Here is a 141827-nt window from a genome sequence, read left to right on the forward strand (position 1 = left end):
GGGTTCACGATGGGACAACGCACCTCTCTCTATCCTCCCGCCTTCCCCGCTGTCCAAACGTGATATCTGTCACGCTTTTTCTGAGCATCACGCCAAGACCGCAATAGGTCTTTGAAGAGAAAAATATCCACAAGCAGGCAAATTTTCCAAGAATAATTTAGTTACCTTCCACAGAAAAATCCTTGAACATCTGAATGGACAAACACTGAGCAGGCACAGGCACGGTTCTGATCATTTCAATTTGTCTTGCATGCCAAACAATAAACTTCATCACAAATTCAAGGACATTTTTTGGTTTCAAGGTATTTCTAAAATGACAAAAAAAAATTGGACCAAAGTCCATTGAAATATGAATGGTGAAAACAAAAGGCCTTAGTTTCGTTGCATGGCTTTCTGCTCATTTCCTGTACGCTCAACCTGACTGAAAGTTTTCAGCGATTTCCCAGTGACTTCTTCATGTTAACCTTCCTTAGCGTGATCGTGTCGCAAAGTGAAATCGACTGACACACAAACTCACCAGGCCATCCGTTTCAACGATTGCATTTATTAGGTGGAAGGGGGCGAAGCAAAGTGCAAAAGCACAACTCAGCTACATACCAATGCCACGTTTCGCTACTTTTCTGTGTTGCTGCTTTGTGAGTAGGTAGTAGCAGTATACAACAGCTTGCCGCCGACTGATGGAAGCTGATGGAAAGTTTACTTAGTGACATATGTAGATATATATATATATTTCTATTTATATTTAGGAAGGTGAAGACCTGTAACAAGTTTGGAAGCTGTCTATCTATAGCTGCCATTGGCACAAAAACCAAAAGAAACACACGAAAAAGGTAAAAAACAAACAAACAAAAAAACACAAAACAATAATTGGATAAGAAAAAAATACACAATACAAAAGAAATAAAATGAATATGGTGACCTCAAGGCAGAAAAAGACACGATGTGAGAATATCTCACTATAGTTACAATGGTCTGATACGCTCAACACAGACTATTTCTGACAAAATAATCTGTGGTGTGGAGCTCCTTATTTCAAGTTTATTTGTCAAATGAAAATTTCATGTTATAAAATAAAATAACGGGTAACACTTTATTTGAATTCATAAACATGACATAACATCTGTTATGACCATGAAGGGATCTTCATGAATGTTCATGATGTTGTCATGAAGTGTCGTTCGGTAAATAATGACACTTATGCAAGGCAGCATTAAAAGTCCAAATGTGTCAATTTTGCATTGAAAGTGTCATTATTTGCCGAACGACGCTTCATGACAACAGACTTAAACAATCCTGAAGATTCTTCATGTTCGTGTCAGTCTTATAGACACCATTCAAATAAAGCGTCACCAAATAGGATGTACTCCTTTTGTGTTAAAAACAAGGTAACAATTCTCCCAGGTTTAAGAAATAGAAAATTTCTTGTAAAAGACGAGCGCTCAACACCGGAAGATTCACAGTCGAGTATGAAACAGTCATGTGAAGAGTTTCCTTGGATAAATTTTTGTTCTTAGACAACTTTAAACCAATGGAGTGCGCTTTGCCTTTAACGGTTGGCACAAAAAAAATCCTTACTTAGAAGTAAAAAAGTTCGGCCTGCCAGCCATGTTTCTACAGATGCATGACCAGAGGAAACAAAGAAACAGTGAGACATCTTCAACTACACATATTTTACAGAAAGAATATGTTACACCACACTAGACAAAATGTACAACTAAACTACAGTCTGGCAGACAAAAAAAAAAAAAAAAAAGTCAGTAACTAAAGGATTAAAGCTCCAAAACAAAACGTCAACTGGGAAAAATACATGTTTTGTGATCAAATGATGTTGAAAATTGAATTTCATCACAAGCCACTTATGTTGTTTCTTGTTGCTTACGAAACTAAGAGCTAAGATAGCATGCACTTAAAAGCCAAATACACAGCCAAGCTAAGCTAGCATTATAAAGCAGGCTAAATACAAATTTAAGTCAGTATCTACTCAGATTGCTGAGGTAAATAAAAGTGAATGCGACAGTCATTCATCTTAGCTAACCCTGTGCTAAGCAATCACTCAATTTGCGTAACTAAAGACAAAGCTAAGATAGTAGCTTAGCTTAGCTTAGCTGTATACAAAGCTATGGTGAGCAACCACTCAAACTGCTTAAATACAGAATAAAGATGACAGTCAGCTTAGTTAAGTACAAAGCTACGCTAAGCTACCATTCAAATTGCTTTGCAATCACTCAAATTCAGGCACAAAGCTAAGACAGCAGTGAGCTAGCTTAGATACGTTTAAAAAAAATTATGTCAGGCTACCACACAAATTTAAGCTAGGACATCAATCAGTTAGCTTAGCTAAGAACATGCTACAAAACAAAGCCGAGATAACAGTCACTTAGCTTGGCTAAGTACAAAGCTACGCAAAGCTACCATTCAGATAGCTTAGCTAAACTAAGTACGAAGCTATGCTCAACAACTACCCAGATTGATGGTTGCTAAGTACAAATCTATGGTATAGTGGTTTTGCTTAGCCCCAGTAAGAAGCAAAGCAAGAATAGCAATAAAACAAAAAAAGTGCAAATCAAAGCTAGCAGCTGGTTGTAGCTAAGTACAAAACTAAGCTGAACTACCCAGTTTTCTCAGCTTATTTCAAAGACTAAAACAAAAAGAAACTAGAAGATTGACTTGGTTCTAAACAAGGACCCATGTGAGTCCCATAAATATGTTCTACATTTGGTTTATTTTAAACTGTTCAATTACAGGAGCAGAAGAAGCAACAACCTGGCTCAAAGTCTTTGTGCTAATCTAACGAAAACGGTAGTAGGCTTTAGCTTATTTATCTTACAGCATATTCTCAAAAATAATAAACTGTGCATTTAACAGATTTTGACTAAAAACATAAATAGAATTAGATTAATTACCGATACAAATAATAAAAACAAAGCCCCTTCCGGTCCGTCAGTGTGGGCTGCCAGTCATACTTATTTAAACCCTATTCATCCTTGTCGAGTTTATTTGCTGTTACAAGTGGTGACAACGTGCAAAAATGACACATTTTGACTCAGTCTTGTCACTTCTTATAGCAGGCAATAAGCCTCTGAAATGTAAAAAACACAAAACAAATTTCTGTTACTGTTTGGTGGGTCGGATGACCTGAAATTCTCCCTCTTTAAACGACCTTTCAACAATCATATCTACATATTGGTCTCACATAAATATATTTACGAGAAAGTCAGTCCAGCTAAATAAAACATCCCTTTACGCTCTACAGTTAAGAATATAAATACCCCCAGGAGAAAAATGTAAATATTATCTATAATCCAATTAAAAAAAGGGAAACACCTAGTGGGTTAAACCACTAGAAAAAAAATAAAATAAAATTGTCAACACATGGTAAAAAGGAAAACACAGTACAACAGTTGCTTGAATTGTTAAACAGTAGTAAAACCTCAGAGGTAGAAAAAGTATAAAACTGAAATGAGAACTTTTAAAAACGAAAGGATTCAGAACAGACGTGTGTAGCCTCGGACACCGCAAACATCACGAGTGATACGGAAACGAGTAAAAACAGGCAAGAGGTGATCCCACACCCACATCCGGGTGGAAATCTGTCCGACAGCAGAGGGCCGTCTGAATGTGGCCAGTGGCAGCTATAGCTTCCTGGCAAGGTGACCGCCGAGACAGACTGAACGTAAGACACGAGACGCGTACAACTTATTTGCTTTGGGTTCAAACAGACATTTTTTTTTGGGGGGGGGATTCCATTTCTTCGACGTTACCAGATGAAAGGTTACTGAAATATTTCCAAATTGATATTTAGTGGGGATAAAATGTTGACTTCAGATGTAGATTGGTAAGAAGTGCTGGTTCACTCCACTCACTTGTACACAGTCATTGGAACAAAAGCAGTAGATTTTAAAACCAACGTCTAAGGAAATCATCCCATTCAAGTCGGAAACGGTGTGTAAATGAGTTTCTCTAGATATTTGAAAGACAAACAGTAAGAATTTCAACTCTAAACAAGTTCATAAGACAATTATTTTTAACAAGCCCACTTGTTCAGAGCTCCTGTTTTCTCAAATTGTGTATTTTCAGGTTGTGTCCTTCTGATTCCCAGCCAGGCCAGCTGGTTTGCTTCAGCCACGACGTGTCCGCAAAGGTCAACATGTTGCCGACCTGCGTTGCATCTCCACGGCGGAACAAGGTGCGGCTCCAGTTCGATGCCACAGATTGGATTAGCAGGCGTGTCTGGTGCCCGTTACTAATTGCGTGAGGAGGTAGGCGAGCGGCGCCCTATTAGTTTCACTTTTCAGAAACACACGGGCTCACTGAGACCTAAGACCAAACTACACAGTGATTCTGACATCCTGCATGCAAAGACTTCATAGTTCCTTGCAAAAAGTATTCACACTCCTTGATTTATTTATTTATTTATTTATTTATTTTTTTTTGGTCATTTGGGAATGTTTTCCTTCAACAGCCGGGAAAGCTGGTACGAGTTGGAAGATGGGCGGAGCTAAACACATGGAAATCTTGGAGGAAAACCAGTTACAAGCTACAAAAAGTTCAAGACTGAGGAGGTTTTATGTAAAGCACGTCAACGGTAGTGGGTATGAATACTTTTGCAAGACACCGTCGGTCCAAATCTAAAAAGAAACGATAAGGAAAATCCTTAACTCTGCTCTCAACCTGAAGTTCATAAAAAGTGTAAAACTTTATCTACCCTGTACAAACATTTGGAGTCTTTCTTTGCATAAATAAGTTAATATATAGGAACATACACAGCAAATATCACAATTTCTCTGTGGATACAACCATTTTAGTTGGAAAAATTTCTCATTAACTAACCCATAAATTTAATGGCCTAGTCCAAGTGTAACTTCTTTTTCTCTTCATGTCATCAGTTCAAGCCCTATTAAAATCCAGGTCCAACTTTGTCCACATTTTCCCTCCTGTTCCTTTTCACGCAAAGTTTTTCACCATGTACCACGTGAACCCTGGGAATAATAATTATAATAATAATAACAATAATAATAATAAAAACCTTTAAAATTTACACAGAGATATATTTGTTTCATTTAAGTCAACACATAAACTGTTTGAACCCAAAGAAATGATGAACGGTAGTCAGATGTGACTGTGCTGCAGCTGTGAGGACGCCAGTAAACGAAGGAGGAGGAAGAAGGAAGCTCCTTTACGTCCCTTTAGGCGGTGTCCATTTTAAGGCCGTGGGGTCAATGGTCTTCCCATTGCCGCGTTTTGTCTCTTTTGCCTTCCAGTCGTCAATGAGGTCCTTTGGAAAAAGGAGAAAAAAAGACAGTTAATGACTAGATGGGAAAATAAACTGCAAACCAAAGAAAACGGTCCCGAGTTCTTTACCTGTCTCTTTAAAACCAGGTGTTTTCCTTTCCAGTATTTGAGCATTTGAAGGGACTGCAGTGTGCTGACAATGTCCACTGGATTCACTGCTGTCTCCTGACTGATCTCTGCAACAGAAAGGGAGAAATTAAAGGAGTTTAGGGGGGTGGGGTCAGCAGCGTCAGCCGAATCCATGGTCCTCAGGGGTTCTAATATATGGCTGGTACCAATGAGCCACATCGGTACCAATCTTGGTACCAGCCATATTGGTTTGTACCAATATAGCTAGTATTTAAATGACCCAATCAGAATGGTCAATTCTAATTTGACCGTATAATTGTTCAAGTTAGAATTACAAAAATAAATAAATTTGCTTCATGGAAATACAGCAATTTTGAGAAATAAAAAAACATCAAAATTAACATAATTTGCAAAACTGCAATGGGAACAGTTTTTTCTCATCGCACAAGTCGTGTGATCCACAGTTTGACGTTACTACTGCCAGAAATGACAAAGAAAACGACAGGAAGTGGTAGGAGGATGATGCGCAGCATGTTTTTTTTTTTTTAATAAACATCCATATCCAATTTTGATTTAATTTCTTTTAAGACAATTAGCATTTTGACATTAGCAGAATATTGAACAAAGTTTTGCGCAAATTTGAATGGAAATGCAGCTAATGAGAGATGCTACCGTAGAGATCTTGCTAAATATTTCAGTTCTAGAATGTGACTTCAGTGCTTTTTCCCTTGAAGGATATCGACTTTAAAGGCTTTCAAATGCAGCAATTATACTGTTAGCACTATTAATGACGGGTTAAATATTTTAAATCCATTACTCATTCATGACAAAGCAAAATGGAAATGAGAAACAACATATCTCAGCAAGCGGGCAGTTCAAAGTGTTTTTTAGAGTATAAAAAAAATAATATAGCGACTAACTTATGAAACAAGATTTTGTTAAATGAGAACAACAAAATCATCAAGCTCATATACTGTGACTATATTTATTAATGTTCCAGTTATTATGAATCAAACATAGATTTAAAGCAAAGGGCCTTTATTTAAAAGATTTTAATTTAAAAGAACTGTTTTGCAGTTTTCTGGAAGTTTGTTCCAGATTAGTGGTGCATAGAAACTGAAAGCTGCTTCTACATGGCAACTTTTCAGACAAAAATATATAAATAAAAATAAAAAATTGGCAATGCCCAAAATCTAATGATTAAATATTAGTGATTGAGCAGAAAACTTCAATTAGCGAACCCCTAGTTTTCACTCATACGTCTGAATCCATGTTGTGAAAAATTGGACGGAATTTTCCTTAAAAATCTGTCTTTCTCTATTAAGCACATTGAAGCACATCAGATCTACTAACTGTCATATGAGCTTTGCTGCCTCTTGGCTAGGGCTCTCTTGAAAAAGACGTTTTCAATCTGAATGGGACTTTCCTGGTTAAATAAAGGCAACATAATAATAAAAGAAAAACATTACAACCTTTGATGGAGATCTCCTTTCCCTGAAAACTGTTGAGGTACCGCAGCAGAACATCCTTCCAGTAACTTCTGTAGCTGATCAGACCCAGGTCGGACAGAGGGCGCTCAGGCGAGCCCACCTTTTCCTCCACCTTGGACAACAGGTAGCCTGTTTGTTGTTTTTGGACAGCAGAGAAAGTTGTTGTTTTTAACTGAATTCTCTGCACATGTCTCAGTGCAGACCAGAAAAGACGTACAACAGTTTTGAGGAATGTTTTCTGAGAGGCACCTTCCAAAATCAGGTGACATTTATCAGTGAATGAGAGCAGTGCTTGTACTCACTGAAGTCAATGAGCATCTTTCCGTAGCCTTGCCTCATGTACTGCGGCATGGTGAGGATGCAGGACACGTTGTAGTTCAAGAACGAGTTCTTCTCCTGTGGAAGGAGAGGAAACTGCTGTGACAGAACAGGAAGTGGCCCCTGGGCTGGAAACCATCTTAACTGGGTCTGAACTGACAATGACAAGTTTAACATGTCCGCTACGCAGTACCTCCATGTTACTTCTATTCATGAAAATTCCAAAATAAAAAGTACAATGTCTGCAAAATATGCATTCATTAAAAAAATTACAAAACATTTGTGGGTGTTCTGGTATCTGACAGTTTGAACTAGTGCGGGATGGAAAATATGGCTTTAAAAAAAAAAATCTTAGATTTTTTTTAATCCAAGATAAAATTTCTAATTTTAATCCATTTCCCCCTTTTAGTTCTTTAAAAAAAGAAGAAAAAGTACAAATGACTGGCTTTTATTTCAATCATTCTTTCTTTGAGTTGACCTGAATTCAAAGTCAAAAATAAATAGAAGCTGTACAACAGGCTTATCAAACAAGATGGTAGTTCTTAGACGGGCTAATGTCACTCTGGACTATGGAAATCCAAGCAGACCATTGGTGGAAAGAAACAAAAACTAGATTTTCCAAAAATCTAAGTTTGACAAAATCGATAAACTCAATTAGTATGGACACCTCCAACTTCTTGATGCTTTAAAAACGTAACCCTAGATAATTACCTTGGTGTTGCATTCACAGGCTAACATCATGCGACCCAGTTTCCACAAAGTGAGAAAGCAGTAGGCTTCTGAAGGCGTTACCTTGGAGAAATACCCGACGAGGTGACATCCCGTGTTGTCGGCTTCCGTCATGACGTAGAAGAGGAACGGCTCCACGTCGTAATACAGCGTCTTGTGGTCCAGGAAGAGTTTCGCTAGCAGACACAAGTTCTGACAGTAAATCTGGGAGTGGAGAGAACGCAACGGGTTGATGAAACCCATTTGTTTTGACTGACAGTGGTTAGCGAAAGGGACGAGAGATGTAAAGCTTTGCCTTGTTCTTCTTCCCGTCCACCTCAAAGACAGAGATGTTCGCCTTTCTGTAGATCTCGTCACCTGGTGGATGCTTCCACACGCACTTGGCCTTGAGCAGCAAAAACAACTTCAGGTTCAAAATGTTTTCAAAATCAAAATTTGAACTCAAATATTGAGCAGTAGGGGTGCCCTACCATGTGCCTGCGCAGAATGGTCTGGCTCTTCATATACTTGAGGCAGAACTCGCACATGAAGAGCCTCCCCAGGCGGGCGTACTCCTCGGGGTACGGCGAGTGGTACCAGGTGTCCAACTCGAAGCGGCCGAACACGATGGTTTTGATCATGTTGCTGCCCTCCGACACCTGGCCGGCCAGACGGAGCTTTTCCTGCGCAGACGGGCGGGGCAAACGGGACAGAAGGCGACGGAGAGGAGACGGGGAGGGAAGGAGGGAACAAAGATTCAATTATTGAAGGGAAGACAAAGGAACCGCCTTAGTGGAGGGAACCGGCCAAGAAAATTAAAGGTGTAGGAAGAAAAGTCGGATGAGGAAGTAATGCTTTTAAGCTTCGCTTGGATAGAGGAACGTCAGCTGGACTGAAAAAAGAAAATAAATAAATCTGAACGCTGCAAAAGCAATAAATCTTACCAAGTGTTTTGTCTAGTTTCTAGTGAACATTCTTGAATATCATTGTCACTAAATGCACCTTGTATTACCATGTATGTTCCAATGGTTTTAACTGTTATTATTACATATGCATACGTTGTTTGTTCCTGTGGTTTCTCGGTTTTCTTTTCTCTCTTTCTGCAGCTTTAGAGGCTTTAGAGACTACAAGAGTCTTGACTTGTGTTCCCTGTATGCTTCTTGCTTCCTGTTTTACATTCAAACTTCTTCTCCACCCCCCCCTTCTCCCTTTCTCTTTCTATCTGTGTCAATTAGATTTGGAATAAATCCAAAGAAATTTCTATTAAAGTTTCTTCTGCATGTAGAGAGGAGCATCATGGGGAAAGCAGTAATCCTGCGCTTGTGAAAGTAAAGCCATTGGGCCTCACCTTGACACACTGCCACACCGAACATGTTCAAAAAATATATATTCAAAATTACAAGCTCCATTCGGGCATGTCACAATAAGTGTTGCTGGACCACAAGTTGTCCTTGTTATTATTGCAATAATCGACATTATTGTTGTTTTGAGACCATTTTCAAGTTCTTTAATGATGACGGCATAATAATGCAAGTTTGCTCTCTCAAAAAAAGTCATTTTAAATTTCGCAAAGGACACTTTGAACTGAAAGATTTTTTTAAATATCCGAATTAAAACACGACAACCAAAAAGCAATAAATAAAACGGGAATAAAAACCTTGCACAACTGAAACTGCAAATAAAATGGATTATGATGTTTCTGTAAACAAAATTGCCTGTCAAGAAATATTAATCATCAGAGTGGAAATGATCAAGTTCGTCATTGTTATTAATTGGTTAATTACTTACTGTGACAGTCTACAAAATGTCTTTCCCGTGTTATAAATTAAAAAAAGAAAAATCTGTTAGTAGAACTAGACTTTTTAAAATCAATATTCAGGAATCACTGACTTTAAAATCATATATTTCCTTGTCAGTTAGTTTTGTCTTAGTTCAAGTGTATGAAGAAGGGAAAAAAATACTCGGGTAAGATTTTTGTGTTTTTGAAGTGAATCTACTGGGTTATTACTACATTTCATTATCAGCTAACATCTGGTAAATTCCTCTCATCTGAAGTATCAGAAATGAACATGGAATGATATGAAGTGATCATCCAAACTACCAAATCTATCTGAGACTCCTGCTGTGGCTGCAGAGGAAGGTTTTCAGACTGAAAAAGAGAAGAAGAGAAGTAAGGTAGGAAAAGGGGAGAAGCGGGGGGAGATTATCAACAAAAACAACAACAAAAAAAAAGCAGAAGGAAGGAAAAGTGGAAGGGTGGGAGGTGATGATGAGTTTTCTCTCTTACAAGGTCCTCCGAGGCACGTGCCTGCGCTTTCCTGAACAGCTCGAGGTCGTAGTCGCTGGTGATGTTCTCCAGCAGCGGCTCCCGGCTCGTCCCGTGGCTCTGTCGGTGTTCCTGGGAGCAAGTGGGGGAAAATAACCAGAAAAGTGGGACTTTTATAACGTGGAGACGATTCGGTCTGACGTCTCCTCTCTGCTTACTGTATATTTCTCCTTCTGCTCCTTATTGAGGACAGAGTTCCTCTTCCTCCTCAGCTCTGTCACCTTGTCTTTGTAGCGCTGCTGTCCCTCTGTGGGGGGCTGGAACAAACACAGTTTGCTGAGTTGGGCCCAACATAAAGCTGAGATGGACCTTCGCAGATCAAGATTATGGGTTGATAAGAGGTATCATGTAGCTGCCTTCGGAGTATGTTTTCATAAACTGATTACTTATAGCTTATTCAAAATCAGCTACTCAAAATTATACCAAAAACACAATCTGTATTCTGGTAATGTGACTTTATTCTCGTACGACTGCAACTTTATTCTAGTAATATTATGACTTTACTCTCCTACTACGACTTTATTTTCATATTATAGTGACTTTAATCTCATAATATTACTACTATTCTGGTTTTACTACCTAGTATCAGATATGTCATTTTTTGACCAACTGTGATGCAGCGATGTGGTACAATTTAGATTTTTGGCCAATTGATTGTTACGTCACTGACAATTACTGGTACCAAAGTATGATAAGGTTTTACTTGTGGTTTAAAACAGCAGAAATCCTTAAATTGTTTTTTTATGATTAAACATAGACAGATGCGACATCCATCATTCCAAGTTTTAACGCCACACTGCTGTTTTAAACAAATCAATTTAAAAAAAATACGACAAATTAAATGTTTTTAGTTTTAAATGTTTGTCTAAATGCAATGATAATTTTACACAAGGTTATATTAAAAGAATAGGAAAAGATTTTGAATTAAGTAAAAGTTAACTTTTTAAATTAACAAATAAATGAACTTGGAACTCGTTTCAGATTGTGTTTGTTTTCTCTGTTTACTCCAATCTCATAATCTCCTTTCAGACATTTAGAACGACCTGCCTTTTCAAATCAAGTGAACAGGTGCGTCAGACCTGGATTTTACTGTGAACCAAGTGACAGTAACCCGTCATCGCTTTGACCCTGACGACCAGCGGCGCGATCTCAGCTGTTTCTGCCTCAAAAGCAACACACGAGCCAGAAGGGACACAAACCTGTGTGTGTGTGTGCGTTTGCTTTCCAGCACATTACCTGGTGCCTTGTGGAGTGTCTGTTCTCATCCTGCCGATGCGACAGCATCCTTTCTTCGGACTGCTTGTCGCGTGTCGCTGCCTTGCCCTGTCAAACAAATCAACACTGTCTAGAGCCCCGTAGCAAAAACACAACAGCAGCCTCCTCCATGTTTCTACAGCATGCCAATTTCTATTTGCTTCTCTTGCTGTTTTCACATTCATCCACCGGACACTGGGTGTGATGGCAGACCAGAGGACCAGTTCAACCATCAACATGTTTCCTCAGTAACGAGGAGAATGTTTTTTATGTTTTATGTCAGATTTATGTTTATGGATCGCAAACATTAATCCACAAACAATGTAATGTAGAAATTTGTGAAAACTTTTGCAAGGCAACATATGCAGCCATGTAAATGTGTAAATGTATCGCTTTGGGTACTTTCCAGCCATTCCAGCTTTGTGTGACTATTTTTATATAGTTCCACACAATTTATCTGAAATCTTTGCAGATTTTGTATGTGTGTGTGTGTGTGCGTGCGTGTGTGCAGTCTACTTGTATATCTTTATGTATGGGCCCACATTCACCATTTTTACCCACAGACGAAGGTTTTCTGTAATAAATGAGGACTTTTTCCTATTTTTTGACTTCTACTTTGGTCTACTAGTTTGGTTTAGAGGTATTATGTGAATTAAGTTTTGGTTAAGGTTAGAAATAAACTACCACTAGTTATGAAACATGTTTAGGTTAGACATAAATATAGTTACTACAATGAATGGAAGACAATACAAAATCCTCAGATTTACTGAAGTGCAGAGATGTGTGTGTGTGTTCTTGTATTTGATACATTGTGAGGACCATTTTCCGAACACATCCCCACAACCCAAACCTAAGAGGTTTGGGCTCTTGGGGCCCAAACCTAAACCCCAGAAGAAGTGCTGTTTTTGGGTTAGAGGTTAGGTTTTGGACTGATGTGTGAATTGAGTTTATGGTTAGGTAGAGGGTTATGTGTGTACTGGTAATGGTTATGTTTCAGATAAGGGTCAGGGCTAGACTATAGAAATGAATAAAAAATAATAGAAGAAATTGCAAAGTCCTTGTGACAGAAAGAACTTTATGTGTACCTGCCTTGCTCTTTAGGACCATTCATGGCATTTTTACTAACCTTCTGAAGACTGATGGGCCTTAGAGGGACCAAAGCCCAATCCTGACACGATAGACTTCTTTGTTTATGTTTAGCAGTTAGCTTTAGAGTTAAGGTTTGAATTAGGTTTTGGTTAAGGTTAGAGCTAGAAAAAGACTAGTATTGTCAGGAAAAATGTCTGGGTTAGGCATAAATACAGTAACTAAAATGAATGCAAGTCAATACAAAGCCCTAATATGTATAGAAATACATATGTGTACCTTGCATTCATCAGCAGAGAGGTTGTGGTACAGTGGGCAGCCTGATATGGAGAAATGTCTCTCATGTCTTCCTGTTAGATGACCTGGGAGAATAACAGGAGGGGTGAGAACAAGAGGAAGATGAGAGGATGTTTGCAGATGAAAGGCAGTAAATTTAAAGCGGTATGACATTTGATCGGGGGGGGCAGCGGGGAATTGTGGCTGTGTGGCGTTTAGGTCCTCTCACCGAGTGAGTTGCATCCTGGAGTCGGACACTTCATGTTAAAATTGTAGCTTTCGTGGAATCGTCGTCGTTTGGGTCGATGGGAGAGGTTGTGGGCGGCAGCCTCTTTGAGCGACAGCTCTTTCGCCAGTCTCTCGTCCTCCTCTTGTGAAACGACAATATTGTTGTTAGAAGACACATGGTCATTGCTCGGACTGGAAACGTCAATATCTGACTCCGAGGACGGGGCGTTGCCTGTAGGGGTCCGCGGGGGCGTCTCGTCCCGCTCCGCTCCTTGTTTTGCATCTGCTGGGCGAGTTGAGAAAGATAAAAAGTCCCAAACTCCAACGTCACATTTATTTGAAATGATCCCTCTGATTTATTTTAAGGGGGGGAATCTCTGCAGGCTGCATATGTCCACACATACAGATGCAATTAACAGCCCTCAGCAGTGGCAGCACTCAGATAAATCCAATAGCGAAGAATGATGTTACTGTTGCTGAGGATCGGGCAGCTGTGAGACCCTGGCTGCCAAATGAAAGGACATATTTCAACCTGTTTTCTTTTCTGCTTTTTTTTTTAATCTTTTAGCCTTAAGTTAACACAGAAGGTGTGGTTGTGTGTGACCAGCATATTAGAGACGTAGCAGCAGCAACTCTGAATTCGGTTGTGAAGAAAAATAGCACAAAAACAATTTTTTTCTGTTCTCTTTTATCTTTCTACTGCGACCAAAATTCTTTTTCTCTGAGTTCACATATAGTTTTATTTTTGAGGGGATGATGCGTCAAAAAAATTGGGTTGTTAATAGAACTGGTCAATTTCCATCTCAACTAGCCAGTCAAAAACCACAGCTAGTTGTAACTGTTCTGTAATGTCAACTAGTATTGGCAAATTTACATGCTCTTTCTTACATGCGTAGAGAAAGAAATGCAATTCTAACGCACGCCGACAGCAGAAGCATCTGATGTAAAGGAAAAGTTTCAGCACTTACTGTTAAATGTGTTCCTGTCTTCCTTTTAGCGCATATTTTGGAAAAGCTAACAGCCGACTCAAAAAAACTTTTTTGAGGAAGTTATTTCCAATTTCGCCATTTCCATCAACCTTTTCTAATGTGATTCTTCAAAATGTGTATTCGAAAAATGTGAATGCACCATACTTAATCGCTACAACATTGCGCCAAACACAATCACATTTACCTCATCCAAAGAGTAGAAGTTGTTATTGAGGGGAAGATGACTCAAAGTTGGCAAATTTCAACTCCAGTAAGATGTTACTTGATACATGTTGAGATATCACTACTGCTCTGTTCAGGCTGTCATTTAAAAAGAGAACAACAGAACTAAAAGTATAGCAGCAAAGTGGCTCTGTTAAATCCTGTCAAGCTTTCAGGTTTCATCTGTGGAACATTCTGGGTTTGGAAATAAGTGTGTACCTCATTGGAGTTTCAGAGTCTTCAGGGAAAATAATACACAGAAATGTCTGTTCATTCTTAGCATAGCTAAGCCTGTTATTTTCAAATATAAGATGCTAAAGACAGCTAAAAATGTCAACTCTGGGGTGAGCTGTGGTGGAGCAGGGGTTAGGACGCCCCATGTTTGGAGGCTTCAGTCCTCGCCGCGGACGTCGTGGGTTCGACTCCTGGGCCCGGTGACCTTTGCCGCATGTCTTCCTCCCTCTCCTTGCCCTCTTTCCTGTCAGTCTACTGTCAAAAAATGCGAGCCACCAGCACCGCTAAAAAGTCTTTGGACAAAAAAATAAAAGTCAACTCTGCAATAATTCCTAAATCTCGTAGACTTAGGAATTCACTGATATGAAAATTTGGACCAATATTGCTAGCTGATTCTAATACTGTTGATACTGCCCCGAATCGATATCGTATTATTTTGAATTTTGTCATTTCCATCAAGCTTCGCAAATGCAATACTTTAATATGCGCATAAAAAAGAAATAAAACTATTGATGGAAATAGAGTTGGTATCTCTAACAATAAAATCAATTGCTTTAGCAGTAGGACAGAAAAAATATTCTGAACGCCATGAATTATTGTTCTTCTTGAACATTTGGAGTCGGCTTAAACCTTCATCATCAGGGGAAAGATTTCTTTCAAATAAACTCAGGGATGAGATTCAACTCCATCTGCAGGCTTAGTGTGCAATTGGTAAACAGATCCATCAGATTTTAAAAATAGATATTTTATTTATGCAAAACATTTCCACAGCGTAAAACCCCACCTGCTCTCCATCTACAAGAGACACCACTCAGTGACTGTAATTAAAGAGCGGACTCGGGGAATCTGACGTAATAGTTTCTAACAATAGATTTCACACTAAGTCAGAGCAGGAAGCTGGATGTCAACTCAATAAGTCAAACTAGATTTGCTGGCTGTAGCTGCAGGTTCATATGTAAAAGGCATGACAAATGGTGAATACATAACAGGAAAGGTTGCGAGTATCATGGCACAAAGAAAAAATATTATGATATTTTTTTTATCGTCAGTGTGGCCACTTTTAGAAAAGCGGGAGTTTTGACAGTGTTGATGTGAAAAGAAAGATCCAAAAACAAGATCCAACTGCTGCTGATCCATCTGCTATAGCGCTATTTCTGCATCCAAATATGTAGAGCTTTTAATTCTACAGTGAAAAAAGAAAACATCTCGGTAAAGTCCAAACCTCAACTTAACTGAAATACTTTGGAAAAAATATTAAAAGATGCAAATAAATGACCTAATGTATTACGGGTTTTTTTTCATTAGAGGTCATATTTGTCTAACATTTCAACTTGATATGAATCAAATCTTTTAATTTTGTCCCAATAAATAAGATGTCAAAAGTAAAAGGCTGATCTTTTAACACTTGTATGGATGTGCCTTCACCTCATTGTGAATAAAGTTTGAGAGCAGCTGCAGTTTTCAGGAAGCTTTGTCATTGGTTCCTTTGACAAGCTTCCAATTTTAGGCAACACTTATTAGGCCCCTTTCTAACCAGGAACAGACTGACTTCATATGACTTGTATCAACTCACCTGCATCATAAGAAAGAAAGGTGGAAAGAAAGAAAGAAAGAAGAAAAGAAATAAAGAAACAAAGAAGCAAAGAAAGAAAACACACAGATCCTCCATTTCTTGTTCTTCTTTCTTCTTCCTAAAATATTCCCTAATGCTACTGTTTTGCTTCACACCTTCTCTTCTTTTCATGCCTCTAATTCAGATCTTATCTTTATCTTTTTATAAGACAGAAAGGAAGAACTGCGGCTTACCATTGGCTTCTGTGTCTGAGCCAGACGACCTGCTCTGACGCAAATGGTATCTTTTAGCTTTGGGGTTTACCGCCTCCTGCTGGCTACGTGTGATCCTGCGTCCAGAGAGGACGGAGGCAGCTGTTGCTGCAGCCGCTGCTGCTGGTGCTGCTGCCGGGGCGGGGTCCGCCTCCGCTGCAGGATCGGGCCCCACATTGCGAGCGGCAGCAGCCGGGGAACTGCTGCGTAATGAGCTGGAGTTATCTAGAAGGAAGGAGGAAATGCCACTTTTCTGAGACAAACTTTAAATCACCGTCATGATGTTTTATCAATTCAAATCTAAGAGGTGGATGCAGCTAAGCACAGGATGACCCTGGAAGAAAAACTATTCGAGAATGGTTCAGTCAAAGCCTTATAACTTATGTTAGGGTCATTCTAGATGGGAAGAAAAGGAGTACATTTCAAAAACATTTGTTTCACAATTTAATAGTAACATTTTTAGATTAATCTTAGAAATGATCTAAAAAAAAATAATAATAATAATAATCTGAGTGAGTTTCAAAGTAAAAAAAGTGATAGAAAACAAATCATATTTTAAGACCAATCTCAAACATTTTCTAGAAAAACACCGGAAATGTCTGAATTTCAAATGTCAAAACTTTTCAACTTTGGAATATTTGCAGTTTCTTTGTTATATTAAATTGTTCCAATATTGTTTTATAAATTAAATTGCTGATATCATCCAGATTCAGTTTCAACAAAAAAGTCTGGATTCTAATACAAGTTTTATTACAATAATATATTATTATAATTTTTTTTAAAATTGTTCTTTAACTTGATATTAAATTGATTTACTATCTACGTTTTATCTAATAAAGTGTAAATAGTAAATACTGACATTTATTTTTTTTAAAAAAGAAGAAAGTAAAGAAACAGTCAAAAACTAATCACTGCATTTCTTTGAGAAGTGGAGGACCGTATTAATTCAACTATAAATTTAATAAAACTTTTTCACCTATATACTGATGTACAGATCCCATTAGCAGTTAGGCTAAGTACTGATGTATTGTTGTCCGTTTCTCAATGAATTATTGATATTATTTTATTGTCCAGCTTTACTAACAACTGAAAAGGGTAGAATTATAACAACAACAAAAAATTATAGACAGTCCTTTAGCAAAATTTTGAAGGTTTTTGGGTCCTTTATTCAACCTTTTTCTGTCCAGAAAAGGTGCCAGCAACTTTTCTGGACAGGAAAAGGTGCTGGCACTCAAACAAGAGACAACTGCCTCTGCAGCCAAGTTGAACTGGAGGCAATATATTTTTTTTAAATGGTCCATTTTTTTTCAAGGAAAAATCAGAGTCCTCCGTTCCATCCAAGCTGCTTCCTACCGTTCTCTGAGAAACCAGACTTTTAAGAAGACACTAACAAAGTAATAATCTGAAGTTTCATAACATAAGTTTTTTAAAGACCTATATAGCCTTTTTCTAAACTGAAGTGTTTTATCTACTTATATATAAGTAAATAAAAAATAGGCACTAAAATATTGCTAACAACCCTAAAAAAAAGTTAAAAACAAACAACAAAAAAACATTTCCTTTGAACCACAAATTTGTTTAAAAAAAAAAAACAAATTTTATTTATTTAACAGCGGTAGGAGCGGTTTACCTTGTGAGCTCTGGCTGAGGCGCAGGGATGCGCGAGTCAGGCGCGTGCTGCCGCGTCGACGCGCCCTTGCCGCAGCTCTGACGTGTTCGAGGTCGGTGGAAAAATCAGAGTCCTCTGTTCCATCTGAGCTGCTTCCTGCCGTTCTCTGAGAAACCAGAAACAGTCAGCAAATTTATGTCTTTGTTTAATTTTTTTAAAATAAAAAATAGCGCATATGTATCTGTATGTGTATATATATATATATATATATATATATATATATATATATATATATATATATATATATATATATATTTTTTTTTTTTTTTTTTTCCCCTCTTCCTGTTTCTTTTTACCAGCGATTTATTCAGCAGAGATCCCATGTTGGATGGAAAATATCACCCCTTCTATTTATCACCTTCAGCTCATCATCTCCTCTTGGACCTTTGTCAAGAAATTCTTGAAATGAGCCTTTGGACTGATTAAAATTGAGGTTTTATTCACGAGCCCCCTGAATTATTAAAAGCACCTTTTGCTTTCCAATTATTAATTAACTAACTAACAGTACAGTATGGAAGATGAAATTAGTTTTAAAACAATCATCAGATTGTTTTTATGACAAAAGATATTTTTATAATGAAAATATGTTGAACAGATACAATACCATTTCTTTGTAAAACAGAATAATTTGGAGTGAGCCCTCCTACATTTCACAAAGATTAATTACAATTACGAGTAATCATTTTTTTGGTTTGCTTTTTTTATGCATATTTCTCTTATTCAGATGTGAAAATTAATAAATAGCTACAATAAACGACAACTCCAACACTATGAAAAAAAAAATAATACAAAAATAGACCCTGTGTACATATGTCATTTACATCATAAGCAAATTTTTAGAACCACAAGCATAGAACTTATTTATAATTCTCTATGTATAGATATATAAATAAAAAGGTATTTTTGTCCCCCATGGTTACTTGTGAACCAAGATAAGCTTACAGTAGCTGCGATAGGCTGAGCTGGAATTGCCCCCCTCCATTAAAACTGCCTGGGGCCTCATGCAAGGTTGGGCCGCCCCTGCCTTCTTTAAACATTGATACATGTAGCGAATAATGTACCACGGAGAAATACAACAACAGCAGTAAAAAAGACACCTCACGGAACTGTGGGGGCTATTAAATATTTAACTGTCAACGATTATGTACCAAAAGTCAATAAATTATGCACCAGAACCGTAAACTGTAAGGATACAGTGACACCAGCGAACGTACAAGCAACAGTAAACATTCGCATTTGTAGGAGAGAAATAAAGCCGCTCTCGTGCGTTTGCTTTATTCTCCAAAAAAAATGTTCCAAGACGCGACATCCTGGTTGAACCGTCTGATCCAGACGTAAATATGAGAAACTGCTTTGGCAGCATGGCCGCATATTTGACAACTTCACAACAAGAGGGCCGTGCGTCCTATTTGCATTTCACCAATTAAGTTAGAGGGGAGGCGGGACTTGCGCAAGTCCGACCAATTAACGTAGGCGTGGTTCAAACTCCGTCCAATCGGAGCGTTGTTTTGGTGTACAGCGTTCTGTCCTGTGGAAACCAAAAAACAACCCGTGCTCATCCGTTTGCTAGTGACCGTTACAAGCCGTTAAACTTCGGTCTGTCCATAAATATGGCAAGTTGGAGGAAGAGCCAACTTAAACTAGTAATCAAGGAGTAATAAGTCGTTTAAGAAACAGCAATAATTTCTTGCAACTACGCTGTAAATATGAGCTAGCTTAGCTTAATAGATCGAGCACAAACGTATCTCTTATTGGAGTGAGTTATTAAAAGCATGCGCAGTTTGTTATTGACACCTCGAAGAAAAAAACACATTCAATCGCCTCAGCGGGTCTCGTTTACCAGCCTCAGTACCATTTCCACGGCTAACATTAGCCATGACGTTATTCTGCAACAGCGTTATACAGCCTCCAACGTCTTCTCTCACCTTTCTCCGTGGCATATCTTCAGCTGTGGAAGTATCTTCTCCTTTACGTTGGGGGAAAGTATTCAAGCTTCCATATAAGCTGCAGAAGAGAAACGCCACCAAAGCATAACATGGACCAACTCGGCTGGAAGAAGCGCACAAATTTCCCCGCACTTCCTGGAGTGCGGAGCAAGTTCGGTACGTTGACAAAATAGCTCCGCCAGATGATGCCACACCGATGAAGTCGTTTAGATATTTGAATATTTTACAACAAAATATAAATGAATTAGGAACATTTCTTAAATAATAATTATGTATGTCTTAAAGTGTTAACACTTTTATTTTGGATCTCGATCACAACACAGGTGTCACGTTGAGATGGGTCTCCCCGCAAGTTGCGCCTTTATACGATATTTTACGGCTTCGTTTTTTTATCGCGAGGGTGCACTTCATGAACTCCTGCACGAGAATACCAGTTTCCTAAAATATCTCAAGAAATTACCACCAAGGTCTTTTCAGCACTTTATAAATAACACCCTATGCCATTTAAATACATTTAACTGCTTTACATTGGTTTTATGAAATTGGCATTCTCTTTTTTTAAAGCAAACAAATAATTAAAATGAAAATTATTTTCATTACATGTGATTTTTTTTTCTGCCATGACCTTGTTGGGGTTTTTTTTAGTCAATTTCCTAAATTTTCTTTAATGCACCATGACTTGACCATAAAACTCCAAAAATAAGCGCAACGACGTGATTACTTCATGCTACCGAACACATTTTGGCGGCGGAACATGAACACCGGAAATAAGTAGGAGTGAACCCTCTCGCTGGGGACACAGGGTAATAGGTCGGTGGTCTTGTCTTATAGTCTCCAATTCTTGCTACATAGTCAAAGCCCAACCGGAAGACGGCGTGATTTCCCTTATATACAGAGTCCTAACTATTATGGCTGATAGCACCAACCCGACGGTGTACGACATTTTCCAAAGCATGGAGCAGGGACCAGCTGCAGCTACTAGCACTGCCACTGCTCAGGTGAGTCTTCCACTCTAATTCACAGCGGCTTAACTATGTTACACTAACGTAATGAATTCGCTGTAGTTGCGTCAAAAAGCCTAAATATGGCTGCATAGACACGTATACACAGCAGCGGTGCTCGACCCACATGAAGCTCATTAACTGTTAGCTGACTGTAATTCGCAAGGCAAACATGTGACTTCTGTCAGTGGACAGAAACATGAAGGAGTTACCAAATATCTATAACGTATGCAATGTTGATAATTGTGCATGCTTGGGGCCTTAAGAAATAGCCTTATGAAAACAGAAACAAACTATAGTAGCTCCTTCTTGTCAGGTTTAAAGAGAACATTTCTAACATGTAGTGTTAGGGTTCATCCTATTTCTATCATTTCTAATTGGAACATTTCTTCCAATTATGTGTCACATGCAGTGAGAAGCTGCTGTTGAATATTTCTGTTGTGTAAAAACATTTAGTTTGTAGAAGCATGAACACGTTTTGCAAACATTGTATTTGTATAAATCTACGTGGCCCATATGAGCTGAGTTGCATAAAAATCTTTGGGATTTTGATGAATTTAAACTGTACTCCAGTATTGACTTATTATGAAGCTATCGTAAATGTTTTGCACTCAACATGGAGCTGTTGGCCAGGGAACATATTAATTATTGTCATCATCGGTTCATTCTCAGTGATACACAGGACTAGCTATTACTTAATTAGTAAAAAAAAATAATTTTTTAATGGGCAGGGCACCAACTCTGGCTCCAGCCTCGGGCCCTGGGTTCTTGCAGATCAGGCCCTGGTTTTGTTCCATCCTGTCCTGCAGAACTGTTTTTAGCCGGAGAAAACCGAAGACTTGACCATAAAACTATAACATCTATGACTTTAAACATCCTAAACAGTAGCCTGTTACATTCAGAGGCTGCTTACTGAAACATGCTCCTCGCTTTTATTGCGCGGTTTGTGCATTCTGGGGTTGTAATTTAATTAATGTTGGAGTCTTTTTAGCTGCGTATTTTGTGGGAAGAACACAAAACTACTGAAAAAGAAGTACAGTTCAAGGTTGAGCTCTGCACTTTGAAGTCTGTCAATAATTGCCACGTTCCGTCCAGCCTGACCAGTCCCCGTCAAACAGAGGTGTCATCCTGGTCACCAATAAACTGAGAGCCTCAGTTTGAATCATTCTTACCCCCTTTCCCCCATCAGAGGTTTTAAATGCTGAAAGAATGTAATGTGAGGAAGATGCTAACTAGCCTTAGTGTCAATGAGGATTTACAGCACTATGATACCACCCAACCTTTCCGCTCTGATTGGTTGTTTCTGACTGAACGGTATATTTCTGCAGAGGCAGGCGAACTTCTTCAAAACAAAATTTCACAGATCATTTGGCTCATGTTATACATTAATGGCATAGTGACAGTTTCTAACAAATATGTGAAAATAGCATATTATTCATATTGTTTAAAGATTTGTGTTCCTGTTCTCCATCAGGCCTGGCTGGACCATCACTCTCGTTCTCTGGGTTTCTTCATGGATGGGAAGTTCATCCTACCAGCAGACAGACGGAGCCTCTCCCTGACTGATTCCAAAGGTGACGGCTGCGTCCGTGTCAGCTGACGACGTTTGATCAGAAATACAATTTCATGTTTCGTCCCGTTTCCCCAGGCGGTGTTGTGTGCAGCACGGCGTGCGCCGAGGACACTGACGTTTCCCAGTGTGCTTCTTCTGCCGCCGCCGGCTGGAAGTCCTGGAGCAGCATGAGCTGCTCCCAGAGAGCAAAGGCCCTGCTGAGGTTCGACTCACCCACGCTGAACCCAGACCGTTCTGCCGGGCTTTGTTTGAGCCGCTAACGTGGATGCGTCATGTCTGCCCCGAGCAGGTTGGTGGGCGTCCTCGGGCTGCACGGTCAGTGTGTGACGGAGCTGTGTACGCTGTGTGAGGCGTCCTTCTCGCCCGCCGCCCTGGTCAGGCTGCTGCAGTACTACAGCGGGTGGGCTCAGCTTAGAGACACTCTCATACCCGGCTGGACGCCTGTCGGTGAGAAATCAGTGATGCTGTGTTATTTTATCTTTTATTTTTTTCAAGGTTTTTGAATTAATTTTGTTGTTTTGTCTTCCAGGCGTGGTTGTTGTCGTCTCTTCTGATGATTGCTCTCTCTATTCTCTCATGCTTAAAGTCCTGCCTGCGTTGGCCATGGGTAAAACACTCACATCTGGGCCTCAGATACACCTTTTGTTTTGACATCTAAATCTTTAAAATAGTGTTTTTTGTGTGTGTTTTTTTTTATGAAAACAAATATCTCCACCACATCCTTTAAAAAGATATCATGCCAAACCCATAGGGGGCAGTATAGCACAAAGCTAAGACCTAGATCAGCCAGTCAGATTGCATCAAAACATTTGCATCTTCCTGTTAGCAACTAAACATGGCATCAAAAGTGTCATTTGTGTGGACAAATGTAAGTAAGGTTGTGCGCATTTTAAATAGCGTATTAGAATATAATGTTAAATTTTAAAAAAGCAGGAAAATGTCGATTTTTGAATCATCAACATGTGGATGTAGTGGTGCATTATTTGTCGCAGACTGTAATGGGAATGACACCAAATCTCAGTTTTTCCATGTACACATGCAGTTTTTCGAATCAGTTTTAGTGATATTAAACACTTTTCATGTGGATGAGAGAAAAACAATTGCATAAAATTGATTTGTTTTCCCAGATTTCCGGCTATATGTGGACGAGGCCTAAAATGTTTTCAGTGTGCCTCGAAAAGCTTTAATACCTTTGATCTTAAACACAAGCTTTAAAATACTCTTAAAGTCTTAAATTAATGTTCTATAACTGGAGTTGGAGGAGGCTACTAGTAGCTAGTTGTTCAAATATTATTGCTAGCTAGCTTTTTGCCATTTGTAATTTCAAAATTATTGCCTATTGTCTGGATGTAGGTCTTAATATCCATTCATAATATTTTAAAAAGTCTTAAATTCTTGTATCTTGAAGATTAAGGCCTTGAAATGTCTTAAATTCATTTTAAGAAATAAGTCAACCTTAAATATGGGATTCTGTTTCCAGTTTTCATTTTTAAACATAAAAAAATCCTCAATGTGTTACTTTGTGTTGGTCTTTCCTATACATTTCTAGTAAAACATTGAAATTTGCATTTAGCACATCTTTTCAAAATGTAAGAAAGTTAAAGGGGTGTGAACACTTTTAGCAAGTTGTTGTACCAGTGCTCCCTGTTTGTTCCAGGTAACTCGGTGATTGTCGTTCCTGGTCGGCCCGCCGCCCCTCCAGCGCTCCTCTTGGCGCAGCTCTTTACAGCAGCAGGGCTTCCTGCTGGCACTCTTAGCATCCTAACAGGAAGTGATGTCACGTTGGGCGCCAAAGTGTCCCAGAATCCTGACGTGAGATTGATCGCTTACTGTGGCAACAAGCAGGTGTGTTACATGTCTGACGGTAGAATCGGCATCTCCTTGTTGAATTATTTTGATATGTGACCTTTCACCCTGCTTTCTCAGGATGGGCTGGCTCTTTGTAAGGCCTCAGCGGGGATGGGTGTCCCCGTGTCCGTCTCCACATGCGTTGGCGCTACCTGCCCCTTTATCATCTTCGAGTCAGCTGACATCGACAGCGCCGTGGATGAAGTCATAGAGATTGCTTTCAAGAAGAAGAAAGAGGTGGGAGAAGGGAAGCAGCTGCAGCTTGTCTCTTGTTTTCTGTAAATCCACCAAAGTGTTGAGTTCTAAACTATTCTCTGTGCCTTCAGGTCCACTGGGTGCTGTGTGTTCAGGAGAGTGTGTCGGACAGCGTTGTGGCCCGGCTAAAGCTGCGCATGGCGAACATGAAGAGTGTACCTCTGAGCAGCGACGCTGATAGGGTCCTGGTGGATGCTGCAGTACAGGAGGCTCTTCAGCAGGGGGCGACGGTTAGTTACAAACGCACAGGAAGCTACGAATGCTTAAAAATGTAATGCTGCATTCCAGGTGTAGGTGAAACTATGGTAAAGAGAAGCTCTCCGAAGTCGCATCCCGCACTGGGAAAATGGGATCAACTCCAACTACCACCAGTTACAACTGATAAGACCGACTTCACGTTTCAAAATGGCCACTCCTCACATCAGTGGTAGTAAGATGTGGTAGAAGCAAGTTTATTTTACAAGACACACATGCTTCTTAAATTAATGTTACATTCAAGCAACTGCACATATAATTTGAACAAATTAAAGTTGATGTTTGCTCATGGAAAGTGGCGTCGCCACGTTGAAATTCTGACTTCTTAACCAGAGTGCCCAGGTGACTGGACCGCAGCAAAAGTATGAAAGCAAAACCAGTTCCACAAAAGTGGGCGGAGCCAGGAGACACTAAAGGGCGTGGCCAATTGTTAGGTTGACAAGAGAAATTCCTGTCGCCAAGTGTGTTCCTGTCGCCAAGTGTGTCTCTACATGTAGCTAAGAGAGATGATTTTCTGGGCATCTTTGATCTTAATTGTTTTGCTTTGGTTTTTACGTGTTTATAAACAAAGTTATTAGAAATAAGTGCCATTATTAAAATTTCACTGCAGTTGCAAAAGACAGTTTTTGGCAAAAATATTGCCGAATTGAACAAATTTACACTAAAGTGTTAACATTTGCACAGAAACAAAGATAGCACAATTAAGAGCCTACTTGCAAAAATAGTTGATTTGCGGATTAATTTCATTTTAAGAGCTCACAGAAAAATAGTTTCTAGACTTGTCACAGGTTGTTTTTTTAGTCAGTTTTGTTCTTTAGTTGCAGTGTAAGATTTTTGGAACTTTTGTCTTGAAATTTCAATACTACACAAAAATCTAACAGACACTTAAACTTTCTTAGCATGAGTTCTATATCAGGACGAGGTTAAAAGGTTTTCCCGTTTTGTGTTCTTGTCCTCAGCTGGTCCAGCCCTGCGGTGCCAGTTCTGGGGCCCGGTACCCGCCCACAGTGCTCTGTGGGGCGGCCCCCTCCTCTCCGTATGTGGTCTCCCCGCCTCCTGGACCGCTGCTGCCTCTGCTGACATTCAGGAGCAACACAGAAGCTGTGCTGCTGGGTAAACAAACAACACTTTAAAAAAATTGCCAAAACTCTCTTTTACAAAAGCGTTTTTGAAATTTGGGGAATGGCATCTGTTGCTGAAACATAATAGCTTTTGACATGGATTTTACTGAATCAATCACATATTTAAGTAGAAACTGACCCCGTGTTTTTGGCGCTGTCATTGTTGTCGCTCTGTTTCCAAACAGGGAACCACAGCCCTCATGGCCACGCAGCATCCATCTGGACTGAAGACCTCACCCTGGCTCTGGAGACCGCTAAGAGGTTCACATTGCTATACATGCTTTTGTTATTGCGTCACTCTTAAAGGGGCAGTATTATGTAAAAAGACTTTTTTGAGCTTTACATCCTGTTGTAATGTCATTCCTTCATAAATCATTTGCTATAATTCTTCCATGCGTGACTGAGAAATCCTTTAATCTCCATGGCAACCATTCAGCCGCGCAAAACACCTGGGCAGATCTAGCTCTACCTGAGAAGACGACATTCCTCCTCAGAGCTGCAGTTTCCAATCTTCTGCCTGGTAGGGCAGTTGTACTCGGCTCCTTCAGACTAGCCAGCAGCAATTAGTAAACACCTGGAGAAACTGCACATCAGATAAGCTCACTATATGAGATACTTCTTAGTGCAATGTTAATTAAATAAAAGGTTAAAGGTTTAATAGAGAAGCCACTTGCTGAAGGTGGAGTTTCAGAAAGAGCAGGAGTTTTTAAAGAGACAATGCCAATTTCAAGATGTTAATTTATAAAATAAAAATTATTTTACGTTATATTTGATGTATACCACATTTTTATAGGAGCTGAAGGTAGTGTAGTTATTGTATAATGCTTTAAAATGGCACTGCCCCTCTAATATCTTTAAATATTTTTAGAACTGTTAAGTTAGTTCCTCTAATTTTTAGCAATTTCTCAATCGTGGAAATTAACCCAAAATCATCAGACCCCAGAATTTTTTCACTAGTGCATAATTGTTACCTTATTGCAAATTTTCTGGAAAAATTGTAGAACTTTGGATCTAAGTGATCCCAACTCTCACCTGCAGGTGGCAGTACTTACTTCTACAAACCTGCTGCCTCAGCCTTACTTCATATCCATGATTGATATATTGAGTAACAGTAGTCACGTCTACTGTCGTATATAAATGCGAATGTTCTAAAATTCCTTGCTAATATTTGTAACGTAGAAGCCCAAAAATTGTGAAACTTCTGTTGATTTCTTTTTTGTTTTTTTACCCACTTCCTGTGACTGTTTCCCTCCAGTCTGTCTGTGGGCTCGGTGTGGGTGAACTCGAGCTCCGTCTCAGATCCCTGTTTTCCCGTTTCTGGTCACAAAGACAGCGGAACCGGAACCGACGGAGGACAGGAGGTGAGTTTGGATCTTTTTTCACCATGGCAACGGTTTGACCTTTGATACCTGTGAAACCATTCAGCTGACTGCAGTAAAACACAACAAGCAATATTTTCATTTCAAACCCCCTTTTTGGTCCTAACCGATGGAATAAATAGACATGAGTTCAAAAACAAATGTTCATAGTTTGAATCTGTTATAATGATTCTTATCTTTCCTCCAGGGTCTGTACCAGTTCCTGCGTCCTTCCTTTTCATCCCCTCTTCCTCGCCCGTCTCCTGTTTCTTTGGAATACTCAAAGTTTGGAACAGAAGCTGCCCAGGTTGTTATTCCTGATAGCCCAGACGGTGCCAGGCAAGTTTTAATCCTCCCCAGATTAAACAACACACTACAGAGTAGCTAGAACAGAGGTAAATGTTCATCTCTCTCTCTCTCTGTGATAGCATCCCTCAGTCGTACTCTCAGTTTGTCGGCGGTAAAGCATGTAAATCGGTGTCAGGCTGCAGTGTGGCTGTTCAGGCACCAGGGGGCGACAGCGTGCTGGCTTTTTGTCCCGATGGAGGACGCAAAGACGTCCGGAATGCCGTGGAGGCTGCGCTCAAAGTTCAACCTGGGTGAGAGCTGTGAGCACATATCCGCAAATAAAAACAAACAACACAATGAAAAGAAACATCTTCTTTGGTTATGTAGATATTAAAGATGGAAAGGAAAAATAATTCAAAAACTAGATTTTGTCCCTTTACAGTTGAGTGCAGCCTACAGGAAGAAAGTCAAAAATAAACTCTAAACATTTGCTATCATGTGTATGACCTGGGCTGACCAGATGTCTGTCGGAAACACGTCCAAACATACAGTTACTGGCGATTATTAAGTGAAACTTTTCAAGTTCAGACTCAGACGAAAACACATTTTATTATTTTCCCGTGCTTCTCTTGTTATCCCCGCATAGTTCAATGTGATCGAGATAAGGCTGTTCCTGCAGAGTCAGGCAGTGTCTGACCAAAGTCCAGAGATTAATCATTGACAGAGAGTGATGAAATAATTTGTAATAAACACATCGTCTCCAATCCTGAACAGCTGCTGGCAAAACTCTGTAAACCTTTAGAGTCACTGATCACACACTGACATATGACCGAGCAACACAACGTGGTATGAATGGTGGAGGAGAGCTGCATCTAACGATTAGTTTAGCAATCGTTAGAGTATTATATCAATTATTCCAATGATTAATTGATTGTTCCAATGATTAATCAATTATACCAACAATTTATTTGATCAAGAAAATTGGAACTGTCTACAGATTTATTAATCTACTCAAGTCTGTTTTGTACACGACTAAAAATACATGAAAAATGGAAATAACTGATTCAATTTCTTGTTCAAATAAGAAAATAAACATTTTATTTCCTTAAAAATGGCAACAAAGCATTCATTTAGTGAACAATTGATTATTTGCGGATTTATTTTTCATAATTTGAACCAGGTGAAGCTAAAACTGCTGGGTAGATCATGCTTATTTCCACAGACCCATTTGTTAATGTAAAAGTCTGGTAAGAATTATTCTAACACTCCTTCCCTCTGTCAGCTGGATGAAGAAGAGTCCGTCTGCACGCGCTCAGTCGCTCTACTCTCTGGCTAAAGGTTTGGAATCCAGGAGGAAGGAGGTTTGTGCGTCGGTCAGCGCCCAGCTGGGGGTTCCAGCCGAGGAGGCTGACAGAGAGGTGGAGCTCAGCGTCGGCCGGCTCAACGTCTGGGCGGCGTACTGTGACAAAGTACAAGGTGGCTCCCCGGTGAGGCCCTCGGCGTCTCTGCAGCGCCGCACATCACCGTGATCAGCGTTGACCGTCTCCTCCTCTTCCTCAGCCCATGACCCAGTCCGGCGCTGCGCTCTCCTTCCCTGAACCGCTGGGTGTCGTTGGGATCGTCTTACCTGACGACGCGCCCCTCCTCTCCCTGGTGACCGTTCTCGGCGCAGCCATTGCAACAGGGAACGCGGTCGTCATGGTGCCCAGTCAGAGGTTTCCACTCCCCTCATTGGCTTTTGTTCAGGTAAAAGAGCAGTCCAGCGCCGACGCAACAGATACAGAGATTCAAAAGAAGTATTTATGAAGTTCATATTAGGGATGCACAATATATCAGCATTAACATCAGTATTGGCCTCTACTAGTAATTTTTTAAACATATCAGTATGACTCCAATAAAAGAAACTGCGCCAGTTTAGTTAACATCTTAGAATCATCCCCCAAGTGCTTCTTGTCATCTTTTTCTTGGTTTTTGCCCTTGGAAAAATCCACTTGTTAACCAATGTGACTCGTTTGATGCGAAAAAAGTGTTTCCATTGCAGTTCCGCGAAATAAACCAATTTTGCTACGGCCGAATAACCGCCTCATCATAGCTGCAAAATGTTTTATGGAAAATCAAAATTGGTGTGATTCCATCAATTTTCAAAACTGCGAAGTTACATGATCAATGGGAACACAATTACTGTTTCCTCTTTCTCTGTCATAGGCTAACAACAGTCACCCCACTGTTGCCAACTTAGCAACTTTTCATATAAAAAAGAATGTTGGTGTTAGGATAAATCGGAATCTGTTCACCATAGTTGGTCATTTGTTGAAAGGGTTTAAATATATTGGTTATTAGTAGACAATAATGATTTTCATCATTAGCTAAAGTTTGTCCATCAGTGGTTTATAACCTTCAGAATTTTATTTTGATGCAGTTTCCTGATCTCATTTGGACTCAGATTTGTATCTTTCAAGCATGTTTTGGTCGTCATCAGGTTCTCCAGTCCTCTGACCTGCCTGCAGGTCTGGTGAACATAATCACTGGAAATCGAGACCAGCTCACGGTGGCGCTGGCTAATCACAGTGTCATCAAGGCCATCTGGTACTGGGGCAGCGCCCAGGTGAGGACGACACACTGCCATCATTAAATAGAATTAACTGTGTGTGTATATTTATATAATCTGATCATGTCTCTCTCCTGTGTGTTGTTCCAGGGCTGTCAGTACCTGCAGCACACCTGCACCAGCCCGCTGAAAACCCTCAAGCTGTCCTGGCAACAGGTCGGGGAGGGGCGCGGCGCGGCCCCGGACTGGGCTCAGCCTCACCCGTCCCTGCTGGAAGACCTGTGGAGAAACGCGGTCCAGTGGAAAAGCGTGTGGATTCCCACCGCGTGAGACGCTGACCCGGCAGAAGGATGTTTGGTTATTAGTTCTGGCAGGAGACAAAATCAGGTTAATTATTCACAACAATATGCAAGATGATTTACTCACTTTTTACATTCTGTCTGAATACAGTATATCAAAATATATGAGGACCATGGTTTTTTATTATTATTATTATTCACACTTTTTTTTTTTCCACTGTGATCAAAATGACCAGAGGCGGTAATTCTTCATACTGTCAAAGTAAAAAGTGCAATTCAAACCGAACAGTATGTTTGTATTTTATGTTGAAATCATTTCATTTTCTCTGGATGTATCAGAGTTGCACACATATTGGGTAATGCTATTAAAAATCTCTTGAGAGTGTCAGTGAACTGTCTCCGGTAAAGTCTGAGACATTGTGCTCGATTTGGTCAAACCGCAGCAGGGTTAGTGGGCGGGGCTCCTGTCACCATGGTGTCAGCTCATTTACTGTCATTGTGTGAGTTGAAACATCTGGACTTAAACACAATGTGGTTATTGTGACCAGCCTTTGTTGATATGTCACTGTTTTAATGAGTACTGTACCTTCCAGAAGTCTTCTGACCCTCTGAATATTGTAATTAACTTTTTAACCAATGTTTGCACCGATACATCTTTAATTTTGGATGATCGGCGGTCGGCCAACTTCTTACATGTGAAACCAACTTCTTACCTCTGCAAAGATTATTGTCTCTGTATGTGGAGACATTTCAAGTAGGAATGCCTGACATATCGGCAATAACGGTATCAGCCGATACTAGTAACATGTCAGTATTGGTCCAATTAATAAAAGTGGGCAGAGATAAACAACCAATTTTTACTTTTATCTTGTTCTGGTCTCTTCAGTAGAGAAATGTTATTAGAGAAATATTTGTCATGTAAAAAAATATTGGCCCTCCCTAATTTCAAACAAAAACAAATTGATATTGACTGGTGAAGCTTTCAAAAACTGGAGATTGGCCAGGAAACTGCAGATGGTGAACCACTAGGCAACCTCTGAAGGGATTTTATTACACTTGATTTTATTTAGGATTTTGTCAGAGTGAAGGACTTGAATCTTTGCCAGAGATTTAACTTTTGATGATATTGCATCCTTCTCTTTTCGCTTCAAAATGACGCACTGCTATCATGTAGTAGCAGTAAACTCCCAATGAAATAAAGTGAAGTTTGTGGTTTATAACGTGACCAAAAGTACGAACGATTCAGGAAGTATCAGTACCTTGACCAGGTCCTAGATGTGCAGTTTAGATCAGTCTCTAACTGCCTTACTGTTGCTCACCAGAAGTCTTTTCAGGTCCACCAGACTGCTGCGTCATCTTGGGGTTCAGAATGACTCGTACCATTAACTGCTTAAAGTGACTGAGCTCAGTTTTCCCAGAATGCTCTGTGATCTTCATGGAACTGTGCCTGCATCTGTGGGCAAGTATAAACAGGACTGTTTACACTTGGCCACTGTTTATATATATTTTTTTATGACTTGGCAAAAAAAAAAAAAGCTAACTCAGTTAAAAATGACTGTTCGTCTTTATTGCTGTACCATAAAACTGTAATAGAGGCCACTGGTTCGCTATGCAGTGTAAGCATTATCTTCAGGATGTGAAGATCTATGTTGAAATTGTGAAATGAAATATATTTTAAAGTTTTTATTACCACAGACTCACCAGGTACGTTTCTGTCCTAAGCCATAAATTAAAGAATTACACAAAGTATCCAGTTTGATGTGTGACTTGGTGCTTTTATGAATGATCTTAAATGCATTTCGGTATGCTTACCAGATTTCACTTGTAGATTTGTTGCTTTGAGTTTACAAATTTAGAATTAATTTTATTGCTAGTTTATATTTTACGCAGAAATCTTTGTATTGTTGCTAGTTCGCGAGCCTAACCATTTCTTTCCACTCATCTCTCTGCGATGCTCCGTCTGGGCTTCTGCCCACTGAAGTGAATTTCTCCGGTACAGTTTCCAATCGGCAAACAGAAGGAGAAGTTGTGAATATCGATTTTTCTGTGCTGTTTAAAAGGTTTTTGGCAGCGGCAGCAGAGGAAGTCATTCAATCCATGTTGGTCAACACTTCCAAATTTTGAATGAACAGCCGCCTCATTCGGATTAGTAGTTCTCTCTTCGTACTGGATTTTCAGTAAGCTTCATAGTGTCAAACTGGCGCAACACCTACATTAAAAACTTCAGCGGCGTCCATGCCTTCAGCAAGGAAGTATTTCTAAATAGCCAAGCATACAACAGTTGGATTTTAGCATCACGTAGCTGGACTTGGTGCTACGTTGTGATCAAAAGATGTTATAGAGAAGCTTATGTGTTTAACATCCACATTAAGTTTGTTACTAAATTGGTTGAATTGGCTTGAAAACATTTCTTGAATAAAGAGCTGTTTGGATGGGACCTTTAACCTCCCTGATTCTGAATTAAACTGGTGAAGTTCATTTAAACTGGTCTGTTTCCTCACAGATCTAACTTTGTAAGCACAGGCCATAAATATTTATAATGGTTGCTGTGTTGACTTCTGGGGGGTAATTTTAGCTTCAAGTTAGCTCAATGTTAGCCTGCTTTATCCATGAACTTGTTTTGATGTGTTTAGAATCATTGTCCTGTTGGATCACTTGTGATATCAAAGAATCTCTTGTTTCCACCTTGTTCTTTATGTGTTCTTTGTACATGGTCTCCTTGTGCTGTCATCTTAAACTTATTCAAGCAAAAAAAAAAAAAAAAAAACCCACTATGGTCTATTTATGCTGGCCTTTTTGTATTAAAAAACCACGCAGTGTGTGGCAGCACGCAGTAAAATTCAGTTCACAGTGGACGGAGACGCAGGCGGCTCATAATTAGACATGAACCAAAAAGGATTTGCTCCTAGCGTCTCATTTTCAGAAACCAGTTTTGCTTCCCTTTTAGTTTTTGTCCCAAACTGGTTCCAGCCAGCAGCCTGCTGACGTAAACGCCTCTGAGGTCACAAGACCTGTCTCCTGCCGCCACTGTCTAACCCGAAGAGGAACAAAGTACCAGGAAGCGCAACCGGGAGGCTGAGAACTGCCGAGTCACAACAGTGACACTGCACTTTTCTGGGCTGACTCACATCCTGCTTCTGAGAAAAAAAAAAAACGACCTACGGAGTCATATGAGAGAGAAAGAAATGGAAAATGCAGAGTCACTGTCTGAGTTCAGCTAAACGTTTTGCACACAACAAATTGTAGTTTTTAACCTGTGGATTTCTCTATTTCTCTGTTTATTTAAAGGGGAAAATTCCCATTAATACATATAAACTCTTTAAACTGTTTTGTCAGTCCCACATGCCAATTTCAATTTGCAGCCTCTGGTCGATGAACGGTATAAAACAAGTTTTGTAAAGACTGACAGAGGGTTACCTTCCAGAACATTCCCTGATGTAAACATCTTACATATTTAGCATTGTTCAGTGCCAAGAATGTAATTGCTTACTTCCTTTGACCTCGTGGGGATTTTTTTGTCCACTTTGTTTGTCTCACATATTTCCAGTTTCATAAGCGTTCCAATGATTCAGAGCAAAGAAACGCAAACCGAATTGAAAAAAAAACGTCACCATGCCTCAGCAAATTTAGTGTATCCAATTAAAAACGTTCTGTAAGCACTTGATGTCAAGAGAAGATCTGATTTCTAAGACGAGCTTGCAGGTTCTCATGACGCTTTATCTTATCAGCATGTTCTGCAGGAGTTGTAACCGAATATTTTCAGTCTTCTTTGCTTTCGCTGACTCACAGTTCTCCATGAAGGCCTGAAACTAAAGAGTTAAGGGTGAAAATGCAGATTGGAGACCAGATATCCAACCCATAATGCCACCTGAAACGTAAGGCTTGATCAAAGTTTGATGAGACAGCACAGCTGAGGTCATCATGCGTAAATAATTCAGCCGAAATGGCTACAGTATTTTTCTAAGAAGGATGAAGCATTTGTGTAATTTTCCCTTCAACTTTAGCTTGAGTTGCTTACTGTACGTTCATATTTTCATCGACAACTTTTCAATGTGTGATCACTTGAATGGCGATAATTAATAAAAGATAAATAAATGTTATTCCATTTGAATCTGATCTATTTATATGTATGTTACCTTGTACAGGGAATTAAGGAGTTTGTTACTGTTTGTTACTGTTTTTCTTACCGCGAACTTCATCTATTCCGTTAAGATTTTAAACGATAAACCAACACAAAGTGATGCATAAATTAAAAGATGGGAGGAAAATGGCACATTGTTTTTATTCCTTTCTTTTTATCAAAAGTCATTTTAAAAAATAAAATAAAGTCAAAATGTTGTCCTTTAACTGCTGCTAAAGATGCCAAACTACTAAACCAAACACTTTCAATGTTCACACAAATTATTAGGATTGTGACTGACAGGATAAGTTATTTGTTTACAATTATTTTACTGTATATTTTGATATTGCATGGATTCTTATGTTAAACTGTGTAATGTAACATTCAGGGTGACGAAAGGCACCTACAAAATAAAAAGTATTATTATTATTGTTACTCAATTATTTACAACCCAAATACCCAAGCAGACACTTCCACGACTGAAGTTCGAGTTACGTGATTACGGGTGAACCTGCTCTGCAACGTGAGGCTCTTATAGAAACAGGAAGTGTCTGATATGCATCGGCCATCGATGAATCACAGAGGAACTATATGTTCCCACCAACCTCTGCAAGTTTGCAGACGCTGATTTTGTGGGCATTCATTTCTTATCTATTTGCTTACTAGTAGAAGTAGCTGAAAAGCGCTGGAATGTCCACGAAGCTTGTGAAGCAGGGCTGTGGTTGTACTGTATGAAAAGGTCCTAAACAAAGCAGCTGACCATCAAGACATCAATTACTGGTCTGCTGTGATGTGTCAGGGTTACATGTACTAACATTCACTCACAACAAATTGGGAAAACACATAGAGAAACTCTTGCCACATGTTTCAGACATCCAAAGGTTTGGATGTCAGATTTCAAGTTAAAGTACGCCGAGGTCCTGACAAAATCCAACCCTGGGTGTTCCTCTGCAGTAACATTGTTAGTAGGAAAAAGACAGAGTCTTTGTTCATAAAAATGTCACCAGATTTTTCCTTGGCTTAATGTTTTCTGCAGTGACATAATGTCTGAGGCCTTTTCATGCTTTGTAACGTCTTGCGACATTGCTCTGCTATTGAGTAAAGCCCTGAAAGTCACTCTGGTTGTATCCCAATGCCACATCAGCGGTTTTAAAAGTCATGTGGTGTTTTAGGAAGTAAAAGTTCAGTTTATTGGTTTTGTGCAGTCATAAAATTAGCTACCGTGTTTTAGTGAAGGTCAAATTAAGAGGATCTCAATGGTGCCCTTTAAATTGCTAGTTTTTTTGGTCCGAAAGCATGAAACGATGACAAATGATTTCACAAACAAGTAAAAAACACGATAACGATGCTCATTCGCGGCTCTACTAACATTGATTAGTTTCAATCAATGACAGCTAAATATCACTGATCTGCACCAAAATTGAGGTTTATTGTGATGGACTCAGACCTGAACTTACAGAGACACATAAAGACAGTTACAAAGTCAACCTTCTATCACCTGGAAAAAAAATCTGGATTAAGAAATTAATGTTCCAACAGGTTCTTGAGAAACTCTTGCATTTAAATTTGGTCAAATTGATTATTGCAGCAAGACTGCCTAAAAAAGACAATCAGACAGCTGCTGCTGGGGTTCCCACGAGAACCAGGAAAGACAGACCACGTCCCCCCGGTTCTAACGTCGTTCCACTTTAAAATACTTTTGTTAGTGTATAAATGTAGACCACTCAGATCTTATGGTTCTAGTCTGCTCTCCTTCCCCAGAACCAAACAGGTTTAATTCTCCACTCATCTAGAAAAATGCCCAAATAAAACAGCTCAGATGTTTTAAATCAAGTATAAAAACCCATTTGTTCAGTTTGATTAATATTAACTGGAACATTATTTCTTTTAGTCAATATTTAAACTTTTTTCATACGCTTCTTGTCTTGTTGCTGGATTGTGCTATACTTAAAACCTGCCCTGGCTTCCCTTGATGCAGTGATTCAGTGCAACCAGCTTCAAAACAACCATCAATTTGTGGCTGTAAGGCCCCACCTTTGTGTGTTTCATAAGAGACAGCTCAAAGAGCACGGCAACATGTTTTAAAAATGATCGTTGATTTCCTTAGATTCGGGCCAAATGTGTTAATTGTCGTGTTTAAGCAAAATGTGCTACATAATCAGTAAACACATAGTTCACATTAACAATTTGGATCAATTGCTTGTTTAGCTGATTTCTTCACGTAATTCTGGGAAAACACGTGGTCATCGCAGGTGGCACCAGAAACATTCGCTATTCCGTGAATTAATAAAGGAGAGGATGAAATTTGATGGTTTCACATTGTTGTGTCTCAGAAAAGCAACAGCCCGATCCTTCTGATCTCACCCTCGATTGCTGATTGGCGGAAACCTGCAGAGTGACGTTGACGTCAGTCACGAGGTCTGCCCAAACTGTATAAATAGAGAGGAACATCGACTCCACTCACAGAACGGGGAACAAAGCCCAAAGAGTTCTTGCTTCAACAGTGTTTGAACGGAACTTCTTTTTTTTGCCTTCCCAAGCTCTGCTTGAACCTAACAGACTCCAGCGCTACTTAAATCCTGTTTCTACTTGAACACTACTGAAGAAGTCGACGTAAAGCTTTATTTTTCTACGTTTTCTTTTTGTTAAAAAAGCACAAAGAAACGCCAGCCAAGATGGAATCCCAGGTGCGTCAGAACTACCACCGCGACTGCGAGGCCGCCATTAACAGGATGGTCAACATGGAGCTGTTTGCCTCCTACACCTACACCTCTATGGTAAGACAAATGAGTATGCACTGTTTTAAGCCTATTCTGCCCTTAATTAGTCGGCCGCACCTCGTTGAATAAAATGCTGCGTCACGGTGAGGCTGCAGTTGTTTGTCAGACTCCGCCATTACTCACGCGGCTGTCTGTGGCCGAATAATGATAGGGCACGAGTAGTTTTAATAATTGTTTACCTCTTGTTTGTTCAACAGGCTTATTACTTCTCCCGCGACGACGTGGCTCTGCCGGGCTTCTCCCACTTCTTCAAGGAGAACAGTGAGGAGGAGAGGGAGCACGCCGAGAAGCTGCTGTCCTTCCAGAACAAAAGAGGAGGCCGCATCTTCCTCCAGGATGTCAAGGTAACAACAGCTAATGCTAACAAGAGACACGCAGCAGCCATTTTGATGTTTAAAATACAACTTAAATCAATTTACTGCAATACAATAAAACTATAAATGTTTTCCATTTTACAGAAACCAGAGAAGGATGAGTGGGGCAGTGGACTGGAAGCCATGCAGTGTGCTCTGCAGCTGGAGAAAAATGTCAACCAGGCTCTGCTGGATCTGCACAAAACTGGCCTCTGATCATGTTGATCCTCATGTAAGTTAAGTCATATTTTTGCTTCATTGACCCTTGATGTGTGTGAATCTAACACACTATTCTGTTTCAGCTGTGCGACTTCCTGGAGTCCCACTACCTGAACGAGCAGGTGGAGGCCATCAAGAAGCTCGGTGACCACATCACCAACCTGACCCGCATGGACGCCCACAACAACAAGATGGCGGAGTACCTGTTTGACAAGCACACCCTGGGAGGCAAAAGCTAAATGCCCAGAAGGGAACATGGAGTAGAAGTGTGTGTAACAAAGGCTTCAGGCTAAATTTGTCTACTCCAGAGTTTATCAAGCATTTCATTGAGTTAATCAGTTTGTCAAGTTGTAGAGTTGAGTGTCTTTATCCAGAAGTGTAATAAGTAGTTGGTCAAAGTGTAACTTCTGATTCTCTGAATAAACATTTTGAGCTGGAGTTCTGTGGTCTGACTGGTTTATAATTTGAGGCCCTTGTGGCTCCAAAACAGGTAAATTCAAAGGGATGTCCTGGTTAAAAGTGAAGCAGTAAAAAGTTTGAAATGGTTTTGGAAACAATGTTTCCAAAAGAATTAACAGAAGATCCCAAAGGGAAATGAAACTGCACTTAAACAGGTTCATAAATTTTAAATGTCACCTGGCATTTCTCCTGAAAGATGTGCTTCAATGAGAAAGAGATTTAAGAAACAAACATGAGCTGAAGTACTTTAAAGCAAAACCTTTGAAGAAACTTGAAGAAAGTCTTGGAATTTTAACAAAAACTACAGTAAAATAAAAATATGAAATGCATTAAGAAAAAAAATACCTGCTTTACCAACTGTGTAGAAACTTTTATTACTGACTACCTGCATGATTTTTATGAATTTCTGTAAGTTTTTCTGTTACATCGGCTGAGTTGCTTGGGAGTTTTGTTGTTGCCTAGCGCCATCTGGTGGAAAAGACTTCATTTCGCTACAGTTGTGTATCTCTAAAGGTAAATTCAATCAAATGTTAAAATGGAGTCAGCTCTTAAATATATCTTTAAACTGATGATCTCTACGTGTTTTTCTTCACTAAATGGCAATGACTTTTTTGTAAAAATTAAAATAATTTTCAATTAATCTTAATTATTTGCTAATCAAATCTTTTTAGATCCATCACTACAAAGTATTTTCTAAAATTGTCATGTAATCCTGCCAGAAATTGAGAAATTAGCTGTGCCGTTCATATCGTTATTGATCCTATTTTTAGCATGAAGTTGGATAATTCTGCCTCTACCTCTTATCTGAGGGGTGAAAACTTTAATTAAGATCTGCCCTGTTCTGCCCCAGGGGGCCGAGTTCATCTGACAGTTGTGTCGGGTTGGGGGCCTGTCCGGTATGGAGAGAGATAGAGGTTCATGCAAAAGGAGGTAATTGTTTCAAAAAGATGAATCCCTTTTTATGAAAACCACCAGGAAAATATATTCATCTGTAAATATGCCATAAAATGCAATAGTTCAGTAAGCTGGTTGTACTCTCTGGTCCAATTCTCTGTTGGTTTTAATCATACCAAAGGAACATAAACTTTTCATTGGAAATCACATGAGAGGTTCAAAAAGATTAAATCCAGAAACCCTTCCTATTTAATATCTACCATAACTATGAAGATGATACACAGCAAATCAATGTGGATGGATAACAGTCAGGCTGTAGGGTGTAATTTAGCCTAAGTTTATTAGTATGATTATTATTTTACCACAAACTTTAATGAATTTCATTGAGTTTTTAAATGATAAACCAAAACAAAGCAATGCAAAATTATGGAGTGGAAGGAAAATGGTTCATTGTTTTCTTGCACACATTTCTTTGTTTTTATCAAAAATCAATAATGTTGGTGTAGATTTTAAAGCTTCCTTCACTTTGATGACCATGACAGAAATCCAGTGCTGCTAATAGTTGAAAGCCACTTTTTAAAGAGAAAACTCAGAGAACACTGAAACATATTTTAAAGATAATGATTAATTCACTTAGAATTTGGCCAAATGTTTTGAATGTTTATGTTGAAGCAAAAAAGGTTATAAAGTCATTGCACACGTAGTTCACGTTAACAATTTGAATGAATTGCTGATTTAGCTGATTTCTTCATATAATTCTTAGAAAACACATTGACATCGAATGTAGCTTCATGTTAAAAAAGAAAACTCCACGGTTCACCATTTCCATGAACCAATAAAGGAGAGAACGAAATATGATCGTTCACCGATCGCGATTCTGCTCATCTCATCCTTGATTGCTGATTGGCGGAAACCTGCAGCGACTTTGACGTCCGTCACGAGATTCTGTATAAATACAGAGGAGCGTCGCTTCCGTCACAGGACGGGGACCAAAGCCTTAGACAGTTCTTGCTTCAACAGTGTTTGGACGGAACTTCTTTTTTTTGCCGACCCAAACGGACTCCAGAGCCATTTATACCCTGCTGCTAATTAAACACTACTAGAGTAGTCGACATAAAGCTTTATTTCTCTCAGGGTTTTGTTACAAACACAAGAAAACGCCAAACAAGATGGAATCCCAGGTGCGTCAGAACTACCACCGCGACTGCGAGGCCGCCATTAACAGGATGGTCAAACATGGAGCTGTTTGCCTCCTACACCTACACCTCTATGGTAAGACAACTATTTCCACTGCCTTTGCTTCATTAGTCTGCCTTCAACTATGTACCCGCTTCACCTATGAACCACCTCGTCAAATAAAATGCTGCATCTCTGAGGTGCAGGTTTCCTTTCACAATGAAAAGAATGGAGACCCACTAGGTGAAGTTAGCTGACCAGAATATAGCCTGTGTTTAATTTTAGTCAGTGTTACACTTAGTGTTGATGTGTATGGTGTGTTATTGGAACATTTTATAAATACTGAATGCAACATTTACCAGCCAAATACTGGATGATTCTGTGTTTTCTGGGAGGAAACTCAGCTGAGCTTCTTACCAGACTCATTACTCAACTTGGCTTGACCAAAGCTGCTGCTTCACCACATGATGGGAATCCAGGTGTTTCATGAACTACTTTCTCGTTCAACAGGCTTATTACTTCTGCCGCGACGACGTGGCCCTGCCGGGCTTCTCCCACTTCTTCAAGGAGAACAGTGAGGAGGAGAGGGAGCACGCCGAGAAGCTGCTGTCCTTCCAGAACAAAAGAGGAGGCCGCATCTTCCTCCAGGATGTCAAGGTAACAACAGCTAATGCTAACAAGAGACACGCACAGCCATTTTGATGTTTAAAATACAACTTAAATCAATGTACTGCAATACAATGAAAACTATAAATGTTTCCATTTTACAGAAACCAGAGAAGGATGAGTGGGGCAGTGGGCTGGAAGCCATGCAGTGTGCTCTGCAGCTGGAGAAAAATGTCAACAAGGCTCTGCTGGATCTGCACAAACTGGCCTCTGATCATGTTGATCCTCATGTAAGTTGTTATAATTTTGCTTCATTGACCCTTGATGTGTGTGAATCTAATAAAGGATTCTGTTTCAGCTGTGCGACTTCCTGGAGTCCCACTACCTGAACGAGCAGGTGGAGGCCATCAAGAAGCTCGGTGACCACATCACCAACCTGACCCACATGTACGCCCACAACAACAAGATGGCGGAGTACCTGTTTGACAAGCACACCCTGGGAGGCAAAAGCTAAATGCCCAGAAGGGAACATGGAGTAGAAGTGTGTGTAACAAAGGCTTCAGGCTAAATTTGTCTACTCCAGAGTTGATCAAGCATTTCATTGAGTTAATCAGTTTGTCAAGTTGTAGAGTTGAGTGTCTTTATCCAGAAGTGTAATAAGTAGTTGTTCTAAGTGTAACTTCTGATAAACTGAATAAACATTTTGAGCTGGAGTTCTGTGGTCTGACTGGTTATAATTTGAGGCCCTTGTGGCTCCAAAAAGGTAAATTCAAAGGGATGTCCTGGTTAAAAGTGAAGCAGTAAAAAGTTTGAAATGGTTTTGGAAACAATGTTTCCAAAAGAACTGTCAGAAGACCTAAAGGGAAATGAAATGGCACCTAAACAGGATTATGAATCTTAAAACCACCTGGCATTTTTCCTGAAAGATGTGCTTCAATGAGAAGCAAGAGATTTAATACACAAACATGAGCTGAAGTACTTTAAAGCAAAAATTTGTGAAGAACCTTGAGAAAAATCTTTTTAACCAAATTACATTACATAAAAAAAAAAATGAAAAGCATTCAGAAAAAAATATCTGCTTTAAACTGTGTACAAACTATTTATTACTAACTACCTGCATGGTTTTTATGAATTTCTGTAAGGTTTTTTTTTGTTACATCGGTTGAGTTGCTTGGAGTTTTGTTGTTGCATGGCGCCATCTGGTGGAGAAGATCTGCACGACATTTTGAAGTTTATTTAGTTGTGTAACTTAAGGTAAAATCAATTAGATGTTAAAATGGAGTCAATTCTTTAATCTCACTGCGTGTTTTTCTTCACTTGACGAAATGGCGATGATTTTTAAAAATGTCTACTTTTTGTAAAAATAAAATAATAATTTTCAATTAATCTTAATTATTTGCAAATCAAATCTTTGAAAATCCAACGCTATAAAGCATTTTCTAAAATTGTCATATAATCCTGCCTGAAATTGAGACATTTGTTGTGGAGTTCATATCATTGTTGATCCTATTTTTAGCATGAAGTTGGATAATTCTGCCTCTACCTCTTATCAGAGGGGTGAAAACTTTAATTAAGATCTGCCCTGTTCTGCCCCAGGGGGCCGAGTTCATCTGACAGATCTGCTGGGCCTGTCCGGTATGGAGAGAGATAGAGGTTCATGCAAAAGGAAGTAATTGTTTAAAAAGATGAATCCCTTTTTATGAAAAACCTATTCATCTGTAAATATACCTTAAAATGCAATAGTTCAATAAGCTGGTTGGACTCTCTGGTCCAATTCTCTGCTGGTTTTAATCATACTAAAGGAACAGGGTTTTTTCTACTTTCAATATGGAACTTTTCATTGGAAATCACATGAGAGGTACAAAAGATTAAATCCAGAAACCCTTCCTATTTAATATCTACCATAACTATGAAGATGATACACAGCAAATCAATGTGGATGGATAACAGTCAGGCAGTAGGGTGTAATTTAGCCTCAGTGTATTAATTTTAATATTATTTTACCACAAACCTTCATAAATTTCATCGAGTTTTTAAATGATAAACCAAAACAAAGCAATGCAAAATTATGGAGTGGAAGGAAAATGGTTCATTGTTTTCTTGCACATATTTCTTTTTTTTAAATCAAAAATCAATAATGGTGTAGATTTTCAAAAAGCTTCCTTCACTTTGATGACCATGACAGAAATCCAGTGCTGCTAATAGTTGAAAGCCACTTTTTAAAGAGAAAACTCAGAGAAACACTATTTTAAAGATAATGATTAATTCACTTCTAGTTAGGCCAAATGTTTTGAACGTTTATGTTGAAGCAAAAAAGGTTATAAAGTCACTGCACACATAGTTCACATTAACAATTTTTGAATTGCTGATTTAGCTGATTTCTTCATATAATTCTTAGAAAACACATTGACATCGAATGTAGCTTCATGTTAAATAGAAAAACTCCACGGTTCACCATTTCCATGAAGAACGAAATATGATCGTTCACCGCGATTCTTTCTCATCTCATCCTTGATTGCTGATTGGCGGAAACCTGCAGCGACTTTTGACGTCCGTCACACCTCTGTTAAATAATACAGAGGAGCGTCGCTTCCGTCACAGGACGGGGACCAAAGCCTAGGCAGTTCTTGCTTCAACAGTGTTTGGACAATCTTTTTTTGCCGACCCAAACGGACTCCAGAGCCATTTATACCCTGCTGCTAATTAAACACTACTAGAGTAGTCGACGTAAAGCTTTATTTCTCTCAGGGTTTTGTTACAAACACAAGAAAACGCCAAACAAGATGGAATCCCAGGTGCGTCAGAACTACCACCGCGACTGCGAGGCCGCCATTAACAGGATGGTCAACATGGAGCTGTTGCCTCCTACACCTACACCTCTATGGTAAGACAACTATTTCCACTGCCTTTGCTTCATTAGTCTGCCTTCAACTATGTACCCGCTTCACCTATGAACCACCTGGTCAAATAAAATGCTGCATCTCTGAGGTCAGGTTTCTCTTTCACAATGAAAAGAATGGAGACCCACTAGGTGAAGTTAGCTGACCAGAATATAGCCTGTGTTTAATTTTAGTCAGTGTTACACTTAGTGTTGATGTGTATGGTGTGTTATTGGAACATTTTATAAATACTGAATGCAACATTTACCAGCCAAATACTGGATGATTCTGTGTTTTCTGGGAGGAAACTCAGCTGAGCTTCTTACCAGACTCTCATTACTCAACTTGGCTTGACCAAAGCTGCTGCTTCACCACATGATGGGAATCCAGGTGTTTCATGAACTACTTTCTCGTTCAAACAGGCTTATTACTTCTGCCGCGACGACGTGGCCCTGCCGGGCTCTCCCACTTCTTCAAGGAGAACAGTGAGGAGGAGAGGGAGCACGCCGAGAAGCTGCTGTCCTTCCAGAACAAAAGAGGAGGCCGCATCTTCCCAGGATGTCAAGGTAACAACAGCTAATGCTAACAAGAGACACGCAACAGCCATTTTGATGTTTAAAATACAACTTAAATCAATGTACTGCAATACAATGAAACTATAAATGTTTTCCATTTTACAGAAACCAGAGAAGGATGAGTGGGGCAGTGGCTGGAAGCCATGCAGTGTGCTCTGCAGCTGGAGAAAAATGTCAACAAGGCTCTGCTGGATCTGCAAACTGGCCTCTGATCATGTTGATCCTCATGTAAGTTGTTATATTTTTGCTTCATTGACCCTTGATGTGTGTGAATCTAATAAAGGATTCTGTTTCAGCTGTGCGACTTCCTGGAGTCCCACTACCTGAACGAGCAGGTGGAGGCCATCAAGAAGCTCGGTGACCACATCACCAACCTGACCCACATGTACGCCCACAACAACAAGATGGCGGAGTACCTGTTTGACAAGCACACCCTGGGAGGCAAAAGCTAAATGCCCAGAAGGAACATGGAGTAGAAGTGTGTGTAACAAAGGCTTCAGGCTAAATTTGTCTACTCCAGAGTTGATCAAGCATTTCATTGAGTTAATCAGTTTGTCAAGTTGTAGAGTTGAGTGTCTTTATCCAGAAGTGTAATAAGTAGTTGTTTAAGTGTAACTTCTGATAAACTGAATAAACATTTTGAGCTGGAGTTCTGTGGTCTGACTGGTTTATAATTTGAGGCCCTTGTGGCTCCAAAACAGGTAAATTCAAAGGGATGTCCTGGTTAAAAGTGAAGCAGTAAAAAGTTTGAAATGGTTTTGGAAACAATGTTTCCAAAAGAACTGTCAGAAGACACTAAAGGGAAATGAAATGGCACCTAAACAGGATTATGAATCTTAAAAACCACCTGGCATTTTTCCTGAAAGATGTGCTTCAATGAGAAGCAAGAGATTTAATACACAAACATGAGCTGAAGTACTTTAAAGCAAAACATTTGTGAAGAACCTTGAGAAAAATCTTATTTTAACCAAAATTACATTACAATAAAAAAATATGAAAAGCATTCAGAAAAAAATATCTGCTTTATTAACTGTGTACAAACTATTTTATTACTAACTACCTGCATGGTTTTTATGAATTTCTGTAAGGTTTTTTTTTTTTTTTGTTACATCGGTTGAGTTGCTTGGGAGTTTTGTTGTTGCATGGCGCCATCTGGTGGAGAAGATCTGCACGACATTTTGAAGATTTATTTAGTTGTGTAACTTAAAGGTAAAATCAATTAGATGTTAAAATGGAGTCAACTCTCAAATATATCTTTAAACAGATGATCTCTAACTGCGTGTTTTTCTTCACTTGACGAAATGGCGATGATTTTTAAAAATGTCTACTTTTTGTAAAAAATAAAATAAACAATAATTTTCAATTAATCTTAATTATTTGCAAATCAAATCTTTGAAAATCCAACGCTATAAAGCATTTTCTAAAATTGTCATATAATCCTGCCTGAAATTGAGACATTTGTTGTGGAGTTCATATCATTGTTGATCCTATTTTTAGCATGAAGTTGGATAATTCTGCCTCTACCTCTTATCAGAGGGGTGAAAACTTTAATTAAGATCTGCCCTGTTCTGCCCCAGGGGGCCGAGTTCATCTGACAGATCTGCTGGGCCTGTCCGGTATGGAGAGAGATAGAGGTTCATGCAAAGGAAGTAATTGTTTAAAAAGATGAATCCCTTTTTATGAAAACCACCTATTCATCTGTAAATATACCATAAAATGCAATAGTTCAATAAGCTGGTTGGACTCTCTGGTCCAATTCTCTGCTGGTTTTAATCATACTAAAGGAACAGGGTTTTTTCTACTTTCAATATGGAACTTTTCATTGGAAATCACATGAGAGGTACAAAAAGATTAAATCCAGAAACCCTTCCTATTTAATATCTACCATAACTATGAAGATGATACACAGCAAATCAATGTGGATGGATAACAGTCAGGCAGTAGGGTGTAATTTAGCCTCAGTGTATTAATATTATTTTACCACAAACCTTCATGAATTTCATCGAGTTTTTAAATGATAAACCAAAACAAAGCAATGCAAAATTATGGAGTGGAAGGAAAATGGTTCATTGTTTTCTTGCACATATTTCTTTTTTTTAAATCAAAAGTCAATAATGTTGGTGTAGATTTTCAAAAAGCTTCCTTCACTTTGATGACCATGACAGAAATCCAGTGCTGCTAATAGTTGAAAGCCACTTTTTAAAGAGAAAACTCAGAGAATACTGAAAACATATTTTAAAGATAATGATTAATTCACTTCTAGTTAGGCCAAATGTTTTGAACGTTTATGTTGAAGCAAAAAAGGTTATAAAGTCACTGCACACATAGTTCACATTAACAATTTGAATAAATTGCTGATTTTGCTGATTTCTTCATATAATTCTTAGAAAACACATTGACATCGAATGTAGGTTCATGTTAAACAGAGAAACTCCACGGTTCACCATTTCCATGAACCAATAAAGGAGAGAACGAAATATGATCGTTCACCGCGATTCTTTCTCATCTCATCCTTGATTGCTGATTGGCGGAAACCTGCAGCGACTTTGACGTCCGTCACGAGACTCTGTATAAATACAGAGGAGCGTGGCTTCCGTCACAGGACGGGGACCAAAGCCTCAGGCAGTTCTTGCTTCAACAGTGTTTGGACAGAACCTCTTTTTTTGCCGACCCAAACGGACTCCAGAGCCATTTAACCCTGCTGCTAATTAAACACTACTAGAGTAGTCGACGTAAAGCTTTATTTCTGTCAGGGTTTTGTTACAAACACAAGAAAACGCCAAACAAGATGGAATCCCAGGTGCGTCAGAACTACCACCGCGACTGCGAGGCCGCCATTAACAGGATGGTCAACATGGAGCTGTTTGCCTCCTACACCTACACCTCTATGGTAAGACAACTATTTCACTGCCTTTGCTTCATTAGTCTGCCTTCAACTATGTAGCCGCTTCACCTATGAACCACCTGGTCAAATAAAATGCTGCATCTCTGAGGTTCAGGTTTCCTCTTTCACAATGAAAAGAATGGAGACCCACTAGGTGAAGTTAGCTGACCAGAATATAGCCTGTGTTTAATTTTAGTCAGTGTTACACTTAGTGTTGATGTGTATGGTGTGTTATTGGAACACTTTATAAATACTGAATGCAACATTTACCAGCCAAATACTGGATGATTCTGTGTTTTCTGGGAGGAAACTCAGCTGAGCTTCTTACCAGACTCTCATTACTCAACTTGGCTTGACCAAAGCTGCTGCTTCACCACATGATGGGAATCCAGGTGTTTCATGAACTACTTTCTCGTTCAACAGGCTTATTACTTCTGCCGCGACGACGTGGCCCTGCCGGGCTTCTCCCACTTCTTCAAGGAGAACAGTGAGGAGGAGAGGGAGCACGCCGAGAAGCTGCTGTCCTTCCAGAACAAAAGAGGAGGCCGCATCTTCCTCCAGGATGTCAAGGTAACAACAGCTAATGCTAACAAGAGACACGCAACAGCCATTTTGATGTTTAAAATACAACTTAAATCAATGTACTGCAATACAATGAAACTATAAATGTTTTCCATTTTACAGAAACCAGAGAAGGATGAGTGGGGCAGTGGGCTGGAAGCCATGCAGTGTGCTCTGCAGCTGGAGAAAAATGTCAACAAGGCTCTGCTGGATCTGCACAAACTGGCCTCTGATCATGTTGATCCTCATGTAAGTTAAGTCATATTTTTGCTTCATTGACCCTTGATGTGTGTGAATCTAATAAAGGATTCTGTTTCAGCTGTGCGACTTCCTGGAGTCCCACTACCTGAACGAGCAGGTGGAGGCCATCAAGAAGCTCGGTGACCACATCACCAACCTGACCCACATGTACGCCCACAACAACAAGATGGCGGAGTACCTGTTTGACAAGCACACCCTGGGAGGCAAAAGCTAAATGCCCAGAAGGGAACATGGAGTAGAAGTGTGTGTAACAAAGGCTTCAGGCTAAATTTGTCTACTCCAGAGTTGATCAAGCATTTCATTGAGTTAATCAGTTTGTCAAGTTGTAGAGTTGAGTGTCTTTATCCAGAAGTGTAATAAGTAGTTGTTCTAAGTGTAACTTCTGATAAACTGAATAAACATTTTGAGCTGGAGTTCTGTGGTCTGACTGGTTTATAATTTGAGGCCCTTGTGGCTCCAAAACAGGTAAATTCAAAGGGATGTCCTGGTTAAAAGTGAAGCAGTAAAAAGTTTGAAATGGTTTTGGAAACAATGTTTCCAAAAGAACTGTCAGAAGACACTAAAGGGAAATGAAATGGCACCTAAACAGAATTATGAATCTTAAAAACCACCTGGCATTTTTCCTGAAAGATGTGCTTCAATGAGAAGCAAGAGATTTAATACACAAACATGAGCTGAAGTACTTTAAAGCAAAACATTTGTGAAGAACCTTGAGAAAAATCTTATTTTAACCAAAATTACATTACAATAAAAAAATATGAAAAGCATTCAGAAAAAAATATCTGCTTTATTAACTGTGTACAAACTATTTTATTACTAACTACCTGCATGGTTTTTATGAATTTCTGTAAGGTTTTTTTTTTTGTTACATCGGTTGAGTTGCTTGGGAGTTTTGTTGTTGCATGGCGCCATCTGGTGGAGAACATCTGCACGACATTTTGAAGACAATTTATTTAGTTGTGTAACTTAAAGGTAAAATCAATTAGATGTTAAAATGGAGTCAACTCTCAAATATATCTTTAAACAGATGATCTCTAACTGCGTGTTTTTCTTCACTTGACGAAATGGCGATGATTTTTAAAAATGTTTACTTTTTGTAAAAATAAAATAAACAATAATTTTCAATTAATATTAATTATTTGCAAATCAAATCTTTGAAAATCCAACGCTATAAAGCATTTTCTAAAATTGTCATATAATCCTGCCTGAAATTGAGACATTTGTTGTGGAGTTCATATCATTGTTGATCCTATTTTTAGCATGAAGTTGGATAATTCTGCCTCTACCTCTTATCAGAGGGGTGAAAACTTTAATTAAGATCTGCCCTGTTCTGCCCCAGGGGGCCGAGTTCATCTGACAGATCTGCTGGGCCTGTCCGGTATGGAGAGAGATAGAGGTTCATGCAAAAGGAAGTAATTGTTTAAAAAGATGAATCCCTTTTTATGAAAACCACCTATTCATCTGTAAATATACCATAAAATGCAATAGTTCAATAAGCTGGTTGGACTCTCTGGTCCAATTCTCTGCTGGTTTTAATCATACTAAAGGAACAGGGTTTTTTTCTACTTTCAATATGGAACTTTTCATTGGAAATCACATGAGAGGTACAAAAAGATTAAATCCAGAAACCCTTCCTATTTAATATCTACCATAACTATGAAGATGATACACAGCAAATCAATGTGGATGGATAACAGTCAGGCAGTAGGGTGTAATTTAGCCTCAGTGTATTAATATTAATATTATTTTACCACAAACCTTCATGAATTTCATCGAGTTTTTAAATGATAAACCAAAACAAAGCAATGCAAAATTATGGAGTGGAAGGAAAATGGTTCATTGTTTTCTTGCACATATTTCTTTTTTTTAAATCAAAAGTCAATAATGTTGGTGTAGATTTTCAAAAAGCTTCCTTCACTTTGATGACCATGACAGAAATCCAGTGCTGCTAATAGTTGAAAGCCACTTTTTAAAGAGAAAACTCAGAGAATACTGAAACATATTTTAAAGATAATGATTAATTCACTTCTAGTTAGGCCAAATGTTTTGAACGTTTATGTTGAAGCAAAAAAGGTTATAAAGTCACTGCACACATAGTTCACATTAACAATTTGAATAAATTGCTGATTTTGCTGATTTCTTCATATAATTCTTAGAAAACACATTGACATCGAATGTAGCTTCATGTTAAATAGAAAAACTCCACGGTTCACCATTTCCATGAACCAATAAAGGAGAGAACGAAATATGATCGTTCACCGCGATTCTTTCTCATCTCATCCTTGATTGCTGATTGGCGGAAACCTGCAGCGACTTTGACGTCCGTCACGAGACTCTGTATAAATACAGAGGAGCGTGGCTTCCGTCACAGGACGGGGACCAAAGCCTCAGGCAGTTCTTGCTTCAACAGTGTTTGGACAGAACCTCTTTTTTTGCCGACCCAAACGGACTCCAGAGCCATTTATACCCTGCTGCTAATTAAACACTACTAGAGTAGTCGACGTAAAGCTTTATTTCTCTCAGGGTTTTGTTACAAACACAAGAAAACGCCAAACAAGATGGAATCCCAGGTGCGTCAGAACTACCACCGCGACTGCGAGGCCGCCATTAACAGGATGGTCAAAATGGAGCTGTTTGCCTCCTACACCTACACCTCTATGGTAAGACAACTATTTCCACTGCCTTTGCTTCATTAGTCTGCCTTCAACTATGTACCCGCTTCAACTATGAACCACCTCGTCAAATAAAATGCTACATCTCTCTGAGGTTCAGGTTTCCTCTTTCACAATGAAAAGAATGGAGACCCACTAGGTGAAGTTAGCTGACCAGAATATAGCCTGTGTTTAATTTTAGTCAGTGTTACACTTAGTGTTGATGTGTATGGTGTGTTATTGGAACACTTTTTATAAATACTGAATGCAACATTTACCAGCCAAATACTGGATGATTCTGTGTTTTCTGGGAGGAAACTCAGCTGAGGTTCTTACCAGACTCTCATTACTCAACTTAGCTTGATCAAAGCTGCTGCTTCACCACATGATGGGAATCCAGGTGTTTCATGAACTACTTTCTCGTTCAACAGGCTTATTACTTCTGCCGCGACGACGTGGCCCTGCCGGGCTTCTCCCACTTCTTCAAGGAGAACAGTGAGGAGGAGAGGGAGCACGCCGAGAAGCTGCTGTCCTTCCAGAACAAAAGAGGAGGCCGCATCTTCCTCCAGGATGTCAAGGTAACAACAGCTAATGCTAACAAGAGACACGCAGCAGCCATTTTGATGTTTAAAATACAACTTAAATCTAATGTACTGCAATACAATAAACTATAAATGTTTTCCATTTTACAGAAACCACAGAAGGATGTGTGGGGCAGTGGCTGGAAGCCATGCAGTGTGCTCTGCAGCTGGAGAAAAATGTCAACAAGGCTCTGCTGGATCTGCACAAACTGGCCTCTGATCATGTTGATCCTCATGTAAGTTAAGTCATATTTTTGCTTCATTGACCCTTGATGTGTGTGAATCTAACACACTATTCTGTTTCAGCTGTGCAACTTCCTGGAGTCCCACTACCTGAACGAGCAGGTGGAGGCCATCAAGAAGCTCGGTGACCACATCACCAACCTGACCCGCATAGACGCCCACAACAACAAGATGGCGGAGTACCTGTTTGACAAGCACACCCTGGGAGGCAAAAGCTAAATGCCCAGAAGGGAACATGGAGTAGAAGTGTGTGTAACAAAGGCTTCAGGCTAAATTTGTCTGCTCCAGAGTTGATCAAGCATTTCATTGAGTTATTCGGTTTGTGAAGTTGTAGAGTTGAGTGTCTTTATCCAGAAGTGTAATAAGTAGTTGGTCAAAGTGTAACTTCTGATTCACTGAATAAACATTTTGAGCTGGAGTTCTGTGGTCTGACTGGTTTATAATTTGAGGCCCTTGTGGCTCCAAAACGGGTAAATTCAAAGGGATGTCCCGGTTAAAAGTGAAGCAGTAAAATGTTGAAATGTTTTGGAACCAACAAGTTCCAAAAGAACTAACAGAACATCTAAAGGGAAATGAAATGGCACCTAAACAGGATTATGAATCTTAAAAACCACCTGGCATTTTTCCTGAAAGATGTGCTTCAATGAGAAGCAAGAGATTTAATACACAAACATGAGCTGAAGTACTTTAAAGCAAAACATTTGTGAAGAACCTTGAGAAAATCTTATTTTAACCAAAATTACATTACAATAAAAAATATGAAAAGCATTCAGAAAAAAATATCTGCTTTATTAACTGTGTACAAACTATTTTATTACTAACTACCTGCATGGTTTTTATGAATTTCTGTAAGGTTTTTTTTTTTTGTTACATCGGTTGAGTTGCTTGGGAGTTTTGTTGTTGCATGGCGCCATCTGGTGGAGAACATCTGCACGACATTTTGAAGACAATTTATTTAGTTGTGTAACTTAAAGGTAAAATCAATTAGATGTTAAAATGGAGTCAACTCTCAAATATATCTTTAAACAGATGATCTCTAACTGCGTGTTTCTTCACTTGACGAAATGGCGATGATTTTTAAAAATGTCTACTTTTTGTAAAAAATAAAATAAACAATAATTTTCAATTAATCTTAATTATTTGCAAATCAAATCTTTGAAAATCCAACGCTATAAAGCATTTTCTAAAATTGTCATATAATCCTGCCTGAAATTGAGACATTTGTTGTGGAGTTCATATCATTGTTGATCCTATTTTTAGCATGAAGTTGGATAATTCTGCCTCTACCTCTTATCAGAGGGGTGAAAACTTTAATTAAGATTGCCCTGTTCTGCCCCAGGGGCCGAGTTCATCTGACAGATCTGCTGGGCCTGTCCGGTATGGAGAGAGATAGAGGTTCATGCAAAAGGAAGTAATTGTTTAAAAAGATGAATCCCTTTTTATGAAAACCACCTATTCATCTGTAAATATACCATAAAATGCAATAGTTCAATAAGCTGGTTGGACTCTCTGGTCCAATTCTCTGCTGGTTTTAATCATACTAAAGGAACAGGGTTTTTTTCTACTTTCAATATGGAACTTTTCATTGGAAATCACATGAGAGGTACAAAAAGATTAAATCCAGAAACCCTTCCTATTTAATATCTACCATAACTATGAAGATGATACACAGCAAATCAATGTGGATGGATAACAGTCAGGCAGTAGGGTGTAATTTAGCCTCAGTGTATTAATATTAATATTATTTTACCACAAACCTTCATGAATTTCATCGAGTTTTTAAATGAAACCAAAACAAAGCAATGCAAAATTATGGAGTGGAAGGAAAATGGTTCATTGTTTTCTTGCACATATTTCTTTTTTTTAAATCAAAAGTCAATAATGTTGGTGTAGATTTTTCAAAAAGCTTCCTTCACTTTGATGACCATGACAGAAATCCAGTGCTGCTAATAGTTGAAAGCCACTTTTTAAAGAGAAACTCAGAGAATACTGAAACATATTTTAAAGATAATGATTAATTCACTTCTAGTTAGGCCAAATGTTTTGAACGTTTATGTTGAAGCAAAAAAGGTTATAAAGTCACTGCACACATAGTTCACATTAACAATTTGAATAAATTGCTGATTTGCTGATTTCTTCATATAATTCTTAGAAAACACATTGACATCGAATGTAGCTTCATGTTAAATAGAAAAAACTCCACGGTTCACCATTTCCATGAACCAATAAAGGAGAGAACGAAATATGATCGTTCACCGCGATTCTTTCTCATCTCATCCTTGATTGCTGATTGGCGGAAACCTGCAGCGACTTTGACGTCCGTCACGAGACTCTGTATAAATACAGAGGAGCGTGGCTTCCGTCACAGGACGGGGACCAAAGCCTTAGGCAGTTCTTGCTTCAACAGTGTTTGGACAGAACCTCTTTTTTGCCGACCCAAACGGACTCCAGAGCCATTTATACCCTGCTGCTAATTAAACACTACTAGAGTAGTCGACGTAAAGCTTTATTTCTCTCAGGGTTTTGTTACAAACACAAGAAAACGCCAAACAAGATGGAATCCAGGTGCGTCAGAACTACCACCGCGACTGCGAGGCCGCCATTAACAGGATGGTCAAAATGGAGCTGTTTGCCTCCTACACCTACACCTCTATGGTAAGACAACTATTTCCACTGCCTTTGCTTCATTAGTCTGCCTTCAACTATGTACCCGCTTCAACTATGAACCACCTCGTCAAATAAAATGCTGCATCTCTCTGAGGTTCAGGTTTCCTTTCACAATGAAAAGAATGGAGACCCACTAGGTGAAGTTAGCTGACCAGAATATAGCCTGTGTTTAATTTTAGTCAGTGTTACACTTAGTGTTGATGTGTATGGTGTGTTATTGGAACACTTTTTATAAATACTGAATGCAACATTTACCAGCCAAATACTGGATGATTCTGTGTTTTCTGGGAGGAAACTCAGCTGAGGTTCTTACCAGACTCTCATTACTCAACTTGGCTTGACCAAAGCTGCTGCTTCACCACATGATGGGAATCCAGGTGTTTCATGAACTACTTTCTCGTTCAACAGGCTTATTACTTCTGCCGTGACGACGTGGCCCTGCCGGGCTTCTCCCACTTCTTCAAGGAGAACAGTGAGGAGGAGAGGGAGCACGCCGAGAAGCTGCTGTCCTTCCAGAACAAAAGAGGAGGCCGCATCTTCCTCCAGGATGTCAAGGTAACAACAGCTAATGCTAACAAGAGACATGCAGCAGCCATTTTGATGTTTAAATGCAACTTAAATCAATGTACTGCAATACAATAAAACTATAAATGTTTTCCATTTTACAGAAACACAGAAGGATGTGTGGGGCAGTGGCTGGAAGCCATGCAGTGTGCTCTGCAGCTGGAGAAAAATGTCAACAAGGCTCTGCTGGATCTGCACAAACTGGCCTCTGATCATGTTGATCCTCATGTAAGTTAAGTCATATTTTTGCTTCATTGACCCTTGATGTGTGTGAATCTAACACACTATTCTGTTTCAGCTGTGCAACTTCCTGGAGTCCCACTACCTGAACGAGCAGGTGGAGGCCATCAAGAAGCTCGGTGACCACATCACCAACCTGACCCGCATAGACGCCCACAACAACAAGATGGCGGAGTACCTGTTGACAAGCACACCCTGGAGGCAAAAGCTAAATGCCCAGAAGGGAACATGGAGTAGAAGTGTGTGTAACAAAGGCTTCAGGCTAAATTTGTCTGCTCCAGAGTTGATCAAGCATTTCATTGAGTTATTCGGTTTGTGAAGTTGTAGAGTTGAGTGTCTTTATCCAGAAGTGTAATAAGTAGTTGGTCAAAGTGTAACTTCTGATTCACTGAATAAACATTTTGAGCTGGAGTTCTGTGGTCTGACTGGTTTATAATTTGAGGCCCTTGTGGCTCCAAAACGGGTAAATTCAAAGGGATGTCCCGGTTAAAAGTGAAGCAGTAAAATGTTGAACAATGTTTTGGAACCAACAAGTTTCCAAAAGAACTAACAGAACATCTAAAGGGAAATGAAATGGCACCTAAACAGGATTATGAATCTTAAAAACCACCTGGCATTTTTCCTGGAAGATGTGCTTCAATGAGAAGCAAGAGATTTAATACACAAACATGAGCTGAAGTCCTTTTTTTATTATGAGGTTTTGACATCAAATTCAAGATATGCAAAAATATATGAACAAGATATGTAGACTTTAAAAAAAAAACAACTGAACATAAGTTGTACAGTACACATAAATAAACCTTCTCGAATAAAATCCAGAGGAGAAAAAAAAGGGGAAGGAATTAAGAAAAGTGTACGTCAATGGATATTAATGAGAGCTGAAGTACTTTCAAGCAAAACCTTTAGATAGTTAAGAAACTTGAGGAAAATCTTGGAATTTTAACAAAAATTATTGGAAAATGTATGAAATGTATTAATAAAAGAAATATCTGCTTTACTAACAATGTACATAAAAATTATTTGATAACTAATTTCCTGCATGGTTTTCTGAATTTCTTTGACAGCTGATTTTTTTTGTTAAATCTTTTCTGAGTTGCTTGGAGTGGAAACAATCTGCACGACATTTTGAACACGGTTCATTTCATCAGTTGTGTAACTTAAAGGTAAAATCAATTAGATGTTAAAATAAAATGAACTCTCAAATACATCTTTAAGCTGATGACCTCTAAATTAATGTTTTTTTTCTTCACTTGACTAAATGGTGATGATTTAAAAAATGGGTACTTTTTTGTCATAAAATTATTTTGGATTAATCTTAATGATTTGCAATCAAACCTTTGAAGATCCAACGCTACAATGTATTTTCTAAAATTGTCATGTAATCCTGCCAGAAATTGAAACATTATCTGTGGAGTTCATATGGTTGTTGATCCTATTTTTAGCATAAAGTTGGGTAATTCTGCCTCTACCTCTTATCTGAGGGGTGAAAACTTGAATCAAGATCTGCCCTGTTCTGCCCCAGGGGGCCGAGTTCATCTGACAGTTGTGTCGGGTTGGGGGACTGTCCGGTATGGAGAGAGATAGAGGTTCATGCAAAAGGAGGTAATTGTTTCAAAAAGATGAATCCCTTTTTATGAAAACCATCTGGAAAACATATTCATCTGTAAATATGCCATAAAATGCAATACTTCAATAAGCTGGTTGTACTCTCTGGTCCAATTCTCTGTTGGTTTTAATCATACCAAAGGAACAGAAATTTTTACTTCTTTCAATATGAAACTTTTCTTTGGAAATCACATGAGAGGTACAAAAAGATTAAATCCAGAAACCCTTCCTATTTAATATCTACCATAACTATGAAGATGATACACAGCAAATCAATGTGGATGGATAACAGTCAGGCAGTAGGGTGTAATTTAGCCTCAGTTTATTAATATTAATATTATTTTACCACAAACTTGAATGAATTTCATCGAGTTTTTAAATGATAAACCAAAACAAAGCAATGCAAAATTATGGAGTGGAAGGAAAATGGTTCATTGTTTTCTTGCACATATTTCTTTTTTTTAAATCAAAAGTCAATAATGTTGGTGTAGATTTTCAAAAAGCTTCCTTCACTTTGATGACCATGACAGAAATCCAGTGCTGCTAATAGTTGAAAGCCACTTTTTAAAGAGAAAAACTCAGAGAACACTGAAACATATTTTAAAGATAATGATTAATTAATTCAAAATTTGGCCAAATGTTTTGAATGTTTATGTTGAAGCAAAAAAGGTTATAAAGTCATTGCACACATAGTTCACTTTAACAATTTGAATGAATTGCTGATTTAGCTGATTTCTTCATATAATTCTTAGAAAACACATTGACATCGAATGTAGCTTCATGTTAAATAGAGAAACTCCACGGTTCACCATTTCCATGAACCAATAAAGGAGAGAACGAAATATGATCGTTCACCGCGATTCTGCTCATCTCATCCTTGATTGCTGATTGGCGGAAACCTGCAGCGACTTTGACGTCCGTCACGAGATTCTGTATAAATACAGAGGAGCGTCGCTTCCGTCACAGGACGGGGACCAAAGCCTTAGACAGTTCTTGCCTCAACAGTGTTTGGACGGAACTTCCTTTTGTCCCACCCAAACGGACTCCAGAGCCATTTAAACCCTGCTGCTAATTAAACACTACTAGAGTAGTCGACATAAAGCTTTATTTCTCTCAGGGTTTTGTTACAAACACAAGAAAACGCCAAACAAGATGGAATCCCAGGTGCGTCAGAACTACCACCGCGACTGCGAGGCCGCCATTAACAGGATGGTCAAAATGGAGCTGTTGCCTCCTACACCTACACCTCTATGGTAAGACAACTATTTCCACTGCCTTTGCTTCATTAGTCTGCCTTCAACTATGTAGCCGCTTCACCTATGAACCACCTCGTCAAATAAAATGCTGCATCTCTGAGGTTCAGGTTTCCTCTTTCACAATGAAAAGAATGGAGACCACTAGGTGAAGTTAGCTGACCAGAATATAGCCTGTGTTTTAATTTTAGTCAGTGTTACACTTAGTGTTGATGTGTATGGTGTGTTATTGGAACATTTATATAAATACTGAATGCAACATTTACCAGCCAAATACTGATGATTCTGTGTTTCTGGGAGGAAACTCAGCTGAGCTTCTACCAGACTCTCATTACTCAACTTGGCTTGACCAACGCTCCTGCTTCACCACATGATGGGAATCCAGGTGTTTCATGAACTACTTTCTCGTTCAACAGGCTTATTACTTCTGCCGTGACGACGTGGCCCTGCCGGGCTTCTCCCACTTCTTCAAGGAGAACAGTGAGGAGGAGAGGGAGCACGCCGAGAAGCTGCTGTCCTTCCAGAACAAAAGAGGAGGCCGCATCTTCCTCCAGGATGTCAAGGTAACAACAGCTAATGCTAACAAGAGACACGCAGCAGCCATTTTGATGTTTAAAATACAACTTAAATCTAATGTACTACAATACAATGAAACTATAAATGTTTTCCATTTTACAGAAACCAGAGAAGGATGAGTGGGGCAGTGGGCTGGAAGCCATGCAGTGTGCTCTGCAGCTGGAGAAAAATGTCAACAAGGCTCTGCTGGATCTGCACAAACTGGCCTCTGATCATGTTGATCCTCATGTAAGTTAAGTCATATTTTGCTTCATTGACCCTTGATGTGTGTGAATCTAACACACTATTCTGTTTCAGCTGTGCGACTTCCTGGAGTCCCACTACCTGAACGAGCAGGTGGAGGCCATCAAGAAGCTCGGTGACCACATCACCAACCTGACCCGCATGACGCCCACAACAACAAGATGGCGGAGTACCTGTTTGACAAGCACACCCTGGGAGGCAAAAGCTAAATGCCCAGAAGGGAACATGGAGTAGAAGTGTGTGTAACAAAGGCTTCAGGCTAAATTTGTCTACTCCAGAGTTGATCAAGCATTTCATTGAGCTAATCAGTTTGTGAAGTTGTAGAGTTGAGTGTCTTTATCCAGAAGTGTAATAAGTAGTTGGTCAAAGTGTAACTTCTGATAAACTGAATAAACATTTTGAGCTGGAGTTCTGTTGTCTGACTGGTTTATAATTTGAGGCCCTCGTGGCTCCAAAACAGGTAAATTCAAAGGGATGTCCTGGTTAAAAGTGAAGCAGTAAAAAGTTTGAAATGGTTTTGGAAACAATGTTTCCAAAAGAACTGTCAGAAGACACTAAAGGGAAATGAAATGGCACCTAAAACAGGATATGAATCTTAAAAACCACCTGGCATTTTTCCTGAAAGATGTGCTTCAATGAGAATCAAGAGATTTAATACACAAACATGAGCTGAAGTACTTTAAAGCAAAACATTTGTGAAGAACCTTGAGAAAAATCTTATTTTAACCAAAATCACATTACAATAAAAAAAATATGAAAAGCATTCAGAAAAAAAAAAACAGCTTTATTAACTGTGTACAAACTATTTTATTACTAACTACCTGCATGGTTGTTATGAATTTCTGTAAGGTTTTTTTTTTTTTTTTGTTACATCGGTTGAGTTGCTTGGGAGTTTTGTTGTTGCATGGCGCCATCTGGTGGAGAACATCTGCACGACATTTTGAAGACAATTTATTTAGTGTGTAACTTAAAGGTAAAATCAATTAGATGTTAAAATGGAGTCAACTCTCAAAATATATCTTTAACAGATGATCTCTAACTGCGTGTTTTTCTTCACTGATGAAATGGCGATGATTTTTAAAAAATGTTTACTTTTTGTAAAAAAAAAAATAAACAATAATTTTCAATTAATATTAATTATTTGCAAATCAAATCTTTGAAAATCCAACGCTATAAAGCATTTTCTAAAATTGTCATATAATCTTGCCTGAAATTGAGACATTATCTGTGGAGTTCATATCATTGTTGATCCTATTTTTAGCATGAAGTTGGAAATTTGCCTCTACCTCTTATCAGAGGGGTGAAAACTTGAATTTAAGATCTGCCCTGTTCTGCCCCAGGGGGCGAGTTCATCTTGACAGATCTGCTGGGCCTGTCCGGTATGGAGAGAGATAGAGGTTCATGCAAAAGGAAGTAATTGTTTAAAAAGATGAATCCCTTTTTATGAAAACCAACAGGAAAATAAATTCATCTGTAAATATGCCATAAAATGCAATACTTCAATAAGCTGGTTGGATTCTCTGGTCCAATTCTCTGCTGGTTTTAATATACTAAAGTAACAGGGTTTTTTCTACTTTTCAATATGAAACTTTCATTGGAAATCACATGAGAGGTACAAAAAGATTAAATCCAGAAACCTTCCTATTTAATATCTACCATAACTATGAAGATGATACACAGCAAATCAATGTGGATGGATAACAGTCAGGCAGTAGGGTGTAATTTAGCCTCAGTGTATTAATATTAATATTATTTTACCACAAACCTTCATGAATTTCATCGAGTTTTTAAATGATAAACCAAAACAAAGCAATGCAAAATCATGGAGTGGAAGGAAAATGGTTCATTGTTTTCTTACAGATATTTCTTTTTTTTTTTTTTAATCAAAAATCAATAATGTTGGTGTGGATTTTCAACAGCTTCCTTCACTTTGATGACCATGACAGAAATCCAGTGCTGCTAATAGTTGAAAGCCACTTTTTAAAGAGAAAGCTGAGAGAACACTGAAACATATTTTAAAGATAATGATTAATTCACTTCTAATTAGGCCAAATGTTTTGAATGTTTATGTTGAAGCAAAAAAGGTTATAAAGTCACTGCACACATAGTTCACTTTAACAATATGAATAAATTGCTGATTTTGCTGATTTCTTCATATAATTCTTAGAAAACACATTGACATCGAATGTAGCTTCATGTTAAATAGAGAAACTCCACGGTTCACCATTTCCATGAACCAATAAAGGAGAGAACGAAATATGATCGTTCACCGCGATTCTTTCTCATCTCATCCTTGATTGCTGATTGGCGGAAACCTGCAACGACTTTGACGTCCGTCACGAGACTCTGTATAAATACAGAGGAGCGTCACCTCCGTCACAGGACGGGGACCAAAGCCTTAGACAGTTCTTGCTTCAACAGTGTTTGGACAGAACCTCTTTTTTTGCCGACCCAAACGGACTCCAGAGCCATTTAAACCCTGCTGCTAATTAAACACTACTAGAGTAGTCGACTTAAAGCTTTATTTCTGTCAGGGTTTTGTTACAAACACAAGAAAACGCCAAACAAGATGGAATCCCAGGTGCGTCAGAACTACCACCGCGACTGCGAGGCCGCCATTAACAGGATGGTCAACATGGAGCTGTTTGCCTCCTACACCTACACCTCTATGGTAAGACAACTATTTCCACTGCCTTTGCTTCATTAGTCTGCCTTCAACTATGTACCGCTTCACCTATGAACCACCTCGTCAAATAAAATGCTGCATCTCTGAGGTTCAGGTTTCCTCTTTCACAATGAAAAGAATGGAGACCCACTAGGTGAAGTTAGCTGACCAGAATATAGCCTGTGTTTAATTTTAGTCAGTGTTACACTTAGTGTTGATGTGTATGGTGTGTTATTGGAACATTTTATAAATACTGAATGCAACATTTACCAGCCAAATACTGGATGATTCTGTGTTTTCTGGGAGGAAACTCGGCTGAGCTTCTTACCAGACTCTCATTACTCAACTTGGCTTGACCAAAGCTGCTGCTTCACCACATGATGGGAATCCAGGTGTTTCATGAACTACTTTCTTGTTCAACAGGCTTATTACTTCTGCCGTGACGACGTGGCCCTGCCGGGCTTCTCCCACTTCTTCAAGGAGAACAGTGAGGAGGAGAGGGAGCACGCCGAGAAGCTGCTGTCCTTCCAGAACAAAAGAGGAGGCCGCATCTTCCTCCAGGATGTCAAGGTAACAACAGCTAATGCTAACAAGAGACACGCAGCAGGCATTTTGATGTTTAAAATGCAACTTAAATCTAATGTACTGCAATACAATAAAACTATAAATGTTTTCCATTTTACAGAAACCACAGAAGGATGAGTGGGGCAGTGGACTGGAAGCCATGCAGTGTGCTCTGCAGCTGGAGAAAAATGTCAACAAGGCTCTGCTGGATCTGCACAAACTGGCCTCTGATCATGTTGATCCTCATGTAAGTTAAGTCATATTTTTGCTTCATTGACCCTTGATGTGTGTGAATCTAACACACTATTCTGTTTCAGCTGTGCGACTTCCTGGAGTCCCACTACCTGAACGAGCAGGTGGAGGCCATCAAGAAGCTCGGTGACCACATCACCAACCTGACCCACATGGACGCCCACAACAACAAGATGGCGGAGTACCTGTTTGACAAGCACACCCTGGGAGGCAAAAGCTAAATGCCCAGAAGGGAACATGGAGTAGAAGTGTGTGTAACAAAGGCTTCAGGCTAAATTTGTCTGCTCCAGAGTTTATGAAGCATTTCATTGAGTTATTCGGTTTGTGAAGTTGTAGAGTTGAGTGTCTTTATCCAGAAGTGTAATAAGTAGTTGGTCAAAGTGTAACTTCAGATTCTCTGAATAAACATTTTGAGCTGGAGTTCTGTGGTCTGACTGGTTTATAATTTGAGGCCCTTGTGGCTCCAAAACAGGTAAATTCAAAGGGATGTCCTGGTTAAAAGTGAAGCAGTAAAATGTTGAACAATGTTTTGGAACCAACAAGTTTCCAAAAGAACTAACAGAACACCTAAAGGGAAATGAAACGGCACCTAAAAAGGTTAATGAATCTTAAAAACCACCTGCTTTTTTCCCTTAAGATCTGGTCCAATGAGAAGCAAGAGATTTAACACACAAACCTGAGCTGAAGTACTTTAAAGGAAAACATTTAGCTATTGTCAGATGTGAGAAACATCTTGGAATTTTAAGCAATTCCAATAAAACAAAAATTATGAAAAGCATTAAGCAAGTGAAATATATCTGCTTTACCAACTGTATACATAACATGAACACTATTTGATTATCACTTTCTGCATGGTTTTTATGAATTTCTTTAAAAAAAGTTTTTGGTTACATTGTTTCTGCGTTGCTTTGGAGTTTTGTTGTTGCAGATCGCCATCTAGTGGAATCAATCTGCATGACATTTTGAAGACTTCATTTCATCAGTTGTGCAACTTAAAGGTAAAATCAATTAGATGTTAAAATAAAATGAGTTCTCAAATACATTTTTAAGCAGATGACATCTAACCATGTATGTTTTTTCTTCACTTGACTAAATGATCATTTAAAAAACGGATACTTTTTTATCATAAAATTATTGTTGATTAATCTTAATTTAGAATAAAATCTTTGAAGATCAAACATTACAATATATTTTTTCTAAAATTGTCATGTAATCTTCCCAGAAATTGAGACATTATCTGTGGAGTTCATATCATTGTTGATCCTATTTTTAGCATGAAGTTGGATAATTCTGCCTCTACCTCTTATCAGAGGGGTGAAAACTTTAATTAAGATCTGCCCTGTTCTGCCCCAGGGGGCCGAGTTCATCTGACAGTTGTGTCGGGTTGGGGGCCTGTCCGGTATGGAGAGAGATAGAGGTTCATGAAAAAGAAGGTAATTGTTTAAAAAGATGAATTCCTTTTTATGAAAACCACCAGGAATACATATGTATCTGTAAATATGCCATAAAATGCAATAGTTCATAAGCTGGTTGGACTCTCTGGTCCAATTCTCTGTTGGTTTTAATCATACTAAAGTAACAGGGATTTTTTCTTCTTTCAATATGAAACTTTTTATTGGAAATCACATAAGAGGTACAAAAAGATTAAATCCAGAAACCCTTCCTATTTAATATCTACCATAACTATGAAGATGATACACAGCAAATCAATGTGGATGGATAACAGTCAGGCTGTAGGGTGTAATTTAGCCTCAGTTTATGAATATTAATATTATTTTACCACAAACTTTAATGAATTTCATTGAGTTTTTAAATGATAAACCAAAACAAAGCAATGCAAAATTATGGAGTGGAAGGAAAATGGTTCATTGTTTTCTTGCACACATTTCTTTGTTTTTATCAAAAATCAATAATGTTGGTGTAGATTTTTAACAGCTTCCTTCACTTTGATGACCATGACAGAAATCCAGTGCTGCTAATAGTTGAAAGCCACTTTTTAAAGAGAAAACTCAGAGAACACTGAAACATATTTTAAAGATAATGATTAATTAATTTAAAATTTGGCCAAATGTTTTGAATGTTTATGTTGAAGCAAAAAAGGTTATAAAGTCATTGCACACATAGTTCACTTTAACAATATGAATGAATTGCTGATTTAGCTGATTTCTTCATATAATTCTTAGAAAACACATTGACATCGAATGTAGCTTCATGTTAAATAGAAAAACTCCACGGTTCACCATTTCCATGAACCAATAAAGGAGAGAACGAAATATGATCGTTCACCGCGATTCTTTCTCATCTCATCCTTGATTGCTGATTGGCGGAAACCTGCAGCGACTTTGACGTCCGTCACGAGACTCTGTATAAATACAGAGGAGCGTGGCTTCCGTCACAGGACGGGGACCAAAGCCTCAGGCAGTTCTTGCTTCAACAGTGTTTGGACAGAACCTCTTTTTTTCCCGACCCAAACGGACTCCAGAGCCATTTAAACCCTGCTCCTAATTAAACACTACTAGAGTAGTCGACGTAAAGCTTTATTTCTCTCAGGGTTTTGTTACAAACACAAGAAAACGCCAAACAAGATGGAATCCCAGGTGCGTCAGAACTATCACAGCGACTGCGAGGCCGCCATTAACAGGATGGTCAACATGGAGCTGTTTGCCTCCTACACCTACACCTCTATGGTAAGACAACTATTTCCACTGCCTTTGCTTCATTAGTCTGCCTTCAACTATGTAGCCGCTTCACCTATGAACCACCTCGTCAAATAAAATGCTGCATCTCTGAGGTTCAGGTTTCCTCTTTCACAATGAAAAGAATGGAGACCCACTAGGTGAAGTTAGCTGACCAGAATATAGCCTGTGTTTAACTTTAGTGTTGTGTATGGTGTGTTATTGAAACATTTCATAAATTCTGAATGCAACATTACCAGCCAAATACTGGATGATTCTGTGTTTTCTGGGAGGAAACTCGGCTGAGCTTCTTACCAGACTCTCATTACTCAACTTGGCTTGACCAAAGCTGCTGCTTCACCACATGATGGGAATCCAGGTGTTTCATGAACTACTTTCTTGTTCAACAGGCTTATTACTTCTGCCGTGACGATGTGGCCCTGCCGGGCTTCTCCCACTTCTTCAAAGAGAACAGTGAGGAGGAGAGGGAGCACGCCGAGAAGCTGCTGTCCTTCCAGAACAAAAGAGGAGGCCGCATCTTCCTCCAGGATGTCAAGGTAACAACAGCTAATGCTAACAAGAGACACGCAGCAGGCATTTTGATGTTTAAAATGCAACTTAAATCTAATGTACTGCAATACAATAAAACTATAAATGTTTTCCATTTTACAGAAACCACAGAAGGATGTGTGGGGCAGTGGACTGGAAGCCATGCAGTGTGCTCTGCAGCTGGAGAAAAATGTCAACAAGGCTCTGCTGGATCTGCACAAACTGGCCTCTGATCATGTTGATCCTCATGTAAGTTAAGTCATATTTTTGCTTCATTGACCCTTGATGTGTGTGAATCTAACACACTATTCTGTTTCAGCTGTGCGACTTCCTGGAGTCCCACTACCTGAACGAGCAGGTGGAGGCCATCAAGAAGCTCGGTGACCACATCACCAACCTGACCCGCATGGACGCCCACAACAACAAGATGGCGGAGTACCTGTTTGACAAGCACACCCTGGGAGGCAAAAGCTAAATGCCCAGAAGGGAACATGGAGTAGAAGTGTGTGTAACAAAGGCTTCAGGCTAAATTTGTCTGCTCCAGAGTTTATGAAGCATTTCATTGAGTTATTCGGTTTGTGAAGTTGTAGAGTTGAATGTCTTTATCCAGAAGTGTAATAAGTAGTTGGTCAAAGTGTAACTTCTGATTCACTGAATAAACATTTTGAGCTGGAGTTCTGTGGTCTGACTGGTTTATAATTTGAGGCCCTTGTGGCTCCAAAACAGGTAAATTCAAAGGGATGTCCTGGTTAAAAGTGAAGCAGTAAAATGTTGAACAATGTTTTGGAACCAACAAGTTTCCAAAAGAACTAACAGAACATCTAAAGGGAAATGAAATGGCACCTAAACAGTTTAATGAATCTTAAAAACCACCTGCTTTTTTTCCTTAAGATCTGGTCCAATGAGAAGCAAGAGATTTAACACACAAACCTGAGCTGAAGTACTTTAAAGGAAAACATTTAGCTATTGTCAAATGTGAGAAACATCTTGGAATTTTAAGCAATTCCAATAAAAACAAAATTATGAAAAGCATTAAGCATGTACAATATATCTGCTTTACCAAGTGTTTACATAACATGAACACTATTTGATTATCACTTTCTGCATGGTTTTTATGAATTTCTTTTAAAAAAAAAGTTTTTGGTTACATTGTTTCTGCGTTGCTTTGGAGTTTTGTTGTTGCAGATCGCCATCTAGTGGAATCAATCTGCATGACATTTTGAAGACTTCATTTCATCAGTTGTGCAACTTAAAGGTAAAATCAATTAGATGTTAAAATAAAATGAGTTCTCAAATACATTTTTAAGCAGATGACATCTAACCATGTATTTTTTCTTCACTTGACTAAATGATCATTTAAAAAACGGATACTTTTTATCATAAAATTATTGTTGATTAATCTTAATTTAGAATAAAATCTTTGAAGATCAAACATTACAATATATTTTTTCTAAAATTGTCATGTAATCTTCCAGAAATTGAGACATTATCTGTGGAGTTCATATCATTGTTGATCCTATTTTTAGCATGAAGTTGGATAATTCTGCCTCTACCTCTTATCAGAGGGGTGAAAACTTTAATTAAGATCTGCCCTGTTCTGCCCCAGGGGGCCGAGTTCATCTGACAGTTGTGTCGGGTTGGGGGCCTGTTCGGTATGGAGAGAGATAGAGGTTCATGAAAAAGAAGGTAATTGTTTAAAAAGATGAATTCCTTTTTATGAAAACCACCAGGAATACATATGTATCTGTAAATATGCCATAAAATGCAATAGTTCAATAAGCTGGTTGGACTCTCTGGTCCAATTCTCTGTTGGTTTTAATCATACTAAAGTAACAGGGATTTTTTCTTCTTTCAATATGAAACTTTTTATTGGAAATCACATAAGAGGTACAAAAAGATTAAATCCAGAAACCCTTCCTATTTAATATCTACCATAACTATGAAGATGATACACAGCAAATCAATGTGGATGGATAACAGTCAGGCTGTAGGGTGTAATTTAGCCTCAGTTTATGAATATTAATATTATTTTACCACAAACTTTAATGAATTTCATTGAGTTTTTAAATGATAAACCAAAACAAAGCAATGCAAAATTATGGAGTGGAAGGAAAATGGCACATTGGTTTCTTGCACACATTTCTTTGTTTTTATCAAAAATCAATAATGTTGGTGTAGATTTTTAACAGCTTCCTTCACTTTGATGACCATGACAGAAATCCAGTGCTGCTAATAGTTGAAAGCCACTTTTTAAAGAGAAAACTCAGAGAACACTGAAACATATTTTAAAGATAATGATTAATTAATTTAAAATTTGGCCAAATGTTTTGAATGTTTATGTTGAAGCAAAAAAGGTTATAAAGTCATTGCACACAGTTCACTTTAACAATATGAATGAATTGCTGATTTAGCTGATTTCTTCATATAATTCTTAGAAAACACATTGACATCGAATGTAGCTTCATGTTAAATAGAGAAACTCCACGGTTCACCATTTCCATGAACCAATAAAGGAGAGAACGAAATATGATCGTTCACCGCGATTCTTTCTCATCTCATCCTTGATTGCTGATTGGCGGAAACCTGCAGCGACTTTGACGTCCGTCACGAGACTCTGTATAAATACAGAGGAGCGTGGCTTCCGTCACAGGACGGGGACCAAAGCCTTAGACAGTTCTTGCTTCAACAGTGTTTGGACAGAACCTCTTTTTTTGCCGACCCAAACGGACTCCAGAGCCATTTATACCCTGCTGCTAATTAAACACTACTAGAGTAGTCGACGTAAAGCTTTATTTCTCTCAGGGTTTTGTTACAAACACAAGAAAACGCCAAACAAGATGGAATCCCAGGTGCGTCAGAACTACCACAGCGACTGCGAGGCCGCCATTAACAGGATGGTCAACATGGAGCTGTTTGCCTCCTACACCTACACCTCTATGGTAAGACAACTATTTCCACTGCCTTTGCTTCATTAGTCTGCCTTCAACTATGTAGCCGCTTCACCTATGAACCACCTCGTCAAATAAAATGCTACATCTCTCTGAGGTTCAGGTTTCCTCTTTCACAATGAAAAGAATGGAGACCCACTAGGTGAAGTTAGCTGACCAGAATATAGCCTGTGTTTAATTTTAGTCAGTGTTACACTTAGTGTTGATGTGTATGGTGTGTTATTGGAACATTTATATAAATACTGAATGCAACATTTACCAGCCAAATACTGGATGATTCTGTGTTTTCTGGGAGGAAACTCAGCTGAGCTTCTTACCAGACTCTCATTACTCAACTTGGCTTGACCAAAGCTGCTGCTTCACCACATGATGGGAATCCAGGTGTTTCATGAACTACTTTCTCGTTCAACAGGCTTATTACTTCTGCCGCGACGACGTGGCCCTGCCGGGCTTCTCCCACTTCTTCAAGGAGAACAGTGAGGAGGAGAGGGAGCACGCCGAGAAGCTGCTGTCCTTCCAGAACAAAAGAGGAGGCCGCATCTTCCTCCAGGATGTCAAGGTAACAACAGCTAATGCTAACAAGAGACACGCAACAGCCATTTTGATGTTTAAAATACAACTTAAATCAATGTACTGCAATACAATGAAACTATAAATGTTTTCCATTTTACAGAAACCAGAGAAGGATGAGTGGGGCAGTGGGCTGGAAGCCATGCAGTGTGCTCTGCAGCTGGAGAAAAATGTCAACAAGGCTCTGCTGGATCTGCACAAACTGGCCTCTGATCATGTTGATCCTCATGTAAGTTAAGTATTTTTGCTTCATTGACCCTTGATGTGTGTGAATCTAATAAAGGATTCTGTTTCAGCTGTGCGACTTCCTGGAGTCCCACTACCTGAACGAGCAGGTGGAGGCCATCAAGAAGCTCGGTGACCACATCACCAACCTGACCCACATGTACGCCCACAACAACAAGATGGCGAGTACCTGTTTGACAAGCACACCCTGGGAGGCAAAAGCTAAATGCCCAGAAGGGAACATGGAGTAGAAGTGTGTGTAACAAAGGCTTCAGGCTAAATTTGTCTACTCCAGAGTTGATCAAGCATTTCATTGAGTTAATCAGTTTGTCAAGTTGTAGAGTTGAGTGTCTTTATCCAGAAGTGTAATAAGTAGTTGGTCAAAGTGTAACTTCCGATTCTCTGAATAAACATTTTGAGCTGGAGTTCTGTGGTCTGACTGGTTTATAATTTGAGGCCCTTGTTGCTCCAAAACAGGTAAATTCAAAGGGATGTCCTGGTTAAAAGTGAAGCAGTAAAATGTTGAACAATGTTTTGGAACCAATATGTTTCCTGATTCAACATGTCTCAGAAATGATTGCTTTTAACACAAGGTCTTGAAGGCCAACCTTTTCTTATTGGCACCTTACAGTGAATTTAGTTTAAAATGCTTCTTGTCATTACACCTGAAGTATCTGCTTTAGTCAGGACAAAAGCATGAGATTTAATACAAATGTATGAACAAAATTTCTAGAATTTAAAACAAAACCCTTCACTGTGAAGATGCTTAAAAATTCCTGGTCATTTTTATTTAACTCCATATTTTTAATTTGGAGTAGCAAGGCTTTTTTCCAAATAATCTTATCCTAAGTTTATTTAATTTGATGAAACCACATAATGGTGTAATTTTCAGGACACTAAACACATTTTCTTAATGTTTTCAGACATGTTTTGTAGATCAGATAATTATCAATAGTGAAATCCAACATTAAAATCTATTACTGGTGTTCAGGTTGGCTTGGAAAGATTTTCCCTCTTTAAAGCCGTGTCATTTTGAAAACTGCATTTTTCATATTTTTGTAATGTTCTTTTTTTTCAATGATGTATGCAAAAGCAAAAACAGAAGAAATCTGCAAAGATTTAAAGGTCTATACATACAGTATATTTCATTTAAAAAGCTAAAACAGTTTGTGCTGAACTCACAATGGTTTTGGGAGAGTAAGTGGACAGGAAGTAAGTGGTGTTGAGGGATATTGAGGATTAACACAGGAGGGGGAGAGAGGGAGCTGGACTTGGACAGTCAGTCTGTGTTGGTGGATTTGTGGGGAATGACGCTTGGATGACACAGAAGAAGAAAAAACAAAAAGAATATAAGGACTGAGGACATATTGGGTGAGTCAAGATGTTTTATGCGTTTGTTAAAGTTCCATCACTATCACTGAATGAAAACAGTTTGCACCTTTTTATTTTTGATTAATGATTTTCAAACTATTACCATTCTAGGTGAACTGTGTCCCTCCTGATTTTTTTCGTTGTTGCCAGAAGCTTTATGATATTTCTTTGATTTTTATTAAATCCGCCTAAATGGAGTGAGAGGCGAATGACTTCAGGGTTAATTAGATCTGATTCCTCAGTGCTAGTGTTTAGCTTCATCTTGAAATTCTTTGAATAGTACATCAAGAAAGTTCATGGACGATTGTAACATTTGATCTGACATGATGGACAGCGTTCTAAAAGTGGCAGAGATTAGTTTAAGTGGCTTATTGAAAGCTAAAGCTGCATTGGTTGGTGTCCATGTTCACGTGAAGTCACCTGCAGCAGGCTGGAGACGGCTTGGTACGGACAGATGTTTACATGACTGTCTGACTTTGCTTCTTCTGATGTGGTCGTATTGTTACGCTTCTTTCTTATGTCACTCATAAGATACAGTAAAAGCTGGCCTTGTAGAGTCCTGGACGCCCCTTTGATCTTTACATTTGGCTGGTGCCTGGGTTTCCATTAACCAAACAATTGATTTGAAGTTACAAAACTACATTTACTTAATGGATTAAAAATTTCCAGTTTTTTGATTAAAAAAAAAAACACTTGCACTAGGACGAGGTGGTTTTTTGGCCGTGTCAAAATAGGAGTATTTCGCCAAACTGGAATGAAAACACTTCCTTCGCGTCACACAGCTGGCTGTTAGTACTGTCGGAAATGACGAAGAAGACAACAGGAAGTAGTCGGAGGATGATGTTTTTTTGTTGTTGTTTTTTGGTTGCAACTCGCTTCACCAGAGTCCTCACAGCATCACAGTTTGTAAAAAGTTGCATGTTATGTGAACGTGTTGAATCCACATCTCTTCTGTGAAATTATGGAAAGCCATCCTGCTCAAATGTATGTGACTTTTAGCACATAGGAAACAGGTTGTCTGCGCGCTGCCTGCACGGCGTTGCTTATGTCTTAACGTTTCCACAAAGGTGTGAAAATTTACATTTTTATGCGTTTGTGAAAATGTTAACAGCTTATTATCGCACCAACAAAAAAGAAATATTCCAGATACTTTGATAGCTGGTAGATGACTCTGGCTGAATTATGAATATATTTCATGAAGCTTTTTACATATGTCGCGGCCAAGTTTATTCACATATGATGTTTTGCTATGTTTCTATCACAGACTGAAATATTTTAACACAATCTTTATGAAATTCATCAGAAATGTTCTGTGGTTTTCAAATGTATCTACAAATGAAACCCTGAAAATATGAAAAATGAAGTTTGTTTCCCCTTGGTCAGAACTAAAACCTTTGTTTCTAGCAACTTTGGACATCTAAATTTCTTTCCATTCTTCTTTGCAAAGTAGCTCAAACGCCACTAGATTGGTTGAAGAGCATCTCTGAACATCAGATTCTGACTTTTAACAGTAGATTCAGGCCTGTAACCAATCAATATCATTAATCAATACTGATCTAAGAGTTTTACTGGATGATCAATTGACCCAGAAATGATTGCAATAAAAGACAGTATTGTTATTTTGAGACCATTCTCATAGTTTCTGGAAAAGTTTACACATGACTTTCTTTAATTGTCTTAAACATATTTTTTCTTATATAAATAATATGAATTCTTTTTTGTTGACAACAAAAACCATTAATTATTTTCAATATCATATATTATTTTGCGTTGATCTGTCCTATACAATCCAATCAATATGCATTCAGCAATTGTAATGTGATAAAATATAAATTTGTCCTAAATCCCTTTAAAGAACTGTATTTCAGGTGATGGATTTCAGACTTTATACTTTTGATGTAACTGTATTGTGTGGTAAACTGACTGCTCCTATAAATCTCAACACATATTGCCTGAGAGTGACACATCAATCCCTTGTTGGTGAAACTGATTCATCAAGTCAGCTGTGGTAATGTGGTAATGTCAGCAGCAAAGTTTACACTTTGCTGCTGGTGCAGAAAGTGTAAACATGTGGTTCAGAGAGATCTGAGCCTAGAAGCAACAGACACAGTCCACGATAAAAATTATAAGTGAAATGTGATACTTGATGGGAAATCTTCATCTACTAAGGCTAGATAGATGGCACCTTTGTGTGTTTCATACATGTTCTTCTGTAACATTGGAAATCACATGTGGGGTTCCCCAAGGCTCCATCCTGGGATCCTTACTATTTAATACCTACCATAACTACACAGATGTAACACAGCTTTGGATTATGATGTTAGAACAAATCAATGTGGATGGATGGATGGATGGACGGATATAATTTATATATTAAAGGTTGTATTAAAACGTAAACTAATCCTGTTCTTTTTCGAGGCTTTCTGTCCCAGAATGCTCCACTCAGAAACAACCAAGGATCCATGCGGCAGAATAAAGGATGATAAAATAAAACCATATCAATGGAGGATTTGGATAAATTCATTTAGCGATAAACACCTTATGTACAGCAGTTATTCACCACACGGAGCTCGGCCTCTGTAATCCTCTGCAGATCCCATCTGGGCCACGTTACAAAGCTCACTACCTAAATCAGGTCTAGTTCTGGGAGTTTGGCCATTCTCTCTCTCTCTACCTCTGTGTGTGTGTGTGTGTGTGTGTGTGGCTTGTGTGTGTGTGTGTGTGTGTGTGAGCAGGATGTGGTAGGTATGAGGCCTGATGGGTCCCAAGCAAGAGAGGAAAGAGTGAAGAAAATAGTGACAGGATGGGCGGGTTCAGAGGAGGAAACTCAAAGCGGGAGCCGCAAACTGTCCTTAATTTGTTTAATCTGAGGATTTTTGGATTACCTCTGACAATTAATCTTGTTATGCAGCAGTGCAGCAACTCAGGGCTGTCTGCTGTGGGCCCCGCCTCCGTGTGTGTGTGTGTGTGTGTGTGTGTGTGTGTGTGTGTGTGTGTGTGTGTGTGTTGTGTGTGTGTGTGTGTGTGTGTCTAAATCTCCCTTTTTATATACAAGGATAAGGACTGACAGCTGGACCTCCTTGCAGGCACGACTACCAAAAACTGGCAGATTTTCTTTTACTTTCGTTCACAGACTCACAAAAACTAAATATCAGTTTTGCAACTTTTCAAACTACGACACAAACTCAAAGTACATTTAGAATCAGCTTGAAGTAAATAAGACTGGATGTTGGATACAAAACTAACTTTATTTTATTTTTTTTCTTTCCTCAGCCTCAAATTTGATTCATTTCACAAATACATTCTCTGCAAGTGACAAACACTCTGTTCTGCTACTGACTCTCGTTTGGTGTCTTTTCATTGAACCGGGTCGTTGCAGGTTAAAGAAAAAGGACACATTAGTAACCTTAACAAGTCGTGTCCATCCTTCGCCCTTTCAGAGCAGCGATGCCGTCGGTCAACGTGAGCGCCGTGCGGCTTCGGAGGGCGGCGGGGGAAGAGGAGAGGGAGCCGCGGCCGCCTCCGCCCCCGTCTCACCACTCCAACCATCAGTTCGCCAGCATGAAGAACAAGTTCTTCAACGAGCTCACACACCTGCCAAGTGAGCACAACACCATGCGCTCGCTTTAGTGCTCAGGGAGAACATGTTGCTAATCTTAACACCATCCTGTTGTCCTTTATCGTTATCTTTCCTGATTTTCGCCATTTTCACTTGTCATTTTTTTCATTCTCTTTCCTCATTTTCTCCTCGTGTGAACAATGTGTCCCGCTCGTCAAGACCATAAACTCAAGAGTAAGTCCATCTCGTGTCTCGCCATCACATGTGTCCGACGTTAGGTTGAAGAAAGACCCGGCTAGCTCCGGTTCTGACGGGTTATTTTCTTCACTCTTCTCAAGTTCCACAGGAAGTTTTGTAGTAGTCAGTCAAAGTCTACTCATGACTTTATTGTCAACTCATGGTCTGTACCGGACAGATGAGGAATCGAAATTTAGTTTCTTTCCCTTCGCCGGCGAAACTAATACCTTGAAAATATCACCTGGCAATAAATAAGAGCAAACCATTATAAAAAGAAGTTTTCCATAATCCATAGAAAACACAGCAATAGTGTCAGAAATAATCCCACAAATCAGGTACAATGTACAATTTTAAAAACACATCAGCTTACATGCAAAGCATTCAAGCTGGTGGAGGAAACAAACTGGAAATGATCTAAAGTGGAAGGAAGAGCAGATTTAATGTGTCACATGACCATGATGGGCGTCCAAAATGCTTCATAACGATACATGTCAATGTCACAGGGTGACAGTCATTAAAGAGGCAACATTCCAATAAAAAAATTACATTCAATCATGTATAACATTTGGGTATTTCAGAGATGATTTATTTCATGTTATTTCTGAAAACACTTATTAGTCTGGGTTAATAAAAAAAAAGCAACTGAACTATCGTAAAATATAAACTATAAGTCTGGCTCACAGCTGGAATTCAGACTTCATGTGATATTCTTGTATAACAGTTAGAAAATGTAAATTTCCAGTACCAATGGAATTAATTGTACGGCTGGCGGAAAAAAAACCAAAAACAAGTGTACATCTACACTAGTGGTGACTCTTAGTGCGTTTTGCTCCTGACCGTTTCTCTCCTCTGTCCAGTGCCCATGTGGGCCGTGGGGGCCATCGTGGTTGTGGTCCTCGCCCTCGTCGCCTGCCTCGGATTCTGCATCTACAAGAAGTGTTTCAACAAGGGCAAGAAGCAAAAGAAGGCTCGAGAGAGGAAGGGGGGAGGCGGGCGGGGCCGCAGAAAGAAGGATAAGGATGGAGAAGATGGAGACGAGAAAAAGGTGAGAAGAACGGATTTCTTCTACGGATTTGTGTTGCTGAACAATTCAGAAAAAAAAAAAAAACCATAAGCAGAAAAAAAAGGGACAAAATATATGAATGTATGCAATCAAATAAGTATTCTATTCTATTTATTTTACAAATAAAAAGCATTTGCTCTGTGACATTATGCACACACACACTCTGAAATTGTACCTTCTAGCCAAGACTTGTGCAGAAGGCCTGCAACACAGCACTTGATTGAAATAATTTTATATCCTGCAGTTGATCTGTTGAATCTTGTCCAAATTCATTGTAGTTGAATTTGGACTTTGATAAAAATTCAGATTTAAAAAATAATGGTTCTCTGGTGGCTTTTATACCCATGAGAAAATACATCTGCTGTCCGATGGCCCAAATATTTGACGTTTGTTTGCCAGATTGAATGATTCTGATTTCTGACCCACTCATTTTTGCAGAAACCTCATCAGTCAGTCACTTTGGAGGGTTTTCAAGCTCAGAACCCCCTTTTTTATTTTCATACCACGGCATCTCAGATCAGGAGATTTAATCGGCCTCTGCAAAGTCTTGATTTGGTTTTTCTTAAGCCATTGAAAGATTGGTGATAGTTATTCTCCCTCAGGATGTTTTGACAGGCAGCAGAATTCATGGTTTCATTCACGATGTTAAGTCTTCTGGGTCCCAGGGCTCTGAAAACAGCCGTAGCCTTTCACACCACCAGCACATTTTACTCTTGGCATGTTGTTCCTTTTCTAAAATGCCATTTTTTAAAATACCAGATAAGATATAATGAGACACAACCCATCTAAAAACAAGTCTCACCAGATTACAGAATAAATTCCCAGAAATCTTTCGCATAATCAAATTATTTTGTGGCAAAACCGAGATCAGTCTTTATGTTCCTTTCACTCAGCGTTGGTTTTCTTCTTGGAGTTCAGCCCGGCGGTACTTTGTGAAGCAAACCAGAACGGGAGTTCTCTGGATGCTGTGCTGCAGTTCTTATGACCTCTTGGACACGGATGGCATAGTTACTTTGAAAAAGTAACTTTAATCGGATCACTCCTTGAAAAAGTAACTGAGTTAGATCACTGATTATTTGATTTGGAAAGTAACTAATTTACATTAAAAGTAACTTTTTTAGTGACTTTCAGCAGCTGCTAACAACAACAACGCTCCGCCTCATGTGAAAACTACATTGATCTTTGCCAATACTTAATTGCAAGTTATTTTATAATAGTAACATCAACAATGTGTCTCTATTTATAAGGTTGAACAGATAGGGAGATCGTTTAATGGTTACAACAATACAAAATAAAAAAAACTTTAGTAATTTGTGTGTTTTGTCTGGAAAACTGGAAGAAACTCTTTGATCAGACTTGACCTACTTTAACACTTATTGATGGTGAAGAGAACAGGCAACAGCAACACTGACCAATGACATTGACCAATCACAGACATTAAAGACATTCAGATAAACTACTTGAACCAACAACAGGGGGCAGCAGCATCAAAACACATCTGCGATGTAGATGAATTGACAAGATGACAGTGAGTAGCAACCATTACGAGACATAAAACATGAAACAGCTATATATGCAGTGAACGCATGTGCAACATAGACATGTGGAACATAGACAGGTGTAACATAGACATGTGCAACATAGACATGTGCAATATCTAACATATGAATCACCTACATATGCAACATCTACATGCGACATCGACATATCCACAAAGCACTAAGACCATAGACGTCAAGCAAAGACACATAACAATGACATAGACTGACAGCATCTACACATATGACTTCTATTTATTTTTGACACAAGTGGAACCCCATACGTTGACAGTTTGCTGCCCTGTCATATTTTTCAGGATGGAGAGGAAGAGAAGGAAGAGGAGAAGGAGTTTTTCGGCAAGCTGGAGTACTCGCTGGATTATAACTTCACCGATAATCAGGTGCGCAGTCCTCACACGCAATATGATTTTACAGCCTTCATGTTTTAAAGCTTTGACATACATGAGTGAGGCTTGGTAGATGCCTGGACTGGGAACCGAAATTTACGTCTTACTGACTTATATTCAGACAGTAAGACGTATGAGACTGTTTTCTTCTCAAAGGAACCAATTGGTAAAGGTGCAAATTTACCCAGAGCACGACTGTCAGCTCTTAAAAAACAATGGTTCTCTCGTGGTTTTTATGTTTGGACAGGTTCACCTACTGACCAAACATAAGATTTTTGAGTTTCTAACTGACTGGTGATTTGTCAAGACCAAATCAGATGATTTAGGTCAGAGTGACTCAGGATACACAGGGGAGCACTCAATCTCAAGACAGAGCTACACTAGACCTAAGCTTCAAACAATGTGGGAGCTTTGGAGAAACTAAGAAATCTCCCAATATGCTTTTCCTATTTGTTTCCCGTTCTAAATACAGCTCTTGTCAAAATGAAAGTCCATGAATGCACTAACAACAATTGAGAACCTTTAAAGACTTCAGATTCTTTGAACTTGTACTTTCGTTTGGTACAAAATTTATTAAGTTCTGAACACAAACAGGCTTTGGTGCCTGATGCCTTCTTTGGGTTTTCTGGCAATAGATAAGTAAATAAATAAATAAATAAATTGATGAGCTAGGCATCATTTCACCTACACGTGAAGAAAGACCATTAATATTTTACCACCTCCTTATTTTCAATGACACATTGTTTAAGAGGGTAAGAAAAATGTACCTGTTACACATGCAGCATTAACCATAAAACTGTGTATTTTGAAATCACTTCATTTAATAGAAATATTCCAGTTGTGAAAAAGCTAGGAGGGAGTGGCTTTTTGGCCAAAAAGATGTGTTTCACAAAACTGCAAATGGAAACACTTCTTTCACATCGCACGAGTCACCTGATCAACAACAGGATGTTACTACTGGCTGAAACTACAAAGAAGATGACAGGAAGTGGTAGGAGGATGATGGTTTGTTATTGTTTTTTTGTTTTTTGGACACCAGAGCTCTCACAGCATCACAGTTCGTAAAAAGCTGTGTGTCATTCCAACGTGTTGAATCCATAACTCGTCTGTAAAATCACTGACTATAATTTTCCCAAAACACTGGATACGCAGCCAATCCCAATGTCTCAATAAGACCCTGATGTCTCCTCTGATTGGCTGACAAGCGCTAGCATCTCATGCAACTGTTGACATCTGTCACTGCCATAATTTTTACTGACTTGTGTGAACAAAATAATTCACGTGATTTTTATTTCATTTTTCATTTAATAGAATTAAAGCAATTGCGAAATTGTGTTTTTTTTTTTACATTAGCAGAAAATAGACTTTGCGTAGTTTCTGCTTACATTTGTAATGGAAACACAGCTGCGGTTTGTGACTTGAACTGATCTTCTGCTCTTGGATTCTTCTCCAGTTGATCGTGGGCATCCTTCAGGCTCAGGACCTCCCAGCGATGGACATGGGCGGAACCTCCGACCCTTACGTTAAAGTCTACATGCTGCCGGACAAGAAGAAGAAGTTCGAGACCAAAGTTCAACGCAAGAACCTCTGCCCCGTGTTTAACGAGACTTTCACTTTCAAGGTCTACACACCGATGTCGTTTTAGAATACTGTCCTTTTTCGACCAGAATTCAAAGCTAAATTTGATGCTCATACTCTTCCTCTCCAGATCCCTTACAGTGAGCTCGGTGGTCAAACTCTGGTGCTGCAAGTTTTTGATTTCGACCGTTTTGGAAAACACGACGTCATCGGCGAAATCAAGATCCCAATGAACAGCATTGACCTCGGGCAACCAATACATGAATGGAAAGATCTAGTTGGTGGAGAAAAGGAAGAGGTAAATGTTTGTTTCTTTCCTCCAAAACCAGACCTTTCTAATATCTGGATTTTAACAAAATGCCTGACTTATGCGTTGTGTTCCTGACAGCAAGAGAAACTCGGTGATATCTGCATTTCCCTTCGCTACGTCCCCACGGCCGGTAAGCTGACGGTCAACGTGATGGAAGCAAAGAACCTGAAGAAAATGGACGTCGGAGGACTGTCAGGTATTTGCTGTTCGCAAACCTAAAGGCTGATGATCGACTCTTATTGGAAGTCTGTGTTGACTCGTGTTCGTCCCTCTCAGATCCGTTTGTCAAGGTGGTTCTGCAACACAACGGCAAGCGACTCAAGAAAAAGAAGACATCTGTGAAGCAAAACACTCTAAATCCTTACTTCAACGAGAGCTTCAGCTTTGAGATTCCCTTCTCCCAAATTCAGGTTTGTACGTCTCGTAGTTGAACCGATATTTGGGTCTGTTGACTGTTGCATGAACATAGTACAACACAAAATAATATTTTTGGAAACATTTTCACACTATTTTCTGTAAATATTTCTAATAAGTAGGCTTGACTGCTTTGCAGAAACAAAATTTAACACAGTTTGCTTTTTGATCGAGTCATCGTCGACGTATCCAAAACGCATTCAGGTCACGATGCCTTAACATCAGATTCAGTGCAGCATCGAGACGAGACGTGGATGAGACGTTTGCAGGACGTAGCGTTGACGCCTCCTCTGTCTCCACGCACAGAAAATCCAGGTGCTGATCACCGTGTACGACTACGACAAACTGGGCAGCAACGATCCCATCGGGAAGTGCTGGATCGGCTACGGCGCCTCCGGCGTCGGGCTGCGCCACTGGTCAGACATGCTGGCCAATCCCAGGCGACCCGTGGCCCAGTGGCACACGCTGCTGCCGGAGGAGGAGGTGGATGCTGCCCTGAAGGCCCCCATCCGCTAACGTGGCCCCTGAGACCGGGGCTGCTGTCAGTGTAACTTTCCAGGAACTACTGACTTATTTGTGATATTTCACTTTAAGTTAAGTTATTGTGTGTGTGCGTGTGCATGACCTTCATTTTCACAAATCAACAGATGCATGTATATGCATGCTCGCTAGTCAAGGAATATGCAAGATGCTGAGTAAATTGTGCCATGTTGTCATGTGGTCTACAGTCTTCAAAAATGTTGTATTATGTATTATACTGTATGCTTTCAATGAGAAATGGAAGACAAGAGGGTTATGTATAGAAATAAAAAAAAAAAAGACTCCATTAGATGTTAGCACTAGGACACAGAATGCTATGCTCAGCAATAATAGCACAAGATAACTGTGCTAACCTTGTTTCAGCCTCCATGTTTCAGACAGGAAGATTAAGCACGATGGAGCCAAGACCCATTTACCAAGATACCACTAGAATCTAGAGTCTGCTAAAAGGAAAATGGACACCAAGACATTGTTGCTGACCACAGATGTTCATGTCCTGTTCTGTGTCCCTGAGCTGCTCCTCTTTGCTGTTTAGCGAATCAGATCCATACTTGATTGTTCCAGTTTAATGTGCTGTAGTCAGATTTGTTCTCAGAATGGAGCAGATGTCATGCATGTGTGTGTTGCTCTTCGTTTCTTTCAACAACAAAAAAAGAAAAAAAAGAAAGAGAGAAATTCTTTTGGCTTCACTTTTTATCCCTTATATTGAGCTTGTTAAAATAAAAAAGCAGGATAAATAAAAGACAGATGGTGGATTGATATATTCGCATCAAGCTGCAAAGCCACACACACACAGTCAGATATTTAGTTGTTTACAGTGAAAGGCTCTTTACTCCAACCCTTTACAACAGAGCTGTTTTTGATCAAGTCAGTACGGCTCTCCGCCCAGGGCTGCATAGCCTAAGCAGGCTGGGGGAGGTACAAGCTCTCAAACAGTAAATAAAATGAAGTTTTGCCAGCAGAAGAGAAATATCAATCCACTCCTCTTGGACATGATGGGAAAGCGAAACCTTCACCTCTTGCACCAAACAGGGATGTGCCAAGAGACACTGCTAATGTAGCCACTTTGTCACCCTGATTTAGTTTTTGTAAATAATCTTTGAAACAACCGTCTGCAATCCCAACTCTTGACTCGTCGCAGAAGCATTTTTGGAGTGAGATAACGTCACAGTGGATCCTCCTGGAGGAGACGGCAGCAAAGCTCAACCGAGTTAAACGATAGGAACATTTGACTTCCTGCCTTTAACCCCAAGAGGGCAGCACTAAGACTGTTAAAGGCAAAATGTTTCAGGGTTAAACAAGTTCACACTATATTAAAATGTGCACAATGACATAAACACAGCACTCTCACGGATTGATTTGTAAACGTAAAAAATCAGCAAAGAAAGACAGAAAAAAAGACAAAAAAGTTGATTGGGGTTTAGTTACTCTTTTAAGATTGAACCAATGTTTCATGGGTGGAGCTCAGCATGTTCCCACTGGTGTCACCAGTTCAGTTTCATTGAGTCAGGATTTACAGCTTAAAGCCATTAAAACTTATTTGAGCTCAGTAACCACCTCAAACCCACAATAGCTCGGCTGCTTTTATAGGCCCGTCTGTGTTTTTCCCCCGACTGACTGTGAACCGGCGACGGAGCGGATTATCTGTGTGCCCTTATTAGTCCTTGACTTCTGCAGAGGCAAACATGTGAGGCAGGAATTAAACTGGGGGAGGGCAGAAAACCTGTTCACAGTAAGAAGAGAGAAGGATAAGCTAAATAAATAAATAAATAGAACAAGTAATTATCGATCTTTATTTTTATTTGTACTATCACAATGAGGCATCCTCCCCCCCTTCATTGAAATATATATTTTTTCTTAAATACAAGAATTTTATGTGACTCACATGAGGAAGAGGAGACTCACTTTCAGGGCCTGGTTTTGTTTTATGAACATGTGAAATAACACAAATCCTGTCACCTCTTTTTCCTGTTATTATTTATTATTCGTTTTTCCTGTTAATAATGAGACTTTGTTGATCAGCTCTTGAGTTGTTGTTCTTTACTTTACGCCACCTAATCCTTCTGCTTTAAATCAAACTGCTTTAAGTCAACGGATGTTGACTCGATTGCCAGCCAAGGAATAAATGACTGAAACAAAATTCTGCGGGGGAAAAATAATAAATAAAAAATCTGAAAACTTTTTTCAAAAACAAATGCCTAAAAATAAATAAATAAAGCATATTCATATATATTTTAAACATAAATATCATATTTGAGTTGTAGTTTTATATGTTTATTACTCTCCTAAAAATGATGGCAATATTTATTTATTTATTTCCCAAAAGTGTTTGAAGCAACAACAAAATAAATAATAATAATAATAATAAAAAAAAAACAACATTTTTGGCAAAAATTACTATTATGTTAGGGAGGTGACTATATATACATATGTAAATAAATAGAATTATATTCTTTATTACTGACATTTAGTTTTGCTCTCTGTTTAATCTCTGAATCCTGCTGGTTTTCATACGTTCACATCCACACGCAGTGCCACGTGTTGCCACCCGAGGCCGACCTCTGCCATCGTTTTTGGCCCGTCGTTGACGAGACAATCGCACATCTTTCTCCGGCTGTTGTCTCAACTCCGTATCGCCGCCATCACATAAACATTTAGATTGACTCTTGAGATTTTCACCACGTCCGTCGTGTTTCAACATTCCTTTCGTTGAATGCATGAGTGAACAGCTCGATTCATTAACCACATCAGATAGCAGCTCTGCTAAAAAGCAAGGCCATGAAACAGATGAGCGTTTAGTTCATCTCACCAGCAGTGTTGGAGGTCTGAATCCAGTTTATTGTCGGACTGGCCCGAGTTAGATTTTTTTCAAGTCTGTTTAATTGTGGCAGCAGATTTGTTTAATCTATGTCATCCAGGACGAATGGTGTCAGGTGGAACTGAATTGGAAATTGTTGTGGCTAACTCTTTGGTGTGGAAAACCTGGCAAAGTATTCTGGGAAACAGCTGCTGGAAAAAGCACAAACAGTGGAAGCCTGCTAGGTAGATCTTTCTCCACATGGTGATAATGTGTGGGAATCACATTGTGATTTCTCTCACAATGTGGGAGATACTCTAAAACAAACTTGTTTTCAGTGTTGTATAAAGTACTGAAATCTCGGAGTCAAGTAAAAGTATAGGTACCGCTCCAAAATATGACTTTGGTAAAAGTAAAAGTCACTGATTGAAATGTTACTTGAGTTAAAGTATCAAAGTATCTGAAATGTCTTGTACTTAAGTATGGAAATTACTGTAACAATGGATGTACTCAAGTAATGTAATGAAAAGTAAAAAGTAAAACAAATGCAGTTTGAATGACATTTTTTATATTTTCATAAACTTGTTAAATACACTTAAAATAATGTACACAACCAAGTGCAGGCAAAATAAAACCTGCTAATAGATAAACCTACAGCATCATTTAGTTAAGAAAAGTAGGTGCTTTACCTACACCAAAAGGTTAACTTAACCTGCTTTAGGTTAACTTGACCTGCTTTCGGTTAACTTGACCTGCTTTAGGTTAACTTGACCTGCTTTAGGTTAACTTAACCTGCTTTACAACTGAACCAGCTTCTTAGTAAACCCTCCAGGACAGAAAATACAAAGTTTCTAAAAGCCTCAAGTTTTCCCTTTCAGTAAGGTCAGTGCTGAAAATGAGAAAAATAAATAGTCAGTACAGAAAATGCGGCCAACATGAAGAAAAAAACGCGTTACGATTACTCTACTTCACACACTATAGGTGCACCAACTGGTCATTATGCAAAAGAAAAAAAGAATTGGGAGGAAAATGCAGCTTATTGACATCTGAAGAGGGAGAGCTTTTAGTTAACTTGGTGTTTAATGGGAGAAGTGAAACAGACCTCTGTGAAGCTGACACCCCACCTACTCAAATAATCCAGCAAATACTCTGATTGGTTAGTGCTCCGTTTGTGCTCCATTTGTGCCGTTAAAATGTTGGTTTGTGCAGCTTTGGTTTCCGAGATATTAAAAATGATTTTTAGGCCATCCAAAATATATACTTTTTAAGATTACAATTACTGAAAATATTGAGTATGACTACTTCATACTCAATATTTTGTGTCCTGAATTTTGTGTCAGTTGGTCACAAGGCAAGAAATCTATTTCCATTAGTTTCTCAGGAGAGTTTGGATGTGAAATTTGTTGACTCTCCCTGAGTGAAACTCCGACACCTTGAGGAAGGGGAGACCTAGAGAACGGCTGGCCGAAATTAGCGTTCATTGAATCGGATCAACCTTGAGTTAGGCGCCGCTCACACCGGATATTGGTAAAGCCAAAATCCAAATTGAAAACAACTTTGCTGCGTTTGTTTTAATGGCACAAACCTGCAAAATGAACCAGCCCACTTTGGTTTGTTTTGGAGCAAAATGCGGGGATGGTGAACTCTGGATGACCTAAAAAATCATTTTAATATCTCGGAAACCAAAGCTGCAAAAACGAACATTTTAACGGCACAAACCTACACAAACGGAGAACTAACCAATCAGACTGTTTGCTGGACTTTCTGACGTAGATGGGGAGGTGAAACCTGTGTATCCTATTGGTGGTGATGAACAAGCCCAGGCAAGCAGGCTTTGTTGCAGTCAATCAGTAGGTTTGTAAAAACATTTGCGTTTCTCTCTCACTTTTTTGTAACGAGTAACTAAACCACACATTGAAAATGTGTGGTTTTACTTTTTTTGACAGTGAAAGTATGAAATTAAGTTCGGAAATGTAGTGAAGTAAAAGTGAAAGTTATCAAAAAATTTCATACTCTAGGAAAGTATGAAGTACTCCAAAATATACTTAAGTAAAGTAGTGAAGTACTTTTACTTCGTTACTATACAAGACTGCTTGTTTTTCTGCTGCAGTAACAAGAGCTTATGTCGCCCTCTAGAAACATGTAATTTAGAAAAGCCCAACCTACAATTTTCAGAACCAGAAGGATTTGCTTTTATTCATACGCTGCCTTTTCATTTAAACCAGTCTGTATGTGTGGTGCGGCTCTCGCTTCCACACACACAAATCATGAGCTGATTTCTGATGAAAGCTTTTCTTAGGATTTACTGTAAGGGTTTCACTAGTAAATTCTAACAAATTGTAACCCAGCTCATTCAGAGGTCAGAGATCTGTCTTTACCTAACTAACAATCAACAGGGTACATCACGGCTGTCATTTAGTCGTAACTTGTGGAATGCGTCAGTTCAGTGATGCTTACCGGGAATCGTCCTCGCTGTAAACAAAAACCCAAACTAAGTAGGACCATGACATCGTTGCCAGCAGCAAAACGACTTAAAGGAGCAGTAGAATGAAAATCAACTTCTCTTAGCTTTACATCACGTTGTTATGTTATTTCCTCAACGAAAAAAATACCTGGAGTTTTTATGTTGCCTTAATTTTGTCATCCATGTTTGAGAAATCCATTCATCTCCCATGACAACATGGAAAAACCCTGGGCGGACTCAGCTTCTTCAAACTAGCCAGCAGCAATTAGCAAACACCTGGTGGAGTTGTGCATCTGCTGAGCTTGTTATACTATTAGTGTTAATAGAGGAGCCAAGTTGTGATGACTTGCTGAAGGCAGTGTTGGATTTCTTAGAGACACAGAGCCAGTGTCTGACTGGAGATTCCTCTTGAGAAATCCAGTTCAATGAGAGAAAACCTAGATGTAGCACTGAGGGCAGATGAGAATCACGTGATATTGCGTAAGACGACGTTGTTCAAAACCTGATACGAGTTTTTGAAAAACGATCCGCTGCTGTTTGTGTCACTGTTTACGAATCCAGTCTTCCTCTTTTTCTAATGGCTCCTGTTATGGACTTGCATCCTGAATATTGGCTGCTTTTGCCAAGAGTTTTCGTTACTGCTGCACCGCAGAGGCCTGACTGTCATCCACTGTTACTTCCACAGTAAACAAAGCAATATATCTTCAACACAGGGGACCACAATGTCTTTGAAATGAGTTGCAGCCTGCGGTTCGGGTTGTTTAATTGTAATTTATTCATTAAAAAAACAATAACAGCATGAAAAACAAATCAGACCAACAGAGTACTTGTTAACTGCATTTTAAAGAGACAATTTAGTTCTAACTTCACTTTTCTTAAACCTTTTCTCATTTTCTCAGCCTTTAGTCACAAGCGTCAGTGTATTTTATTGCTGTTTCAACAGTGATGTGAAAGTTGGCTTTCTTGAAGAGAGCTGGCTTTTTCAGCTGCCAAATGGCTCTGATTGTATCCAATGGCCACCAAACTTTACACTTGGCACAAAGCAGGCAGACAAATATGGCCAAACCCGGACCGTCCATCGGATTTTCAGATGGAGGAGCGTGATTCGTCACTCCAGAGAAGGCGCCTCCACTGGCCCAGATCCAGTGACTGTGTGATTCACTCCACTGGGTTTGGCTGCAGCTGCTTCACATACATGGTCTGTAAGAGCCAAGAGATCTAAATGAACATTACTGATGTGCAGGAGCTCACAGCTGTGACACTTTGGGTGGTGGGTGTGTCGTAGATGGGCGTGAGTGTCACTTAAGTATATTTGAGAGCCATACGAACTCTGTTTTGTTATGTAGGAGAAACGGGTGCGCCGGTGGAGGGTCATAATTTCTGTTGACCGTGATGAATGCCGTTTGTTGTTGATATTGTAGATTTGGCCTGGTCAGCATGTGTGGGTTAAGATCTGAAGCAGTGCAGTTTGATCTGTGGAATAAATTGATGATGTCAACAAAGAAAGTGGCTTGGAAGTTATTAAAGCAGGCGTCTGACAGCCTCAACTTCACCGAGTTAACCCTGCGCGACTCTCTACGTCATCGTAAGTTACCGCACGAATATGGTCTGTTACAAAGGCAGCGATTCTCACGTTTGTGTAATGATTCAATCAAACTTTGATTTTCTTGTTTTGTTTCCAATGGACAGTATTACTATGTATTTTCCAGGCATACAGTCATATTTTATAGCACAGTCAAGTAACTTGTCACCTCCAGTTGTTAGAAAATGCTGTACACATATCAAACGTGACTTCAAGAAATTTGACTTTATAATTTAACGCTTTGAAATTTGACCTCTGTCTCTTTAAAAACTCCTGCTGTTTCTGACGCCCCGCCTTCAGGAATTCATCGCAACATGGTTCCTTTATTAACCCTTCAGCAACATTTTATTTTATTTTTTACTAGAGTTTCACTGTAATGAGTTCAGCAGGCATGCCGTCCCACCAGGTGATTGCTAATTGCTGCTGGCTAGTCTGAAGGAGCTGAAGTGAAGCTCTGTAAAGCTTGGAAATGAGGTAACAGGCCAAAGCAAAAAAAAAATAAAAATAAAATAAATATAGATATATATATGAGTAACTACAGAATTCCTGCAATTCAGTTTATTTTCAAATTCTTTTATTTGTCCCAAAGACGCTGAAGAAAATCCCACGTCCTCCTAAATGTAGCGCATGTACTTTTATTTCAGCCAAATAACATCAAGTGACAACTCAAAGAAACCCAGGAGCGCTATGAAGAGTCCAATTGAAAAAAAAAAAAGAATGTGTTCTTTTGCTGATGCGTCTTTAAATCTTGTTGCTCCCATCTTTGTTTTTGCGTTTGCGGCTTTACTTCCAGCGACCGCCCACCTTCCCCTTGCCGTGGCCCTTTTTGCTGTGGGAGAAAAGACGGACAGGAAGAGAGGAATGAGGAGCCGGGAGGAGACAGTCAGATGTGTCGGATTTTGCACCTACTTACAATTTCTGAGCATGTTGGATTCTGTTCAGTAACACAGTAATCTGTGGGAGCCAAAGAAAAGAGTTCTTGGCATGAGCAGATTATTTATTAGAGTTTAATTAAAGTTTAAGACGTATTCATCACCCTTAAGCTTTTTCGCCTTTTTCTTTTTTTGCCAAGCTAAAACCACAAACGTAATAAAATGCTTTTGTCATTAGATTGTTTCGCTTATAACAATAACATTTTTCAAATAATCCGCCATAACCTGTACTGATGCAGTCTAGTGCTTTTTCATCAACATAATGGAATTATTGAATTAAAACAAGCTCCTATATCTCTCATGAAAAGTTACTTGCGAGTTATCTTTGTCATATTTCATGTGCACGAAGACAGTTGCACTAAAAGCGAAACCAAAAACACTTGGCAAGATGTTGTGTTGGTCTTCATGTTGCTGTTTAATTCACTAAAGCCCTGTGATGAACCGCTGAGTCCTTCTCACAGCAGCTGGATTGATGCAGGAATGAAATAACAAACAGGCGCCTCACAGCTGCTCAAAGAAAATATCCCAAAAATATAGAAGAAATTCAGAAACTGTAGAGCTCCTGCTGAATACATTCATAAATACACAGCAAAAAAAAAAAATGTTTTGAATTGATATACATGGTCCACAGTAATGCATATCAAGCAGCAGCTATGCATGACTGAGTGGAGCCCTTTACCTTAAACCCATCTGGGTAGGTAAATATCGTGCTTCTAAAGTACGTTTACAGTTTAATTCTAATTTGTGTGATTAAAACGGATCGGTGGGCTCAATCAGCTGAGCCCTCCTTCCTCCCGCTTCGCCACAGAGAGGCGGCGAAGCGGGTGGTAAAGCCCACCTCATATCTCTGGTGCTTCATTTGCTCCATGAAGTCGAACTTCTCGGACTCCAGCTGATGGATCCGGTTCCACATCTCCTGGGCCCGGTTTCTGAGAAGCACAGAGAATTCAGAGCCGGTCTGTGTGCTATAAAGTTTTACTAGTGCCTGACTCTTTAACGAGTTTGGCCGGGTCAGAGTGAAGTCCTTTGAGTGACAAGAAGAATGCTATGAAACTCTTAAGCCAAAGGACAAACAATGGAGCGCAGAAATAATGAGAGCCTTGACTACAGGGTTAGTTTTCATTTCATATCTGATCTACGTTTATGAAAAGTGAATGCATTAATAACACTGGGTTACAAGAAGTTGTCTATGTTTTTTTTAAAACTGAACTAAGACTATCTTTTTTAATCCAAAAATGCCATCCATGTTTCTCAATCAGGTCAGGTTTTCATTCTGACTTGATTTAGAGAAATACAATGTTCTGACTAAACTGATGACATTTTTGTGAAAACATACATGTGTGCAAATTACTGCAAACGTTTCTAAATTTGTATAGCCAAGATTTGATTTTTATTTTATTTTTTACCAATTTTTAAAGCCCTGAAGGGACGGATTCATGTCAGAGTTTCCCTCAGTGTATTATAAGCCTGGCGGGCCACCAAGCTTTACTTGTGTCCTCACCAGGCTGAGCGTTGCTTATATGTTTAAGTCATTTTTAAAATGTTGGCAATTTTTAATGCTATTGTTGGTGTTACCTTTCAATAACACATGGTTATCAAGTGATGTTTTCAAATTTCCTGTCAACTTTGAACATTTTTTAACTCAAAAACTCAACGGGCTGCTGGTTGAATGACTGCACTTCCTTAAGTTGCCTGGGACAGAACCTTGCATGTGAAAAGATTGGTATTGTAAGAATTTATTAATATTTCAAAAGTTTGTTCACGGGTTTTATCAGAACACTACCGGCCCTTTAAGAGTGTCCATGGTTTGGCCCAAAAGTAAACTGCTCTAATGCGCTTCAGACAGTGGTACAGCTGTGTGAAGTGCTGTATCACTAACATAAAAACACACAGTTGCACAGGATTACTAGCTGACCGCGATACATCTGGAAGGGACTCACCTCAGGCCGTCCTCCCTCATGTTGTCGATGCCTAGAGGCTGCCGTCTGTCGGCCAGCGTCTTCCTCTTGATCTCCCTGCCCGTCAGGCGCTTGCTCTTCCTCGACTCGGCCTGGATCGGGGTCAGACAGCACATGGTCATCCTCCGCTTTTCCTACTTTTCACCATCGGCCCTCGATGAAAACACCAGGCAACTGACTTTGGCCAGGAAACCTCCAAAGTTGGCTCCCATGCCAGACAGCACTTTCTTCTTCTTCAGGTCGTCGTCTGCCTTCTTTTTGGCCTCCTCTTCCTCTTTTCTGTGACGTTCTTCCTGCGAAGTGGAATGGATGAGGGATCAAGACAAAATATCATGTTTGCTTTTCAATGCGTTGTTGCAGCATAGCAGATGTAAATGCCTTGCATAGGTTGATGAAGTACCTCCAACAGATGTACAGGGTTTCCCATGGGGTAGTATAAGCCTGGCGGGCCGTCAGGCTTATACTACCACCAGGCATAGCATTGTTCATATTTTAATTTGTTCTTAATAATTACCTTTGTAAAAGACTTTATATTTGACTGTTAATCTTCCGGTCTCCTAATAACGCATAGCTATTTTCAAATTTTCTGTCAACTTTAAAAAATGTTTCAGTCAAAAACATGGCTGCCAGCTGGAGGACCGCCCTGGCGCCCTGAGCATCAGGCTTGGTAAGTTTTCTGAGGGAAACCCAGGATGTGAAAGTATGCATACTCCTCTGACCTTGTCACATTTTGTCACTTGAATGTTTTATATGACAGAATCAAATCGGAACTGTAAAGTAAAAGATTTCTACATGATTCTGAGCATTTCTTGTGAGATATGTTTACGGTTATGATGCTGCAAATGCGAAAAAGTGGTATGGATACTTCTACAAGAACTCTACATATGAGGTATAAACTGTAAGTGGCGAGTAAACTTATGATTTCATATAATGAACAGGTGTGGAATACGGTTTTATGAAGGAAGGCGGGTCTTTACTGCAATCCTGTTCTGTCGGTCCTTCTCCTTCTCGGTTCTGACCCTCTGGATCTCGGCCCTCTCGGCTCGACGGTGCTCCTGGAGGGAAAACATTTGCCCATTCATTTCATCCCACTCGCGCTCCAAACCAGCTTTGAGACTTGACTGGCCGCACGAGTCTTAAGGTGATCTCACAATCCGGTCCTTGAGCCCAATGAGTTCCTCCTCGTCCTTCTTCCTCTGCTCGAAGTGAGCATCGATCAGGGTGTGCAGCTCCAGTAAGTCCTTCTCCATTCGCTTTCTGTGGATGTCCTGATAAATTGATGGAGGAAACAGTTGAGAGACGCCTGGCGGTCAATCGTTCGACGTCTAGAGACGACCGACGAGAAAGACCAGAACCAACTGTGAGTGGACTGAGTAGCTGATCCAAGATCAACCTGGGTGATTATTACTGAGCTAGAACCAAACCAACAGCTTACCTTAATGTTGCTAAAGCATTTTGTCCAATGATGGGACTGGACTGGAGTTGAATGGATTTTAATATTTAGTAACATGAACTGATAGTATTGTTACAAAAAACGTAACAAGACGATGGGCTCCGCTCCGTTTCCCTGTGTCACTCATCGCCTCCACATTCACCACAACCCCCACATTTACACCACCATAGAAACTGATGAAAGCAGGATTTAACTCTCCGTCTGGTCCCAATCAGTGCATTCTTCTAAGCTGCAACGTTAGTCTTGAACATGCCACCTCTGTTGCAATCATCTTCTTAACTTACGTCAAAATCCACTCGTTCTCCCTCAGGAATCTTTGGAGGAGCAAGTTGGGGCACAAGAGGCCTTTGAAACGGGAAAAGACGAAAAAACCAGGGCTTAGAGAAAGAAAGTGGAGGAAACCATAAAAAGACAGATGAAGCTTTGTGAGTTTAGTGCTACACAACCTACTTTGGCTTGGGGCGCTCTTCTTCTGCAGAGAAAAATGCAGAAAATAAACAAATTTAGAGTTTATCCCTGAGGCGAAAGAAAGGATTGTGAAACGGTGAAAAGGATGGCTCATATTTTGAAAAGGGCAGCAGATGAGGTGTTCAGAAAAGAATGTTGTCTTTAGAAATTACAGCAAAACAAGAATCAAAAGACTTACTTATTAAACACACTCGACAAAGAACTGCCAATCAGGAAAAAGATTTGGATCGTGACTGCTCATTTTATTAGAAACACACAATGGCCGAGCAGGAAGTGTTGAGAGTATTGCATCAAGGTCCAAGATGCAGAACCTAATAATAATAGTAATAATTTAGAATGATGTTCATTATAGGTGGATGCGTGTAAATCTAATAGAAAACGCCACAAGGTTCTTTCTAAACACTAAGCAATTTTCATTCATCTTGGTGGTGACATTTCGGTCAATATGAGTGAAGCTTGCACACAGTTGGGTGATCCATCTGGACAATGACCCCAAACATACATCAGAACTAGTTTTCGGAGATCCTTGAAAGGGAATGAGGTCAACCCAGTGGAAAATGTGCAGGGTGTGAATAAAAGCCGAGTCTGTGCCCGGAGATCGACGAATGGAGTTGGCCGTTTTTGCCAGGATGCAACATGCAACATAAAGGCACTGTTAGAAGATCTGTGTTAAATTGAGACGTCAGTGAAGTTCATCCTGAAGAAAGGACAGTCCAAACAAAATCACTGAAGGCCTCAAAAGAGAGCAACAGCTATTCTAATGACCTGACCAGAACTTCACCTTTACCTTTAATCAAGGTCAACTCCAACAGTCCGATGTGAAGAAGTGAATCATATTGGACTTATAAAAGCCAATGTTTTGTTTTTTTATGTTTAAAAAAATAGTTATTTCCACATTTGTTTTGCTCTCACCTTCCTCCTGGACATCTTGGTCTGATGGAGCCGCATGTGTGAGACGCACAGATGGCAGCAAAGCAACAAATGAATCGTTGATATGGGTCAAAGGTGAACATGAGATCAATGACAAAAAGAGACTATTTCAGAGATGGTGACAGAAAATGGATAAACGTAAGAAATGAATGTGAAACAATGTGATGACAGAGTCATAAATATCAATAAAAACAAAACAAAGAGGATAAAAACAGACATATATATATATATATATATATATATATATTATATATATATATATATATATATATATATATGTATAGTTCATCCTGAAGAAAGGACAGTCCAAACAAATTCTAATTCTTATAAAAGCCAATGTTTTGTTTTTTTATGTTTAAAAAATAGTTATTTCCACATTTGTTTTGCTCTCACCTTCCTCCTGGACATCTTGGTCTGATGGAGCCGCATGTGTGAGACGCACAGATGGCAGCAAAGCAACAAATGAATCGTTGATATGGGTCAAAGGTGAACATGAGATCAATGACAAAAAGAGACTATTTCAGAGATGGTGACAGAAAATGGATAAACGTAAGAAATGAATGTGAAACAATGTGATGACAGAGTCATCACATTCATCACATTATATGTATATATATAATGTGACATTCATCACATATATATATATATATATATATATATATATATATTATATATATATATATATATATATATATATATATATTATATATATATATATATATATATATTATATATATATATATATATATATATATATACACAGTCATATGAAAAAGTTTGGGCACCCCCATTAATCTTAATTATTTTTATTTCTAAATATTTGGGTGTTTGCAACAGCTATTTCAGTTTGATATATCTAATAACTGATGTACACAGTTATATTTCAGTACTGAAATGAGGTTTATTGTACTAATAGAAAATGGATAAAAACAAAATTTGACAGGTGCAATAATTTGGGTACCCTTATCATTTAATTGATTTGAATACTAGAACTACTTTTCACTGACTTACTGAAACACAAAATTGTTTTGGCAACCTCATTAAGCTTTGAACTTCATAGCCAGGTGTATCCAATCATGAGAAAAGGTATTTAAGGTGGCCGATTGCAAGTTGTTCTCCAGTCTGGATCTCCTATGAAGAGTGGCATCATGGGCACATCAAAACAACTCTCAAATGATCTGAAAACAAAGATTGTAACACAGTTGTTTAGGGGAAGGATACAAAATGTTACCTCAGAGATTTAAACTGTCAGTTTCCACTGTGAGGAACGTAGTAAGGAAATGGAAGACCACAGGGACAGTACATGTTAAAGCCATTCTGTGGCAGGCCAAGATAAATATCAGAGAGGCAGAGAAGAAGAATGGTGAGAACTGTGAAGGACAACCCACAGACCACCTCCAAAGACCTGCAGCATCATCTTGCTGCAGATGGTGTCACTGTGCATCGTTCAACAATTCAGCGCACCTTGCACAAAGAGAAGCTGTATAGGAGAGTGATGCGACGGAAGCCTTTTCTGCAAGCACGCCACAAACAGAGTCGCTTGAGGTCTGCAAAAGCACATTTGGACAAGCCAGCTTCATTTTGGAATAAGATCCTGTGGACTGATGAAACAAAGATTGAGTTGTTTGGTCATAAAAAAAGGCGTTATGCATGGCAGCAAAAAAATAGCGTTCCAAGAAAAACACTTGCTACCCACTGTGAAATTTGGTGGAGGTTCCATCATGCTTTGGGGCTGTGTGGCCAATGCCGGTACTGGGAATATTGTTAAAGTTGAGGGTCGCATGGATTCGACTCAATATCAACAGATTCTTGAGACTAATGTTCAAGAATCAGTTATGAAGTTGAAGCTACGCCGGGGATGGATATTTCAGCAAGACAATGATCCAAAACACGGCTCCAAATCTACTCAGGCATTCATGCAGAGGAACAATTACAATGTTCTGGAACGGCCATCCCAATCCCCAGACCTGAATAACATTGAACATCTGTGGGATGATTTGAAGCGGGCTGTCCATGCTCGGCGACCATCAAACTTAACTGAACTGGAATTGTTTTGCAAAGAAGAATGGTCAAAAATCCCTTCATCCAGGATCCAGGATCTCATTAGAAGCTACCAAAAGCGACTAGAGGCTGTTATTGTTGCAAAAGGAGGATCTACTAAATATTAATGTCGCTTTTCTGTTGAGGTGCCCATATTTTTGCATCTGTCAAATTTATGTTTATGTGTACTGCACATTTTCTTTTAGTCCAATAAACCTCATTTCAATATTGAAATGTTACTGTGTCCATAAGTTATTGGTTATATCAAACTGAAATAGTTATTGCAAACATCCAAATATTTAGAGATAAAAATAATTTAGATTAATAGGGGTGCCCAAATTTTTTCATATGACTGTATATATATATATATTATATATATATATATATATATATATATATATATATATATATATATATATATATATATATAATTTCAACACACATACATTCTAACACACATAAAAGTTTATCACATATGATTCACAGTACATACAATGCAGTGCAGCGCAAATGTGTGAAAATGTAACTGTATAATTTTTAAAGGTACAAATTTTTCCCAAATGGAAAACATCTCCTGTTATGAACTTTGCAGTAAAATCTCTTCACCAGCAATTGTAAAGTTGAAGGAAAATGAGGGTTTCATTAGGGATCTCATGACCCTGATTAGAGCCCTTTTTACCACCACAAACTTCAGCAACTTTGTGGTGGTAAAAAAAGGTCAAGGTGCTTGACAGTGTTTACTAAAATCTGGGATAAAACCTCAGTCTCAAAGTGTCTAGTTAAAGTATTTCAGTTGCATCTGGTTCTATATATTTTGACGACGTTTGTGTTGTCAGAGGAGATTTGTCGTACCTTGGTACTCGTGCTGTTCTAATGGCCCGGACCAACACAGTGACACCCAATCAGAAAGCAGGAAAGATGTGAACGCATTAATAAACAAAAAACTAACAGCATAACATCTCATCAATGTGCAGCTACAAACCGCACAATTCTTTCTTAATTTTAACCATACCTCCTCCATCCTCCTCAGCCTGTTCAGCTTCCTCCTCCTCTTCCTCAGGCTCCGCCTCCTGGTCCTCCTCAACTTCTAGTGAGACGCAAAACAACAGAGTTCAGAGAGTTAACCATCTGGAGGGAAAGCAGCGAGAAACGTGTCGGTCCTGGGACTTACCCACCGCCTGATCCCTGCAGAGACATCAAATGACAAAAGAGTTTGGAAACACGTTGAATGTCAACATTGAAATAAATCAGGATTAATTAGAGAAACTCCACTCACTCGTATTCCTCTTCAGCGTCCGACATGGCTGGAAATAAAAACAGACATCTGAGAATGGCTTCCTTTCTCGAATCTGAACGAAACAAACTGCCTTTTATTTCAGACCCCCCCCCCCCACACACACGCACACACACCTGTGAAACATTCACCAAAACTCCAGTAACTGCCCAATGAGTTCTACCTCTCCCCTCATTATGTAGGAATGAATGTGGTTATGTTTCTATACACAGAGGTCAATGTTGATCAAATCATCTAAAAACAGTGGCCTGTTCTCAATGTTCACTGTGACGGTGCATTAGGGTCATTCTAGGTAGAAATAAGGAAGGGGAAAGTAAATTTCCACCAAAGAAAAACCCCCTGAGAAGTGTTAAGATTAATTTCAGAGATTTTCCAGGACAAAACGTTTGCGAGCAAATAAACTCAGAAAGTTTGAGATGAGCCTCAAAAAAGCCTTGAAATTCTCAAAGTTGAAAATTTGTGAAAGAAAAATCTCAGAGATTTTGAGAACAGTACATGTTTCCTACAAAAACCTGGGGAAATTTCTCTGAGCTTTTCAAGTTGAAAATGTTCAACTTTTGGGAATTTTCTGACTTTTGGAGATCTGAAATTTTTGTTTAAAAAAAAACAACAAAAAGAAGCAAACAAAAAAAACCTGACAATAATCTCAAAATTTCTACTCACAAATTTTTAACTCTTTGAACTCAGAAATTTCACAGATATTCTAGAAAATTTGGGAAATTCAAAACCTTTGGTGGTTTCTCAGATTTTAGAATCATAGAACATTTTTATCATCTGTTCAAATTTTTATACCTGGCATCAATACATCCGCTTTACGGTTTTCTATATGGTTTTTAATTTGCAAATTCAACCTTTTCACTCAGAACCCCGGTGGTGTTCCCCCGGTCCCAGTGTTTGGCACGGTGCTTTTATTAGGATTTCCTGTCACAGACAAACAGATTCTGTCTCCTGCAATGATGGCAGGTTTCTGTTGAATATATCAGTTCAAGATGGAAATTTGTGGTTCTAAAGTAACAGAAATGTGACAATGTCTAAATGAAACACAACCTAGAAAGGCCACATCCATTAAAAAAAGACAAAAACACAGAAACAGTAAGTGCACTTCATTATATCAATGCCGCTGCTATGTGCAAAATAAAGCTGTGGTAACATAATACTGCCTACTGTCTGTCAGCTCAGAAGCAGGAGTGAGTCATCCTCGCTATTTTTTACATTATCCTGTGGCTAACCACTTTGGAGGAAACACACAAACACACACACTGACAGATTTGGCTTTAAATTGTCCATCCGAGCTGCCACTGTCCCGACATAGACCCTGACGCAGACGGACGGTTTCCCAGGACGCGGCCTGCTGACACCTTCCTGGCAGGGCAGCGTGGGAGATTGATGAGGTGTCAACAGGTGAGAATGTAACAGAGGGGTCAAACACATAGAGACCATAAACGATTGTGTTTCTGTCACTTCCCTGCCCCACACATCTACACACACACACACACACACACACACACACACACACACACACACACACACACACACACACACACACACACAGGTTAATCTAGCCCAGCTTTGGCTCTCCACATCACTGGCTTTCTGTCAGTCTGGTTCTAAGTGGGTTGATGTGTTTTAAATCGGTTACCAAGAAACGAGTTCTGCTCAAACAATCTGGACTTTCTCTTGCCAGATTTGAAAAAATGGGGGTAAATTTTCAATTTCATTAAATTAAAACTGATTCTTCTGTGTTCACCCTTTTGCTGACAAACGGAGAATCTATAACCTCTGACTTTTAGTAGAAGTCAGAGGTTCATCTTACACCACAATAAACCTAGAGGAGGACGACTCATCATGTCAAATAATATGCTTATTTCTCTAATAATTCGATTTTAGACTTTATTTAACTTCTGTTGCACTCCTCAGGGGTTTGTGTTCAGGCAGAACTCAGGGGCAGCCATGTGATGGCAGCGTAAATCAAAGATCAGACTGAAGCTTCGCTGACAGCTCTGCTCCGTCTCTGTTGCGACAGCCATCATGCCTGATCAAACAGCCTGGAGTCGCTCTGCTGTCAGTGAGTCTGAGCTGCTCATGTGCTGCTACTGATCTGCTGTCAGTCTGACCACTGAGGAATGGAGCCCCGTAAAGAAAGCTCTTCCAGGAACAATGAGCTTCACTTGTTGAAAGTCGCTGCTTGTGCTGATGTTGAGCTAACCCATGCTATTTCTATGAGCTTGTTATTTCTCCCCTTGTACCTCGAGTTTCATTTCATTTCTTTTTCGTGGAAATAAAACAGCCCCGAAGGGCAAAACTGTGTTTGTTTGTTCCGACGTTGGAAGAACACAAAAGATTTGCGAACTGTGTCTGAGCAATAATCCTGCGTAGTGAAAAAAGTTCAAGCATAAAGAAGGTTTGCCATGTCAACAAACATTTGGAGGAAGGTTGTTTTGTCGGCTGAGACCAATGTGTCCAATTGCGGCCTTCGTGAAAAAGACACCGTGGCGACAGCGTTGGGCTTCGGCAAGACATTGAATGGATTCTCTCCCCAACATGAATCCATTCATAGTGGCAGGGTGTGAGAAACGTCTGGAAAGGTGAATGAGAGGTGCGCATTTTGACGCCTCTGTAGAAACAACTGGAAGCCACCCGGGGTGTGTCTGGAGGGGAATAGGGGTGAAAAAACAAAACGGGGGATCTGGGGGTAGCGTCATGTTCCGAAGCCTCAGTGGTCAAGGACAAACGTTTGTGTGGGTATAAATGTCCGGCAGCACGCATCTAAAATCTATGTACAGAACGAAGACACAGGATCATACAAACATTAATGCAATATTTAACTCTCCAGAAGCCAGCCGGGTTCCGGGTAATGCAAAGGCTGCTGGGAAATGTGACTGATAAACAGAGTATCTTTTCAAAGATTAAAAAGTGACTTCAGTGGACCGAAGCTGCCTGGCAGTGAGGACGTCAGCTGACGTTCAGCTGTTGCTATGGGGGGCGGGGCCAAGCGCCAGCTGGAGGGAGGAAACTCGACACTGTTGGAGGGGAAGCTGATCCAAACAAGTATCTGATCAGGTCGGACATTTCAGCCGGATGGGTGTTGGGGTTCGTAGCGGGGTGTCCGAAGTGCAGCCAAAGCCGAGCAAATAAACTACTCCATTTCACCAATTGACTTGAATTCCTCCAGTCACTAGGTGACTAGTGGTTGGCATGGTAGCATCGAACTGGTTCATCACGTTGGTCACATCAGTTTTAGGTGATGGAGTTCGACTAACATCTAAACTGTGGGCTTGTCTTGTTCTAATACAACCTGGCAAGACTCAGTGTTTGTTTTTTTAACTTCTTTTCCACTCCTGCCTGCTTCAGGGATTAAACACCAAATTTAGAGTTGTAGAAAAACATCTACTGCCATGCCACTAAAACCTCCTTTTTCTCTTTACAATTAATTACTGCCAAACATCCCTCCCTCCCTCTTTCCCAGAGACAGAAAATAATGATCTGTTTTCATCAATAGAAAAAAGAAGGTTCAGCATTTCTGTCTTTATGCTGAATTTTCTTCAGTCCGAAGACAAAATTTGTTACCATGACCTTTTTTTTTTGTTTGTAGTTGGCTTTTGTTGCGTTAAGACTTTTTGAATTTGTCTTTGTCTTGTGGTAAAAGTTTGATTTGAAAACGACAGCTTTGAATTGAATGATGGAAAAGAAAAACACTGGCAGTTCAACTTCTAATTGGTACATTGAACATCCAAGAGTCAGTGAGTTAAAATGGAGATTTTTATATTATATATATATTTTTTTCTGATCCTAATAAAATTACAGTCTAGAGAAACAGTGTATTAGTGACTAATAGACACAAAACAATACAGTGTTTGATGCTTTAGTAAGATGAGTGGAAACCATTTTCATTGGAGCTGCATTAGATCACAGAAGCTGTTAGATGGACTTAGAGATGGACATACCTGGAAGACAAGGCGGTAGCAGCACACACAGGAGACACACAGATGTACGGGGACGCACAGTACGTCCAAAGCACAAAGACGGACAGATTTTATACCAAGAGGTGGAGCGATATATATGTGTGTGTATATGCAACAGACTGAATAACAATGCGTGCATGCAGGCTGTGGAATTACTGTGGGACTGAGCATACAATACAGGAATAACTGAGTCTGCACACACACACACACACACACACACACACACACACACACACACACACACACACACACACGCACGCCTGCGTGTGTGTGTGGTCAGGGCTGGGGGCCATGGGCGGATTAAGCAGAGGCAGAAAGACGAGCACCTCGGAGGATTAGGGAGAACACAGGGATGACCTCACTGGACAAATGGAGGGGTGCCACAGGGCAGGTGGAGAGGGGGATGAAAGGAACAGAGTGGGGTTGAGGGGGGTGATGGATGGAGAGAGGGAAAGAGGGAGGGAGGGATGTTTGGCAATAATTAAAGAGAAAAAGGAGGTTTTAGTGGCATGGCAGTAAATGTTTTTCTACAACTCTAAATTTGGTGTTTAATCCCTGAAGCAGGCAGGAGTGGAAAAGAAGTTGAAAATAAAAATAAAAAAAATAATTTGATGTCATCACTCATGTTTTTAGACCCTTAGAAAAACAAATCCACATATATATATAGTGGCATTTTAGAAAATAGCTTCTTTTAATCCAGTAGTCTCAAACTGCAGTCCTCTGCATCCTTTAAATCACACATGTCAAACTGGAGGCGCGTGGGCCAAATCAGGGCCGCCATAGCTTTTTATGTGGTCCTCTAGAGTCTAGACTTCAAGGGAACTCACATTTCATATCAATCAAATTCATGCAGTCATTTTAGCAGTTTGTGAACAGGGTTCATCGATACGTTCTGGCACAACCGGCCCTTTAAGAGCACTTATCACCTTGTTTTGGCCCATAACAAAAATGAGTCTGACACCCCTGCTTTAAATGATGATCCTGCAGGGCTGAACAAAATGGATAAATTGCATCACTAACTTTGCAGTCAACAGCTGCGTCTCCAATGATCATATAATAGCATAATTTCACATTTTGAAAATACATTTGTATAATAGAAAGAAGCCAATTCATAACAAACTTGTTTTAAAAAAAACATTTTGGCACTATGAACATAGTTTTGCGCACATTTGTAATTGTACAGAGCTCTGCTAACGAAGCAGAGAAACATCTGAAGGTTGCAGGAGTTCGACTTCACGGCTTTAATCGGTTGTATAATCTGTGGGAAATTTTGGTCATCTACATTACGTTAAAGTTTATTTTATTCATTTCTACCAATCCAGCCAAGCAATCTCATCACACACGTGAGAAAAGTTGTGGCTGGGTTAGGGTCAACCCAGCCACAGACAGAAATAGAAGTGTGACTCGTTTGTCTATTTACTTCCTCCATAATATTACACCACTTATAGCCCAGTAAATATTTAACGGGCTACAAAAGCCCATGAAAATAGGTTTCAGTCAGTTTTTTCCCCCTTTATTTTTTTCTTTTGTGTTGGCTGCTTCTGAATGTAGAGAATTCACAGCCAGGTTTGTAAAGCGACTCTTCTTTGTTCTCTACAGCCGTAATATTTTGGGGGTATTTATGAAATATAAGTGCTTCTCTGTTATCTCGAGGCGTCAGACAAAGTTCCACAGTTGGTGTAACTTACTGTATGGGCAAAGCCATAGAGAGCCTCTAATGTTTATAGACAGATAAGTGGAAGTGTGAAAAGTAACTACATAAAAACTGAAACAATGCTGTCAAGTAATCATGATTAATAGGCCTGGATATTTGACAGAATTGGGCATTAATCATGTATGATTGTCGGTTCCATAACCTCAGCAAAATGAGCAAAAATAACCTTTTGCTACTAAATTGTTGCATAAATGACATGTGAGCTCAACAACAAAGATTTATTCTTCTTAATCTGTCAGTTGGCCAAGCGAAGCGGCTCTGTCAACCATTTCCGCCTGCAGATGTCACCTGTCCGCTATGATTAACAGCATACCACAAACACACAAGCATAAAGGTTCCGCTCTGCATTTTGTCTGTGTTGAAACACAAAACAAACAAACAAAAAAAAAATTGAAATTAATTGCGCTAACGTTTTTAAGGCGTTAATTAGTACGGGTCCTAATAAAATTAGAAACAGATTTCACTTTTAACAAGAAAAACCTTTAATTTTCATAGCACTTTTTATTTTTTTATAGAAAAACATAAATAAGATTCTTCAGCATGGGGATCATGAGCCCACTGGCATGGTGACGGTGAGAATCTGTAAGAAACAACAGAAACAGTAAATGTTTCACACTGCAAAGCATAAAGGATAAAGCTGCATATCTTGTGAATGTAAGGAGCCAAGTTTACGGATGCAGTTTTGGAAACCAAAGAAGAGACGGCTCTCCTTTCCCACCTGGTTAGTTCTGTGTACCTGTGTGGTCTTGTTATATTGCGCCACACTGTTCTGCTGGTCAACCAAGAACGGGTGGAAGATGTCGAGGTGGTAGAGCGACGGTCGCGCCGTCAACACTAGCCGGTCTTCTCCGACGTCCAGAACCAGAGAGCGAGATGATGACTGCAGAGAACAAACCCAGTCCTCTACAGCATCAAGGTATTTTGGCATGAGACACATTTTCCTTTTTAATATCTGACAAAATAAAGCATTTTTTAAAATCCTGCAGTATGTAACCAAGAGACGGGTCTTAAGTGTTCTCAATCACCCTGTGGCTATCTGCCACATTGCACCTAGAAGTCCCTGTTGTGAATGCCAAGGATAGCATGGACACCTAATGACAGAATATTTTCATTGGAACTTCATGCGGTGACCCACACAAAGTAACACAGATTGCTTGTTCTCAAGAAAACCCAAAAAGGCGCCATAGCCAACGCCTGCTCTGCGTCAGTTGACGCCGACTCTGTTCCTCATTGACCTCGAGTCCATAACAGCCTCATTTAATTTTCCAACTCGACTGCAGATGCTGCGGTGAAACCAGCAGCACCAGCTGCTGGGCGTTAGATCAAGATGAAGCAAATCATCTTGATGAAGATGATAATTTCATACATTCCAACACACACCACGACATGTGTTCTGTCGTACCAGGTGCTGCTGCTCTGGCTGCCAAAGTCATGTGTCAAAGAAATATTCCAATTAAATCTCTTTAAATAAGCAGGTTGTTATCAATGACTTATCGCAATGACTTAAACATGTCAGTACAGACGATAGATAATTACGTAAACTGAAATGACTTTCAACTGTGTTACTTTTGCAAGGTTGTCGGATGTCGTGACTGAACACACTGAACCGTTCGGCAGGTACGGCGGTGAGCGCCTCATTCTGAGTGTCAGCAGCAGGTTATACTCCATGTAGAGCGGCAAATAATAAAAGCAAGTCAAGCATGTCGTGTCATGTAATGTTGGTTTGCTCTTTAGTAATGAAAGTCTAGCAACAATAACACTTAAACCATCGGATTCAGGCTACAGTTTGTTTTAGTTTGACATTTTAGGTGTTGAGAAAGTCATGACATTTCACAGAAATGGCAGCCAATTTTTTTCTGCATCACAAAACACATAAAAGTATCAAAACACCAAAGTATCAAACCGAAAAAAAAACACACATAAAAACACTGAAAGCATTACATCAATTACTTAGGGTACATTATTTAATGACTCAACTGGTTTTAAAACCCACTGGCTTTAAAATATTGCTTAAGTTTATGTATGTAACCATCCCTTACAAATGCGGTGAGGCTGTTATGGACTCGAGGTTTACTTAGAGGCAGAATTATGAATTTTCTAGGCACATAGTGTCATTTTAGAGCACTATCAAGTAACTGTGTTTCCGTCAGTCATCATAAAATGCTCTATGTATAAAATATAAACTGAAAAAAATTTGACTTTGTGATTAAACTTCTTGTAATTGAACCTCTGTCTCTTTAAAAACTCCTGCTCTTTCTGAAACCTGAGGAAGTCATCACAACACGGCTCCTCTATTAACCCTTCAACAACAATTTCACCTGCGATGTACTGAGAAGTGGCTCCTATACGGAGCTCAGGAGATCCACAGTTCCACCAGGTGTTTGCTAATTGCTGCTGGCTAGTCTGAAGGAGCTGAGTGGAGGACTCCGGGCTACTTGTCAGACTGAAGCTTGGAAACTGCAGCCCTGAGGAGGAGCTGCACCTTGAAGGCGGAGCTAGATCCACTCAGGCGTTTTGCCACAGGACATTAAGTTATGCATGAAAGAATCAAGGCAACACTCCAGGTCTGTTTTTGGTGAGGGAAAAACATTACAGCATGATGTAAAGCTCACAAAAAGTACATTTTCCATGAAACTGTTCCTTTAAATTAGCAATCTGCTGTGTATTTGCTGACTTTTTTATTTAAATTTTTTGTGAAAACTACCTCAAGATGATGTGTTGCAAATTGTGAAACTGGAACAGGTTAATCTGGTAGAAAATAAACACATGAAGAAAATAAAAAAAAGACGATTTGCTGTGTTTGTTTCACTCCAAGCAAGCATTTATCCCCCAATCCCTTCCCCAATGGTCCTGTCATGAAGTTTAAACACTAAACAAGCTGCCAGAAATCTCCCACCCAGTGTTTTGGAACTTCCCGGACTGATTAGTCAAAATAATTGCTTGGGTGAGATCTCATCATTTTCACTTTCTATAATTTGTTAATTTGGTCCGTAAGGGCCAAATACACTGCTTACCACTCCAGGGAGCTTTATCTCTGCAATGAGGTACTCTGGGGGTCCACTAGGGGGCTCCACCAACAGCAAGCATTCTGGTCTGAGCACAGAGAAGATCCACACATCCATGTCACCAACGCTATTTTAATGTAGCATAAAAGGCAGAGAGTAAGAGCTGTCTCACCTTTTAACACACGCTGGGGCATTTTCCCTGAGGGCAGACAGAGATTCATCCTTCAGTCATGATTTACACTATTTCAACGTAAAATTAAAGATTTCATTGTTTAAATATGTAGTTCCATTACTTCTAAGGTTGCCTCATGCCAAGAACAAGCATAAACTGCAGCTAAAGGACAAATAAGAGACTTGCACAGTACATTAGAATGCTGCCACATTCAAACTTCAATGTGTTTCACAAAGATTTCAAGTGACGAAAAGAGAGAGGCTAAGTCTGCTGCAATAAACCTATTAATCACATGACAAATAAAAACAAGCTCAACAGTTTCCATTTGCATGATGGCTTATTTTGCTCATGTCTCTCTGTTTCTACCAAAAACTGGATGACAGGGCACTGCAAGCGTTCAGAGTTGAAACAAAGCAACATACTGAGGCTGCAGCTCCTGGATCACCGGCCTGCTCTTTGTCCGGATGTTCTGCTCACTGACAGAGCCAAGGAATTTTCTGTTCTTCAGCACTTTCCAGTCTGCACAAACACATACCAAATTGTGTCTCAACTTGGTCTAATGTTATTACAGAGACAAACACACGAGCACAGACTCACCTCTGTTTAGCTCTAGACTGTATTTGTTCTCCAGGCCCTCCACAGACACCAAGATAACAAACTGCTGGAACAGAGGATCCTTCTGCAAGACACCGTCACACACATCACTTTCTTTACCATGCTGTAAAGCACCAAACATGTTAAATGTGCCATCTGACAAGTCACCTGACTCTTCTGGAAGAAGTCCTGGTTGATGACGACGTCATAGGCTGTGCAACCTTGAGAGTCTGTAAGACAGCAGCAGATATGTGGCTATATAATGGAATGCAGCTGCTCAGAATCTGAGCAGCTGCATTCCATTCATCCACAGTTCATCCACATGTAACTGAGTCTTCTTTATTTTTATCATCTGTAAGACATATTTCTTCTTAGTATTAGATGTCCCAACAAATCTGGTCTTCAACCATATAATCTTACCTTTTATCTGAAAACAGCGTCTGTCTGTATTATTGCTCGAAAAGTCTTGCTATACAGACTTATTTCTCTGTATTTACTTTAGATTCTTAGTTTATTCTTGCATTTTGTCCTTCATTCATTTCCATTTACTTTTTTTGTCATTAGTGTTATCCTCTCCTGGTTTTGTTTTGTTTCTTTCCTGTTGCTGGATTCATGTTATTGTTTGTATTGTAATCTTCACTCATCACCTGCTGCGTCGCCTCTTCATCATGTGTTTCATATCATATTCATTTTTCAAAAAGATGCACAGTGAGGGTATTGTGATTTTAGTGATTGCATGTGAGCGATATTCCGCTGTCCTTATATGGAAGCGTGCAGCATCCAGTAAAATCCAACATGTTTACTATAAGTTGCTGCTTTGACATGATTACAGCACTGTCAAAACGTGTACAAAAATTCTCAATAAAACATAAAATATTTGGAAATCAGACACCGCCCACATTTATAAAGCAATAAAGAGAAAGGTTAGCTCAGAATGTCACTATTTTGACAAACCAAACCTTTTAACTGATTTACAGATCACATCCAAACCTCCATATTTCTGTCATCTAAAGAAATCTGTAGACTTTGGCTTTTGCTACATACTGTTATCAGTTTCTGCATGCGGCTCGCCAAGGCTCATCGGAACTCTGTAGCCGCTGGGATCCTCCGACTGGAGCAGCTGCACAAGCTCCTCTCTGGAGAGCTCCGGCGGGGGTGGGACAGAGGTCGACTGGCAGATATTTATGAAAACCTTCTGCTTATCGGGCTCCGAGAACGTCTTCACACACAGTCCTGGGTGGAGGAAAGAGAGGAAATGGGGGGAAAAAACATACTAAAGAGGAGAAAGCGGAAGGAAACTACAAAGTTAACAAGCTTCGGATAAATAAAAAAAAATATGTCTCCCAGTTGTTTCGTATGTGAGGGGGAAAGTCCAGACTAATTGGGTGAAAATGCTAGCATTACAAAATATTATATTGCTCTCTTCCAGTTTACACCCAGTAAGTCTCAATATGATTCAAGATACAAAGTTATGAAAACCTAAACCCTCCCAATGACGTCAGAACTGTAGACCCGCAGCTGTTCAGAATAATCATGTACAAGCAATGTTCTACCGTATATCGACTTCCAACAACAACTTTGTTGAGAGAGTTTGGAACACTGGGCGCTTTTCCACCTAACACAAAATTGTCACATTTTTTCCATTTTCAGCTGGTATGGTTCACTTCCACACTGCACTGTGTCAAACCAGACACAGTGCAATTCACCTATGGGGGCGCTTCACCACAAACCCCTGAAGGACACAACAGGGAAACCTTTGGATCAATTGAGAGCAACTTTCTTCTTCACAAAATGTAAACAAAAATGGAGTGGCGTCAGACTTTAGCGATTGTAGAATTTCCCTTCTGACTTTGGCAAAAGATCACGAGTCGTTCCTTCTGTTAGGGAGTTTGTTTTGGCTGTATCTATACAGTTGAAGATGATGTAGTCCACTTTCTGCTTTTGGAGAGGTCTACTGTCACGCATTCGAACTGCATCAGAGTTCACTTCAACAGAACAGAAACCCAGGTTTATAGGAAAACCGATGTTCGCTTTTTTTGGTCCACATCAGAGTTCGTCTACGAAATTGTCACGCCTGGCTCAACAGGGATGACAAAAATGGGAGACAGATTAATTTCATACAAAAATATGGCTCTGGTGCATAAGGCTCAGAATACGGTTCAATTGGGGGCCAACCCATCTGCCTGCTTCCTGAAAAGAAGAAAAAAAAAAGCTTAGTGCAGAGGAGGGGAACGTCACGGCATTAACGCCTCCGCAAACAAACCAGACTTTCTAAACAAATTAAGGAGACTTTGAGTATGAAACTCTCCTTGAGTCTGAGAATGAACAGAGCTGTGTGAATGCCACCTAAATTACACTCCATTGTTTGCTCTCTTTTGTCCTTTAGTCTTCCACTGCAGTGTTTCATCAGTTTAAGGTGTGGACTTTAGCTGGAGAAGTCAGGTACACGTTTCTTTCTGTTTCAGACATTTCAATGTTGATTGTTCTTGTCCTTTTGGATGACCCAAGATTTAAATGATGGACAGAATTTCTTAAATGAATCATCACAATTGTAGAATTTCCACCTTTCCACCTCCATTCTTGACAGTAGTGATCAGGGATTTCGGTATTGCTTGCTCTGCTTTGTTCCACACTTGGCATGTTCCCATAATGATTTATGTTTATTATAGGACCTTTATGTTTCAAAATGCTTACCTGGTTGAGGCCGGATTAGTGTGGACTCTGGAGTTTCTGTCTGCAGCTTCCCCATCGTCTACACAAACAACAGTTATTTTATGTTTGGACAAGTAATTTAATCTTTTCTTTTGCTCCCTTCTCCAATTGCATGTGCCTCAACACATGTTGCTTACGCAGAACATTAAACTATTTTTTTTAACTGCTTTCTATATTTTGTTCTCGTTGTGAATTAAGCTATATAACCTTGTAAATAAAACGGCAAAGAATTTCTTCTTAATGCCCGTGTGCAAAACACTTATGGTATGTAAATATGCTTGTAAGCTTGTATTTATTTTGCTTGACATCCTATAAGGATGTGGTATAAAAATGGGTTGCTTTTCATACCAGAAGTTGTCCTTCCACTCAACCTTCAAGTTTAAACAACCAGTCTCTTTAGCGATGACCTTCAGTCACCTTGTGGAGGTTGTTTATAACCGTCCTTTGGTTTTAGTTATCTTGTAGCCACAAATAAAGGCTCAATCTATTTCACTCTCTACTGATCAATCATCAAAATAAGAACTTCAGATTCTGAAATGAAACTTTTCCACAATATTCTAATTTTCTGAGAGCTACCTGTACAATATATTTCTACTTTGTCTAAGTCTCTTATAAAATCCAAATGAAATACCTTGAGATCTACCACTGAAACATCAAAACATATGACAGTTTCACAATTCTTGTACAGTGAGTACTAACGGCAAACCAGACGTGATGAAATGAGGGAAATGATGATGACCTGGAGCAGCAGCTGCTGGTACAGTTCCTCTTGTTGCTGTGACTCCAGCTCAGAGTTGAGGAGCGACGAGTCAGTCATCCTCGGTTTGAGCTCAACGCTGTCAAAGTGAAAATACAAACACGATGAATTCCTCACATAAATATTACACCCATCCAGCTGTGGTAGTTAAGACTGTCATAAATGTGGAAGCTTGATAAATGCTTTACATTAAGTGTGATAGAGATACAGATTCATGTGAATGGGGCAGGCACAGTTTTACAGACTGTATGTAAAACTACAAAAGAGCTACAAAAGAAATTCACATTTCATGGGATGTTTTTGCAAGCAGGGATAAAGGTTCAGTGTAATGTAATGAACTCTTAATCTCGATCTTTAGTTACAGAGTATGAAACTAAAAGAAGCAAACAAAGGAGGTTCTACTTCACAATAATGCCCATATTTGTGTTGTTTTCTTCCTGTTAATTTAGCTCATGTTTGTCACCTGTGTTTCCTGATCAGTTACTGTCTCGCGTGGTGTTCGAGTTCGAGTCATGCCTCTGTCTGGTATGGGATTCTTGTGTGTCTTAAGCCTGCAGTTTGGTGAATGTCTCATGTCATGTCTTTGTGAAATAAATCTTCATTATGCCCCGCCGCTGTTTGCATTTTGGTTCTCCCACGTCTCCACCTTCACCAGTCCTGACACTTCCTCGCCGTTTGTTCTTAAGTGAACATCTGCGCTCTAGCCATCTTGGGCGGTCTGATCAAAAGAGTCCAGTTCTAAACATACACAGAAACCCAAAATGTACGGAGCACAATCAAATCCAATCTAGCAAACCTCATTAAAGGAAGGTGTCAGACAATCGTGGATCCACTCGTGGGAAACTGAGCGAAAGCCGAGGCATCTCAGGTCGCTAAGACTAAAAGTCATAAACAGTTTCCCTAAAGCAAACAGCTAACAGGATGTTTTGAAATCTCTAAACGAGTCGATAAACTAAGAGCTTGCTGCAACCCGCTCATCCAGCTTTCTGTGGTTACAGACTTTTTTCTCCACTTTAAAACACATTTTTAAATCTATGCCTTCCACACGAATAACCTAAAAAAGCAGATGATGGTATGAATAGAAGACACACGTAATTTCATCAAACACTCAAACACACATTTGATCTGAAATGGATGTAAAAGTTTTATGTCTGCAGGAAGTTATGGGTAGAATAAAAACAGAATCACAAGCGGTGGTGTAAAATCTGTTTAAAAAGCCCTCTCTGCCTGAAGCACAAACAGGACTAAAAAGATGTGTGGAAGAAAACAGACCACCTTCAAGGATGAAGCTTTTCAGTGCGACAACATGCGCTCAATACATACAAAGTCATTCACAAACAGCAGAGAGGTTTTTTTTCTTTAATCTCCTCTGGCAGTTCAAAAAGCCATTGTCTCCAGACTAAAGGTAAATATGACAGTGCCAGACATTGTTCTTTGCCTCAAACCAGAAGCCTCTTGAATTTTTGTCACATCATCTCACCTCTCTCACGTGAACACAAACTGTACTGTTGTGTTGCAGAAAGAAATTTTAGTCTGCTAGCAAAACTCAAGACACTTGCTGCAAACCTCTGCTCTCCTTGGTGTGCCGGGGAAAACATGCAAAGTGCTAATTAATACATTTGTACGAGGGGTGATTTGCTTCCAAACAGCCAGGCTCAGATTTGTAGCGAAGACCAGCTTCTGACAACCTGACACCCAATGTTCTGAGCTACGGCACAGCAGACGGAGGTGAGGATATGGGGAGAGACATAAAGATGAAGGATGGAGGTATGGAACAGAAAAAGAAAGTCATGTAAGGAGGAGGTGTGGGTGAAAGGCAGGATTCTTGCTCAATGTATTACTGTTCTTATAGATCACAGAGGCAGAGTCACAGTCTTATTGCAGCTTGACCTTGTGTGTAGTCATTCTCACCCAAGAGTGAGATACACACCAAAAAATCTAAAATTCAACACTTTCCCTCAGTCTGTCTCCGTCCCTCCGTGCTGTCTTTCCAGACCACATGTACAGGAATGTCTCCCAGTCTGTTCTCGTTTTCTCTGATTCTTCTGGTTCTGAATATTTGGTTGCCATGAATGTTATCCCAATGAATTCCTCATGTAAATCCATCCAGCAGCTGTTAAGAATGTCATACGTGGAAGCTTAATAAATATTTCACAATAAGAGGTATGTGACGTAAGCATTTTAGGGAATTAAAAAGCTTTTTTTTTTTTTTGAAAGAAATAATAGGGGAATAGAGACACCAAACACAGACATTAGCTTATTAGTGACCATTATACTATTATATTAAAAAGTAATATTTAATGTAACCACAAATATGCATTACAGACTCTTTACGAACGATAAATGTTTATTAATTTTATTATTAACAATCACGTAACACGCAAATTAGCCTAGCTTGAGCTCATTAGCCCACGAACCGAATAACTTCCGGTTGTCTTTGGCGGCTGTTCAACTCTCTGAAGGGTGTCCTTTGTGTTTTTAAATCTTTTAGTACGTCTCGACATGCTTAAAAAAAGCTGTGCTTACTGTTTTGAATCGTCCGGTGCAGCAGCAGAAGGCACGCTGTGGTTTCTTCCTTGTAGCAACAACCTTTTCCGCTGCGAGCATTTCAGAATAAAAGCATCCGAAATATGTCCAGAGGCGCAACGGAACCGCAGCTTCGCGGTGAAACACGTCTCACTCAGGGGGACCAGGCGGAGCCCCAACACTTATTGACAGAAATTGGTATCTTCTAACACTTAAAAGATACCAATTTTAGTCCATTACGTGCGACATCAAATAACAGCTGTCTTTGAATGCCCTTGTCTGTTTTAGTTATAAGGTTAAGTTTGAGTAAAAAAAAAAAAAAAAGTCGGCTAATAAAAGAAAAACGCATATTTAACACCTAAAATGATCTATTTAGGGTTTAAATGTTATCGAATAGCTCATATAAACAAAAACACACAAAAAAGTATCCATCTGCATCAGCAGGACAGATGGCAGTCATTACTTCTGACTAATTACTTCCAGAAGTCACTCCACCCTATGATTTCAAAGCAAGTCTGATCAAATTAAAATCCTTTAATTGAAAGTCTCTGTAAATTATCCATTCAGTTTATGGCTCTGTTGAAAGAATGCAACTATCAGGAAAATACACTGTCTTCCACAGCAAAAAGAGAAAGTAAAAGAAAATGTATTTTTTACACTATTGTTGAATCATGAGCAAATGTCCAAACACTTTATTGATCCCAAAATAAGAGTTATGAGCTATTTAAATTAAAGCACCAGGGTTTATTTAGAAAAATATTCAGATTTTACTTTGTGGTTTTAAAAGGTCTACATTGAAGACAATGAGAAATAAAGGCGGTTTTCTGGGGTTTTTTCTGTCAAAGACAGACTTGTCTGATGGTTTTTCTCTCTCCTCTCGTTCTACAAAAACTGGATGACAAAAGTCTTCAGTCTGGTGCTTTGATTTCATCTAGTCCCCTTTTTTGAAGGACAATTTTGTTTAATTCACTTTATATTTGTTGTTTTGTTTATTTATTTTTGGAAATTTAAAATGTTGTCCAGGTGCATTTAAAGTTTGTTGATCTTTGAGAATATGTTCTTGCATTATTTTTGCCATTACGACTTGAAAATGGTCCCAAAAATGATCATTTATTGCAATTACTTCTGGGACAATTTATCTGCCAGCTAAATTTGTCATTGTGGCAGGCCTCATTTTTGTTTGTGTCAAAGCAACTCATATCTATTTGTCTTTTAATATGGTTCTGAATTACAAATAGTCCTAAAATAATGATGAAACACACAATACTTGTAGAAAAGAACAACTTGGTTTTTGAAGTCCATGTGTTTGGCATCGTTGGGAAAGCTAAGAGTTCATACTTTCAGAGACTGTAAACAGCTCAAAACCAGAATTGACTTGTTTATTGGTTTTGTCATGGCCAGCCACATTTACAAAACACCATCGTTCTTCTTAGTAAAGACACAACCATTTTCATTTGTGCTTTTGCAGGGGCAATTTTAAACCTGGTGGTTTCTCAGTGTTGGTGAAAATCATGAACTTGTTTCTTCAAAATTGTAGTTAGTAATGCCAAGGAAAGATGAAAAATGCCACAAAACTAATAATGTGTTTTCTCAACTCCATGAAAATCAGAGTGTCTCTGAGGAGACTGAATAGTTTATTGTCCAAAGAAACCCACTTAGAGAAAAATGGAGAGGAATTTGTCCCAAAAGTTTCCCCCAAAACACTAAATCTGTTGAATGTGTCTTTATGAAATGGAAGCATGTCATAGGTTTGAGAGACCCTCTTTGGGTTCACTTTACGTTTGTGAAAGGACCTTGTCATATACAAAGTTTTTCACTCTGCTTCCTGCCGTTGATTCTATTCCAAATAAAGCTTCATTTGTAGCCCATGTTTCACAACTATTTCATGTGAAGTCATATAAAAAGGAATTTTTGCACTTTCTTCAGCAATTGATCTCTTCGTCCAAAGCTCTGTTGTTGGCTGGATCTTGTCAAAGTTGTCAGCGCATACGAGGGGCATTGTTAAAACATTGCCCTGGTCAGAGTTCGCCTTCTTTTTTCAGAGTAATAGACCCATCAGTCAGCCGCAGTAAAATACCATGACACATGTCTGCAGCAGTTTGACTTTGTTTTTCTCAAAGTTCACATGAAGACAAGGGTATCTTGATGAATTATTCTCTTTATTTCTCAACACTGGAACAGAACTTGAGTCAGCATTAAGCGTGCTCAGGACTTTGATTGCTTGAAGCCTTTCAAACGTCTTTCAACTCCTAATGTCACAGTTCGTTATTTGAATTGACCAGGGAAGTTTTCCGTCAAGAAACACGACTGAATGGATTTTGTGTCTCAGGGATGAATTGGTCCTTACAGTATGAAATTAAGCTTATTATATATTAAAAGACTGAAATTGTCATGTTCTGTTTTTCTGTGTTTATTTTGAGTTTTCTGTGTCCCTGTGTCTCTTCTTTCTCCTGTCTTTCTCTTAATTACTCCAGAGAGGGTAATCTTCGTGATTACCCTCTGTGTATTTAATCCCTCCTGTGTCCTTTGTTCGTCGTTGGGTCCTTATCGTTGGTCATCTGTTTACGCACCTCTTTTGTCCATTCGTGTACCTTGAGCTACCTGTATTGAGCCTGGATTCTGCTCAGAAGTGCTGCCTTGGTTTTCGGACTGTTCTGGTTTTGTCACCATTCAATCATCATTTCATTTATTCTACCTGGGTCTCCCGCATCTGCCTCACCACTCCACATCACACTTCATGACAGTAATACATCAGATGCTAAATATTCAAAAATAAGTGACAATATTCATGGGTGAGCTGCGATAGCAACATTAGAAAGATATCATGTCGTGACTGTGTTGTAACACAGTTGGATCTGTGGATCCATTTTCTTTCATTGGATGAAAAAAAATCTTGCCTAAGATCAGTAGCTGTCAGCGATCAGTAGCACTACTGACGTACGTTTCATGTAACATGGAGCAGAAAACAGTTTCTCCACACATCCATTGGGTGGAAAAGGAACCAGTTTTAGGAAAGCAAGCTGTTTCTCTGGAACCAGTTTCAGCAAGGTGGCCAGTTTTCCTAAACTCCCAGATGGATTAGAATACTCAGACTGGTACCCACTACCTGAGTGTTCCTGTCTGGAACGTCTTCAGGAAAACTGTACCTATGTTTTGGAGAGCTGGAACTGGTCCCTGGCTCTCCTGGTTCCTGATCTCTTGCTCTCTTCTCTCCTGTTCAAACAATCTTTGCCTTAACTGAGCATTTTCAGACCTTGAGGTCATGTTTGGGTGGTCAAGGTACTCCATTTGTTCAAGGTCTCTATCAAGCTGGTCCAGGAGACACTCTATTTCCTCTGAAAGACTCTCCTCCTCCTCAGACCACCTCTTTATTAACTGCTGTGTCATTGTCAAGGTCATCTGAAGCTTCTGGAGTCTTTGGTTTAGAGTATGTTGGGCCTGTTCCAAGGAACACACTTCAGCTCTCACGTCCTTGTGTTTAAGCTCAGTGTTTCTTTGCTCTGCACGAAGAGACTTGATCTGAGCATAAAGTGCATCATTCTAATTTGCAAGCATGTCACATTTTGCTTGCAAGCCCCTTCGACAGAAACTCCAGCCAGATTTGGAGCACTCGATTGTCCTTCTGAGATTTTCCAACGTCTGCTGTAGTTCTGTTTTTTTATTCTCCAAGTCCTCTCTGGTTGCGTCTGGAGAACTTTTGTCCGTCAGCAGGCTATCCAGATCATTAGGCATACAACAATTATTGCCAGCCATTGTTTGAAATCAAATCAACCGTGGTTGTACTTCTCTTCTTCTTTCCACCCAAAATGTAGAACAAATGAATTGCTCTGTGGAATAAAAGGAGATGGATTACAGTCATCACCGGTTCACAAAGCCACTAGAAAGAAGCCTGTTGTGTGTGTGTGTGGGTGTGTGTTCTGCAGTGAGGTTCACAACTGGTCAGACATAATCATATTTCCAAATATAGACCCCGTGCATGTTATTGTTTACATGAGGAAATTCCCCACAAGCAGACAAGATCATCTTGCAGACAAGATCAAGCAGACAAGATCATCTTGTCTGCTTCTCACAAAGCATTTTAACTTTGTGAGAAGATGACAGTCAGTCGAACTCCATTATCCGCTCTCAACTGTGATGAGATCATCTTATCTGCTTGTGGGGTTTAAGAGAAAATGTTAAAAGACATTTTCTCTTGAGGCAGCCAGGAAGGAAGGATATGTTAAAGACAATTCTTTAACATGTCATCCATGGCCACGCTGCAGCTGTAGAATAATTTTATTCACTTAATCAAACTTGGACAGGTAGATATTGTTGATGTCATGCTGTGCTCCTCAGCAAAGAAAAAACCCATTAAAGTACAACTCAAAACCACTTCTTTTTATTATTATTATTATTATTATTATTATTATTATTACTGGTAATAAAGGTGTTTACAAAACGACAAAATTAACAACACAAATATATGTACATATATTTCTTTGGTCATCATTAATTGATTTAGTTTCAGTAAGACATGTAAAGAAATTTTCAGTTTCAAACTTATTGTATTGTGATTCATCCAACTCACTGTAAAAAGTAGAGCAATATTTACTATTGTTTGGGGATCAGTGATGAAATTGTTAATGTTATGTTTTTGAATTGAATTGACTGCAGGTTTTTTCTAACTGAAAGATGCAATAAACTTTCTCCAGCCATTTCCTTGTTGATTCTGTATATTTCTTTTAATCTGTTTTGTTGAATGGTTCAATCATTTTCAGGTAAGATTAGAGTAATTTCAGTTATTCTGGATATTACATTTGTTTCTTCATCTCTCCTGGATTTAGATAAAGGCGCCAAATTCTATTAAATACTGTGTAACTTCAAATTGAAGGAGTTCCCAATTTCTAGGGAAATTTTTACCAATTAAGGCTTTTTTCCACAAATGGTTTATTAATAATTTGACTTTATCAATTACTAACTCATTTTTTAAGATGGAGTTAAGTTTCCAATAATAACTTTTGAATGTGGGAGTGATGTTAGGATTGAATGAGCTGATCAACGATATTGCTTTGTGATCGGTTAAAGGTGTTGTTAATATTTTAAGAGTGATGTTAATCTTATCTAAGTAATCAGAAACTAACCAGTAATCTATGCGAGACATTAACGTGCGATTCTTATTAGACCAGGTATAATCTCTAGAAACTGGATTTTTGTATAAAGGAGGACAAGTTAATAGAAGTATTATTAACTCCCGGAGGCCATCGATTTGGGAGATATTCAAAGCTATGCTGAAATCTCCACCCATTAAAAGCATTTGGCTTTTTTGATAACCAGTGGAGGAAGCTGGATTCTAATCCATCAAGTAAGAAATCATTTTCAGGTTTTGAATTACATCCATAAACATTGGCAAGAAGGACAATATTATTGTTGACATTCAGGATTAATATTGTATGGTGGTCAATAGGATCACTTTCTGAGTGTAAAACAGAACCATTAAAGTTGTTTTTTTAAAATAGTGACCCCTGCTGACCTTTCTGAACCATGAGAAAACCAAAAATCATTTCTCCATTTAGTTTTCCAACAGGACACATCATTTGCTATGTGACTCTTGAAAAAAGCAAAAATCAGACTTTTGTTGTTTTGCAAATACAAATAAAAGTTTTCTTTTAACATTTTCTCTTAAACCCCTTGCATTTAATGAGAAGATCGAAAGGGACAAAGTAGGATAAGTGGACACAGAAAACAACCTTCAGATCCCGAATGCTGTGATTGGAACCATGACAAGAATGGAGCTGAAGTGATTCACCATGTTAGACACCAACACTTAGGAGAAGTTTGCAGTTTGGTACAGTATGGCTGCATTAATAACTATAAAGAACAAAAAACTCAAATTGATATAAAAAGTGCTTAAATGCACAAGAAAGCAAAGACTGTACTTAACAATATAGTAGCTTCTCTGCTTTGAAGTCTGAACGTTTCTGAAGCTCACTGAAGCTGCAGTCCGGAGGCAATCTATCAAGCTATAACCGTGTACACTGAAAAAAGTGATTTTTGCGAGTGTTAAATATGATCCATAAAAATGAGGTAAATTTTAATGTATTTTTTCAGGTAGCCAATGATTGAAGAAATGTTGGGTAATTTCTACATGTGCTACCCATTCGTTAACATTAAAAACTATTAGATAGGAAATTACAGTAAAATCTACCCCGATTCTTAAGTCCGGTGCTCCAAAGTTGCGCATGCGTCAGACCGCGTTTTTGAAAGAGAAGCGGGACAAGGAACTCTGGATCCTCTCTGCCATCGAACCGGGAGCTGAAGGTAAGATGTTAATATAGTTTTCTGTGAATGATAGCACGAATGCAAATTCTAACATTACAAATGATTAGATACTTCACTTATATTCGATGTGCATCTCTGTAACATGCCAATACTGTATATCAAAATTTGAATTTTTCCATGGCGCCGACATGGCTAACTGTCTGGACAACAACAGGTAGTTTTAATTTGTTCGCAGTGCTTTTGAGATTAGCCAGCATGCATGACTGTTTGTTACCGCTGGTTTTAAGGTTAGAAACTAGTCTAACGCTAACGCTGAACTTTTGCCGGTGTGGTTAAGTTGTAACGGTCGTTAAGTATCTGCAGGTCTCTGCTCCCACGTCACGCTGCACCGAGAGACAGGCAGCAAATAATTTGCTGATGAACAATCCATTAGTGTATTTTCGCCGCACATGAGAAGTTCCGTCTTAAAATACTAATAGTAATATGTCGCCAACATATGAAATGCCTGCCGTGTTTTATATTGTTGACCTGTTAGCTCCGGTAGCTAACATGGCTGCTGGAGTCGCTCTCGCCGCGGTCTGTTTAAAAACAACATGATTTTCTCTCCAGTTCACCTGCATGTCTGCGTACGTGTGTCTATGTTGTGAAAGTTTAGCGTTACTGCTCATAGTTTTAATTTTTCTTCCCATCAAGAAACATTCATGTGAAGACTATGAGATCTGGTTTTTCATTTAAAATTTGATTTTTGTCCTTTTATGTCCTAGATCAAGGAAGAGTTCAGACTTATCGACAGTTTCCTTGGAGGAGACATTCATGCTAAAGCTTGATGAGAACACACCAGGTCTTCTGCAGCTTAGTGCTAAAGGAGGGGCTGCTGGTTCAAAGATGCACCTTCTGCTGGACACTTTAAATGACGTATGTTAATTTTTTTTTTCAGAAATATGTCATTATTGATATACTTAAATTAAAAATGGAAATAATTTGTAAAGAATTGCTTTGTTGTGCACAAAGTTAAGCTCCTTACCAACTTAGTGTGTGTAAATCTCTCCCCACTCTCCACTAACAGTCTTTTCACTAAATTGTATCTCCCTACAGCCACAGAGCATTGAGGAAAAAAAGGGATACAGTTGTCTGCTGCCTCATTAACTACTTTGGTGAAAGACAAGAAGATCTTTTCCATGACTGCCAGGTATGTCCTTGAAAACAGATGATCGATTAACTCAAGGGATCCTCTTCACTCCTTTTCCTTCTTTCATCTTGTCTTTCTATCTTCTGATCACTACCCTCTGCTCTCCTTTAGATATGTTGAAATGTATGGAAAAAGCATCTTCAATAAAATTTTAAATGTGTATATTTTTTGATTATTTTCAACATATAGGAATGTGAGGACCACACAGACAAAACAATGACGGTGATCGTGATGCACAACATCATGGCTGAGGAGGATCCATCAGATTGTGATTGAGGGAAACCAAGTGATGGAAGGATGTGGAAGCCGAACAAAGGCATGTGTACTGCTGATGGGACTCATATTTGCCCTCAACCTGGACTATCCAAAGCAGCTCAAGAACACATTTGAAGCTTTTCAAAAACTTTTTTTGGAAAGTGATGGGGCAAAACTACTGAAGAAGGTCCACAGTCTGAAGAACAAGCTCAAGGCATACATTTTCCGTCCTGTTCCAAGAGGATCTTTTGTCTGGACAGAGTTTTAAGGTAGTATAGCTTTTTTTTATTAGTGTTCTGTTCTGTCCTCTGCTCCACACACAGACACAGACATATATGTGGATACATAAGTACGTTGCAGCCTCTCTCAGCCCACTCCATTGTTCTCTGATTTCTGAAAATGGAAAAACAATGTAAACTGGACAGTCTGGTCATTAACACTGACTGAATTCTGACAAATTTAAAAATCACCTCTTTCCCAATTTCGTTGTTTCTGTTATTGTCATTCTACCTGAATGAGTGCAACTATATTAACTGAAGACTGTTGTTTTTCTGATCTGTTTTCATCCACATGTACACACGCAGAAAAAAAAAGTATTACAGTTTGTGTGTGGGTTTTGAAGCTTTTGGAATAGAATAAGGGGACTCTTAAAGTTTGGTTGCATTAAATACTTATCCAGAGACAACATATGTAGCCGTTAGCTCAGTGTGTTATAAAATGTGTTTTTGAAATGTCTAAATGTTGTAGCTGTTGTACTGCACTTTATTCATTTATTGTTAATGTTGTGTTATAGTTCTGTTATTTGTTGTGTTTAAATACACCTGCACATCTGAAGATTTGCTCAGTCACTGTTGTGTGAGGCCGAGGAAACACAATTAAGACTATCCCTTGCACCTCACTTCTCCTTTAATTTTCTCTCTTCTCCTAAATTGTCCTTTTCTCTGATGTACTCCTAAGATTGGATGTCTGACATGTTTTATAGTCCTACATTACTGAAAAAATATTTGAAGATGTTATACTGCGGTTTAAGTATTTGTAATTTTGCTTGACACTGCTGTGTTGCACTTATTTCTGTTGTACTTTTTGGATGAATTCTTAGAATAAAATAATTGTAAAAGTGTATCATCTCGATCTATTATTTGTGGCTGCATTTTAACTTACCTGAATAAGTAAAGGTAACTCAGTGATTTCAGTTAACTTTAACTCTTAATTTTCAGCTAAGATTTACTAGCAAACAAGACAAATTTTTACCTATTTTAACTGACTAAATACCTGTTGAATTTAACCATAAATATGAGGTACATTTTACCCAACTTTTTAAAGTATTTCTTACATGTCTAAGATAATTACTTAATACTCAATATATTTAACTGAATATACCTTAACGGGGACAGTGCAAATTGTTACCTCACTTTTTTAGGGTAAATTCTATAGTTTGCTTTTTACAGTGTAAATCACAAGTGCGTGTGAACTGAACATAACCACATCACCTATCATTAACACCGCTGACACTTTTCTCTGTCTGTCAAAGGATAATTAAATCTAAACTTGTTATTTTCCAAACTTGTCGAGGCTGTATAGGATTTGAGGATTGCAGGTGGCCACATGAGCAGTGCATTTTGTTTGTTTCATTCAGAAATTCAACATTAACAGCTTACAATCTCTTATTTAATCAAGCATAAATTTTCTAATGGAATCAATATTACATTTGATCAATTTTCAAAATAAAATAAAGTAGCCCTTTGCAGTTTTTTGCATGCTGGGTTAATCAAATGCAAAGAGATTAAAATGTAACTGTTAGCAAATGACTGAAAGATATATGCTGCTCAATATTCAAAGATGATTGTTGAATGTTAATGTTTCAAATTAGTCCTAATAGCAAACAGTACAGGACTGAATCCATAAAGTATAGTCAGTGCATTGATAGAAATGGAATATAAGGCTTGCATTTGATAAGAACGTGCTTATTTCTGTCAGTAGAGGTGGAGACAATAAAACTTTATTTTGAAGTGTTTGTGTTTTTGTGTGATTGTTCAAGATTCAATTTCTCAATTTCTTACAGACCATGCCAGGTTAAGAAAATACCAAACCAGACACTTGATCCAGACTGTTCTCCCTGGACATAGAATCAATTGTCACCACTACCGTCCCAACCTTCTTTTGTTTCAGGGTATTCAACCTGGGAGTTCAGGGGCCAGGTCCTGAAAGATCAGAAATATGAGTCCAGTCCAGGTAATGGACAAACTGACCGGCTTCATGTTCCAGCTTCTGTCATATGTAGGCTCATGCTACTAAACTGTCTTGCCATCCTGGGGTCAATTGTACCATCTTTATAATTTGACTTGACATTTGATGACCAATATTAGTACACTAATGTTAAAGACCATGCCCTAGTTTTGCACATGTAAGAAAGTGACCATCCAGTGGTCGACTCCAACGCCTTTCAGTACTTGAAAATCTATGGCCACACATTGCCTTTGATTTGATTTACCCCTCCAGCTAAAGACTTCACCACCATTCTCGGTTTTTCTGAAGCCGGCCACCTCATCTCGTTATGCAGCCTTCCCTCTTCTCTTGAAACAGCCCGATTTCTGACCAAACACGTAATTTGTCTACATTGGCATACCTGCTGAAATCCTGCCTAACTCAGATCCTGAGTCAGTCTACAGGGCCTGGAAGGAGTTTGATAAAGCATTAGAAGCCAAGGCACTTATGCTCAGTTAGCCCTCAGTTCAGGTTTTCATCCTCACAAATAGTCAAATAGAGAGCATGAACCAGGAGCTTGAGGCTACCCTCCAGTATCTTTGTTCATCACTCGAGATTATGAGGCTTCTCAAACAATATTTTGAGGTAGCCTCTAATTCCGTCCTTCATGTTAAGATCTCTAATTGAAAGTGTCTGTAACCTCCTGTGTTCAAGTCCTGCTGTCTCCTGTGGTCCAGGTTGAGGTCATGTCTCCAGATTCTCCTGTGAAAACACATCCTTGATTGTGTTTTCACAGGAGATAAACACAATGTCTCACACTGGAGAGGACATTGGAGACTGCAGCTCAAATGTCCTCCCAATCTCCCGCCACAAACTCTCTACCACCAAGGTCAGACCCTCTCCAGATTGTCAGGCTCCCTGTTTACCGACACAGTCACCTCTGGACTCCAAGCAAACAACTTTGCTCCACACCAGAAACTGAGCCGCTCCTCCCACACACTTCTCAGTCTCAAGTAGCAGTTCACTACCTCTCAATCAGGGTCAGGAAAACTTACGCCCATCGTGACACTTTGGGCACAACTTAGATGTGGAAACAAATGACGAGTGAGGATTCTGACCGGATGTGTTCTGCTTGCAAAATTTTCATTTGAACAACACACCTACTGTCATCTCACCTTTTGAATTTGAACCCACAATGAAGGAGTAACCAAAATCTTAATTACGAGACGTCTGAAATGGTTGCCTCCTTTTTGACTTCAACTTAGAAGAGCAAAACCCTGGTGAATTGACTTCTAACAGGAGTTGATGACATCTGGCTGTAAGGAAACGTTCCTGCTGGTCACACCTCCAATCAGAAGATGAAGAGACACGTGCTCACACACCACCCAGCACACACTCCTGTGGATATAACCATAAAAGATTCAGCCTCCCTTTATGCAACACACTAAATGATGCGTAGTGATTATTTAGGAAGCATTCTGCCCTTTTCATCTTTACCACCCAGTGTGAGACCCCAGTGTGATTTCCACCAATGACTTCCCACTAATCGGTATGACCATCTCCGTATAGAACAAGATAATCTAATCAAGACAATCGTTGTTAAGCTTGACTGGAGCAGCTTAACATGTCTGACTTAAACAGCTGAAAGTTTTCAGGAAGCAAGCATGGCTACATTTTTGTTGACAACATCAGGCAGGAAGAGTCTAACGCTCGCCTCAGGGAGGTGGGAGTCCCACTGGGTTGTCGAAGCTGTATTTATATCAGGGAACGTGCAATTCACAACATGGCAATTATAGCTATTTTCAGATGTAAAAATTGGACTCCATCTGTAACAGTCAGAATAGAGTGCTATTCAAACTCATTTCAGCCGCCACCTCGGTACCCATTTCACCGATCCCAAACTGCATGGCTTTGTGTAAACACAGTGGAGCATGGCCTTAACTTTCTGAAGGACTGCTGTGGACATGTCTTCTCCAACTTTGGCCTGACAGGGACAGTCCCCACCATTAACAGCCAGTGGACGACTGCTCTTTATGAGTCCTTTGTAAAACATAAAAGGCAAGTCCGCTCAGTGATCTATGTTAGTGGACCGGACATCACGTGACTTTCTGTGTCACACCACATGTGCTACTGCTTTGCATTTAGCCGAGAGTGTAGGTGGTCAGGAAAACGACACAGTCATGCAAAGAATCTGAATCTGTGTCATGCGACTCATGCAAAAGCCGTAACACTCCACTTCAGAAGTGTTACAAATCTGTTGGGCTACTCCTCGCCATTCAGACAGCAAATCTAAACGCAAAACTGCTGGACAGAACACTATAAAAAGAAATCACCCAAAATGTCTGGAAATAATTAAATCTAAAAAAAAAAAAAATCATTTGAGGACAATGTTTGGTTGAAAGACACAATTCGTCACAGCACAGAAAAAGACCCTCTGGCCAAACGAACGGCAACTGCAACATTTCCAAATTCCTCTTGAGTCGCCTGCAGCTTTATTGCCCAACTGAAGTGAAAGGCTCTCAGATCATAAGTTGAATATAAAACGTCCCCAGTGACATCGACACGTCATACCATAGTCAGAAAAAAGAAATAAATCTTCCAAATTTTGTTTCATCTTTGGTAATCTCCTTCAAAGTCCATAAGGTCAAGTTTGTCATGTGGGAGATTTTTTTTTCTTTAAGCCCTTCAATCACATATATATATATATATATATATATATATATATATATATATATATATATATATATATATATATATAAATTCCCTTCTCACCCACCGCGGGTGGTTCTTATCCTCTGAGCTCAGGTCCTCTACCAGAGGCCTGGGAGCTTGAGGGTTCTGCGCAGTATCTTGGCTGTGCCAAGGACTGCACATTTCTGGACTGAGATGTCTGATGTTGTTCCTGGGATCTGTTGTAGCCACTGCTCCAGTTTGGGGGTTACTGCCCCGAGGCCCCGATGACCACAGGCACCACTGTGGTCTTCACCTTCCAGGCCCTCTCCAGTTCTTCCCTGAGGCCCTGGTATTTCTCCAGTTTCTCATGCTCCTTTTTCTGATGTTGCAATCACTTGGTATTGCTACATCTACCAAACGGCTTTCCTCTGTTGTTTGTCCACTACGACAATGTCTGGTTGGTTCGCCATTACCATTCTGTATGTCTGGATCTGGAAGTCCCACAGGATCTTAGCTCTGGCGTTCTCCAACACCTTTGGGGGTGTTTCCCACTTTGATCTCGGGGTTTCCAGTCCATATTCTGCACAGATGTTTCTGTACACTATGCCTGCCACTTAGTTATGTCGTTCCATGTACGCTTTCCCTGCCAGTATCTTGCACCCTGCTGTTATGTGCTGGACTGTCTCAGGGGCCTCCTTGCACAACCTACACCTTGGGTCTTGTCTGGTGTGGTAGATCTGGGCCTCTATTGCTCTGGTGTTTAGGGCCTGTTCCTGGGCGGCCAGGATGAGGGCCTCTGTGCTGTCCTTGAGTCCAGCTTTTTCCAGCCATTGGTAGGATTTACTGATTTCAGCCACTTCGGTTATTTGCTGGTGGTACATCCATGTAGGGGCTTGTCCTCCCATGATGGTATCTCTGGCACCTCAACCTCCGTTCCCTGTTGTCTGAGACATTCACTGAGCACATTGTCTGTTGAGGCTTTGTCCCTGATGTATTTATGGATCTTAGTTGTTTCGTCCTGGACAGTGGTTCTCACACTCACTAGTCCTCTGCCTCCTTCCTTGCGGCTCGTGTACAGTCTCAGGGTGCTGGATTTGGGGTGGAACCCTCCATGCATTGTTAGTAGTTTTCTGGTCTTAATATCTGTGGGTTTTATCTCCTCCTTTGGCCAGCTAATTATTCCAGCAGGGTATCTGATTACTGGCAGGGCATAGCTGTTTATCGCACGGATTTTGTTCTTGCCATTGAGCTGGCTTCTCAGGACTTGCCTTATTCGTTGGAGGTATTTAGTTGTGGCTCCTTTCCTTGTGGCCTCATCGAGGTTGCTATTTGCTTGTGGTATACCTAGATACCGTAATTTTCGGACTATAAGCCGCTACTTTTTTCATAGGTTTTGAACCATGCGGCTAATAAAAAGGAGCGGCTATTCTGTGGATTTTTTTCCACCGCTAGGGGCGCTCTAACCGGAACTAGAATCAAAACTAAGATAAAATAAATGGAAAGAAGAATACGCTACTTCCTCTTTAGCAGATATAACTGGTAGAAGCAGATAGAAGGACGACAAATTTCCAATCGTATTATCTTCATCTTCTTCACCCCTTCATCATGGAACCCACACGAAAAAATTCGTATGATGCCAGTTTTAAGTTGAAGGCCATCAATGTCGCTATACAGAAAGGAAACCGTGCTGCTGCTCGGAAGCTAAGCGTCAATGAGTCTATGGTGAGACGCTGGAGGAAGCAGCGGGAAGAGCTTATGCAATGCCCGAAGTCGAGGAAAGCTTTCACACAAAGGTTAGGAAAGGATCTATTTAGGTACATACATGTTCATTTACAATTCAAAATCGTTTTGTACCTGTAGTAAATATCTAATCTAAAAACACAAATATCTGTGGCTCGCAAAACTTTTTTTAATGAAGTGGATGCGGCTTGTATGTCTTTGTTTAATTTTTTTTTTTAAATAGAGCGGATGCGGCTTATATGCAGGTGCGGCTTGTATGTCTTTTTTAAATCTTTTTTTAAAAAAATAGAGCGGATGCGGCTTATATGCAGGTGCGCTTTATAGTACAGAAAATACGGTACTTGTAACTGTCCTCTATGTCTGCTATTGTTCCTTGTGGGAGTAAGAACCCCACAAGGAGATATAGATCTCTATCTATCTATCTATCTATCTATCTATCTATCTATCTATCTATCTATCTATCTATCTATCTATCTATCTATCTATCTATCTATCTATCTATCTATCTATCTATATATATATATATATATATATATATATATATATATATATTTGCTCCAGGGATGTCTATAGATATATACATATCTATCTTCACCACCATTCTCACCATACTTCTAAAACCTGAATTTATTACGTATTTATTTTTAAAAATCATTTGGTTCTTTCACATTTTTATTCACAATTATTATTATTATTATTGAACTTTGGAAGGACCACAGGCTGGTTCTCCACAACCACAGGCTGTGGAGAAACCATAGGCTGGTTCTCCACAAGACATCAGGAATGAAAGATTGACAGAAAAATGATGTGCCAGCTTTGAGATGTTGCAATAGTTTCAGACACCATTGATCAGATTGGCTTCTTCTTCTCCACAACCACTGGCTGGTTCTCCACAACCACAGGCTGTGGAGGAGCCACAGCCTGAGGATCCCTCATTTCTTTCTCTTCCTCAAGTTGCAATACATTATTTTGCACATCTTCTAACACAGCCTGTGATACTGTCACAGCCTGTGATGAAACCTCAGGATGTAATTCCCTAATTTCTAGGTCTTTCTCTAGTGGCTTGATTTCACTCTTCGCTACGGTCTTTCTTTGTCCAGCTTTTCCAATTCTTTTCTTTTCAAAAGAAATTGAGAGTAATTTGATATTTCAAAAAACAGTTACCATTTGTGAATCAATGACGTCATCCATTTTGTTGAAGCAATCCGTTTGTTTCAAAAGTAGTCTGAAATTGGGAGATGCTAGGGGCGCGTTATGGAGTAGACGTTCGAACCACGTTTTTGTTAAAATAGTTTAAAAATCGAAGCAGCCCAATTCTTGGATATTTTGAGTTGCAACTGGAAAGTCGACGTTACTTCGTGTAGTCCTATCTTACCATCTAAACCATCCGCTAAAAGAGCGCAAGCTAGCAACCCGGAGGCTGTTAGCAAAGCGGCTATAGACCAGGCCATGCTGCTCACATTCCGCGATATTGTTAAAGAAGTCATTCAAGAAGAAAACAAAAATCTACGAGGGGAAATTAAAGAGGAAATCGCCAAAGCCGTTTCACCCATTCAAGCTGCAGTTGACGAATTCACAAAGAAAATGGGTGATTATGAGGAAGGCCTGGAAAATTTGGACAAGCGCTTGGAAGTTATGGAAACCAGTTATGCGGACCTAAACAGCCAATTTAAAAAGTTACTGGCAAAAACAGACGACTTGGAAAATAGGGGAAGACGTTGTAACCTACGCATACTGGGAATACCTGAAGGAATGGAACAGGGGAACCCCAGATTCATTGCTGACCTGTTATTGGACTTACTGGTGGCTCCGGCGGCCTGGAAAAGCTCCACTCCTGGACAGAGCTACCGAGCGGGAGCGCCGATGCCCTCCGAGGGTCAACGCCCGCGGGCATTTATTGTGCGGATTCATCACTACCAGGAGAAGGAAAGGATACAACTACTGGCTAGACGGAAAGGCAAGTTGGAGTTCCGAGGGGAACAGATTTTCATCGCCGGGCCGCCTTCAACGGGATAAAGAAGTTCCTACGGAAAAAAGACGGAGTTCGCTAAGGTCTTATTTATCCTGCTCGGTTTCGGATCTCCATTAATGGCGATACAAAAGTGTTTGATTCCCCTGAGTCAGCGGAAACCTTTATTGAATCCAAGCTTGGTCCCCTCTCTGAGTGAGCACTACAGGATAGACTGAGGATGCAGGATGAGAGGTGATGAGGGACACTCCTGCTCCTACAAACTGATGCATACAGATGGTACGTTTGTTTATACTTCTGGGCAGCTGAGTAGATAGTGGCGTTGGTAGATCGGGTACTAAACGAACTACACTGGACGAGGTAGCGCAGGTTCGACGTTAAATAAATGCACCTCTTGTTACATTACTTTGGTTGTTACAGGAGTTCGTTCTTGTCTTAAAAGGAAACTTACATACATTGATGTGACTTTCTGCAATGCGCTTTGGGGTAAATGGGTGATTTTTAGTTTAGATTATTTTTTTTTCTTCTGTTTGGGATCGTGGTTGAGTTTGTGGTGAATGGTTCCTATAGAAAGCATGTAGCTTTGGGGTTGTTGTGTTTGTCAGTTGGGGACAATACTAAATGTGAAGGGATGGGTGGGTACTTGTTTTTGTTTTTGGTTCTCTTTCTTGTTTTATGTGTATGCTTTTTGTTTTCTTCATGTCGTTTAATTTCTACAAAGATGCTGACTAACTACAAACTTACAGTGTATACCTTTCACAAGAACAATCAATGTGATTTAGACCATTTTCTCTCATTATATATGTAGATGTCCTCTACTGACTATATCTCTGTAAGTAATGATTGCCATGTTAATTTTATTAGCTGGAATGTAAAAGGATTGAATCATCCAGTGAAACGAAATAAGGTGCTTTCTCATCTCTGCCGCCTTAAGGTACATATTGCATTTATGCAAGAAATGCACCTTAAAGATATAGATCATTCAAGACTTAGAAGAAGTTGGGTTGGGCAAATTTTTCATTCTAATTTTAATGGTAAAGCACAGGGTGCAGCAATTCTGGTCAATAAAAATACTCCATTCATAATGTCAGATATAAGGACTGACTCAAGTGGCCGCTACGTAATCATGACTGGGTCACTTTTTAACACCCCTATTATCTTAGCAAACATATACGCCCCTAACTTTGATGACCCTAAATTCTTCAACAACTTGATTCACCCCCTTCCTCTAATTGATACTCACCAACTGATACTTGGAGGAGACATGAATACTGTCATGGACTCAGTGTGAGACCGTTCTTCGGCCAAAAACTTTTCACTCCCGAAGTCTTCAAAAGTTTTACAGTCATTTTTACAGAATTACGGTGCTGTGGATGTTTGGAGATATTTATACCCATGTACCCGACAATATTCATTTTTTTCTGCAGTTCATCAATCATATTCACGTATAGATAATTTTTTTATAGATAAAAAATTACTTCCTAATATTAAAACTTGTAGATATGACAGTATAGTTATATCTGATCATAGCCCACTTATTTTGGAACTTAGTTTCCCAGACAAAGGTTCTGTGTACTCTTGGCGACTCAATCCCCTTCTTTTGTCAGATAAAGAATTTGTGCAATTTATTTCTGATCAAATTGATTTTTTCTTAAAAACGAACAAGCCTTTTTGCACGGTCACATTATTTCCTATTGCTCACATACTAAGAAACAGAAGGCAAAACGTTTATCTGAATTGACGGATCTGATTTCACAACTAGATAAAGAGCACTCTATAACTCAGTCTCCAGATTTGTTCAAACAAAGATTGACCTTGCAATCTGAATTTAATTTAATTTCTTCTGAACAGTCTGAAAATATGATTCGTAGATCTAGGAGGATGTGGTATGAGCATGGGGAAAAAACGTTTAGAATTTTGGCACATCAGCTCCGTAGATCCGAAACTGCACATTTAATACCTGAGATTAAAACCCATTCTGGACAGATTACAACAGATCCACAAAAAATAAATGAGAGTTTTAAAATATTTTACTCTAACCTTTATGAATCAGAATCTTTAAAAACGCCTGAATTGTTTGATAAATTTTTTGAAAAGATGGCAATCCCAACTTTAGACTCTACATTTAGGGATCAACTGGAGGAACAGATTGCTGTAGAAGAAATTAAATTGGCAATTTGCTCAATGCAAAATCTCCAGAACCAGATGACTACCCAGTCGAATTTTTCAAGACCTTTAAAGATAGTTTGTCCCCATTGTTACGAGATATGTTTGTGGAATCATTTAACGAGCAATGTCTTCCCCCAACGCTTCGTCAAGCTACTATTTCTTTATTACTAAAGCCACTTGAGTGTTCATCATATCGTCCAATTTCGCTGTTAAATGTGGATTTAAAAATATTGTCTAAAATCCTAGCTCACAGACTAGAACGATGTCTGCCTCATATTATTTCCTCTGATCAAACAGAATTTGTAAAGGGAAGACATGGCTTTTTTAACTTGCGCAGATTTGTGAACATATTATATACGGAATCAACTGCAACCCCTGAGGTCGCCCTATCACTTGACGCTGAGAAGGCTTTCGATCGGGTGGAGTGGGACTATCTGTTTTACATATTAAAGAAATTTGGATTTGGCCCTAAATTTATTTCTTGGGTTCAGGTACTCTACTCCTCGCCTATGGCGTGTGTTCGGACAAATTCATTATATTCCTGTTATTTCCCACTTAATCGTGGGACAAGACAGGGGTGCCCCTTGTCCCCTCTTTTATTTGCTTTTGCAATTGAACCGTTGGCAATTAAGTTGCAAGCAGAAGATAAGGTTAAGGGAATCTACAGAGCTGATCAGGAGCATAAATTATCTTTATATGCTGATGACTTCCTGATGTATATCTCAGACCCCTTGGGTTCTATTCCCCATGCTCTTACTATTCGGCACTATTTCAGGTTACAAATTAAATTTGCATAAAAGTGAATTATTTTGTATAAATCCTAAAGCCAGGAAGATTTCATTTGTAAAGTTTCCTTTTAAAGTTAAATCAGATTATGTTACTTATCTGGGGGTCAAAGTTGCTCGCAAATATAAAGATCTCTTTAAAAAGAATTTTGTACCACTTCTTGAAAATACTAAATTAGAATTTCAAAGGTGGAACAATCTGCTACTATCGTTAATAGGCCGTGTCAATTCTATAAAAATGAACATATTGCCTAAGTTCCTTTATTTATTTCAGTCTATTCCATGTTATATCCCAATGGAATTCTTTGTGACACTAGATAAACATGTCTCTGCTTTTATTTGGAATAATAAGTGTCGCAGAATATGTCAAGATTTCTTGCAGAGGCCTAGACCTATGGGTGGATTGGCTTTACCAAATTTCCAGTCTTATTACTGGGCTGCAAATATACAAAACATGCTATATTGGTTTAGTGACTTTTCTACAGAAACCCCGTCTTGGCTTCAGATTGAGTCGTCTAATTGTGGCCAGACTAGCTTACCTGCTTTGTTGACATCTGCTCTCCCCTTAGAGATATGTACCTATAAGTGCAACCCTATAATATATAACTCCCTTAGAGTCTGGGTGCAGTGTAGGAAAAAATTGGGGTTGCACTTGATGTCAATTAATACTCCTATCTGTTCAAATCATATGTTCCCACCCTCTATATCTGATCTGCCTTTAAAGTTTGGGAAAGGAATGGACTAAGTAAAGTCAAACACCTTTTCATTGATGGGATTTTTGCTTCGTTTGCACAACTCGTGGAACAGTTTAAAATTCCACATGCACATTTTTTCCGTTATTTACAACTGCGGCATTTTGTGAAAATTAAATATCCCTCATTTCCTGAATTGCCTGAGGAAACAGCTCAAAGGGGGGTGATTAAAAAGATCTATACCATACTGCTAGATCTACAATCTCCTTCTCTTTCCATTATTAAGTCACATTGGGAGAAAGATCTTGCAATTACGTTAACAGATGAGCTCTGGCGATCTATTCTTCACAGGGTTCACTCCTCTTCTATATGCGCTAGACATGGGCTCCTCCAGTTCAAGTTGCTGCACCGGTTGCATATCTCTAATGAAAGACTAGCTAGGTTTTATCCAGTGAATGATCCCTTATGTAACTGATGCAAGTCAGAAGTCGGTTCTCTTATTCATACTTTCTGGGCTTGTCCAAAGCTTCATACCTATTGGTCATCAATATTCAATACATTCTCAGAAATATACAAAGTTAAATTTGGTCCTTCTGCTCTAACTGCAATTTTTGGAGTCACACCCCCGAATGTTTTACTGTCCAAGAATGATTCAAATACAGTAGATTTTGCTACGTTGATTGCAAGACGTTTAATACTTTTGAGGTGGAAACTGAAGGTTGAACAGTGGCTTGCAGAGCTCATGAAACTTTCACATTTAGAAAAGATAAGATGTACACTGACAGGCTCAACTGCTAAATTTATCAAGACATGGCAGCCATTTTTACAATACATGGAAACACTCAAGATGAATAACTCATCGTAACCAAACTTTTGTTATATTTTTCTAGTCAGCTGTGAACAGATTTTTGTATTTTCGTTTGTCTATTTTTTGGGTGCATTTTTTTTGTTTTTGTCACGTGTTGGGGTTTTACTTGTTAACAGTGTTGTATAAAACATATCCCTCATGTTTTATACAACACTGTAAAGAACATGTGAAAATTGATAAAGTCTTAAAAAAAAAAGTAGTCTGAAATTGTCGAGCTCTTCACTGACTAAATGTGTTTTTCTAGAACCAAAATTCCAAGATTTCAGTGTTGTGATGTAATAGCGTGATGTCACAATCTGATGTCACAGCCTCAGTAGAACAAATGGCAAACTCATCAAGTTTGAAAGAAAACAATCTGCGTGTTTTTTTTTTATTTTTTACTTTATTTCAAACAAATAACATGAGCATACATACAAAGGTTAACTCAAAGTCAAATATTAAAATATAATAAAAACAAATAAAGAATAATTGCAGATATTGAGGGTGTTGATGTGAAAGTCTAGAAAGACAAAATTAAAATAAATATATTGTACATACATTGGTATAATATAATAATATGTACTTATTCAGTTAGGTTTTCATAACATGTCAAAAATGTATTCAAATACATATGAAGATTGTATATTATAACAAAAAGAACAATAATGTCAACAAAAGAAAAAGATAACAGGGATCTGCTTATGAGAAGTCAATTCTTGATTGAGTTGAAAAACTTTTGTTACTCCAGGTGATTTGGAGTCAGTAGGATGACGATGTCTCCAAATACCTACTAAATTTGCTAATGTTGTGTTTTTGTCATTTGTATTTGTGCTTTCAATTTGCTGAAGTGGTTTGCACCTCAGGGCCACCGTAAAGTTTGTTCTCCGCCATGCCGTCAAAATGCTGCAGTACCAGTTCATCACATAAGTCGGGCAGTGTGGCAGAAGGGAATTGCCTAAAACATGCTCAATTTATGTGTTGCATTATATCACATCTCCAGCTTCTACTGGAGGCAGAAGCATCAAGACCTTTTCCACAAACTAATAATTTCTACAGTGCGGAATTTTGAGAAAAAATGATTTCAGAATAAGAAGGAAATATGAAAAAGTGTAAAAAGTGGAGCACTATGAATGTCTTATTGTGGCTCCTGACACCAATGCACTCCCAGTCTGCATGCAGAGTCATGTTAAAACACATGAGAAAAAAACATGTCCTTCTGTTGTAAAAAAAAAAACAACAAAAAAAAAAACAGTAAACCCAGACGCTGAACCGACAGAAGACGACAACGTGGTTTGTTTGTATTTTATCAATTCTTTATGGTTATAAGATCATTCCTTGTTTCTACAAACAAAAAACAAACCGAGGCTTGATCACACAAATACTGTTGCGCTGGAAGCATGGTTGCTCTACTTTCTAATATAACCATTTCGAAACAACAAAACATCTTTAAAACATTGCACTGAAATTATGATCTGAACTTGTTTTAATGCACAGTTGACAAAGTTGACATGCTATACAATTTGTTCTCACAGCTGAGCCGTCACACAGTAGCTTCACTTTTTTTTTTGCAAACCAGCTTGAGTAAAACATTGTGCTTGGAATAGAGAGTCGGCATTTCAGACATTCACATTCAGCAATGAAAACAGTTTAAATCTCCAATACAAATAAGAGCTGCAGAAACAGGCTGCCACTGTGCAGCATCCAGAAACCTCTATGTGTTTTGTGTTTCGATTTTTATTTGATCGACTGACAGAAAAGCATTTTATTTTAATTTAATATTTCAAAAATAGGAACCTGGAATGTTTCTATTTATATATATATATATATATATATATATATATATATATATATATATATATATATATATATATATATATATCCTCATCAGTGATTCTTGAGACACTTGGCTAAGAGCAACCATGAGACCCAATACCCACCATGGAAAAGACGGTTAGAGGCTAAAATCAAGGTAACAAGGAAGTGAGCCAACTGTCAGAGCTCCACAAGGGTACAATGAAAAGACCAGTACCCAGAAAGTACGGGCAGATGCCCATACCTGAAGCACTTGAAACTGCCAAACAGAGGCTCCAAGCCTTGGCCAGCCGCCTAAAGAGATACACAAGGGAGAATGAATCCAGAAGGATTAACCGGCTCTTCTCCTCTCAGCCAGCTAAGGTGTACTCTCAATGGCAGGGTAATAACAGAGCAGATCCACCAAGGCTGGAGACTGAACAATACTGGAAAGGCATATGGGAAAGAGAGGCGTCCCACAACAGCAATGCACAGTGGCTGATCTCTCTACGAGAGGACCACAGCAACCTCCCTGAGCAAGCCCCAGTAACCATCACTGTGACAGATGTTCAAGAAAGAGTCTCAGGCATGAAAAACTGGACAGCACCAGGGCCTGACATAATCCATTCCTACTGGCTAAAGAAACTCACTGCTCTCCATGAGCGACTGGCAGCCCAAATGAACCAGCTGCTATAAAGTGGGACTCACCCTGAATGGTTAACTGAAGGGCGGACAATCCTAATCCAGAAGGATCCATCAAAGGGTCCAGTCCCACCCAACTACCGACCAATAACCTGCCTCTCCACAACCTGGAAGCTCATGTCAGGCATCATAGCGGCCAAGATAAGCAAACACATGGATAAACACATGAGCACGGCACAGAAGGGTATCGGTGTAAATAGCACAGGAGCCAAACACCAACTCCTCATAGACCGCACAGTTGCCCGAGACTGCAAAACCCGACACACCAAACTGTGCATGGCTTGGATCGATTACAAGAAAGCCTATGACTCAATGCCGCATACTTGGATCATTGAATGCCTAGAGATGTATAACATCAACAGGATTCTGAGAGCCTTCATTGCAAACTCGATGAAGCTGTGGAAAACCACCCTTGAAGCCAACTGCAAACCACTTGCACAAGTGTCCATCAAATGTGGCATATACCAAGGAGATCCTCTGTCCCTGCTACTGTTCTGCATAGGCCTGAACCCCCTCAGCCAAATTATCAACAAGACTGGCTACGGACCGACTCAAAAATGGGGCCAACATCAGTCACCTTCTCTACATGGATGACATCAAGCTGTATGCCAAGAGTGAGCAAGACATCGACTCACTGATCCACACAACCAGGATCTACAGCACTGACATTGGGATGTCATTCGGACTAGAGAAGTGTGGTCGGCTGATCACAAAGAGGGGGAAGGTGATCCGCACAGAAGGAGTCTCACTCCCACAAGGAACAATAGCAGACATAGAGGACAGTTACAAGTACCTAGGTATACCACAAGCAAATGGCAACCTCGATGAGGCCACAAGAAAAGGAGCCACAGCTAAATACCTCCAATGAATAAGGCAAGTCCTGAGAAGCCAGCTCAATGGCAAGAACAAAATCCGTGCGATAAACAGCTATGCCCTGCCAGTAATCAGATACCCTGCTGGAATAATTAGCTGGCCAAAGGAGGAAATAAAAGCCACAGATATTAAGACTAGAAAGCTACTAACCATGCATGGAAGGTTCCATCCCAAATCCAGCACCCTGAGACTGTACACGAGCCGCAAGGAAGGAGGCAGAGGACTAGTGAGTGTGAGAACCACTGTCCAGGACGAAACAACTAAGATCCATAAATACATCAGGGACAAAGCCTCAACAGACAATGTGCTCAGTGAATGTCTCAGACAACAGGGAATGGAGGTCGAGGTGCCAGAGATACCATCATGGGAGGACAAGCCCCTACATGGGATGTACCACCAGCAAATAACCCAAGTGGCTGATATCAGTAAATCCTACCAATGGCTGGAAAAAGCTGGACTCAAGGACAGCACAGAGGCCCTCATCCTGGCCACCCAGGAACAGGCCCTAAACACCAGAGCAATAGAGGCCCAGATCTACCACACCAGACAAGACCCAAGGTGTAGGTTGTGCAAGGAGGCCCCTGAGACAGTCCAGCACATCACAGCAGGGTGCAAGATACTGGCAGGGAAAGCATACATGGAACGACATAACCAAGTGGCAGGCATAGTGTACAGAAACATCTGTGCAGAATATGGACTGGAAACCCCGAGATCAAAGTGGGAAACACCCCCAAAGGTGTTGGAGAACGCCAGAGCTAAGATCCTGTGGGACTTCCAGATCCAGACAGACAGAATGGTAATGGCGAACCAACCAGACATTGTCGTAGTGGACAAACAACAGAGGAAAGCCGTTTGGTAGATGTAGCAATACCAAGTGATTGCAACATCAGGAAAAAGGAGCATGAGAAACTGGAGAAATACCAGGGCCTCAGGGAAGAACTGGAGAGGGCCTGGAAGGTGAAGACCACAGTGGTGCCTGTGGTCATCGGGGCCCTCGGGCAGTAACCCCCAAACTGGAGCAGTGGCTACAACAGATCCCAGGAACAACATCAGACATCTCAGTCCAGAAATGTGCAGTCCTTGGCACAGCCAAGATACTGTGCAGAACCCTCAAGCTCCCAGGCGTCTGGTAGAGGACCCGAGCTCAGAGGATAAGAACCACCCGCGGTGGGTGAGAAGGAATATTTTATATATATATATATATATATATATATATATATATATATATATATATATATATACGCAGTTCCTGACAAGAAATCAATACACAAGTTTGTGAGAGAGTCTTAACCGGCCCAAACAGGGAAAAGGGGGCGCGGTCCTCCACTGTTTCCACACGTCCGGCTTGGTCCGACTGATCCTCCGGTTCCCAACAGACCTCCATCAGCGATCCCGCAATTCCCACTCTTCCATCCGGGCGCCCGCTCCTCTGCGGTCTCCAGACCAGCAATACTCCTTGGGGCCAGTCCTCTATCTCCAGACCTCCAGTCCACCTTCGTCCTCCTACAACCGACCCTGTAGCCAACCCGATCCATCTGCCCCTCCAGCTGCAGTCATCTCACCCGGCCGTCTTCTCCAGTCATTTTGTCCGGCCGTCTCACCCGGCCGTCTTCTCCAGCCATCTTGTCCGACCGTCTCACCCGGCCGTCTTCTCCAGCCATCTTGTCCGGTCGTCTTCTCAAGCCAGCTTGTCCGGTCATCTTCTCCAGCCAGCTTGACCGGCCGTCTCACCCGGTCGTCTTCTCCAGACATCTTGTCCGGCCGTCTAACCCGGCCGTCTTCTCCAGAGATCTTGTCCGACCATCTCACCCGGCTGTCTTCTCCAGACTTCTTGTCCAGCCGTCTAACCCGGCTGTCTTCTCCAGCCATCTTGTCCAGCCATCTTCTCCAGCCATCTTGTCCGGCCGTCTTCTCCAGACATCTTGTCTAGCCGTCTGACCCGGCTGTCTTCTCCAGCCATCTTGTCCGGCCGTCTTCTCCAGCCATCTTGTCCGACCTTCTCACCCGGCCGTCTTCTCCAGACATCTTGTCTAGCCGTCTAACCCGGCTGTCTTCTCCAGCCATCTTGTCCGGCCGTCTCACCCAGCCGTCTTCTCCAGACATCTTGTCCGGCCGTCTTCTACAGCCATCTTGTCTAGCCGTCTGACCCGGCTGTCTTCTCCAGCCATCTTGTCCGACCATCTCACCCGGCCGTCTTCTCCAGACATCTTGTCCGGCCGTCTTCTACAGCCATCTTGTCTAGCCGTCTGACCCGGCTGTCTTCTCCAGCCATCTTGTCCGGCCGTCTTCTCCAGCCATCTTGTCCGACCGTCTCACCCGGCCGTCTTCTCCAGACATCTTGTCTAGCCATCTAACCCGGCTGTCTTCTCCAGCCATCTCACCCAGCCGTCTTCTCCAGCCAGCTTGTCCGACCGTCTGACCCGGATGTATTCTCCAGCCATCTTGTCCAGCCGTCTTCTCCAGACATCTTGTCTAGCCGTCTGACCCGGCTGTCTTCTCCAGCCATCTTGTCCGGCCATCTTCTCCAGCCATCTTGTCCGGCCATCTTCTCCAGCCATCTTGTCCGACCGTCTCACCCGGCCGTCTTCTCCAGACATCTTGTCTAGCCATCTAACCCGGCTGTCTTCTCCAGCCATCTCACCCAGCCGTCTTCTCCAGCCAGCTTGTCAAGCCGTATTCTCCAGCCATCTTGTCCGACCGTCTCACCCGGCCGTCTTCTCCAGACATCTTGTCCGACTGTCTTCTACAGCCATCTTGTCCGACCGTCTGACCCGGCCGTATTCTCCAGCCATCTTATCCAGCCGTCTTCTACAGCCATCTTGTCCGGCCGTCCAACCCAGACGTCTTCTCCAGCCAACTTGTCCAGCTGTCTCACCCGGCCGTCTTCTCCAGCCATCTTGTCCGACCGTCTCACCTGGCCGTCTTCTCCAGCCATCTTGTCCGACCGTCTCACCCGGCCGTCTTCTCCAGCCTTCTTGTCCGGCCGTCTTCTCCAGCCATCTTGCCCGGCCGTGTCGCACCAATGGCTTTTTCTCTGCTGCTAATCTTGCCACACCTTCATTGAAATGTAGATCACCTGCGTCCCTGAGGTGGGGCGCATGTGGCACGTGACCTCAAACAACCAATCCAAACATGCAACACAACAACCCAACATTTAACCCAAAATAATCTAGAAAAGTAGTTAACTTCAAAATACACAGTCCAAACAATATAAGAATCATAAATTAACTCAAAAGAAAAACAAGGTCACCTTGCCACAGCTCCATTCATGACGAATATGCTCGCCACAGAGCCACAATAATTAGTCCGACTCCTATGGCCCCTGCAATGCCTGTAGAGAGATGCTCCACAGGTTGGTTCTCCACAACCACTGGCTGGTTCTCCACAACCACTGGCTGGTTCTCCACAACCACTGGCTGGTTCTCCACAATTACTGGCTGGTTCTCCACAACCACTGGCTGGTTCTCCACAACCACTGGCTGGTTCTCCACAACCACTGGCTGTGGAGCCCTCATTTCTTTCTCTTCCTCAAGTTGCAATACATTATTTTGCACATCTTCTAACACAGCCTGTGATGCTGTCACAGCCTGTGATGAAACCTCAGGATGTAATTCCCTAATTTCTAGGTCTTTCTCTAGTAGCTTGATTTCATTCTCTAAGTGTTCTATTTCTTTGTCCAGCTTTTCCAATTCTTTTCTTTTCAAAAGAAATTGAGAGTAATTTGATATTTCAAAAAACACAGTTACCATTTGTGAATCAATGACGTCATCCATTTTTGTTGAAGCAATCCCTTTGTTTCAAAAGTAGTCTGAAATTGTCGAGCTCTTCACTGACTAAATGTGTCTTTCTAGAACCAAAATTCCAAGATTTCAGTGTTGTGATGTAATAGCGTGATGTCACAATCTGATGTCACAGCCTCAGTAGAACAAATGGCAAACTCATCAAGTTTGAATGAAAACAATCTGCGTGTTTTTTTTAATTTTTTACTGTATTTCAAACAAATAACATGAGCATACATACAGAGGTTAACTCAAAGTCAAATATTAAAATATAATAAAAACAAATAAAGAATAATTGCAGATATTAAGGGTGTTGATGTGAACGTCTAGAAAGACAAAACTTAAATATATATACATTGGTAAAATATAATGTGTTATGTCCCGGGATCCTTAGTTTCTTTGTGGAGGCCTTTTGTGCGTGCACTCGCTTTTCTCCACCTCCAGATGGCGCCTACTTCTGTCCGTCTGAGGGCGTGGTTGACGTCACCCCACACCTGATGCGAGTGTTGGCTCATCAGTGAGATGTTCATAAGGAGCGGACTGCCAGTCCTTCGGCGCCTGAGTGTTTGCCAGTCATGGTACCTCTGAGCCCCTAGAAGCTAGCTTCTGATTTGCCTTGTTGAATTGCTCCTAGTGAAAGTTCTCTCTGTTGCTTCTCCTGCCTTTAGGTGTTTCCTCCTGGCTCCTCGTTTTCCAGTCCATCCTCGTGACGCCGTGGATTTAACCCACAGGTTGCCCGATCCACCAGACTCTCCTTCTCAGTGTGACAACCAGTACCTCCGGAAATTTCACGACTGGCAGTTGTGTCGCTTCTTAACACCGCTGATCCAGAACCTACCTGTCCGCCCTCCGTCGTGCTCCCGTTACCTCCTGGAGTCTTACCGACAGCCATCTCAATCACCTGGACCCACAAAGAACAAAGGGCCTCAGACATTGCAGTCAGCCTCTCTCTCATCTCCTACCTGCCGTTTACAAGTAAGATCTGGCCATTCACTCACCACGTTGCCGTTTCCCACAAACTTGAACTCACCATTTGACTCTGCCCCTCTAGTGAACTGTTGGTTTCCTGAACCTGCCTCTCTCCCAGGACCAGACCCGAGCCCTCTAAACCAACCAGCAGTGTTTTTCAAAAACTTCTCTTTTATTTCACATCATCTCCTGTGTGGTGTTCTGCAGGTGGGCTTGAAAATAAATACACCCGCCATGACAATATGTACTTTTTCAGTTAGGTTTTCCTAACAAAATGTCAAAAATATATTCAAATACATATGAAGATTGTATATTATAGCAAAAAGAGCAATAAAGGCAACAAAAGAAAAAGATAACAGGTATTTGCTTATGAGAAGTCAATTCTTGATTGAGTTGAAAAGCTTTTGTTACTCCAGGTGATTTGGAGTCAGTAGGATGACGATGTCTCCAAATATCTACTAAATTCAGCCGATTAGAGAAGTGCAAAATATGGTTCTGTCCATTTCTAAATCTAGAGGGATGTCTATCCAGTTGAGTGGAAAAGATCAAATTGAAATCTCCCCCTAAAATAACCTTTGCTGATGAAAACTTAGTACCAAGAAAGAAAACCTGGTGTCCTCCAGCTCTTTTAAGAAAATATTTAAAGAATCAGAATTATAACCATAAATATTGCCCAGCAAAAAGACGTAAGAATGAAATTCAACCACTATTTGTGCTTTCGTTTTCAAATTGTGAAATCAGAAAAAACTGATAGAAACAGAAAACTTTTATATCAATGCTTTTGAGCCAGTGATATTTTCTGAATATTATATATATGACAGTTTTGTGAATTCGTCCTTTCATAAACACTCGTGCTTCGTTTATGACACAGCCTCCAACAATTTAGATGGTGTTTACTGGAAATTGGTGGTCAATATAAAAACAGTGCGAGTAGCTCCTCTGCTGGTCTATAAATCATGCAGCAGAGCGCTGGAAGAGACTGCAGCAGTAGCAGCGTGTGGACTGGAAGTGACAGGATTCATATAAATGGTTTAGAGTAAGAACATCTGTATTTGGTTTGTTACCAGGAAGGTTTTCCATGTACGACTCACATACTCAACTCTATAAAACACTGTTAAAAAATAAATCAATAAATAAATCTCAAAATAATGAGTTGGAACTGGAAATGATGAGGTATTTTCTGGAAATAATGAGCTTGTATCTGGAAATAATGAGATAGTATCTGGCAATAATGAGATAGTATCTGGAAATAATGATTTA

The 141827-nt window shown here is 39.6% G+C and overlaps 9 protein-coding genes, 1 long non-coding RNA gene and 6 pseudogenes across 20 annotated transcripts; 13 read left to right on the forward strand and 3 right to left on the reverse strand.

Moving 5' to 3' along the window:
• Window positions 1-524: 524 nt before the first annotated feature.
• On the reverse strand, window positions 525-20082 carry LOC129363191 (histone acetyltransferase KAT7-like). Of its 6 annotated transcripts, none has more exons than XM_055035126.1 (16): window positions 19890-20082; window positions 17926-18070; window positions 16278-16520; window positions 13280-13330; window positions 13049-13189; window positions 12823-12905; window positions 11440-11526; window positions 10362-10460; window positions 10165-10275; window positions 8369-8560; window positions 8194-8283; window positions 7962-8102; window positions 7154-7247; window positions 6834-6980; window positions 5362-5468; window positions 525-5275 (listed from the first exon to the last, which is right to left on the reverse strand). In XM_055035126.1, exons 1-16 carry the CDS (start codon window positions 19902-19904, stop codon window positions 5177-5179), a joined length of 1845 nt encoding a protein of 614 aa, XP_054891101.1. In that variant the 5' UTR covers window positions 19905-20082; the 3' UTR covers window positions 525-5176. The 6 variants fall into 6 exon arrangements, with proteins under 6 accessions (XP_054891101.1, XP_054891100.1, XP_054891103.1 ...); XM_055035125.1 differs by having other exon boundaries at window positions 13280-13333; XM_055035128.1 differs by lacking the exon at window positions 13280-13330.
• Window positions 20083-20654: 572 nt separating this feature from the next.
• aldh16a1 (aldehyde dehydrogenase 16 family, member A1) lies at window positions 20655-32205 on the forward strand. The gene is made up of 17 exons (XM_055035121.1): window positions 20655-20908; window positions 22386-22485; window positions 22560-22686; window positions 22774-22931; window positions 23014-23091; window positions 24142-24329; window positions 24411-24569; window positions 24659-24817; window positions 25802-25955; window positions 26149-26224; window positions 27219-27324; window positions 27530-27660; window positions 27750-27920; window positions 28892-29096; window positions 29170-29355; window positions 30089-30214; window positions 30308-32205. Exons 1-17 carry the CDS (start codon window positions 20819-20821, stop codon window positions 30485-30487), a joined length of 2394 nt encoding a protein of 797 aa, XP_054891096.1. The 5' UTR covers window positions 20655-20818; the 3' UTR covers window positions 30488-32205.
• A 4818-nt stretch (window positions 32206-37023) lies between these two features.
• Window positions 37024-38366, forward strand: LOC129363200 (ferritin, middle subunit-like). Its single transcript, XM_055035141.1, is given in 5 exon segments — window positions 37024-37353; window positions 37554-37700; window positions 37815-37910; window positions 37912-37941; window positions 38012-38366. Coding segments are annotated over 5 exon segments (531 nt in total). The 5' UTR covers window positions 37024-37251; the 3' UTR covers window positions 38168-38366.
• A 1915-nt stretch (window positions 38367-40281) lies between these two features.
• LOC129363196 (ferritin, middle subunit-like) lies at window positions 40282-41776 on the forward strand (annotated as a pseudogene).
• Window positions 41777-43719: 1943 nt separating this feature from the next.
• On the forward strand, window positions 43720-45164 carry LOC129363203 (ferritin, middle subunit-like; annotated as a pseudogene).
• A 2046-nt stretch (window positions 45165-47210) lies between these two features.
• Window positions 47211-48636, forward strand: LOC129363195 (ferritin, middle subunit-like). Its single transcript, XM_055035138.1, has 4 exons — window positions 47211-47407; window positions 47825-47971; window positions 48086-48211; window positions 48282-48636. The coding sequence occupies exons 1-4, from the start codon at window positions 47306-47308 to the stop codon at window positions 48435-48437; spliced, it is 531 nt and encodes a 176-aa protein (XP_054891113.1). The 5' UTR covers window positions 47211-47305; the 3' UTR covers window positions 48438-48636.
• A 1928-nt stretch (window positions 48637-50564) lies between these two features.
• Window positions 50565-52116, forward strand: LOC129363202 (ferritin, middle subunit-like; annotated as a pseudogene).
• LOC129363515 (ferritin, middle subunit-like) lies at window positions 51934-55406 on the forward strand (annotated as a pseudogene).
• Window positions 55407-57823: 2417 nt separating this feature from the next.
• LOC129363201 (ferritin, middle subunit-like) lies at window positions 57824-59252 on the forward strand (annotated as a pseudogene).
• A 1980-nt stretch (window positions 59253-61232) lies between these two features.
• Window positions 61233-62747, forward strand: LOC129363199 (ferritin, middle subunit-like). The gene is made up of 4 exons (XM_055035140.1): window positions 61233-61517; window positions 61935-62081; window positions 62197-62322; window positions 62393-62747. The coding sequence occupies exons 1-4, from the start codon at window positions 61416-61418 to the stop codon at window positions 62546-62548; spliced, it is 531 nt and encodes a 176-aa protein (XP_054891115.1). The 5' UTR covers window positions 61233-61415; the 3' UTR covers window positions 62549-62747.
• Window positions 62748-64897: 2150 nt separating this feature from the next.
• LOC129363198 (ferritin, middle subunit-like) lies at window positions 64898-66225 on the forward strand. Its single transcript, XM_055035139.1, has 4 exons — window positions 64898-65014; window positions 65413-65559; window positions 65675-65800; window positions 65871-66225. The coding sequence occupies exons 1-4, from the start codon at window positions 64913-64915 to the stop codon at window positions 66024-66026; spliced, it is 531 nt and encodes a 176-aa protein (XP_054891114.1). The 5' UTR covers window positions 64898-64912; the 3' UTR covers window positions 66027-66225.
• Window positions 66226-68177: 1952 nt separating this feature from the next.
• Window positions 68178-69719, forward strand: LOC129363197 (ferritin, middle subunit-like; annotated as a pseudogene).
• An 841-nt stretch (window positions 69720-70560) lies between these two features.
• On the forward strand, window positions 70561-81057 carry syt5a (synaptotagmin Va). 2 transcript variants are annotated; one of them, XM_055035129.1, is made up of 10 exons: window positions 70561-70665; window positions 74106-74266; window positions 74444-74458; window positions 75319-75506; window positions 77380-77463; window positions 78923-79090; window positions 79178-79345; window positions 79436-79553; window positions 79634-79767; window positions 80078-81057. In XM_055035129.1, the coding sequence occupies exons 2-10, from the start codon at window positions 74113-74115 to the stop codon at window positions 80285-80287; spliced, it is 1239 nt and encodes a 412-aa protein (XP_054891104.1). In that variant the 5' UTR covers window positions 70561-70665; window positions 74106-74112; the 3' UTR covers window positions 80288-81057. The 2 variants fall into 2 exon arrangements, with proteins under 2 accessions (XP_054891104.1, XP_054891105.1); XM_055035130.1 differs by lacking the exon at window positions 74444-74458.
• Window positions 81058-87773: 6716 nt separating this feature from the next.
• Window positions 87774-100275, reverse strand: LOC129363194 (troponin T, slow skeletal muscle-like). 5 transcript variants are annotated; one of them, XM_055035133.1, is made up of 15 exons: window positions 100174-100275; window positions 96212-96239; window positions 96107-96120; window positions 95948-96022; window positions 95788-95805; window positions 92878-92898; window positions 91948-91969; window positions 91782-91842; window positions 91196-91312; window positions 91022-91099; window positions 90224-90337; window positions 90027-90136; window positions 88925-89015; window positions 88068-88108; window positions 87774-87983 (listed from the first exon to the last, which is right to left on the reverse strand). In XM_055035133.1, the coding sequence occupies exons 2-15, from the start codon at window positions 96235-96237 to the stop codon at window positions 87938-87940; spliced, it is 834 nt and encodes a 277-aa protein (XP_054891108.1). In that variant the 5' UTR covers window positions 96238-96239; window positions 100174-100275; the 3' UTR covers window positions 87774-87937. The 5 variants fall into 5 exon arrangements, with proteins under 5 accessions (XP_054891108.1, XP_054891107.1, XP_054891110.1 ...); XM_055035132.1 differs by lacking the exon at window positions 92878-92898 and adding an exon at window positions 93289-93309; XM_055035135.1 differs by lacking the exon at window positions 92878-92898 and having other exon boundaries at window positions 100174-100274.
• Window positions 100276-102363: 2088 nt separating this feature from the next.
• pih1d1 (PIH1 domain containing 1) lies at window positions 102364-111751 on the reverse strand. The gene is made up of 11 exons (XM_055035131.1): window positions 111672-111751; window positions 109128-109224; window positions 108371-108428; window positions 106721-106909; window positions 105845-105906; window positions 105680-105761; window positions 105505-105601; window positions 105083-105109; window positions 104920-104998; window positions 102642-102785; window positions 102364-102485 (listed from the first exon to the last, which is right to left on the reverse strand). Exons 2-11 carry the CDS (start codon window positions 109203-109205, stop codon window positions 102453-102455), a joined length of 849 nt encoding a protein of 282 aa, XP_054891106.1. The 5' UTR covers window positions 109206-109224; window positions 111672-111751; the 3' UTR covers window positions 102364-102452.
• A 5941-nt stretch (window positions 111752-117692) lies between these two features.
• On the forward strand, window positions 117693-120089 carry LOC129363152 (uncharacterized). Its single transcript, XR_008606300.1, has 4 exons — window positions 117693-117968; window positions 118694-118844; window positions 119025-119118; window positions 119308-120089. It is a non-coding gene; the product is annotated as an uncharacterized LOC129363152 (long non-coding RNA).
• Window positions 120090-141827: the final 21738 nt, after the last annotated feature.

The sequence above is a fragment of the Poeciliopsis prolifica genome, unplaced genomic scaffold (genome assembly GCF_027474105.1).
Source record: "Poeciliopsis prolifica strain line A6 unplaced genomic scaffold, Auburn_PproV2 SCAFFOLD010, whole genome shotgun sequence".
Lineage (NCBI taxonomy): Eukaryota > Metazoa > Chordata > Actinopteri > Cyprinodontiformes > Poeciliidae > Poeciliopsis > Poeciliopsis prolifica.

What these genes read in the sequence shown, in the direction of transcription:
- LOC129363191 (XM_055035122.1), bottom strand. An exon ending in TCCAGGATGCAACTCACTCG is followed by an intron (nt 12,906 to 13,048) that starts GTGAGAGGACCT and finishes TTATTCTCCCAG; the next exon opens with GTCATCTAACAGGAAGACAT. An exon ending in GACACTCCACAAGGCACCAG is followed by an intron (nt 10,461 to 11,439) that starts GTAATGTGCTGG and finishes TGTTTGTTCCAG; the next exon opens with CCCCCCACAGAGGGACAGCA.
- aldh16a1 (XM_055035121.1), top strand. Translation starts at nt 20,819, where the DNA reads ATGGCTGATAGCACCAACCCGACGGTGTACGACATTTTCCAAAGCATG. An exon ending in GCGCTCAAAGTTCAACCTGG is followed by an intron (nt 27,921 to 28,891) that starts GTGAGAGCTGTG and finishes TCCCTCTGTCAG; the next exon opens with CTGGATGAAGAAGAGTCCGT. An exon ending in CCTCATTGGCTTTTGTTCAG is followed by an intron (nt 29,356 to 30,088) that starts GTAAAAGAGCAG and finishes GGTCGTCATCAG; the next exon opens with GTTCTCCAGTCCTCTGACCT.
- LOC129363195 (XM_055035138.1), top strand. Translation starts at nt 47,306, where the DNA reads ATGGAATCCCAGGTGCGTCAGAACTACCACCGCGACTGCGAGGCCGCC. An exon ending in TCTTCCTCCAGGATGTCAAG is followed by an intron (nt 47,972 to 48,085) that starts GTAACAACAGCT and finishes TCCATTTTACAG; the next exon opens with AAACCAGAGAAGGATGAGTG. An exon ending in CTGATCATGTTGATCCTCAT is followed by an intron (nt 48,212 to 48,281) that starts GTAAGTTAAGTC and finishes ATTCTGTTTCAG; the next exon opens with CTGTGCGACTTCCTGGAGTC.
- LOC129363199 (XM_055035140.1), top strand. Translation starts at nt 61,416, where the DNA reads ATGGAATCCCAGGTGCGTCAGAACTACCACCGCGACTGCGAGGCCGCC. An exon ending in TCTTCCTCCAGGATGTCAAG is followed by an intron (nt 62,082 to 62,196) that starts GTAACAACAGCT and finishes TCCATTTTACAG; the next exon opens with AAACCACAGAAGGATGAGTG. An exon ending in CTGATCATGTTGATCCTCAT is followed by an intron (nt 62,323 to 62,392) that starts GTAAGTTAAGTC and finishes ATTCTGTTTCAG; the next exon opens with CTGTGCGACTTCCTGGAGTC.
- LOC129363198 (XM_055035139.1), top strand. Translation starts at nt 64,913, where the DNA reads ATGGAATCCCAGGTGCGTCAGAACTATCACAGCGACTGCGAGGCCGCC. An exon ending in CCTACACCTACACCTCTATG is followed by an intron (nt 65,015 to 65,412) that starts GTAAGACAACTA and finishes CTTGTTCAACAG; the next exon opens with GCTTATTACTTCTGCCGTGA. An exon ending in TCTTCCTCCAGGATGTCAAG is followed by an intron (nt 65,560 to 65,674) that starts GTAACAACAGCT and finishes TCCATTTTACAG; the next exon opens with AAACCACAGAAGGATGTGTG.
- syt5a (XM_055035129.1), top strand. Translation starts at nt 74,113, where the DNA reads ATGCCGTCGGTCAACGTGAGCGCCGTGCGGCTTCGGAGGGCGGCGGGG. An exon ending in AAGATGGAGACGAGAAAAAG is followed by an intron (nt 75,507 to 77,379) that starts GTGAGAAGAACG and finishes CATATTTTTCAG; the next exon opens with GATGGAGAGGAAGAGAAGGA. An exon ending in ACGAGACTTTCACTTTCAAG is followed by an intron (nt 79,091 to 79,177) that starts GTCTACACACCG and finishes CTTCCTCTCCAG; the next exon opens with ATCCCTTACAGTGAGCTCGG.
- LOC129363194 (XM_055035133.1), bottom strand. Translation starts at nt 96,237, where the DNA reads ATGTCGGACGCTGAAGAGGAATACGA. An exon ending in TTGGAGGTTTCCTGGCCAAA is followed by an intron (nt 90,137 to 90,223) that starts GTCAGTTGCCTG and finishes ACCCCGATCCAG; the next exon opens with GCCGAGTCGAGGAAGAGCAA. An exon ending in ATGAGGGAGGACGGCCTGAG is followed by an intron (nt 89,016 to 90,026) that starts GTGAGTCCCTTC and finishes TGTGCTTCTCAG; the next exon opens with AAACCGGGCCCAGGAGATGT.
- pih1d1 (XM_055035131.1), bottom strand. Translation starts at nt 109,205, where the DNA reads ATGACTGACTCGTCGCTCCTCAACTCTGAGCTGGAGTCACAGCAACAA. An exon ending in GCATGCAGAAACTGATAACA is followed by an intron (nt 105,907 to 106,720) that starts GTATGTAGCAAA and finishes GCTGTCTTACAG; the next exon opens with ACTCTCAAGGTTGCACAGCC. An exon ending in CAGTCTAGAGCTAAACAGAG is followed by an intron (nt 105,602 to 105,679) that starts GTGAGTCTGTGC and finishes GTGTTTGTGCAG; the next exon opens with ACTGGAAAGTGCTGAAGAAC.